At 42.3% G+C, this 127,755-nt stretch overlaps 7 protein-coding genes across 7 annotated transcripts; 5 read left to right on the top strand and 2 right to left on the bottom strand.

The window, feature by feature from the left end:
• The first annotated feature begins 7,917 nt into the window (after positions 1-7,917).
• lrrcc1 (leucine rich repeat and coiled-coil centrosomal protein 1) lies at positions 7,918-28,264 on the top strand. Its single transcript, XM_080778598.1, has 20 exons — positions 7,918-8,173; positions 9,085-9,131; positions 9,792-9,997; positions 10,123-10,188; positions 10,321-10,488; positions 12,110-12,276; positions 12,820-13,026; positions 13,186-13,379; positions 15,361-15,517; positions 15,737-15,885; positions 17,284-17,488; positions 17,715-17,854; positions 18,577-18,778; positions 20,540-20,725; positions 21,088-21,262; positions 22,470-22,633; positions 26,796-27,004; positions 27,292-27,429; positions 27,650-27,785; positions 27,909-28,264. The coding sequence occupies exons 2-20, from the start codon at positions 9,088-9,090 to the stop codon at positions 28,023-28,025; spliced, it is 3,030 nt and encodes a 1,009-aa protein (XP_080634724.1). The 5' UTR covers positions 7,918-8,173; positions 9,085-9,087; the 3' UTR covers positions 28,026-28,264.
• A 778-nt stretch (positions 28,265-29,042) lies between these two features.
• Positions 29,043-35,642, top strand: e2f5 (E2F transcription factor 5; the record flags this gene model as incomplete). Its single annotated transcript, XM_080777906.1, has 8 exons — positions 29,043-29,210; positions 30,743-30,852; positions 31,362-31,575; positions 32,006-32,107; positions 33,279-33,609; positions 34,287-34,442; positions 35,370-35,408; positions 35,522-35,642. 8 exons carry the CDS (start codon positions 29,043-29,045, stop codon positions 35,596-35,598), a joined length of 1,197 nt encoding a protein of 398 aa, XP_080634032.1. The 3' UTR covers positions 35,599-35,642.
• Positions 35,643-38,337: 2,695 nt separating this feature from the next.
• Positions 38,338-40,952, bottom strand: LOC308325876 (uncharacterized protein). The gene is made up of 5 exons (XM_080778609.1): positions 40,793-40,952; positions 40,325-40,462; positions 39,752-39,853; positions 39,238-39,301; positions 38,338-38,869 (listed from the first exon to the last, which is right to left on the bottom strand). Exons 1-4 carry the CDS (start codon positions 40,922-40,924, stop codon positions 39,284-39,286), a joined length of 390 nt encoding a protein of 129 aa, XP_080634735.1. The 5' UTR covers positions 40,925-40,952; the 3' UTR covers positions 38,338-38,869; positions 39,238-39,283.
• A 1,615-nt stretch (positions 40,953-42,567) lies between these two features.
• On the top strand, positions 42,568-69,984 carry myripa (myosin VIIA and Rab interacting protein a). The gene is made up of 16 exons (XM_080778597.1): positions 42,568-42,815; positions 43,911-44,083; positions 51,187-51,408; positions 56,381-56,517; positions 57,640-57,717; positions 61,046-61,131; positions 61,937-62,017; positions 62,100-62,258; positions 62,994-63,144; positions 63,600-64,141; positions 64,315-66,339; positions 67,272-67,454; positions 67,975-68,136; positions 68,487-68,585; positions 68,690-68,750; positions 68,927-69,984. The coding sequence occupies exons 2-16, from the start codon at positions 43,950-43,952 to the stop codon at positions 68,941-68,943; spliced, it is 4,137 nt and encodes a 1,378-aa protein (XP_080634723.1). The 5' UTR covers positions 42,568-42,815; positions 43,911-43,949; the 3' UTR covers positions 68,944-69,984.
• Positions 69,985-72,804: 2,820 nt separating this feature from the next.
• Positions 72,805-81,217, bottom strand: plxdc2a (plexin domain containing 2a; the record flags this gene model as incomplete). The annotated part of the gene is made up of 13 exons (XM_080777905.1): positions 72,805-73,020; positions 73,322-73,479; positions 75,524-75,755; positions 75,856-75,916; positions 76,988-77,069; positions 77,902-77,997; positions 78,132-78,231; positions 78,326-78,444; positions 78,970-79,092; positions 79,327-79,396; positions 79,652-79,795; positions 80,071-80,297; positions 81,205-81,217. 13 exons carry the CDS (start codon positions 81,215-81,217, stop codon positions 72,805-72,807), a joined length of 1,641 nt encoding a protein of 546 aa, XP_080634031.1.
• A 2,223-nt stretch (positions 81,218-83,440) lies between these two features.
• Positions 83,441-90,378, top strand: LOC308325415 (E3 ubiquitin-protein ligase RNF212B-like; the record flags this gene model as incomplete). The annotated part of the gene is made up of 11 exons (XM_080777904.1): positions 83,441-83,540; positions 83,958-84,010; positions 84,108-84,182; positions 84,832-84,938; positions 85,041-85,101; positions 85,198-85,232; positions 85,351-85,391; positions 85,586-85,610; positions 87,030-87,090; positions 87,638-87,695; positions 90,311-90,378. 11 exons carry the CDS (start codon positions 83,441-83,443, stop codon positions 90,376-90,378), a joined length of 684 nt encoding a protein of 227 aa, XP_080634030.1.
• A 35,267-nt stretch (positions 90,379-125,645) lies between these two features.
• On the top strand, positions 125,646-126,809 carry LOC308325414 (kelch domain-containing protein 3-like; the record flags this gene model as incomplete). The annotated part of the gene is made up of 1 exon (XM_080777903.1): positions 125,646-126,809. The coding sequence occupies one exon, from the start codon at positions 125,646-125,648 to the stop codon at positions 126,807-126,809; it is 1,164 nt and encodes a 387-aa protein (XP_080634029.1).
• Between the last annotated feature and the right edge of the window lie 946 nt (positions 126,810-127,755).

The following is a 127,755-nucleotide window of genomic DNA, read 5'->3' as shown; positions in this document are numbered from 1 at the left end:
TTGTGTGTTAGTTACATACAAGATGGTTTGAACCATAGACAAAGACGTTTCGTTTCTCTCATTTATTTCAGATGATGTCTGTCCATTTTCTCCAAAGGCGAGGGAGGGGGAGGCCCATGTTAAGTTGAGAGAACTGATACCAGCAGCCCTGCTTGAACAGGAACGCAAAGTCTCATTTAAAAGGAAAATCTAAAGGAAACCCAAAATGAGACAGCTGTCAGCCTGAGACTCTTTCAGAACTTGTTATTTGCTTACTGACGTGCGGTCCATCAAAATGCTGGTGATTCATATTCTGCGAGCTACAGTGAGATGCAAACGGCACTCATTTTATGTTTTATTTTTGGTTTATATTTGTTCTTTTCACTTTTGTTTTGTCTGTAGAAGCATACAGGGGGGTTTATTGTGTATTTAATCTATTATGATCTGTATTGTGCATAGAAAAGATACAGCTCTATAAACAAACAGATGAAGCGTGAAGGAATTCTCCTCTGTTCCATGCCGTCCAAAACATGTTTCTCCATTCCTGTAGGCTTGTATGAAGAACTGCCATGAGCCACGATGCTGGCAGAGAGAGCTAAAATGTGAATTTCTTATGATTAATTTATACATATGCCTCTGTTGCACACCGTAAACATAGGCCGGATCTAGAATTATGGACCCCTGGGCCACCGTCATGCAAAAGGGCCCCCCCACCCCCCCGAGCTTTTTCCCCCCTTTTTTTCTACGTGGCGCATACTGTCTGTACGCATAACAATTATGACATATAGGCCTGCGATATTCAGAATTTACAGCAAGGGGTTGCTTAAAAATAATAAACAGACCAAAACTAAGCCAAATAAATGCAAACTGAGGGTTTAAACACACAGTAATGTACCACATCATGATGGTTTAGGACTTTTGGGGTTATTTTATTGACACAAATTAATAAGCCAATTGTTAATAACAGTGACAAGGACCGTGTGTGTCACTGTTATCCACTGTTACCCCCTTTTTGGGGGGCCCCTGAGCTTGAGCCTCTTCGCGGTCACGCGGACGCTCAAGCTCAGGGGCCCCCCTAGCTCAGGGGCCCCTGGGTCTGGGCCCAACAGGCCCGTTGGATAATCCCCCCCTGACCGTAAATAGTCAGATCTACAAGGCTTCGCAATGTGACACATTGTGAGCATATAGATTGCCTGTTTTCAATGTGTGAAAATATAAATCAGGCTTTAGATGCTTGATTTAATATCTGCTAAGAGAAGAGTGAATTGATTTATTCCTACATTTTGCTGGGGCAGACAGGCTAATATAAATTATTCAGAATCACAGGCAAGTTTTTAATGATGTCTACATGTTGTGTATGTGTGTCATATTTCTGTTAGACATTCCTGGGTGTTAAGAAACACTATTTTATGGCCAGCATGTTCAAAATGTGAGTGTTCTGTCTGTGTCATTTGTATTCATTGCATCTGTTGTACAGCTATGGGTGAAATTGCTAACTGTTTTTGAAGTAAATCTGTCCCTCCCAAATAGGTTGTGGAAAATGCCATTGAATATCCTGACACAAAACAACAGTTCTTCAAAACCTAGGGAATGTACGTAAGTGATATATTTTCATGTTAAATAGCTCTGTATTCATATTGCAATCCTTGCTATAGACTCGAGTTCAATAAATGGGATCTCCCTATCTGTCTTTCAAGCTCTTTAGTGAACAGAAAATACATTTTCATGTCGGGATACCAATTTTATCAAATCAGGAGAGAACTCATACACTATACAGGACTTAAAAGTGAAATTGGAACTGATGAAACAAAAACTGTCAAAATTGGAACTGGAACTAAACTGGAACTGAACTGGAATTAAAGGTGATAACTGATGTTTGTGGAGCTCTCTCTCTCTAGTTCTTTTTAGTTTTCTACAAAACCACCAAAGTTAGTAACTGCTTGTCAGTGTAAGTTTCATTTTAGATTTCCTATACAAATATAATCTTTTTTTAATGCTATTTTTAAGGCATTCTTGCTTTAAGGAAGTAGGGAAGATAGAAAGGAAACTGGAGTTTGCATGTTCACCCCGTGTCCCCTAGGGTAGGTAGGTACCCTCACAAAAACATGCAGTAATACTGGTCTCTAAACTACCTCCCCCTGGCCAGCCGGGACGCCTGATGGAGGGGAAAGGAACTGGTTCCTTCCACACGCTACGTCCGGCCGGGGAAACTCTCCCCTGTCAGGTGAAAAGAAGCAGCTTGGACTCCTCATGCATATAAGGAAGAAAATAAACAGAAAGGTTTTTAGCTGTGATTTAAAACAACAGAGCTGCAGCAGACCTGCAGGGTTCTGGGAGTTTGTTCCAGATGATGTGTAAAAACTGAACGCTGCTTCTCCACATCTTCCCAGATGACCTGAGAGAGGTCTAAATTGTTCATGATTTGTTGATGCAGCACAGCAATATTTTGAACCACTGAGCCAGCGTAAAGATCTAAGAATTGGAGTGATCCACTTTCTTGGCATTAGCAGGAATGTAACCAAATGGGACCCACCCACGCACGCACACACATCAAAGTGCCCTTGAAAAACTGTGGCCTGCGAATGAGAAGTGATGGCAGCAGCCAGCAACAGATGGTGTCGCTAATTCACTAACTTCATTAGCACCAGCTCATCATTTCCTCAGGTTAAGGAGGGCCACTCACTGGCTGGACTGCAGGTATAATTGGTTCTATTGCTCCTGGCTGACCGCCAGTAACTACCATGATCATTCATGCAGCTCCTCTAATATGGACAGTGTGTGATGCGTGATGGCCAGAATCAATCACCATTATGAGGCTATAGGGGTCAGGAACTTAATAATACATCTGTGGTTAGCTGTAGCTAGATGAGCAGCCCCTTACTCAACATTGGTTCATATCAAGTCAAGTCAAAGCCACAGAAAGATGTGGTATTAAGTGGTTGTAAGGCTCTAATGATTATGGGAAACTGGCAAGTACGCGCTGGCCTTGATATTTAATTCATTGCTCTCTGAATAGTTCCATAATAATGCCACATCTTAAAGAATATCTCCTATTTCATCTAAAGATTCCTTTTTGATCTACCGGTATCTATAAATGCACCAAGTCTCTGTGTGTGAGTCTGTCTGTCTGTGTGTAATCCATATTTGGGCATGCCTTACAAAGAACTCCATACATGGGCATAAAAGGGAGACAGACATAATAACTGGGTGGGGCATTCATTCCAAGTAGGCCAGTGCCCAGCAGGCACCGCTGTAGAGTCTCCAACGCATAATATCTGGGTGGGGCATGCATTTCCAACTTGCATCGTTCCAAGTAGGCCAGTGCCCACTGGGCAACGCTCTAGTTTTGTTTCATTTCATGTAAGTCCTCTGTCCTCAGTTCTGGATGTGCATGTGGAAGTGCCAAAACACATGCACAGTTTCAAAATGTTCAGCTTCAGAATGTTCATGTACATCAATTCACTAGTAGCCTCGGAAACCACAGGCGTTTTATTTTCAAAGAAAAATAGGTTGGTGAACCAATAGGAAGTTTCCAGCGCTAGTTTGTTCCGCCTAGAAAAGCGTATAGGGCTCTTTCAGGCTAATTATTGTTGTGGAACATGAATGAAATAAATGAATATTTTTTCTTATTCAAATGGTAAATAACCCCATTAATGCAACTTTGAAAGATAAATCCTATCCTATAGAATAGCCATTGTAATACAACCACATTGACATATTACATACGGTATGTCAACTTAAACCTTTTCTTGACCTTCACACCTTTTGCATTCAGAATTATAGAATTGAATCTGCTAGGCCTACAGTACACAACACGCACGCTGTCTGTATATCATGACACTGGATCAAAAATAACCCATAAGGTCATAACCTCTGACTTATGGGTTCCGGTTAGTACCACCTCCTAAGCAGGGCCCAAATTAGGTTCTGAGAATGTTATGTGGAAGCGAGCCGTAGCTTATGGAAACAAATCCAGAACTCATGAACTATGTTTCACAGCAGAGCATGGTTTACTTAGTTCTTGTAGCTAGAAAATAGCAACAACGCAACAACATTATTTAAAGAAAGTAGAAAATGATCATTCAACCAAATCATATGCAATACAACTAAAGCAAAAGCATCACAAAAAACATTCTTAATTTCCTTGGGTCCAAAAAACAGCAATTATGAATATAACTAGTAATTAAATCTTAATTATACAGTATACTCTTTTGATCTGCACAGCAGACACTGACAGACAGTGATTAATTTCTGCCAGTAATCTAAAGTAGCACAACAAATACACCCCTGGGGAAAACCAGTGTTGTAGATTCTTCTGGCTGCTTTTTGCATAATTATTGCGTATTTTCTTGTGACTAGGTCTTGCTTGCTTGCTTGTGTCTGACTTTAATAAAACTGCCTCAAAGGTGTCATCACCAGGCAACAGTGCAGCACTCTCTCTCTCTCTGTTTCTGGCACTCAAAAACGCCAAGAGTATTCAACAACATCAGAGACTTTATAAATAGAAAGCTATTAAGAAGAGAAGATGCAACAGGAGTAGAGATCATTAAGATTTTCCAAAATGCGTATGCACTGCAGACTCTACTTATCAAAAGATAGTTTCAAAATGTATATGTAGTTCTTCAAAACATGAAAGGAGCCCTCGAGATAATACTGAATATTAAAGCAAGATGGGAAACAGAGGGCAACATTACTATATCAACAGAAGAATGGGAAAGAATATGTAAACACCAGTGGAAAATTACATTCAGCTTTAGAGGTCAAGTTGAAGTCTTCACAGATAACTGGTTTAGATGGATTACTCATGTCTCTACCATAAGACCTGACTTTGTTTAAATTCAGTTAAATCAGTTTAACCTGTAGAAGCAGATGCACCTTATGTACTTATGTTTTATGATCATCAATAGAGAAGAGAGGCAGATTCTCCCCTTGTGTGTATTGTATGTATATTGTTTTGTTTTGTTTCTGGTACAGTATGTCAATTGTCAGTAGTTTTGTATGTTTGATTAAAATTCAATAAAAAGTAAATTAAAAAATCATCTGCAAGGAATTTCTTGACAGGGAGTAGCTCATAACATGTCTACAGTGGATTCTTATTAAACAAACACATTGCCGATAGAAAGAGGATAATTCAAGCTGTCCGTACAGCCGCAATGTTGGAGAGTTTGACGTTATTTAATACAATTAGATACTAGGACTTTTCTGTTTGGATGAATGGGCTGTCTATAGGGAGATGCACCTAGTTAGCACCTTGCTGGCAAGATGCCAGCCGTGTGCATATCGTCAATAGTAGGTGATTGCATTTCATGTTCTGGGAGGATAGAAAACCAGCAGTAAACTATAATATGGTCCTTGATGACTCGAGCTGGAAGTCGAAGATAATCTAAATATCTCTCCATCTGTCATCTTGTTCAGCTATAAATATAGATAGATAGATATTCTGGAATTAAAATGCACAAAGACATTCTCCATGTCCCTGTGCTGCCGTTGAGAACTAGGTTGCGGCTGGCTGCTCTTTATTGACTGATTATGGAATAAAAACTTAATGTGGCCCAGATTTGGAGATAGATAAACTCACTGGATTTACATAAATCCAACAAAGTTTTTGTAGGCATATAGGTCTGTTAATGTGAATGCTTAATCTTGGCAGCAGCATTGCCTTGAGTCTGATCTTGAAAATTGGGGAACATTGGTCAGGAATTAAATATCCTTCTCCAACTCTGTTCACCTTCCTGTGATACTGTCCTCTTGGGAGTGCAGGCTTGGTTCCAAGGCCCACCCTATACAAACTACAAAGGTATGATATTCATACATAGAGACATACAATATAAGGCTGATGTACAATATACAGGGACGTGCTGGGCAGCTGGGCCCCTAACTCAGCCTGGGAAGTGGAGCTGTAGAGGCCCTTGCCAGCGAGCTGCAAGCGCATTTCTCTCGCAGGTGTCTTTAGGTCCTAAAGTGACCTTAAATCACTGTCAATGGATGTCATGGTAACAGCTACCGTAACAATTTGTATAAGCATATTAGCATTATATAGTCCTAAATAACAGGAGGCCTGGTTCGGCCTGGACTGGACCGGCCGTTCGGGAATTGTCCCACTTTTCCCACGTTTTGAAAAAAAATGTTGTTGTTTTACGCCGGGTGCTTGCAAAACCCAACTTCTAGACCAATCACATTGCCCGGACGAGTCTCGGTGGTTTTCTCTTTACTCAAGTGCTCAGTGTCAGTGACGTTGTAGTTTTTGGTGATAGCGGTGGTCACCTCATCACTGGAAACCGGAGTATGAACGGGTTGACGAGTACAGCAACTTGCAATGGGCCTGGGTCAACGAAGTCCATGATCACAAGACCAGAGAGAGTTCAACAAACCACGTTGAACCCAGATGCACAAGGGATTAAATTAATTTCGCTCCTATGCCACTAAAATGTGGAATGCCCTACCAACCTACCTACGTTAAGAAATGTGAATCAATAGCCTCCTTCAAAACCGCTCTCCAAGAGCACTTATGGGCTGCAATTCGAAACTGTCCCCCCCTCTTTAAATGTTTTGATGAATTGAAAATTGAGGACTTTTTCTGGTTTTATCCTATTAGCAGATTTTGTATCGACCTGTATCTTCCTTGGTCAAACTGCTAATAACATTTCCAATCAATCAATCAATGTCAGCACCACTGACCCAGCACCCGGGAGGAAGTGTACTATGATCATGGCCAAGGGGAGGAACCTTTTCTCCGAATAGACCTCTGTTCCATAGCCTTACTGCCGTTGCATGGCATTAGAGCTATGGACCAGAGCTACTCATACTCAACAACAGAAGTGCATGCCCACACCAAACACTCCACTGAACATTGTTTGTATTTGTATGTACAGATAGCTGCTATTACTGTCATTAATGACAGTACGCACGCACACGTCACACACACACACACACACACACACACACACACACACGCGCGCGCGCAACTGGCGCAAACGGCACCGACCAAAATGGAATAAAGATGCAAGCAACTTGCAAGGCACACACACATGCACGCACGCGCGCACCGAAACAATTAACACTACACACGCACACAAACACAGCCCCTCTCTGCTCTCTCTCTCTCCCCAACTCAATGAGAGCTCGAGCCACTTTCAATGTGATTATGTTTCTTAACTTTGTGAGATGAATGAAGCAGACAACAATACCTTTCTGTGGGTCCGGACTCCGGTGTGCTGCAGTAAGCTGTCTGCCCCAAGGAAGAATTTCAAACTCACAAAACGTATTTTGTCGCGTTTCTTTTTGTTATATCCAAAATGGACAATATATTATGCTCCCAGTCTCTTAACTTCATTTTCCCCTCCACGGACACGGGACAAAACGGTTTATAAAGTAAATAATAAACTTATTTCATTTAAAATACCTTCCACCCGCCATTGTTTCACATCATAAACAAACACACACGAGCAGTCGGAACAGGTGCTGTGATTGGTCAAAAGCCAATGACCTCACGGACTGATACATTAGGGCTGAGCAGGCGTGTCTTGGCAGCTGTCAATCATTCAACACAATGAAGCCTTTTGGGCTGTAAAAGATCAGCCCATTTTGACCTATTTTGTGTTTTTCTTGTAACTATTTTTGATGCTGTTGCTGCTTTAGATTATACCAGAATATAAAAGTATCTATTCTAAAACATTTTAATAATAATTTCTCATCTTTACTCCAGGCTGAGCCCCGCACTTGCCCATTGATACGAGCCACCACTGCATACGTAGGTATACTTCATCTTTATATATTATTTACACATTTAAAAATCTAGGCCTGCCGGCTGCCGCATATTACTTTCTACCCGTGACGAAATATTGCGTGTATGATGAATTATTGATGGCTCCGGAAGTTACTGCTGAATACGTCATTGTAAACAGGATATTATGTAATTCCTGAAGCGGCGAATTCGACCTGAGCGGCGGTCTATAACAACAATAAGTTATGATTCACTGGTCGTTGTAAAATACTATGTCCTTTTTTTAAACCATATTGTGACTGCATTTTGAGACGATCGTTGAGATTTGCCGCAGGAATGCCCATAGCTTCTTATTGTTATTGGTTGGATGTTGGAGTTGGCTAAACTTAGTTAGCCAAGTCATGCTAGTCAGCTTGTTGTGGAATTGACAAACCATTTGTAAAGTCACCCCCTCTGTATGGACATCTGTTGGTAAGATCCCAAACTAATTGGCACACATGCAGTTTCTTACTGACACATGGGACAGAAAACGTATTAACGTCGAGAGATTGTTTTAGTAGGATCAAAGGAGGATCTGCAAATTTGTTTAACAGTCAGAGTTCTGCTTCACTTTACAATCTAACATAGCCCTGAAAACATGACTGCCATACGAGAGTCATGTTTTCAGGGCTAAATCTAACACTTCTCAGATTGAGTCACTCGGATATAGCCTACCATGCTATCCTAAAATTTAGACTCGTACAGTATATGTATTTGATCGATTCTGACCGTTTCAATCTACGAGAGTATAGTAGTCCACTTCCCCCTGTGGTGTTGGACAGACAACGCCAAGCACCTGTAACTCTGTCTGAACATAATAGCTCTGCATGGTTGCATAGCCTTGGGTCATAATGTATTTGATGGATTATTCGATTCTGGCATTTGAGATACTGTACACAAATCAAATGCCAGGATCAAAGATGACAGTCTTCATTCAAGGCTACCATGCTAGTAACCCTGTAAATGCAGTACAGTTTAGGTGTTGATTGTAGCCCTTATTATATTATAATTCATATTCATTCATATTATAACAATTACATGTGCATTTGAATTTATGGAATTTACAAGGTGTTGCAGCTGCATGTGGAAACAGTTACATCATCATCATTTATTTAACTCACGACCATGATCACATGGTTTGGAGCACAGATTCATAAAAGTATACAATCGAAAGTATACAATACATTACAGATTACACGATATACATAGACATATCAGATAGATGGTGTTAAAGTATTGTAGGTGCTGGAGGCAAACTGTAGTAACTTATTTAATAATGATACATCTGCTACACGAGTAATGTAAAATTAATTAAGTAAAGTAACATCAGTTTTGTAAATTAGGTTATGGCGGATGGAGAGCTGAGTCTGATTGACAAGAGCATATCAAGGTAACCAACTGCATCCTCTTGTCGACACCTTTTCATCAATCATCACAATACTGCAGAGTCATTGTTATTTGTTGCTGTACTATTCCCTTTATTTCTGTATCAAACCTATGAAGTATAAAACTAGTGACGTGTATTCATTTAGAGGCTGTTCTGCACCCATCTTAATCTTTAGTTCATTGACTGGCCGGGGTCCCCCAGATGTATCTACTGCACATGGTCCCTTTCTTTTTTTTGAGGGGCCCTCCTATGCCCAGCTTTGAGGGTTTGTGTGAACACAAACATTGGCTGATGATTGGCTGATCACCCCATAGCGATGATTTGATTGGCTGAGCAAAGTACATGCTGTATTGAGGATGCACGGAATGTGATGTATGATGATAAGATAAGAGCGCCCCTCACTTCGCACGAGTTAGATTTTTTCAATCTACACTAAATCTCTTTAGCTCATAATATTATTACAATTAGTTGCGACATGTTGTGAAATGTGAGCTTGCAGATCTGCTATTGTTGCTGAACGTTCGCCTGTTCTCTCCAAATATTTGCCTATTATGAGTATGACATGCCCCTGTCCTGGATAGGGACGTTCATGTGGTTAAACTAAACTATTTATTCACCACAGCTGTTACAAAGTTTGGCGTTTGCCTGTTGTTTTTTCTCTAGTCTGTTGGAGGTTCCTCTTACTCCCACTATAACTTCACTCAATCTGCACTGCAACCACATTCCAAGGATAGAGGGACTAACCACAGTTTGGCATCTGCGACACCTAGACCTTTCCTCCAATCGTGTCTCGCGCATCGAGGGTGTTAGCTCTCTGGCATCCTTGAGAACCTTGAATTTATCTTGCAACTTAATCACCAAGGTTGAAGGTGAGTCCTGACAGATAGAGCATGTTTTAGCATTTTGGGTCATCTTCATTAGTGTGTGTTGTGTTTACTTTCGATACCATTGTCCCTGTTTTATGAGCTGTTTTTGTCCTCTTGCCGTACTAAAGGACTTAGTGGCCTTGTGAACCTGACAAGATTAAACTTGTCCTACAATCAGATAAGCAGCCTCACGGGTGAGTGGAATATCGATTGAACAAAGGTTATTTTTGCATTATTTATATATTTATTCTTTAGAGTTTAGATCGAAGTGTTAAAAACTAAATGTCGGGTCGATGATGTTGTTTTCAACTTTATGCACACCTTAGGCTTGCTTTATCTCCATGGGACGGAATACAAGCTGAGGCACCTCAGTCTCCATAGCAACCGTCTGGACAGCATCAACCACCTGCTGCAGTGCATGTTGGGAGTGCAGAGTTTGAGAGAAGTCACTCTGAGCCTGAATGGCAAAGACAATCCTCTCTGCACTATGCCAGGTTCGGTATAAAGATGTTACGAAAGCATTTGAAAGGCACTTGAAGGTGGTTTCATTACGGCTTAGAGATCATGTGTAATGTTGGATTTTACGAAAAAATGATTGCGGTCATACGTTACAGCAACCCTCGACAGTAACGGACTCTGTCACAGGTTCCATAGATAGAAATACGCATAGGTTATAAACCAGTAAGACGCGCAAACGCGGGAAGCGAACGCAGCTCGTACATATTTGGGTTTTGGACGTATAGCTGCTTTGGGGACTCCTTATATGGTTATGGCTGAGTCATGGTGACACTTGCATCAATCACAAACAAATCACTCAGCTCCATATATGGGCACAAAAGCGGGACAGACAGACACACAGACATGATCTGCTAGGTCTCATAGTAAGTGCTCACTGCGTTCGCAACAAGCTACTACCTACCTACTTTGCTTCAGGACCTGATGAAGCTTATTGCTAGGGATGCCATATAACCAATGCATGCATCTTCATATTTAATAAATGCCTCCCTTTAGGTCCCCATGGGTTGATTACTTCCTCTTCTATACATTTATTTCTGTGGAAACATCGCTTAATCACAGTCTCTAATCTAAATTATGTCCCCGGTCTCCCCAAAATGCCCTTATTAAAATGGTGGTGATTATGCCGTTGTTTTATAGCTAGAATTGGAATCTGATTACACAGCTGATTTGGCAGCAGTTATTTATTAATGAAAAAGCCCTAAGTGTAATTACTCAAGATTAAGCTCAGAGTACCTGTTGTGGGTACAATCTAATCTATCCATCATAATGTCTGTGCTTGCACTAGTGAATTGCGTAGATGCAGTGTGAGTTCTGACTACAATTCTGACACAAAGTTTGAGGCATTTTATTGGACATACAGTATGTAAAGTCATACATTTTTGTAAACCAGAAGTTACCTTAGAAAATGTAGATAAATGACAAGAGATATAATGTGCACTGCAACTTTCTGAAGACCAAAATCCAAATTCAGAAGATCCTAGGTGGGGTTTGCAAAAGGGCTTTCTGTGTGGAGTTTGCATGTTTTCCCCGTGGCCTCTAGGGTAGGTACCCTCACAAAATCCATACATAATACTGTTCTCTAAACTGCCTCCCTGATTAGTAAATCATGTTCTGGCGAGAGCGTTTCCCCCGACTGCCACTCAAAGTGGCTAGTGGCCAATCACAGTGTGTCCTTGCACAAGGGCACTGGCCAGTGAGAGCGCATCCTTACTCTGGGTTATAAAAATTGTGGGATAGAAAAAGAAAGGTGTGGTTCAAAACAATATGCACCCATATGTTGTGGCCAACTGCTGGCAAGGACACAATGCTTAAACAAACAAGACCTACTGTAAACAGGGTTGCTCACAAATCAACATGGAGGTCACAAATCATAGTATTTTGGAAAGAATGACAAATGTAATTTAAGTAACAAACCAAACTTACATGATGTGAAACTGTAGAAAAGAACAGAAATCAGCGGCGTTGTGAGAGTTCAACGGACATCTTTGCTCCTGCATATTTCTGACTACATAAATGTGACCTTGGTTACGTGATTGTCATAATTCATGAGAGCCCACTTAAAAGTGGCCGGATTAATAAGTGTCTGTTCTACTGCAGGGTACAGGGACATGGTTATGCAGTCATTACCGCAGGTCTCTGTCATGGATGGCTTGGACCGACTGGGGAATCCAGCACCTCTGGGGCTGGACAGCCCTGGTGACATTCCGGGTCTGGATGAATATGTGGAGTTCCTCCTCTCCTCTGATGCTAGTGCCACTGAACTGGTAGTTCTCTTGTGTTTTGTATAGAAAATGGTTTTGGGATGGTAAAGCGATACGCAAAATCATGTTTCGTTTTTCGACCAAACATGTTTAAACCTCCAATTGTAGGGTAGACAGAATTCCTCTTTCCAGACTGTTTCGCTACAAATCACGGAACGCAGCGAATCAGGCTGGAAACCAGGCTACAATTCTTTCTCTCCGTTAACTTATAATACAAAAATTAACAGAATACAGAAAAAGCTGACTAAAAAGAATTATAGAACGTAAAAAGGAAAAACAAACTTGAACGCAGCGAATCAGGCTGGAAACCAGGCTACAATTCTTTCTCTCCGTTAACTTATAATACAAAAATTAACAGAATACAGCAAAAGCTGACTAAAAAAAATTATAGAACGTAAAAAGGAAAAACAAACTAAATTGGGAAAAGTCATTCTTGTGTGCTGGTTATAAATATGAGCATGTGTATTGTGTAGGGCCCTCACCCAACCCCATTTATCAGAGTCTGTTTTTTCCATGTACAAGCTGCATTTGTGGTGTTTATCGTAGGTTAGAGGGGATGGGTCTCTCAACACGCCCCGCATTGACGAGATGCTGAGCCGGTTCCGTCAGCTGACCAGTTCAGAAGAAGGCACAGATGCTGTCACACATCAGCACTCTCAACCACAGCAGGCTGACAAGGCCATTACGACAGAGCCCCTCAGCGAGCACCGCATCAGGAAACTGGAGCACCAGGTGTCCCAGCTGGTTCAACAGGTGTTTAGACCGCCCGGCTGATTAACTGTGATTAGAAGCGCTTCTGTCTACATCGTTATGTTTCCATTCAGTGTACAAGATTTTATTAAGTGTGCCATTTTGTTTATTCCAACCCCTTTTGATCTAATGTTTACTTTTATAACTGAAATATTCACCCAGAACCCTGCAAGAGATATCGCCAGTAGCTCCACCGCCTCTGATGCGATGGTACGGAAAGCCAAGAGGGACATAGACCACACGTCAGAGAGTGAGTGTGACAGCGGGAAGGAGAACAAGAGGTGCTCCAGGATTCCAACACGCTCCACGACAGTCAGGAGAATCACCAAGGCGACTAAAGGCAGGAGATCAGACAGGTGATTTAGAAGCGTTTGTGATAAGAGGTAGAAGATTCATCTACCATTCAGTGTGATGAATTATTATCTGGAAATAGGGGCTGTAACAATTTATTATCTTCTGAGCGATTATTCTATTTGTTTATTCATTTTTGGGGGAAAAAAATATAGTTGACTGGAAAAAAATATATAGTTGACTGATGTCCCCCAGTGTTCTATACAGTGTCCCCTCCTTTTTGTCCCTCTAGTCTACACCAAATGTTTTTGCTGAAAATACAACCTACAAGCTCATAACGTAAAGCACTATGAGCATACAACCTACAAGCTCACAACGCAAAGCACCATGAGCTTATAGATCTGCTATTTCCACTGGAAGTTCTCCCCAGAATAGGTACGCTATTTTATATTTAGTCAAACAACTGTGTTGCACAAATGTTGTGAGCTTGTAGATCATCTGCAAATTGATTATTTTATTAAAAGTGGTTATTTGTTTACAATCAATTAAATCTCGCCGTATGGTTGGACCCAGAACTCGCATTCAAATCTCATATTAATTAATTATGTGTTTAAAAAAGGTTAACTTCGGAATAAATGCTTTATATACAGTAGATCCAGAAACTGCTTTCCACTCGGTGTACGTAAGAAACTGGCTTTGCAATTAGTACTTCCACTATTTGACTATTGTGATGTGGTTTATCAAAATGCCTCAAAATCTGATCTTGTTCCACTTAACACTGCATACAATAGACACTGTCGATTTGTCCTTGGCTGTCCTTTTCTCACACACCGTTGCATAATGTACGACAGACTTCAATGGACACCAAGACACATGCACTGGCTTCAACTGGTTTTTAAATGTATTTATTTCAATTATCCTATTTACCTCAAACGCTATTTAACTTTTATTCCTTCAACACAACGTACCAGACACTCAACTCAGGTTTACTTTACTGTTCCTTTGGTTAGTATTGAATTTGGTAAATATACCTTTTCCTTTAAAGCCCCTACAGACTGGAATACTTTACCAAATAACATTAGATCCATCTCAACATTCCCAGTTTTCAAAAGTGCATTGACTTCTTACTTCAAAGTTTTATGTTCTTGCTTTCGGTAAATATGCCATTATTTCACCATGTTTATTCCTTTATTTCATTATTTTATATTACTATTATCATTTAATTTTTTTGCACTCACTGTATAGGACGTAGTATTTTAATACTGTGTTACAGTATATGATTGGATTCAATGCCGTAATGAGGCTGTAAGGCTTTCAAGGTTTGCAATGTTTAGTGTTTTGTCCTGTCCATGTTAGTTGTATGTAATTTGTTTAGTTTTACTGTTTACATGTACAATAATGATTGTGACATGTATCTGTGTTGGGAGCCCCTCGAAAACAAGATGGTACATCTCAAGGGGTCTTTTTCCTAATCAAATTGATTAGTTTGATTTAACTGTGGGCACATGTATGTTATGTATGTATGTTTACAATCCAGTAATTGGCACGGTCTACCTGCTAATAATTAAACCCAATCGTTATGTGTGGTGTAGTAGCATGTATCAACCCATCAAGTACCTTGAAGAGAGAGCGAATGCCCCTGCACCCTCACCAGGGACCAGGTGATAAATCCTCCTCTTGGAACAAGGTTGTAATCTCTCCTCTCAGAAATTACAGCCCTCCCCCAGCCCATGATGAACGACTGCACTGCCTTGCTCTGCCCCCTCATCTTACTTCATCAGCCACTTATGACACCTGCTTAGGATGCAGTAATTTTTCTTTAGTGAGCTCCCGACTGTCCTCATCAAAATCAAGGTGATGGTGAGGCATTCGCCCCGAAAATCGGAGTTGGTAAAAGTTTATGCGATTATGAAATTAAACAAGTTATCAGCCTTGACCTTCACAAACCCAGACATTTGCCTGCGGATTTCTACTTACCGGTAAATAATTTATGTTTTCTTTCTTTTTTTTAAGCTCACTCAAATTGTTTGTTTGTTTTATGTGCAGTGATCAAGAGAATCAGAAACGGAAGGGACCCAAGAGGAAGACAGAGGCCCCTGGGCATTTAGACACAGCGGGACCAGTGAGAAGGGGCCCCTTGGTAGTTAGCCGGGCCCCAGGGGCCAGGAGCACCAAGCCCACCGTGGAGGAGGAAACCTACAGGGTACTAAGGAGATAAACTGTAACTAAATGGTGTTAATATGATATCCGCTGTTCTCAATATTGTCACAATTGTTATCTCAATACTTACTGTTCCACAGTGAACCCTAATTCTTTTGTATATTTTTTAAATTTCCTGGAATCAGACTTCTAAGGGGGTTAAGGTGGACATAAAGACATAATTATATATTTTACTTATTGTGTGGTTGTATGTGTACACTAGACAATTGTGGAGGAGCGTGACCAGGAGAGGGAGAGGCGCTGGAAGGCAGAACAGGCTGTGAGGAAGCTTACAGAGCAGATGAATAACCTGCAGACCAGAGCCAGTGAGGAGAAAGACCTCCAGAGCCTGGCCTTGCACACCACAGACAGGTACGCGCACACGGAACGCGGGTGCATGCATATCTTTAGTCCGACTTCCTGACAGTCCGACACACAATAGTGAGACACCCTGACCCTAACCGCACGCGGAAGACAAGGGTGAGTCTTAACCGGCCACGTATGTCGGAGCCACGGGTGAGTCTTAACCGGCCACGTATGTCAGACTATTGGTATGCCAGTGTAACGACCCTGCGAAAGACCCGGCTGTAACTGGCGCGCCTTGTTGCTTGCCTTGTCTACCGAGTTGGAGATCGGGGTTCGACTCCAGCTCAGGGTGCTAAACGTTTCACCCCCCTCCCCCCGTCTACCGTTGATGTCTGAATGCCTGTGTTGTAAAGCACTTTGTAGAATTGCGCCATTTACGTGTTGGATCACACACACAGGAGAGTTTCAAGACCATATATTTGAAATAGATGCTTTAAGGGAACAGGAAATCTTTGAACTAATCTGTGTTGTTTTTATAGAGGTCTACTTTATAATGGATTCTCTATCCCCTCCTCATCCTTTTGTATTTATCTCTCGTGAGGCTGAGTCTCGCCATCTGTTTCTGAATAATGAATATCTATCCAGCCTGCCATTAACATTCCTTAGCATCGCTGCCGAAAAACTCCTCAGCCGTCCACTTTCCATCCATTACCCCAACAAATTAAGCATGAAGGCAGTTTCCTGTGATATTTAGCACAAAAAAAGGCAAATCATCTATTCAGTCTGGCTGAGCCTGTATCTTTTTATTTAAGCCACAGGGTATGATTATGTATAATTAAGTTCCTCCAAATATCACCGTCTCATCCAAATATGTCAGACCCTGGAGTGCTAAAGTGTCACTCCTCTGTGAAGATAAAGACAGGGAGCCGTGTGTGTACAGTGGATGTATTGTATTGTGCTCTGGTATTGCTTGCACTGCCCCCCTTGCTTAGATAAATTGTCATCATGACAGCAATTAGAGAGTTGGTGACAGCCATATGTGTGACAGATGAATCCATCTTAATTGCCACTCCTGCTACAGTGGTCTAAAGATATCGAGCTGTTAACTCTTTATCTCGTGGCTCATGGAACATTTAAAGAGCTCATACTGCATGAGGAGGTCATTGACTCACAGCTCCCATATGCCTATTAGGCAAGAGCGTGCTCAGTTTCTTTCCATCCTGTCTTTCCGTTCGATACTTTTATAAATCCCTTTCCATTCCATTAACTTTCCCATCTTACCGGTAGTTTACGTTTGAATCAGAGAATACTTTACACTCACTTTACAATGTTGCTTATTTTTTTAATATGGACACTACTCTTCTTATCGTGGTGCTTGGAAAAGTATACCCCCCCAAAATCAAGTCTATGTTAGAGTGTCACCTCTTGTCTTGTTAAAGGTCATATTTCCTCCTACTCTTCCAGGCTTAAAGAGTTGTTGCTAAAGGAGAGGTCGGAGCACTCCGGCCTACAGAGCCGTATAGAGGAGATGGAGGGTAGGTGTCAGTCCTCGGCCCAGCAGCTGGGGCAGGCCCGTGACAATGAGGAGCAACACAAGAGGGCACTGCGCAGCCTGGAGGACACCATCTCCCATGGAGAGGCTCTCGGGGCACGCCAACAGGCAGAGGAGGTTAGCAGCACTAGCTTCGCAGCTGTTGATACTTTAATGTACTTAATAACACTTTTCTCTGAACGTCTTAAAGGATATGTGTTTTCTCACTTTTAGCACAGTGTGATTATGATTAATCGCCTTTCATAAATGTGCCCAAAGTATGCCAATTCTCGCTCTAAATTGTTGTGGGAACTTAACATTTAAATGACAGCAGATAAGACCGGTGTTGTTTTTGACCTTTCAGATGAAACGGACTCAGGAGCTGGGGAACAGGGCATCAGCTCTGAAGAGAGAAGTGGATCTTCAGAGAGCCTCTGTTCGCCAGCACAAAGACAAGCTGCAGCAAGTCCACGAACTGCTGGCATCCAGGGAGCAAGAACACAGGTGCACGTCAAAATGATATACAATCAGTCTGGTAAACAGAAAATCTGATGTCAAGGTTTAAAAAGTATGATTAATTACTTTCTCTAAAATATGACTGTTTTGTGAGGAACTCACTCACGATAAGTAATAATTTCAACAAAATGTCGCTAGTATTTATTACTCGCGTCACATGCTATGATCTTTTTTAATACCAGGTGTTTAACTTTTCACAAGAGCCATATCTCATTTCATAACAAACTGCTCAGCCATTATTCACTAGTCCACTCTACACACGTCATGTCCACCCACCGTCCATCCGGGCTATGGGACTGCAGCCAACGTCTACAGATCCCATAGTCTGAGAGGACTGTTCCCAAAAACCCATGTGCAAGTTCGGATTGGTCAACCCAATGAGGAATAAAATACCAGTTCCCGGTTTCTTCATTTTATAGTCTGTTTTTTAACTTAAACAATCAAATAGGAATTGCTGTTGCACATCTTTTTTTAACCCATTTAGGCCTGACGTCGAAATAAAAGTCTTCTGAAATAATATATATTCAATGATTTGTGCCGCATTTTCACGATAAAAAAAAAGTAGCAGACCTACATGAGCTTGTAGATCTGCTATTTTTCAATAGCTAAAATAACATAAGACATACAGTACACTTATCTGCAGTCATTTTAAAATTGGCAAAGTGTCCAGGTGTGAACATTGTCCATCCCTGCTGCTGTTGGCTCCACAGAAAAGCGCTGGAGGCGCGGTTAACACCTAGCGGGGCAGAGTTCCGTGAAGCGGTGGCGAACGAGGTGGTTTCAGTGGAACAGAGACATGACCGCCGGGCAGCAGAGCTGGAGGAGAGACTCGCAGAGGGCAGGAAGCAGTACGCCGCCCTGGAGGATGAGTTCCGCATGGCGCTAACCATCGAGGCTACTCGCTTCTCTGAGGTCTGGACAAGAGTAGAGACATCAGCCTTTCAAACTGTGTTGTAGACCGGTGGTTCTTTTTCATGCCATGGAACCCCACATTAACATGTATTTGGTCAAATTATTTCGAATTTTTCATATATAGCAGATCCATAAGCTCACAGCGCTTCGTAACTTGTTGCACTGTGAACTTGGAGATTGATTATTGAATAGCCAAAGTATAAAATAAGGTTATAGTGGTTAAATTCTTTGTGTTGCTATACTTAACTAATTTTGCTGGGGACCCCCTGGGACCTTTTCAAGGATCCCTGGGGGTCCATGGACCCCACTTTGTAGATAATGTAGACATGGCAGTCAAAAAAAACCTGTGTTTTAAATAGACACTCATGCTTTCTAGGGTATGATTTGGGGCCCCAAGGATGAATACAAAATGAATATCAACATCCTAATACTGTCCAATAATTAGATAGGGAGGTGGGGTTATGACAGGCAGTTTCTGCTGTCAAAATATGACCTCCCAGTCAAAAACACTGTTTTAAAGACACTCATGCTTTCTAAGGTGTGATTTGGGGCCCTAAGGATGGATACAAAATGAATATCAACATCCTAATACTGTTCAATAATTAGATAGGGAGGGAGGTGAAATTATGACATGCCGTTTCTGCTGTCAAAATATGAGTCCCCAGTCAAAGAACCTATGTGTTTCTAATAGACACTAGTGCTTTCTAAGGTGTGATTAGGGGCCCTAAAGATTCTGCTGTTTCTGCTGTTAAAATATGACTTCCCAGTCAAAAAACACTTTGTGTTTGAAATACACTTGTGCTTTCTAAGGTGTGATTTGGGGCCCTAAAGATGAATACAAAATCAATATCAACATCTTTGGGTTTGAGCTCACATGCCCTTTTAAATCAAGCCACCTTAATTTAAGTGGCATATGCCAAAAATATATATATCTTTTTTTTAAATTAAATATTCTTTAAGGGCATGTCATGTGATCTACCTGCACAGCCTTTGTGATCACGATCTATATTGGGCACCCCTGCTGTTCATTGTTAACTCATTTTGCTGGGGACCCCCTAGAACCTTTGTAGAGGTAGATAACAATTGCAGATTGGCCATTTTCACAATTTAAGTAATTGCAGATTGGCCATTTTCACAATTTAAGTAAAACCATGTTTGAATTCTTGTGGAGAAATGACTGTCAAAAAGGTTGCAAATGACTTAATTCCCTATAGGTATATTCTTTTCATCCAGCTCATAGACGAGGGCTATGAATGAGTAAGGATAATTTGACTGGATAAGTCAGTCATTGCCGCAGGACAATTTCGATATAAAAGGATTAGATTGAATCGGTCTGTTTTACCGTGATACTTTCACTCATTTAATTTTGCACTCTGCAAGAATTGTAATTTCATTTCTCAGTGCTAATGTCGGAGCAATTTGATGCGCTTTATCTCTGAAACTTTTAACCTCGCAGAGTGTGAAGGAGATACAGATTGCCACTCAAATTCATGTGACTTTTTACAGATTGCCTCCGCTAAACCAATTAAACTAGACATTCTGTGGGATCTCAAATTTGTCACTGACTGATTAAATTGTTGGTCGGTTGACACACTTTTGACGGGACCAAATATTATTTTCTTGTTGTTTTAAACTTTTTTGTGGCCTTGTACACGGTACATTCCTCAGTGTTTTATATATGTGCAACTCAATTTGCATTTAAATTACTGCAGGATTTAGCTGTGTATGTTGACCCCCACTTCTCGCCTATGCTGTGTACAGGTGAAAGAGGTGTGCGACCAGTTGGGCAGTGAGCTGTCGAAGCTCAAGACAGCCCTCGACTTGTCCCACCAGAGGGAGAAGCAGTCTGCCTCCTTGGTGCAGGAGCTCACAGCCATGGTCAAAGAGCAGAAGAGCCGCATCACTGACCTTATCAAAGCCAAGAGAGATGTTGTTACTGAACTGAAGGTATAGTGAGACTGCAGTGCATTTGTTCTTGCAGTACCTTTAGTACTACAAATATGTCTTACCCTTTGGTAACAAAGACTAACCTTTTTAAGCTAACCTGTCAACTCCATATTCCAAAATTGCAGATCTCCATGCTCACAACGCGTCACACAGCTATTTTCACAACTTTTTGAAATAATAATCAACAAACCGTTTTGGACATACAGTACAAGGTTTCCACCCAACAGCTTCTTCTGTCTTTAATTATCTCTGTTACAGTCTCTTCAATATCTAGAATAGATGCCATCAAAAAGACCATTTGAATAATTGTCCATCTGTGAGCCATCGATCTCAGTTAATGTTTGCTGCCGTCTGTTCATCAGGGCCGTCTGCGGCCCCTAGAAGCCGCGGCGGCGCAAGATAGCCGCCTTGGCCTGCAGCTAGAATTGCTGAAGAAGGACAAATCACGTTTGCTAACCCAGCTCACAGCCCAGGAGTCAGTCATAGATGGCCTCCGAGCCGAGAGGAAGATATGGGGCCAGGAGCTCGCACAGCAAGGTATGAACACAGCTCACTAATCAAAAATAAATATACATATGTTTACACACACACATACACACAGTCACACACCCATAAAACACAGAGAAAATGATTAGTGGAATACTGGAGGTAGGCCACAGAAGTGTGGCCTATACTAGCAGTGTGTACAAGATATTTGGCCATGATGATCAGTCCAGCAGTTTGCAAAATTATTTCCAGGCACACAGACTGACAGACAGGTTGCGACCGTGAGGACTGCTGTGTTTGAAACAGACTCCCATTTTGTCTTTCTTTCTCTGCCCATAGTCTCCTGTTTCTCTACTCTGACCTATCTGAAATAAAAGCGCGAAGCACACAGAGGGTTGCAAAGGTGCAGGTCTGTTTCCAGCATAAATGGTAGAAGTCCAGCCCCTATTAAAAGGGATACAAAAGCTCTGTGCCTCTGGAATACAGTATGCCATCGATCACAGGTCAGATAGTCTCAGGTGGTGACGTACCGGCTGAGTTCTCACTCCGTTTAAAACAGGCGAGAAGCTTTGATGTTCTCTGTTTTTCATGTCACTGGGAGGCCCTAGGAGGCTTCCCTGGCTGGGAGACACACTGTGAGTGGTGGCAGACAAGTGCATCTTCCTCAAATGCATTTTTGTATGCATCTATAGTGTTTAATGTTTGTGTTGTCTGAACACAAACATTAAATGCCATTCACAATAAATGGAGAATTTACGGCATATGTATGTCAGTGGGAACCATTGGCCAATAAGGAACCACCATTCTTGATGATGTACGATGATTAGAGTGCCCCTCACATCACACAGGTGTGATTTATTTTTTTACATACATTCTCATACATTGTAATAATATAAAACACACAATGTATGACATGTATAAAAGGCTACATGAGCACAATAAACATGTAAAAGCGACTTCATTAATAATCATGGTAGTTAAAGAACTTGCCGTCTCTCTTGTCACACACATTTGCACTGCTCTAGTTCATATCGGCCACAGGCAGTCAGGCACACTGAGTTTCTTACAAGCAATTGGAGCACCCACAAAGCACTGCAAAAATCTCAAGATATTGCACTGCAGTGTCATTATCAAGATTCTTAGGTGGAAAAGCTAGAGCTGCTGCTGCCATCTAGTGGTCATGTGGAACACCACTGACCACACACTACACAGACATGACAACCCCCCGAAATGACCAAACATTCTGGCTGTTTGGCAGGAGCATCACTTGCCCAGGACCGTGGTCGCCTGGAAGGCAGAATCGAGGTTCTGGGCACTGAGCTGGAGACCCAGAAAAAACAGAATGAGAGGGACAACGACACCCTCCGGATCAAAGCCAAGATCATTGATGACCAGACGGAGACAATCCGCAAGCTGAAAGAGGTAGCAAGTCTAAAATCAACGAGCCTTGCAAAAGGTTTCTGTTGGGAATTTTTCCCTCTTTGTCATAGTTGCTTTCCATCCTGAAAGCACTGACATCCTCATGACAACTGTGTTTTTCTGGAAAACAAATGTTATGTACCTGGCCTAGGGGGTGCCAAGATACACAACAAAAAACAGGGGAGACGCAGTTGACCAAAGAAATAGAATGTATTAACTAAACAAAACTGTAAATTAAGGAACAAATCATGATGGAACCGATGAAGTGTGGAGATCAGTAGTCAGTGGTGTAGTGCGTGTATGCATGAGTGAAATGTATGTGTGTGCGTGTTGTATGGATTAACATAAATGTTGAGAAGTGTGCATGGTGGAGTGCAGGAGGCAAATGAAAAGAACAGATCTGGGGAAGGACTGGGGAAGCAGGCATTTATAGGGCGTCGACACCCGGGCCCAGGTGCGAGCCACTTAGGCTGAACATCATGTCTAGCTCTGCTCCCCAATCCTATTGGATACAAAGAACAGAGGTTACTATAGGGCAAACCGTAAACACAACATATACCTAAACCAGACAACTATAGAGTAATATACATATAACACAATATAGGGAACCGTCACACCCCCCCCCATAAAGACGGGGTCCCAAAGGGAACACCGGCACCCACTACTTGAATTAGCTTTAAAATAGATCCAATACTAACATTAGCATTAAGAGTGCTCCTACCATGGCCAACCCCCCTTGTTAACAGTCTCCACCCCAGCAACTGATATCATGAAGCATTTAAGGGATGAAATGTCAAAAACAAAGATGAACCACAGAGAAGACCCATAATAACATTAGTACTCAAAGACCGGAATGGCCTCAGTAAAACTCAAGAATGGCCTGTCTACCTGTGGGGCTGCCAGAATAAAACTGTTTGTTTCTTACGTTTCTTTCGTTTCCTACCACGTTTAAGTGTAGAAATCCTGTCATTTTGATCAGAGATCTGCTTTACCACAGTGTGTGGACCAGATACGTCTGCCCGAAAAGTGGCCGCTTCCCTCGTTACCATGGGAACGGACGTCACCATTGCTGGTGGCTGAAGCCCCGCCCACACCTGAGCACCAACCAGGTCGTTACCCAGGATTAGAGTCACTCCCGGAATCGGCAGTGCTGGGCGCACGGCAAGCCTTGCTTCTCCCTGAAAAAGTTCACATTTAAGCACCACTTTATGCAAGGGAACCATCAAAACATTCATGTCCATGCCCCGAACAGGCACCTTGTCACCCGTGTCAGAAACATGGTTTAACGGAAGAATACCAGTTTGAATAAATGAATTAAAAGCCCCCGTATCCCTTAGAATAGTTACAGGTACTTCTTTTCCCCCTTGCACCAAAGACACAGACCCCTGCCTGATAAATGGATGGTAAGATCTCAGTGCTGCAAACTCTGTATCCTTATTTGGACCGAAATTAGGTGAAACACAAATGGACACCGGATTAACTGGAGCGGCAACGCCAGCCCCTTTTGGTTGCGAATGACCTGCGCTCAAAGATTCAGTCCTGGGGTTTAACCTGAAACACTCAGATTTCCAGTGGCCACGCCTATGACAGTAATTGCAAACCTTGTCTTCCTCATGCATATTACCGTTAGTGTCCTTTTCAACAGGACGAGGTTTATCATAACGGCCATGAGACTCGCCACCGCCAGGCATAAACTCTCCACGGTCACGGTGCAGGACATAATCATCAGCGAGTGCTGCCGCAGCCGATGCGTTGCGCGCCTTCTGCTCACTGATATAAGTCGCCACTCGAGCAGGAACAGAATTCTTAAACTGCTCCAAAATCATCAAATCACATAGCTCGTCAAAATCAGTTACCTCCGCGGCGTTGCACCAGCGGGTAAAACTAGTAGTCAAATCACGTGCAAATTCCAAATGACTCTGCTTGTCATGTTTCTTCCAAAACCTGAAGCGCTGTCGATATGCCTCGGGGACACACTCGTACGACTTTAGCACCGCGGTCTTAACAAGACCATAATTCTGGCTGTCAGCAACAGTCATAGCTGAAAAAACCTCTTGCGCCCTGCCTGTCAAGACACAATGCAACATCAACGTGCGCGCCGAGTCAGGCCATCTACGCACGTCGGCCACCCGCTCAAACATGGCAAAAAATGCCTCGGGATCACGTTCAGAAAACTTGGGCACCAGACGTAGATTTCCACTGATATCAAAACCCCCTGCGGACTCTGCAGGTTCTGTAGTAGATACTTGTGCAGCAACTGAAATCTTACCGTCCCTTATTAGGTCCAGCCTGTTCTGCTCTACTTGCCATTTAACCTGTTCAGCATCATGTTTCATTTTCTCAATTTTATATTGCGCCTCAGCGGCGTCAGCCATTATTTTAGCCTGCAACAACATTAACTCTTTCTGTTGTTCGAAAGTTAAACCTGTCCCTGACATCACTACCGTAGGCACCGCCGATGCAGCGTTTAACGGAGTAAACACCTTCTCTGACTCTGAAAACTCCTTCTCTTCAAACAAATGGTGCCTCAACACACCTTGAACGGATTCCTTTGTCTTCTTGTCGTTTGAATCAAGTTTAATTCTATAATGATCTGCTATTTTAATTAGTTGGTCTTTGGTGCATTGCATTAACAGCTCTTCAGAAGGACAAGCCACAAATGCCTCTAGCGTAACCATCCTGGCTATGTGCGCTCAGAAAGTCCCCCAGCTGGTTAAAACAAAACAAATGTACAAGTGCCCCTCTAGACTATATAATCCCAAGCTAAACTCCACCCGTCTTCATGCCGGTTTGCGGAAGGTATTTATGCACTGAAGGCCACCGCAAAGGCCTAGCTGATACCGAAAGGCAGGGAGGGCAACCAGAAACTGGCGACCCGCATGCACCCCTCAGCTGTGCCCCCGAGACGACCGTGCGTACGCACAGCCGCTACAGCCGCACCTTGCACATAAACCACCCCCCGGCCTAGACCCAGCGAGCTACTTTCTATACCCAGAAGCTAAACGCACCTACCAGAGACACTTGTAACCATACAAAAGACCAAACCAGCAAGGCAAACTTTGTTTTTGTTGTTTTTTTAACATTAGCAGCACAAATTCCAGGAAAAAACCTCCCCACTAGCACAAACTTAATCAAATTGCAAAATACCCAAATGTCTTAACAAATTCAAATAATCAAACAAATCAACTGCATCTCCCAAAGTCCAAGTACCCAAGCGTGTACGCTGAAGTAAACATCGCTTTGTACTCACCGGACTGTAGTGTCGACCACATGGACAAGGAAACCCCCGGAATGGTTCCCAAATGATTTCACTCAATTCACAAAAGCGCAGAACAAAAGGCAGAAGGGCGAGTCACTTGACTCTCCAAACTTCCTGCACAACTATTCAAAATTCAAGCGGACAGAGCCCCCATTTTGTTATGTACCTGGCCTAGGGGGTGCCAAGATACACAACAAAAAACAGGGGAGACGCAGTTGACCAAAGAAATAGAATGTATTAACTAAACAAAACTGTAAATTAAGGAACAAATCATGATGGAACCGATGAAGTGTGGAGATCAGTAGTCAGTGGTGTAGTGCGTGTATGCATGAGTGAAATGTATGTGTGTGCGTGTTGTATGGATTAACATAAATGTTGAGAAGTGTGCATGGTGGAGTGCAGGAGGCAAATGAAAAGAACAGATCTGGGGAAGGACTGGGGAAGCAGGCATTTATAGGGCGTCGACACCCGGGCCCAGGTGCGAGCCACTTAGGCTGAACATCATGTCTAGCTCTGCTCCCCAATCCTATTGGATACAAAGAACAGAGGTTACTATAGGGCAAACCGTAAACACAACATATACCTAAACCAGACAACTATAGAGTAATATACATATAACACAATATAGGGAACCGTCACACAAAGGTAATGGATCGCACACAGTGGCAAGAGTAAATTATGTCTCTTATGTAGAAAATAAATAGAATTGAAATGTACTCTTACCAGTACCACTGTGTGCGATCCATTACCTTTGTTTTCCATGATGTTATATCGCCCCAGAAGTCACAAGAAAAGTCAACTGTGTTTTTCTCTCACAACAAACTATTGAATTGAATGAATGAATCCTTCCACTTCCTCTCTCTCTTCCTCTCTGTGTGTGGGTGTCTCTCTCTCTCCCTCCTTAAGGCCGTGCAGGAGCGCGACGAGCAGATCCGGAGGTTGCGCGAGGAGTCTGTCCAGGCCCAGAGGAGGTTCCGCCAGCAGCTGGAGGAGGAGACGGCGCCACTGACGGAGCTCAGGGAGCGGGTGGAGCAGCTCTGCCTGCGCAAGGAGGAGCTCAAACAACAGCTAGAGGACAAGGAGCTGGAGCTGGTGGAGGCCCACCGTGTCTACAGGCAAGAGACAGACACACACACAGTCACACAGTCACACACACCCTTATGCCTGAGAAATGTAGTCGATTTGTAGGCGGCCTTTTCATTTTCTTTCTTAATTTGTACTTTCTCAGTGCCTGTTGATGCTAAGTTCTTACCATATGAGTAAATAACAGTTTGTGATTTACGTGATTTAATGTATATATTGGATATTTGAATGGGGGAAAAAATCGTCCACAGGGCGTCAGACTTCAGTACTATAATCTTTCATACTGTATAACATTTGTGGTGTGTGTCTGTGCTCCCAGTGCTTCCAGTAAGAAGTGGCAGGGGAAGGCAGAGCTGTTGACCCATCTGGAGAGCCAGGTGAAGCGCATGAAGGAGAACTTTGACTCCAAGGAACGCTCATTGGTAGAGGAAAGGAACAAAGCAACAGAAGCCCACAAGTAGGCTCACAGAATTTCTACCATATTTATTATGTAATATTTACAAAACCGGTATTTATGTTCACCAGTATACCTATATATTATATACCATATTTCCTCTTACTTAATAGTGGCCACTGCCTTTATTTGCAGAGGCTAAAAGGCATAAATCTGTACACATTAGTCATGTGCTATTTCTTGTTAAAATCACAAATTAATTGTTTCTCCTGTGCCTCTTAAGAGTTGCAGTGGAGAAGTTACACTGCGTGGACGATGCATTCCGTCGACAGCTGGAGTCTATGCAGGCCTCTCACCAAGCTGAGCTCTTACAACTTGCCAATGACAAACAGAAACGGATTGAACAAGCCAATCAGATGGTATGATAATGCCTTACGTAAACACAAGTATTATTTGGGTTCAGTTATGTGATGCAATGTCACCACAAAATGTGTTCGCTTTCTTTGTAGCAGCTTGTGTGTGTGTGTGTGTGTGTTCCTCAGGTGTTTGAAGTTGAAGAGGAGATGCGTCAGCTCCTGGAAGAGACAGAAACGAATAAGAAAATTATGGAGGAGAAGATGAGACGTCTCACTACAGTTTTAAAAACTTTTGACATGTGAAATGACAAAATTACAGTTTAGTCTCAAATCACTAAATATGCCACAATTGTTGATCTTATATGAATAGTGAACCTGTGAAAGATGGTTGTCTATTTATTTATTATGTTTCTATTTCTGAAATTGAATTATTGTTGGTGTATTTTAGTACACCGTGTACATTACTCTCTAGTAAAGATTTAATAATTTAATAACGAACTGAATTTAAGCCAAGGAAGAACAACTCTGAAAATGTTATTGTATTTGTGTCATTTACAGAATAAATTTTATATTTGACCCGTTTTTATTACTACAGCCCAGTTGTCGTTAAAGTTAATATGTATCACTAACTGTACGAATGCATTATAATTATTTTTACAATGAATAATTATCCCTTCATCATTATTTTTTGTGACTATTACGGGCTATTTGAGTGCCAAGTAAAAATGTGGCCCCCTGGAGTGAATGTGGAGGTTTAGTGGCCCCCTCTCTCCATCAAAGTTTCTCACCCCTACCCTGCTCTAGAATGAAGTTACTATGGACAGGCTTTAGATAACAAATATACAAAATATATATATATTTTAACTATCGATTATTCTTCTGACCCATCCCTACGATCTACAAGCTCACAACAATGCAATCTGACGTGTAACTTGTAAACTTGAACTGAATTTTTGGGTACTTTTACTTTAGTGTGAGTAATCAGTAAAGCATCAGAGTACTTTTTCCACCACAGATTGTTCACTACATGATGAAGGCTACTGGCAGCAGAGAGATGCAGCAGGTGGGAGGGGGTGGAGTCAAGGGGGTACCTTGCCTTGGCTTGACAGGAGGGGCCGAGGGGGGCAGCAGGATCAGGATCGCCTTGGAAACCGTACCCTAAACGTAACATCCGTTAAAAAAAGATTATTACTGTCGTCTCAGTGACAACACAAATGAATGGAGGCGTGTAATCTTTACACACAACGACAAAAAAACTAAACGAGAATAACGACACTTAAAAAATAAAAACAAGAAAGGAGGATTATGTTCGGGTCGAACATGGAGTTTGAGACAACAATGGCCGTGGAGTCCGTCGTGCACACGAGCCAGCAGCGGGCGCACGGCGTCGGGACACCGAGCCGACATGAGAAAAGTTTGGGGCTCCTCACCGTCAAGTTCGTCAGCCTGCTCCAAGAAGCCGAGGACGGCGTCCTGGACCTCAAAGTGGTCAGTCAACACAACACAACACAGTCAGTGCTGCTTTGATTTACTGTCATGTCATGTTTTGCTGCTTCGGTTTAAAGCTCCGTGAACAAAGGGTTCGCGTTGTCAGTGAAGCAGGTGCATTGATTTAACAGCAGCAGCAGGTGTCCATTCATTCAAGTCTCAACATGACCAAGAAATCACAGGGAGGCAATTTCTTTCGCTTAAACTGTTTAAACTAGTGTAATTCAACTCGATCACTCTACAGATGGAAAAAATGTACCCTTTTGCCCTATTGTACACCAAAGTATTAAGAAAGAGACTGACTTTGAAATACTACTACAAATTGTTTCGGGGTTCCGATTCCGAAACCTACACACTTTCCAGTTCCTTCCTCAGGGAACATCACATTACCGTCCTGCTCATGAACCTTAATATTTTGTCATTTTGGTTAACATTAAAGATTTACTTTTTTTCTTTTTAGAGAGAGAGAGAGAGAGCTCGGGGATGAGTGAGTGAGGGAAATGATATAGGCTGGCTAACATTCAAACAAGTTGATAATCGACTAGGATAAACAATGGAAGGAGGACTGTCTATTTATAGAACGCACGACAAATTACATGAAGATTTTAGACACAATGGGGCTAAATGTTTCTTTCCAAACAAACATTCCAGCACTGTTTGTGATAAAAGACTGTCACCCACCCAAGGTATTGTGTCTGTAATGATGATTTTTAACTGATGACACCCATGCAGCAGCTATAATGGGGATGGATGCCTCATATCACCATCCTGATCCTAACCTGAACAGAAGAACCCCCCCCCACACACACACACACACACACACACACACACACACACACACACACACCTGCTGCTGCTAGTATCTACTATCTAGGGAAACCCTCTTCTCTTGTAAATGAATGTAAATAGTATTGTTAATTTCTAACCAAACACAAAGCTTTTGACAGTCACCCAGCCATGACCAGCTATCTGCGTTCACTGCCATGACAACCTGAGTCTGTCTATCCACAGTACACCAGATATGCCAAAAGTATTCTCTCTACATTTACCTTTTCTCTGATAAGGAGTTTTCCCTCCCTACTTGCCCGCCAAAGCTGGTTAATGTTTACGCAGCACGCTCCTTATCCCCCTCCATTGCCTCCTCCTTGCTCCTTTCTCTTAGACTCTTACCATTGTCTGACGCTGCTGGTGAACCAGGCGTTTGTTTTGTTGTTTGCACAGCTTAATTAGCCAAAGTCTTTGATTCATTTCAATGTGCTTTTCTGCTCTAATGTTTTTTTCCCCATCCAGAGGAATTTTCAGTTAGATTTTCTGCTGGTAGCGGCTACGATGTACTTTGTTGTACAAAGCTGCCACTGAGTGGCACCTTTGCCTTCTAAAGCAGTCACAGTGGTTTTCAAATTGGGGTCCAGGCCCTCAGGGTTCCTTGAGGGGGTTCCAAATGTCCTGTAACTCTGAGAGTTATGGGGAATCGTTGAAATGTAAATGTTTGAGAACCACTGTTCTAAAGAATGTGTTGTTTGAATTGACAGGCTGCTGACAGCTTGGCTGTGAGGCAGAAGAGGAGGATTTATGACATCACTAATGTGCTGGAAGGAGTGGGGTTGATTGAAAAGAAAAACAAGAACATGATCCAGTGGAGGTTTGTATGATTGACTCTCCTGCTGTCTTTATGCTCAGTCAGAACATTAAATGTGGGGATGTGTATGACGCCTTGAACCTGCTTCTATCCTAAAGCTGGTGTTAACCATTTTATTTATAGTCAGTCACAAATAAAAAAAATCACTATTCTAATACTAATCTTTTCTAGCTTAGAATCTGACTTTAGGAACCTCTTTACAAGTAATGTTGGCGAGCAGCCTGCCAACATCGCTGGGAGAGGGGCTTAAATTCGACAGCGTTCACCTGGCGGTGACTGGTTAATATTCACAGTGTCAGTGACTGTCTTAAACTGTACAGATGTTCACACTGTCCTAAATAAAAGGAGGACCGCAGTAGAAACGAGCTGTACGCTTTTTTGCATTATCCTTTTGATTATGGTCGGGCAGATGTTTGTGTATGTGACTGTGACATATGATTTGATTGATCAGTAAAGACGTCAATCAATCAAAACCTCTCCTTCCACACCCCCTCCGCCTTCTCATCCTCCAGGGGGGAGAATACAGCCTGCCAGAGCAAGGAGGTACAGGCACAGCTGGAGGCGCTGAAGGCTCAGATCTCGGAGCTGGAGGCCCAGGAGAAAGAGCTGGACAACCAGAAGGCCTGGTTGGAGGAGAACATCGCTCACCTCAAACACGACCCCATCTCCAGAACATATCCTTGTTTATTGCTACAGTTCATTTTCCTTCACTTGAAATGGTTGAATGTATTTCTTTATTTCACACATAATTTAAAGGTTCATCGTACATAATATTCACTTAATAACAGCCCCAGTGTACGTCCTGCCACTTCAGTTGAACATTCATTAAAACTGGACTTAATCAGTTTTCTATTCTTGATCCTGTCTACTTCTTCTGCAAAAGCTGAAAATTATAGTCCTCCTGGGGTCCCACTGTTTGTTCTTTTGAGAGAGAAATTCCTATTTGATCCTTTCCACATTGTTTGTGATTGAATGGAGGTCTGTACAAGGGGGTGGGTATTATAAATATAATTGCCATGTCAGTCCCATTTGAAATCATGGCTCTGCTGATCCAACGGTTCCCATGGTCTTGTATTTCCAGTTCATTGTCTCAGTTTTCCAACGCTATGTAATCCTATTGCTGGCTGTTTCCTTAATGTCCCTCTGCACGTATAAGTTTGTGACGCATGAGGACATCTGCAATGCCTTCAATGGGGAAACTCTGTTGGCTGTGGTGGCACCCTCGGGGACCCAGCTGGAGGTTCCACTCCCTGAAACGGTGTGTCTGTGTTCAAACGCTTTTCATCCCTCTTATAAATAAGTGCATCATTTCATTCTATGCTCCAGTTTAAGGGTCTGTGTCCTTTTTTTTTTAAAATGCCAGATCGTTTCCAAAGCACATTGAGCATAGAGGCATCGAGAGAATAATTTGATAGAGAGGAGGATTGGAAGGTAGTTTAGTACTTAGTCCTGCTTCTTGCTACGTTTTGATAGTTTGGTTGAAAAAACCCCATTAATGAGTGGCACTAGGGTAATCCCTATGTTCTCCACTTACCAAAGGGGTTAAGGTTGTAACTTGTAAGCCAGAAACATAGAACTCGGACCACACAGATACGCTCCTGTGTCGCTCCTGTAACTCGAAATGTGTGACATCATGGCTCACGTGGACTCACCACGCTTATGTTTATTATGTTCATGCAGAGCCGTAGGCGATATTTGGAGTTCCTGAAATAAGCAAGCACTCCCTCGCCCCGCTCGTCCTACGAATATAAATGTAGCGACTAGCGAGCCGCTGCGTTGGTGAATGTAAACCATGATATGATATGATATAGTACTTTATTGTCAGTTCACACTGAAATTTGTCTTGCGACCCAGCAGCCAAATATGCAGAACACATATACACATATTTGACATAACATAAAGAACAAGGCAATAATCATACATAAAGACATGAAGACAAGAGCAATATCCACTGCCTAGATTACCCCGTGGCTACTTCAACTCCTGATTAAGCCTCAAAGTCGACTGGTGGACAAAGGACCTCTTTAGTCTGACCTTATTGTATGCTGGTACACCATATGTCCTTCCTGTAGCAACCTATATTCTCCATACGAAACCATGATTGTAAACAAATAGCCTTGTGATAGGAATTAGAATGGAAGTGGTTCTCGTACGCATGTGTGCCTGGTATAGACAATCTGACAGTGCATCACCATCACCTAGCCAACTGGCACGCACAGTACAGTGTTTTCAGTCACTGTGTGTAAAAGCTGAATAAAACATGAGAATGCAACGGGACTTTGCCGCTTTCTCTGGAAACCATTACGGTGTAAAAGTTGCCTAAGACACCAACTCCTTCCCCCTGCAGTCACGTTTAAATGAAAATGAAGAGTGCACTGTAAGAGCAGTAGGTCAAACCAAATGAACTCGTTTCCTCCACTGCTCCTCAGGCGCTGAGCGGACAGAAGAAGTACCAGGTGAATCTGCGCAGCCACACGGCACCCATCCAGGTCATGCTCATCAACAGAGAGTCGGAGTCCAGCAAGCCTTTGGTCTTCTCTGTGCCGCCCGTCTGCTCTGCCATGCCCACTCCACCCAGCACACCCACCAGCCTGCAGAGGGTCCCCCTGCCAGCTGCCTACAACTCATTCTCCTCAGCCACCGAATCCTCCTCTTTCACCTACAGCCAGGACTCCTCCTTCTGTTCTGACCACCAGATGGCGCTGCCGGAGCATGATGATATGCTGACACCATCCTCAAGCCCACCTGATGCACAGATGGGTGAGGTCTATCTCACATTGAAAAATATGAACAAGTGTGTGTGCGTGCTCTACAGTATATTACCTTGCCATGATGGAACTCCAAATATGGGTCAAAATTGTTCAATAGTTGCTTTGAAGATTGTATGATCGACTAGATTCTCCCCATTGTAGTGATCAAATCAGTGTTTCTTTTTCCAGACTCAGCATCTCTGTCCGTTTACAATGATCGAAATCACTATAAAAGTATTATCGCCGTTTCTTACATGTGCAATAACAAACATGGTGGTTCGTTCGTGGATGCATCTTCTTTCTAATACTAAAATCAACAATTCTTATCAACAGTAACACATTTTATTTTATTCCTCAAAACGCTGAGTCATGTTTTCTAATGTAAAAAATTGGCAGAATCAACTCTTTATGTCCAAAAGTGTGACTTTTGGCTGATCCATTTTTTATCAAAACTTTTGAAGTGATCTTGCCAATATTTTGAGTTATTATCATGACAATGTAACTAACTACACAACAGAACATTTCTGCCAAAGTGTAATTGTGATTTAAATGGTAGTGGGTAAGTGAGTTGAAGTTGCAATGGAAATTAATTTGTTTTCTAGTGTTGAATAAACTCTGTTCTATTATGTAGTTATTTATCAGGAAACATACGCTTTCCATCTTCATATGTGCTGTGGCTCTCTGCAGAGTTCCACTACGACTCTCCTCCAGCACTGATGCAGCAGATGCTATCTGGCCCCCAGCAGACCGTGCTGGCAGGCCACGACCTCCAGTCCATGCTGGACATAGGCAGCTTGCTAAAACTCAACACAGCTGGAGACCACATGAAGGTGGAGAGAGAGGGTAAGAGAGAGGGGGATTAGTCCAGTGTTATCCAGTCCCAAACTATAGAAATGGATGCACCAAATTGGTAGACTGGTGCCTCATACAGTCATGCATACTATATGAATATGAAATACTAAACGGTTTAGTAGCCTATACATTTTCTTGATTACATTATGTGATACTTTGGCTTGTGCAAAACAAGGAGTGGGATTGGTGGAATGTGTTAAAGGTGCAGTGCCACAGGCCTGTTAATAGATAATATATTCATTGGGCATTAAATTCATGTTTAATTCATTATTATTTTTTCTTACAAAAACTGTACATTTTCTACGATTTTTGTAAGCTGTAATCCTGTGAGCTACTCTCCCTCTGCCAACTTGGGGAGAGCCCTGACCTCATGCTTCCTTCAATGCATGACTTATCACCCAACATGCTCATGCTATTTGGGGTGCTTTGAGAATGTTTCCCCAGTAGCACATGGAAGGAACACGTTGTTAAACGAGTTCCTTTTCCCTCCACCAGGTGCCCCGGCTGAGCAGGGGGGGGCGCAGTATATTATGTGTAAAATAATTATGTGGATACACCCACAACTCATTAAGAATTCAAGGTTAGGACCTTGGACCGCCCACTTGTAGTCTCACCAAAGCATACTCTTGCTGAGACATTAGAAGCAAAACATACAGTAGGACTACATTATACGTGTGGATTACACAGATTGCCAAAAAGTTCCACAGTCTCATTTCCTGGTTGCATGAGTTGCATTCACATTGATCACGACATATGTACTACTTTGAACAACATTTTATGCATCAGCAGTCCAGTGTGATTCTAGTTTGTACTTTCCAATTAGCCAGAGAAGCTTGCAGCTTACAAGATCTTTTGAGTCTAGGAATCTCTGAGTAAAGTAAACCTGTTGACTGTTACCTTTTATGAATTGTCTTGCAGAAGTTGTTGACCTAATTGATGAGCTGATGTCCACTGATGGTAAGTACTTTGAGACTCAGTTGAAGCTATCATATTTTACGTTATTATATTCAACCTCATGCATTTCATCTTGTTGTATTCCCATTGTATTATCTGCTTTGGTCCAAATGAAGGGGTAGACTACAACTTCAACCTGGATGACAATGACGGAGTGTGTGACCTCTTTGATGTGCAGATCCTAAATTACTGAACTTGAAGGTGACAATTACACTATTGTATATTTATACAGTCAATGAGAGCATTTCGTTCTCTCTGTTTCAGTGATGTTAGTGAAGTTATTTCTCTCATCATAAGTGCACTGCCTAGAAGTAATGTTTTCCAACCTAAGATTCCCTTTCCATATGTGATTTCTTTTTATTATTATTATTTTTTGTACTATGGTCCTTTGGCTGCCTGCCCACAGTAAGTCTGAGCTCTCAAACAATGATGAAACGTAGTGTCTAAGTACGGTAAATGTGTTGTAGCATATTTATTGCAGTAACCACGTGTCACAATGCCTCCAATGTGCAGGGGAGTTTAGTTGGGGTGCTTTGAGAATATTATAATGGCGCCATGTAGTTTACATAGAGACAATCTAAAACATGCCAGAGAAATGAGGTGCCTTGCTGGAAATGATCCAGGCTAAATCTTTACAGTATGTCTTCCAGTGCGCGTTTGTGCGTTTGTTGCATTCTTCCATGCCATGTTTGAAGTGGAGACATTTTCCACATAGTTAGACCTTAGGCCTATATCAGTGTTTTTTTTTGTTTTTTGTTTTAAACTTGAGACTGTTGTTCAGTATTGAAGTGAAATCAATGATATTTATTTAACAATGCAGATGAGACGGGGTTATTATATTTAGTACAGAGCATGTTAGCACATTGGTATTTTCTTTGGCGTGTTACACACACAATCTTTTATAAACCCAGTAGAATCTCAATAATATATATATTTCACAACATCGTGCTAATGTGTTTTTATTTAACAAGTAAATATCTTGGTTGCATTTCTAACTTTAACCTCATGGGCTGTAACACTGCCAATTTATGGCTTTAGAGTTGTTTTTATATGTTTCAAGGTTTTGTTATTTTGGTTTTGTTAGGTTTTGTATATTTGATCAACTTTTCTAATTTAAACAACATTTGTTTAGTTTGTTGAAATTTAAGTTGTTTGACTGCCTTAATCATAATTTAATCAACCAGATTATTTGGTCTGTGTGTTCATTGGCCAAATTTAAGGGCCATGGTTTAGCACTTTGTATATTTATATTTTATTTTATTGTAAGAGTTTGTTATATGACATTTTGTTTATTTGCACACTTTTGGGACCAAAGCCTTTTTTCATTAAATAAATATATTCGGTTTTGAAATCTTTTGCTTTTTTGTGTGAGAATGTTAGGCACATAAGACATAAATGATAAATCAAGTTAGAATTATACATGATAAAGTATATGCAGTGGATACAAATACATTTAGCTTATTAAAAAAAGATACCTCCCATGATTAGATGAACATAACTGGTTTGACACTGATATTCATAACTTGTGTATCTGACTTAATTCATCTATCTATAGTTAAAGACAATTGTTCATGCCCCTTACAAACTGGCAGGCTTGTCTACAAGATTAATAATAGTGCTTTTTGACAATGAGTCTTGCCCTGGTTGACACAAAACATCCTTTACATTTGAATCTGACCTGTATTTGTATTGTTAAAGATTAACAATGAACCGATGTTGAATGGATTCCACATGTAAAGGGCCAAGACAATTCCGTGCATACACGACTAGAAAACTCAAAAATCTGTACATATACGGTACTACTACTGATGGAGGCGTGGCTTTCCCAAATATGAAAGTGCTATTTCAAGTGCAAGTGCTATTTCACCGTGGCTGGTTCGGGCTAGGTGAGTTCGGGATTTACATTTACTATTCTGTCTGTACAACTCGGACGGGGCTAAGTCGGCTCTACTCGACACGGAAACTTGCGGCTGCATTCTCTACCATACAGTTTCTAGCATCAATTAATTAATTAATCAATCAACCAATTAATTAATTGTGCAAAGCACATCAAAATCCAAATAATGTAGCTATATAGAAACCAGACTTACCTCCTCTGTGTTGACTCTTTTATGAGAGTAGTGTGGAGGGGTATAGTAACTGCTTCAAGCAACTGTTTGAAATCAATGCAATGTATTGGGCAGGGCTGAATTTAGACGGGGAGAGTTCCTTCATGGGAAGGAAGGCTTAAGGATGACAGGGTACAAGAGAAGGAGGGGGGTTCTGGGGGGAACTGAGAGGGGAAAGCGCTGAACATTCCCAATTAGAAGGCCTCATCGTGTTAGGCAAGTTGTTATATCAGATGTTAACTTATTTCGCTTTGACAACCATGTTTACTTTAATTATGTGAAGTCCACATAGATGAAATAAAATGCTTATCCAGCTGACAACAGCTTGAGTGGGTGTGACTATGACACAAGTTCAAATGAGGACATTTATCAGCAAGAAGAAAGGGGTGCTTGGACAAATGTAATGTGTGCAATATAATTTGACAGTCTGTTACTTACTTGATGGAGCTCATTTAGAGTTGGGGTTATTATTCAAGCTGGTAACCGTAATGCTCGCCCCCATTTCTATGAGCTATTACAGTATATGGCGTATAAGAAATAACTAATTTTACAGCAGTAAACCACACATTTCACACTCAAATCACACAGTATAAAAAATATTCTATTCTACCAAAAACATTCAATTTGTAATTTGATCAGCACTTTTTCTAAGTAAATGTGTCTTCCAGAAGGTCTTCTGCAGCACCTAGTTAGTAATAGCACTGAATATAACTCTGCATATTCCCCTTTTTCCCTCTTGAATCCTCAAAAGTAAGACTAAAATACTTTTGTTAGTTGCTGGAATTTGCACCTACTGTATCTCCATGCTGAATAACCAATACAAGTCATTAATTCAAAACCTTTATTCAGTTTCCAACCAAACACAAGTTAAATACAATTTAATGTTTCATAGGATATTCATATTTAACACCTGAAAACGATGCTCTAAGAACATCATCCATATTCAATGCACTATCCATGTTCATTATTACACCATTAAAAAATATGGCTAACTGCTGACACCTTGTGGTCATATTGTACAACACAAGCAACTGTATTAATATTTTTTGTTTTACCACATTATAGAATAGATATGTTAAGTAGTATTTTTTTGTTCTTTTTTGCATTATTTTTTACATTCAGAAACCATGCCCTATACTAAATAAACAGATACAATAATAAACAGATAAAATAACTAGTAACCTTAATCACCCAATCATTGTGCTGTACACATTTAGTGCTGAAATGAAGTCAGATGACAAGCAAAATGAGAACATCTTTAAACAACAGAGCAGCTTGTTTGCAGGGAAGAAGCTGTTATTGGCGGTCTGAGTCATCTTGGCTCATCCGTCTGTCCCCAGTTCACAAATCCAGGACCTTTTGTTGAAAACATACCAGATGTGCAGTATATCAGTGAAATGCAGTGCAGAAATAAAGTGATTCCCAAATTCTGTTGGACCTCTTGATGATATCCATGTTACATGCTATTAGTGATATGGTAGGGAACATCTTGTGATATCCATGTATTTATCGTCATTAGGGTTATGGTAATCTCTCAATACAGATTTAACTCCTCAAATTTACATTTTTATTTTATCTTTAATTCTATTTTTTGCCGATGGGTTCCCTGATTGGGGTTATGGTAAGGTATCAGAGTCAGTCAGTCAGTCAGTCAGTGAAACGAAAGATATATTCAATTTGTATTATCTTACGTATATGTATCAAAATGTCTCTCACGGTCTCACCTAGTGTTGAGTCTGTCGACCCAAACAAGTCACCTCTCTAGCTGTTCTACACCTCTGGGTCCAGCTGAAAGGGAAAACAAAGAAAAGGAGAAAAAGAAAAGTTGCCTGTTTTATTTACATCAAATTTATTTTCAAACCACTGCCCACATACATTATATCTGGCAAACTTCAAATTTAACATGTTATCTCATATTGGTCATAGTACATGGATTAACATGGATATTGGTTTAAAATGACGTAGGCTGGTGGAAGTGAATGAGGAACATTTTCCACTGGTATATAAGTCCTTAACAACTACTGTTAGCATGGTGCTGAGCAAAGCACTTAACCCCCAAAATACTGCACTGGGATTGGTGGCAAACAGAAAGCTGCGGTTTATTTGGAAGCTCCCAGACTGAATCTATGACTGCATGAATGTGATGCTGGGCGGTGCTGAAAGCGTGCATGCATGTTCAGCAGAACACTAGCCGACATAAGTAGAGGGTTGAATAATAACACAATGATGCTACCGTACCTCAGTGGGTGGCACTCCGTCTTTGGAGAAGGACAGCGCTCCCGGGCGCTGTTTTGGACGTCTGCGGGCGGGTGCGTTAAGCTCACGCTTAGGTCTTGAATCCTGATAGGGTGAGAGAGTATAATTCAGTCTACAAACAGCAGAACAGACTGCTCATACAGTAAAATATTAGCACTGCCGTGGGCAAATTTGCATTTGGTTTCACAGACCTATAGTACTGGGCTTCATGCCACATACTGTGCATGCCTTACAAAAAACTTAACTTAGAACTTAGAATGTTAAACTGATGAATTGTTAAACTGTACAATCAAAACAAACAAACTAAACAAATCCTATATATTTAATCCCATGGGCCTATTGCTGGCCTCCTCCTTTTTTCCCCTCTACACAAATGTATTTACTCTGTGTTGTAATGTGCTGCAATTTTCACCAAATGTTTGCCTATTTTCTTTTTCTTTTTAAACAACGGCGCCTATTTTGCCAATAATTTGAAACCTAAATGGTTGAAATGTTGAGTTATTTTCTTTTTGCGTCATCTTCAGAATGGAAAGGTAAAAAAACGTTCTCTCTTACCGAGTTGAAGACTCCACATGCCCCCGCTCTGAAACGACAAGAGTTCATCTCCTTCATCCCCCCCTTCCCCTCTGTCTGTTCTTCTTTTTCTGTAATGACCTCCTTCTGTGTGGGACTGGGGGCAGCCTCCTCCTCTTCCTAATATCAAAACGGGATTCAATTATTGATCTTTCAGCATAAAACATCAACCTCTAAAACAGCATCAAATTGTTCATGTTGTGTTCATTTCTAATCTATACCTTTATTTAACCAGGATAGTCCACTGAGGTTAAGAATATGTTTTTTTTTAGTCTTCGAGCGAGACCTGGCCAAGACATTATCCTATATTGTATTGTATATCATTTAGGGTTGCATTCTAAAAAAATAAATGACAGAAAGTTACTACCTCTTTAGTTTCTCAAAAGTTAAACTGAAACTTTCATTTTCACAACACTAAATCAACGACAACGAGCACTGAGTTCTTCTTACCAGGCTGGAGAGAAGTGGTTTGTTAACCTTCGTCGGAGGCTCAGCCTCCTCTATTTCTGAGGCAGTGAGGACTGTGATGAGCAGAGCTGCCTGCAGACACAGCAGAAACAGGTGAAACGTCCTCCTCTCCATGGTTGCGTGATGCTCTGATGAGCTGGGCTGTTCCAACTCAAGCATTTATACACACGCTGCTAAGCACTTCCATGTGGAGAGAGATGGAGGAACAAATAACAGGAGAAATACAAGCTGCCCTCCACACACCACACACACACACACACACACACACACACACACACACACACACGTAAGCAAACACAAACACTACCACTACCACACTTCGATCTCTGCATCAACAACTAAATTACAACATAGGTCCCTCTGGGTGACGCACGTCCCTGGTTATTTCCCTGGCTGGGATGGGATCGAGTTCCTCCCTGTCAATTACATGTTCACATTAGACAGGTGCTGTAGGTTCCCGACTTCCTGGCTGAAAATGAAAGACTTGTAAATATTTCAGAAGTTTGAAGGTCACCCTACTGACCCCTGCCCCCAATTCACCTGTAATAATGCAGCCTATGATTTAGCAATTAATTACTTGTTTTTTTATTATATATTGTTTTGTTTTTATTGTACGACTGCAGATCATACTCAGTACTTCATTGCATACTGTATGAGGACCACATCGAAAACCTCGAAAGAGTTGCTGCAACTCAAGGGGCTTATCTCATATTGAAATGTAAACTGTGAGTGACTCATACATGTATCATGTATGCAGTGAAATTAATATTGGAGTGGAAAACCACAAAGAAAACTTTCAGGTACAGTGTACAGTGGCTGCCAACCCTGCATGACTCCTGCATTGTTATATTTCTCTTGGATTTTCCCTGGATTTGGTATCAAAGTCCTCAAATTCACCAGAACATCTATACATTACAAGGTTTATTCTGGGGGAGGACCCCGCCTGGGCAGTCTGGGCAGTGCATGCAATCATACAGAGATCACTTAATCATACAGAATTTGAATTACAGATTCACTTTTGGTTATTAAGATATGGGTCTTATGGTATATTATTGCTTCAGTCATCAAATCAATTTCTGTAGGCCTACGTTTTGCATAATGGCTGAAACTTACATCATTTTCCAATGTAATTACAACTACTCTTATCTGTTAAAAAGTAACTGAATAAAATGGGACCTGGATTCTCACAGTTGGCAGCCCTGGCGTAGGCCTACCAACCTACTATAGGTCTACTGTATGCCTACTCACATTCGCAGATATTTGGAGATTTGGAGATGCTGATGCAGAGACAGTTCAACTGCTCAGGGACTATCCTCCGCACACTTTCTCCGTCATTAGTTGAATATGCCGTTGTGACAGATTAAAATTGTTTATTTGCTTAAGCCTTCTTAAAATAACTTCAATTAAACAGAATTTTCACTTTTCTCTTGGAAACAGTTTGATTGCAATTTGCAATGATTGGCTGACGGTACCAGGCAAGATGAACCTCTGTCCGGTGTTATACAGAAATAGTGAGCCAACGAATTCTGTGACCACACAGACTATGACGAGAACACTTAATTAGTTATACTACCTCGGTTTATTTAAAAAAATATATACTATGTTATGCTATAGTGAATTAAAATGTGAATGATTTTCCATTACAATGATTATCATTGTCACTCGATCATTGTTGATGTTGGCTTGAACTTGAAAAGGGCAGTCTTTGGAGTCACAGAGTTCCATAGCCCATAGGTCACCAGTTTCGATGTAGACACACAACCCGACATGCGCATAATGCTGTGTTCATATATGTACTTGACAACTTTTGGTACGGAGTGGACTAACCAACCTGCAGTAGACCCGGTAGAAGAGCCATACGCGATTTATGTTAACGAGGTTCCGATTTTCTTCTTTCTTATCAGTATCACAACCACGTGTTTCTGAAAATTGTATAGATATATAGGCGGAGGAATAGCAACACAGCATCGGTCCAGGTGCACAATATCATTGGAACAACCAGGAGGTGAGTGCACGGTCGGACAGGCTGGTGAATCAGAATGCAAGGATGGATATAATAATGTTAATTCATTTATATTTATTAAGGACAGTTTTAGAGAACAATAGATGCTATGTTTCAATTAAGTAACATCTAAATTGTATTATAAAGTTAAGAGGCGCTTTATTATTGGGTTTTTTTTAGTCTAAAAATATATCTCAATTGTAAAGTTTCCACAATTGTAGGCTTGTGTTTACTGTACTTAGGGAAACTTGACACAGGATAAAGCATAATACACATAGAGAAGATATGTAGCCTACCTAGTCAAAGTTGGCAGCTAGTAAAAAAAAAGGCTTTGGTACAAACTATGTACAAAGCAGATCCTCCAATTTGTGAGTAGTGGCTGAACATTGTGGGGGAGATATTTCTTATGGAGAAACTAATTAACTCATAACTTATATTGCAACTTACTATTCCTCGAAAAATGGGAGAAATGGACAGAATATACATATCCAACAAGTCGACACCACTAACAATGATGGACATACATGATGGACTGTAGGCTATTGCTATATGATGCTTGATGATGTTACATAGCCTACCTGTAACCATACCTCTGCACTGTGACTCCAACTGTGAATGTAAATCAGCCTACTCAGTCAAACCCTATAAACTGAGGCCATATGCCACATCTCAAATGTTTTAAATGGAGGAATGCTAATCCTTGTTGGTGTTGGCTGATTTCTTTAAGTGGCTTATCATTGTTGAAAGTATAGCTTACTACCTGACACTTTATAGGCTATAACCCAAGAACAATAAGTCACCACTCTCATGGACTAACTGTGTCAATTATGTAAATAATAGCAGTAATACAGAGGGATACCGTATATTAATTGTAAGTCTATGCTTATTGCTTAATGTGAAAAGATGTAGTTAAACCTCATTACTTTAGAACTGTAGTCCATTTGAATTATGATAAATAATTCAAAATGTATTTTTGTTTCTTCAGTTACTTTTAAATCACATGAATCATGATGTAGGCTAGTCATGTAGGGTCTGAATGCCAATATAGGAATTGTTGTGCCCTTGTTGAATCTGGAATCTAATATCTTCTCTTTACAGGTGACTGGAGACAGTGGATCGACTGGCCTGAGGGTTTGAATGAACAATAAACCTAAGACAGTGATGGGTCGGAAGCTGGATCTGGCTGGACTTACTGACGATGAGGCTGAACATGTGCTGCAGGTGGTGCAGAGGGACATGAAGTTACGCAGGAAAGAAGAGGAACGCCTCAGGTGAGATTTATTTATTTATTTTCCACAATGTCTCCAGCTGTGTTCAAATACCTCTGTTCAAATACCCCCACTAGTCTAAATACCTTCTGAGTCATTAGTGTCAAAGAGCTCCAGTTTAATACATGTATATATTTTTTTTATACAGATCACTATTTATTCAAGGTGCCCGTTTACTAATTCATACCATTGTAAACAAAATATAACATCGAGTGCATCCCTGTTTATACCCTTATATGGGAAAAACGCAGATAGTGGATCATCAAGTCTGCCTCATCTGGGTAGTGGGTACTATTTACTGTAGAGGAGTCCTATAGGTTCACTTGTTGTTGCCATTGTTTTTCTTTTAGTTTCTGTACTCTCTCCCTCTCTTGTTGTGAATGACTCACAGATTGAATGGTTTTCATGTTGTGGTGTTTGTCTTTCTTCGTATTGTGACAAATTGTCGCTTTATTGGTGCTGTGTCCTGGGCCAGCTGTATTAGCTGAAAGGGGGCACATTGAAATACAGAACCTAATGAATCTATATCTTAAACTCATGCCTATGCCTTTTATGCCATAAGTATTCATAGCATGCTCAGTTCGCATTCCAGGTATTGTTAGAAATCAATGGAGATTTCCCATCACCACCCCTGCACTCTGCATGGTGTGTCCCCAGAACACTGAGCAGGAAGTGACTGCCCTTTCCTGTTGTATTACTATTATGACTCACTTCCTCTCTAGACGTGCTGTACAGTATTTGGGGTCGTCAAAGCGGTGTAGTGGTATCCGGGGACTAGTATGTATGCACAGAGACAGGGACTCAAAACTATGATTGTGGTGGTGGGGTGCATTGTGGGCGCCCATAGCTGAGTGGGTAGAGAGGAAGCTTGCCGGGTCACCCCCCGAGCCGCCAGGTCCATGTGTTGAAGTGTAGTCTTTCAGGACAGATTTGTTGCTTAGCACAATTTTCAAAAGCTTCTGCTTAACAGTCTACTTGGAAACCCTTCTGTTTCACCTGTCTCTCATACTTGTACTGATTATTGGTATTAAGGTACTGTCAGCCATTGGCATTATCAAAGCCTTTGAGGTGGAAAGGTGTAAAGCAAACTTGTAGCTTACGTCTGTGACTCCCTGTTCCTCCGTTATCAATAGTAAATTAGTACTATTTGTATAGTTTGCACAGAAGCTGCACTGTAGGCTGGCTACTTTGTGTGTATGTCTTAAGTAGTGTGATGACAGACTACATCTAGTTTTTTGCCAAATTTAAAATTGCCATCTTTATAAATACTTAACTTAGAGTAGGCCTATAGTTCAACAACATTGACATCTGTTTTTCTTTTACTTCCATACATTTTCAACTGCAATCCATAGCACAACGAGACATGGTGATCTGAAGCACTGTCAATGGATGGGGCATGGTGGTGGACTATTGGTGTTTTTCTACCTTCGGCTCAGTGGTCAGATTTTCTATTGATTGATTGATTGAATAGTTTATTAGACAGCAATGTAAACAGCACAGGTACAGTCAGACATTTTAGGCTAAAAGGATAACGGCAAAAAGTTTGAGGGACTCAATATATTGTCAGTGGGTGTAATGCAGGATGGATTCACTCATGGCCAGTCAAATGACTGTTTTTCATTATACTGCCTACTGGTAATTTTCCACCGTGTCATGATAGAAAATCCTATAACTCCTCCTAAGAGCAAACTGATGTCTTTGTGCGGGAGGTGCAGAGTCCTCAACAACACATCTACAGCACCTCAAACAGACCGCTAAGGTGATGATGTAAAATTAGCTTTGGAAGAAATAACAATATGTCCGACACTGGTCTTATGAGAAGCCTTTCTCAATGTAAGTAAATGGTTCAATGATGTCTGGCAATGAATGACCCTTACAAACAGAATCTGGCAGTACTGTATGTGTAATAATAATCTGTAGTTTAGTAATCAGTAAAGCATAAGAAATACATTATGCCTTTCAGTGTCTTTTTTTATGGCTGTTTGTGTACTTATCTGATCAGAACTCTCACCTTTCCTTGCCTAAATAGGAGGAATTTCTGAGAACAAGTAACTGTTCCGGGGGCAAGAATAACATAGTTAAGTTGTCATACCTGACCTTTACCTCACAAAATGTTATTCTTCTGCGCACATCTGTCAGTTGGCGCATTACTGGAATTTGGGAATGTGGTTGAGATAACACTGTAACGGACCTGAACACACCCAAGATAAAAATTAATTGCGGGACAATTCCTTTTGAGATATATAAGAGTGCTTTAGTGTGGAGGCTGGCTTGTGTCCTCCAACACCAACATTCCCAAGGTCATTTGAAGATATGCTGTAATTGGCTGGATTTGCAACATTTGTAATGATCCATTTGGTAGATGAGTATAATATTTTTGTTTTAATATAAGCATGGTGAATTCTAGCCACCTGGTTCTACAACAGAGTTTTTCTGTACTCTGCATGCCCACAAAAGTAGACTATGCACTATGTCACAAAGCAGAAACTTAACAGTGACCACATGCCTGGTATAAACTGCTGAATTTCATACAAATGAAATGCCTGCCAAGTGGGGCCAACCACAGTGCTACTTTCCTAATTCCTACTGGTTGACGCCCGGTCAGATGTCACCAATGTTGAACTCAACTCAGTGACGTAAAAAAATGCAGCAACCGCACTCTCCACCCCGTTGCTTCCATAGAATGGAACTGAACTGAACTGAATGTGTGACAGTGCCCTTACAATACTATTTCATGCCAATGTGGTTGCCCTGAAAAGGGTCTATTTGACTCTATTAGATATAATAGTGACCATGAAAACAAATTAATAGACTGAATGAAAGAATTGTGTAGTGTAGTGAGATCAGGGAGTAGTGAGATCAGGGAGGATTCATGACACCTTAATATTTCTAAATACATTCAGACCCGTCAGCTCTCTTATTTAATCCATTCTGGACGGGAACCCCTTTTGGTGTTCTAACTAAGCATTGTGTTATACTTTAGCTATTGAAAAATAGCAGATCTACAAGCTCATCGGTGGCGCGCTACGAGCTTGTAGGTCTGCTATTTTTGAAATATCGTGAAAATGAGGCACAAATCGTTGAATATAATCCAAGTGATCACTGATCATGAGTGACCCTCATGTCATTCAGCCAGCGTGCATTTCTGTTTCCCCCAATTCTTCATTCATATCCCTGCTAAAAATCTGAAAAACGCAGCAGTGTGCAGGAGCCAGGGACCCTCAGATTATGATCCTAGATGCTGTAATTTTTAGCAGTTTGTAGTGGAGTGGACTCATAATAACTAGTCTAGATTAGCACCATGCCTTTATGAATTCTGCAATTAACAACAAGATAGTTCTCTCATGTGAGTGTAAATACACTCACATGAGATAAATCATTTTTCTCATGATAGTTCCAGTGACTCTAAAACTTGAGTAAATACATACGGTATAATATTACATAATATTATTACTACAGGCTGACAGTGTTGAGTAGAAGAATTACCTTGAAACGCTAACCTGTACTCTGTAAAATCTCCTAGTGACAATGAAAGGAATGAACTGGACATTAAAGCGAGGATTTCATTTTGGTAATTCAACTAATGTTGATAGTAACTATACACCTACTTTGTACCTGATAATGGTGTTGAACTATACTATATGAATTTACAGCCAAGCTTTTCATGTAATCCTCTGTGAAGTGAGAGATTACTTGAAGAATGCAATGTACTGTAACTGTACACAGTATGCACTGTATGAAGCAGAGCAGTGCTGCCTATAATCTCTGAAAGTGGGCCACTTTGACCAGTTGTGTAGAACTCTTGCATTTGAATGCCTGAATGGCATTCATGCTAGCATGCCATGTAGATGCAGACAAATACACACTTTATAATGAACGTCATCTTTCATTACTCATCCTGCAATCCCTTGCTCTGTCTGTATGCTATTTGTTTTACAGTGTTTGACTGACATTGTAATTAAGCAAAATACACTTTTGCGCACACTAGGGCTGCACAAAATGATGCTTTATAATCCTGATATGATCCTGATACTAATCTCCACCCCGGACATTTGTGCATTTGCCCCCCTGTGTGTGTATAGCTACAGTATATAGCTAGAGGCGCTGCTGAGTGACATTCTTGCTGTGTCATGATTCCAGGACATGTATGTCATAGGCTTGTGATTATAACATTGTGTGTGTGTGTGTGTGTGTGTGTGTGTGTGTGTGTGTGTGTGTGTGTGTGTGTGTGTGTGTGTGTGTGTGTGTGTGTGTGTGTGTGTGTGTGTGTGTGTGTGTGTGTGTGTGTGTGTGTGTGTGTGTGTGTGTGTGTGTGCGCGCGCGTGAGACATTTGTGCTATGTCTTGCACTGCAATCTTGCTATAAATGCTATCTTGCCTGAACTAGTTGTTATAGTGCTGTGCACCCACTGTGCGGTGTGTGTGAGTCTGTGTGTCTAGTATGTTTGTACATGTGTTGTACCACACATACTCTGCAGTAATGGCTTCAGCACTAGTCGGACAGACCACTCTCTGCCAGAGTGGTCTGACTAGTCAGAAAGACCACTCTCTGCCAGAGTGTTCTGGCCCCCAAGAGTTACGCCATAACTCTTGGAGGAGCCCTATTTGTCAGGGGTAGTGGGTAGGGTAGCCTGGGATCAATACCGGAAACAGTGTTACCCAGAATAATGGGCATTATAATTTTTAGGGCCTACCCAATATGCAGCGTAGTTTTGTTTAGCTTATATGAATAGTTTGTTTGGTATATCCATCTTCTATTCCAACTCGCAGCGACTGGCGAGACTAAACTAGTATAGTTATAGGCCTACTCGATTCAGTATCGGCGGTGCCGAAAAAACAGAACCAGCAAACTGAAACCACCAGTTTGGAACGAATACCAGGCTTTATACTCCGAGGTGGAAAGTCTGGTGGCGTGAGGTTAGGGGTGGGGTATACTGTAGCCTACACCAGACTCGGATGGAGAGAGAGAGTTGTGTCACTAGCGTATAGACTCCCATTGTAAAAATGGAATGCAGAAGTTCTCATTCTATCTCGATGAGGAAGTTCCAATGTTTGGAACTATAGCATGAATCCTGGAATCAGATGGTTCCCACCCAGTTCAATCGGCAGATTCTCCAGACTATTAGTCGAAGTGTGCTTGAGCGAAACACTGAACCTTTAACTGCTCCAAATGAGCTGGTTGGTGCCCTGCATGGTTTCCTCTGCTGTCGTGTCAAAGTGTGTGAGCGGTTGAATGTGAAATACATTGTAAAGTGCTTTGAAGAAATGTGCTATATAGTAAATACAGTCCATGTGCTATTTTCACTTTCTTTTTTAAATGTTTCCTATAAGGAATAAGGATATGACAAACAGGTTAAAATGAATTTCACCACGACGCTACACACTAGGAAAACAAAACATCTGTCTCTCTATTGCCTCTATTCTCGCTCTCTCCTTGTCTTTGTCAGACTTGATCTGTAGACCTAATGAGGAATCATTTATTCAGATGTAAGTGATGCAGTTCTTTCTAATGTGGAGGACGGCTAGTCACCCAATTTATTCCACCCTTCCTGCTACAGTATATGTGAATCGTGAAATATGTGTTTCTTGGTAATACTGTCTTATCTATGATAACGGAGGTTTTAATTGATTTGTCACCTGCAAAAGTGCATGTTTGGGTATATGTCACTGCATATACTAATGTTCATATATGATCTGTTCTCTCGCTATGAAAATGCAAGTGACACTTTATACTTTGGTCATTTGATGTTTAAATTCCACTATTTTCACTACAAGTCAGTCTTGATAAGAATGTGCCAACTAGCTTAAATGAGCTATAAAAGCCGCACGCTCAGTAGCCACACTAGCCACAGGGAGGCTTCCAGCTCTGTTGAAGAAAACCCAGTGATGTATTATTCAACACAGCCTCTGTATAGTTTAACCTTCACACACACACACACACACACACACACACACACACACACACACACCAAGTGGCGCGCTACGAGCTTGTAGTTCTGCTATTTTTGAAAAATCGTGAAAATATTTATTTCTGAAAACTGGAGTATGTAGAAGATTTTTTTAATATGTTGAGGTCAGGCCAAAATGGATTAATTTAAGTGTGATTAAATAACGCCCCTCATTGATTGGTAATTGTGGATGATGTTAAAGTCTTGATGGCCAGTAAATCGCTCATCGCTTTAGAGGATGAATTAGTTATCTCTCTCTGTGTGTGTGTGTGTGTGTGTGTGTGTGTGTGTGTGTGTGTGTGTGTGTGTCTTTTAGGCACTTTAGCGAAACTATGAAATCTTCATATGCAATATGCACAGTCAAACGCAGCACTAGTCAGTAACACTGACTACTGTTACTGTAACATCCCCATTTTATCCTCCCTCTCTTCCCTTCCATCTCACACCCTGTTTCCACATCTCTCTCCGTTTCTACATCTCTCCCAACTAAATATTTCGCCTGCCTCTCTCGCTCTTGCTCTCTCTCATCCCACCCTCTCTCCCCACTTACTTTTCTTTCCTCTCTTTCTCTCTCTGTCTGTCTTCTGTCCTCTCTTTCTCTGTCAGTCTGTCTTCTCTCCTCTCTTTCTCTCTCTGTCTGTCTTCTCTCCTCTCTTTCTCTCTCTGTCTGTCTTCTGTCCTCTCTTTCTCTGTCTGTCTTCTCTCCTCTCTTTTTCTCTCTGTCTGTCTTCTCTCCTCTCTTTCTCTCTGTCTGTCTTCTGTCCTCTCTTTCTCTCTGTCTGTGTTCTGTCCTCTCTTTCTCTCTCTGTCTGTCTTCTGTCCTCTCTTTCTCTGTCTGTCTTCTCTCCTCTCTTTCTCTATCTGTCTGTCTTCTCTCCCCTCTTTCTCTCTCTGTCTATCTTCTCTCCCCTCTTTCTCTCTCTGTCTGTCTTCTCTCCTCTCTTTCTCTCTCTGTCTGTCCTCTCTCCTCTCTTTCTCTCTGTCTGTCCTCTCTCTCTGTCTGTCTTTCTCTCTCTCTCTCTCATACCACTCTCTCCTCTCTTTCATACCACTCCTTCCTCTCTTTATCTCTTTCATCCAATTAACTTTTTCCTCTTTCTAACTCCGCTCCCTCCCTCTCTCTCCCTCTCTCTACCCCCCCTCTCTCTCTCCCTCACAGTGAGCTGCGCCAGGAGCTGGATGAGGAGGTTAGCCGCTGCCTCCTGCTGTCCCGTCAGAGCCTGTTCAACCAGCGCTGCTGCATCCGCTGCTGCTCTCCCTTCACCTTCCTGCTCAGGCCCCGGCGGCAGTGCCGCGGCTGCCGCTACAACGTGTGCAAGGCCTGCTGCGTCTACAGCAAGCAGGATGGAGTCTGGATCTGCTCTTCCTGCCAGAAGAGACGGTAAGCTGCCTGCATGGGGGCAGGGTCTGTTCACCCAGAACCATATATACAACTTTCTGGAAAAGTTATGAATTATAATGTTACACTGATAGTACCTTGAACTGCCATCCTGTTTTAATGTTCTATGTGTACTATGTGCCTTTTTACTGTGTTTTTGTGTTTCATGTTACCTGCCTGTGTTATGCCTTGCTGTAAACCAAATCGCCCCACGGGGACAAACAAATAAATGAACCTGAACCTGAACCCTGAGTAGAGCCCGACCGTTCGTTGCCTGATCCCCAACCATTACTGTTATTTAATTTTAAGCCCTATTCCAAAATATTTACAAAAATATCTAATCTACAAGGTATTTTTGAAGATTAAAAAAATATATATATTTAAAGATGTTTTTAACTTTTTTTTGGCTATATCAACATGCCCAGAATAGGGACACCAGGTAGAAAGTGTTTAAGAATTGGGAAACATCATCGGCTGCATTTAATTGCCGATACTGGGGAAAAAGTCCAACCAAACCAATATCGGTCTGAGAGACTGACCCAGACAATTGACCCAAATGAACCCACATAGAACAAATGAGAACTTTGTTGCGTTAGAACATTAGCCTCATGTTGGTTGGGATTATTCATGGTGGCAGTGGTGGTGGAGTTAAAAGGCTGAATGGTTGGATTTTCAGCAGAGAGACGTGGATGTATGAGTATTGGTGTTGCATGGCTGCACAGCCAAATCCATTCAGGTCTCCCGAGTGAAAATACAGTAACGCTAAAAAATCTAATGGAATGGAAGATGTCAGTAGTGGTTCGATCCGGCTTAAACCTTGCCCAAATATGGAGTCATAGGCGAATGATGTCATAGACTATAGCCACATGGTACTGATGACAGTACCACGCTGTTATTAGACCCCACCCCATCTTCTTACTGTGTGTGTTTGCACGACTGAATTGTGCACCATCTGTACTGTGCAGGGCGTTTGCATTATCCCTGATTCAAACGTAGTTGTGTGCCGGTGTCGTGAACCCAAAATCTACAATGTCACACCAAATCTAAATCAAGCATGCATACATACTGTAGGTGGTTCTGGGTGATGTGAGCGGTGGTGGTTGTGGTGGTGGTGTTTGGGGTGACAGTGGTTATATATGGTTAGTTGGGTGTGTTATTCAACACAGCAGCCGGTGGAAGAGACGAGGGAGAGGGCGAGCGGTGAGGAAGGTTTTCTGTGGGAGGTGTGTAAAGGATTAGTGGTGGAGGAGGAGGCTGTGGGCTGTTGGCGTGATTGCAGTTTTGTAGGAGTAGGCGGTCATGTAATGTTATGACTTGACTTCAGTCTTTGCGTGTGTGTGTGTGTGTGCGTGTGCGTGTGTGTGTGTGTTTGTAAAATGTCAGCCTCAGACTTTCGGAACATTGTAAAATGCAAATGCAAACACTATTGAGAGCCACCGTGTTATGAAATGACTGTGACTTAAAGCCTTTAATTTGTCCATCTTTTATTTAAAAGTAGTATTTATATCATGTTGGACTTCTTCGCTGGCTGTCACCTCAGGCAGTGCAGACAAGGAACTGGAGACACAGACAGATACCCAGAGGTCAGTGTGTGTCTGTCTGGAGACACAGACAGATGCCATGACACCCAGAGGTCAGTGTGTGTCTCTGGAAACACAGACGGATACCATGACACCCAGAGGTCAGTGTGTGTCTGTCTGGAGACACAGACGGATGCCATGACACCCAGAGGTCAGTGTGTGTCTGTCTGGAGACACAGACGGATGCCATGACACCCAGAGGTCAGTGTGTGTCTGTCTGGAGACACAGACAGATGCCAGGCATGACACCCAGAGGTCAGTGTGTGTCTGTCTGTAGACACAGACAGATGCCATGACACCCAGAGGTCAGTGTGTGTCTGTCTGGAGACACAGACAGATGCCATGACACCCAGAGGTCAGTGTGTGTCTGTCTGGAGACACAGACAGATGCCATGACACCCAGAGGTCAGTGTGTGTGTCTGTCTGGAGACACAGACAGATGCCATGACACCCAGAGGTCAGTGTGTGTGTCTGTCTGGAGACACAGACAGATGCCATGACACCCAGAGGTCAGTGTGTGTCTGTCTGGAGACACAGACGGATGCCATGACACCCAGAGGTCAGTGTGTGTCTGTCTGGAGACACAGACAGATGCCATGACACCCAGAGGTCAGTGTGTGTCTGTCTGGAGACACAGACGGATGCCATGACACCCAGAGGTCAGTGTGTGTCTCTGGAGACACAGACGGATACCATGACACCCAGAGGTCAGTGTGTGTCTCTGGAGACACAGACGGATACCATGACAGTGTGTGTGTCTCCCCTACACCTGCTGTCAACAGTCACACCGAGACACCAGGAATCAAGATATTTAGAACATGTTAAGAGAAATGTTTATTGAGAGGACTTGATAACTTTTTCCTACTATTTTTTTAACATGGAATATGGCTCTGGCTGAGACAAGTCTTGGGGGGGGGGGGGACATCAAAATAAGTTGCGCTGCAGGGGGTGTCAGGGAGACGTCCCTGTTCACTGCCCCGCCACCAGGAGATGTTCTGGATAAGGGGCGAAACAGCCATGAATGGTGGTCCCCAGCTGATGACCCTGCAGCAAAACGTACCTATCTGGTATGCGGTCAGGCTTAGGCTCGGCTCAGGGAAGAGGGACGCCCCTGCCATGCATAGTCCTCCATGTTGGAGGTGCGACAAAGAAAGCACCTGTATGAAATAATAACATGGAATATAATTTATTTATGATTTATTTAGTTTTATGCCAATTTTATTCATTTATTTTGCTAAAAGAAAAGAGGTTTCAGCCTGATCAGAGCCCCATTATACAATATAAGCCTTTCCGAGCCATGAGGCATTGCATGTTCTCCCCATGTCTAAGTACCCTTACAAAAAACATGCAGTAAATGGTTTCTACACTGCCTCCGGCCATAGCTGGCCTTCATCAGGTGTATATGGCTGAAACGTTGTGCCTGTGTACTGTATGTCGGTGTTTTAAAAGAATAAAACACTGGAGTTGAAGCTGTGTGCGGACTTCTCTTTCTTCTTCACTGTATCAACCTTTCGTCCAGCACCAGCGAGGAACTGGATGTGTGCAACCCACTGGATGTGCGCAAACTTCTGATCGCAGTGATTGCTCTAGTTTAGTGGTTTGCGAGATTAGCTCCAGACAGACAAATACACACACACACACACACACACACATACACTGCGGCGTTCCACCTATACAGTATAGACTAGTCACACCGTTAAAAGTCGGCTGTGCGCAGTGTAGTTGTAGTTATAGGTAATAGGTCATATGCAACCCCCAGGGATGTGTGTTGGATCTAACCACTCATTAAGCACATATTTTATTCATTGGATTATTGCCCTGGCGTCTTGTAAACATCCGTGCACGGTGCCCCGCGGCCCATTACTTATGCCGTAGTTATGGTCGCTTTCTGCAACTGCATTTGGAGGATATATCGGGACAGTTTGTGCATCGAGCACACATGTAGACTGAAGCATGTCATTTACTTAGAAGTTGCATACATCTGTGAAAAACAGATCACACGGAGCACATGCGTGCGCACACACACACACACACACACACACACACACACACATACAGTATGCTACGCTCGTCAGCAGTATCAGTTCTTGCGGTGTACTGAGTCTCCTGTCAGCGTGTGTTGCTAAGCACCTAATGAGGGGTCTAATGGGGGGAGGGGGTTAAGTGGTGGTGGTGGGGGGGGGGGGGGGGGGTGTGGACACGCAGCGTCTGGTGTTTATGTGAGTCAGCCTGCTCAGTAAAAGACGTTTTAACTAGACTGCATAACTTTAATCCAGATGAAGGCCAATGATGATGATACTACTACTAATAATGATACATAGAAAGTGGAGCACAATCTTATCAGTAATCAGTGTCACCAATCTATGATGTCAGCCATCACCAATACAGTAGGTAAACTGGCCTCTATTGACTTCTAGTGTAAAAGTTCTAGAAAGTTACAGTTATACCATATGGTTTATATAACAAAAGTGTGTGTTTATTTCATTGGTCCACTGGGAGCCTGCCCAAAAATAGAATACATTTGTGAGAGGACAGACAGACAGACAGACAGACAGACAGACAGACAGCTTCGGCCTTCAGGTTCAGGTTTCACTATTTCAACTTACAGTACGTACACAGTCAATTCACCTGATGAATACAGGCATTGGCATTACAATAAATCTGGAAAACAGACTGTGAAAAGTTCTGAAAACCAACAAGGCTCTGTCACTCAACCGGTATGAATGTCCGGTAAGTGTTTGCCTCGATAGGCCTTTGTTTGTTATCATGTTAGTGGTCAGCAGTAGTGGGAAATAGATCCTCTAATCTCTCATGATCTTTGGATCAATGAACATCTTTCTTTTATCAGCTCCTTTGAACTACACCGAATCAATTGGATGTGTGTGTGTGTGGGTGTGTGCACCCAGGGTGCCGGCCCGGTTTCCCGGCGAGCTGCCTCGTGTCCGAAACGGTAGAGAAATGACAGAGTTACCGTGTGGGGGTCCCCCTACTGTACCCTCTACTGTACTGTACTGGCACACCCAAAATCATACAAGTAATGTGTGTTTGTGTGTGTTAGGTTGCGCACAGGTGGTGAAAAACAACCATGCTGTTTTCGTGCTCAGACACAGCCAGCCAGCCACCCACACACATAGCTCCGTAAGGGAGTGGTTGCACCACTCAAAAATGAATACGCTCACACACTGCTGTGAAAAGTGCCTTTATTTGCACAATAAGATGACTGTTATTGTGCAAATAAAGGCACTTTTCACAGCATCGGAGCCCACAGGGTGCGAGCGTCTTCATTTTTCATCTTGGTTCAATGCCCAGCTCGCACAATAAATGTATCGAGCATTGAATTCAAAGCAGCTGCTACCATCTGTCTTCTTCTTGTTGTACCGGTCTTTGTGTTGAAGGCTGTTGAAGACACAGTCCTTGGAGTGGTTCTACACCAACGTGAAGCATCGCTTCAAGAGATTCGGCAGTGCCAAGGTGCTGAAGACCCTTTATAAGAAGCACCTGGCAGAGCACGGTACACTGTCTGAGCTCACTGGTAAGTCGTTGGCAGCAACACACGACTGTTATTAGTTGCGACCATGCAACTAGTATAAGCCACTCTGTGAGTCTGTTGGTTGGTCCAAACATTTCATCTCAAGAGGATAACCATACATATACCGTACAGTACAGTACACCATACTATACCACACTGATCTGCCTTGTTAAACAATGAAGGACAATATCTTAGAATTTATCACAAGAACACATTGCAAGTCCTAAGTGGATGTACTGACTCACAAAAAGGCTTGGTAAACTAATTGTGAACAATGCCCAGAGATGTACTCTGGGCTATGTCTATTGTGTGAAGAATGGCATATACAGTACGATGGAGGTTCTTCTTTCTTACTAGTTGTGACATATTGCTTTGTTACTGTAACTTACTGTAACTAAACTTGTCTCAAAATGTCACTTTGATAATGCCTCCATGCATTAACATTCCAATGGTATTTTATAAATGATTGTGAAAAGTGAAAATGAAAATGTATTTCATCAGGAAATATAATTATCCCCTGGATTACTTGGCAGCAAAAGGATCTCAGAAAAATCCTACCGGCATAAATTGATAGCAATTGGTTTAAGTTTCCCTGGCCCTTAAACATTATAAGAAATGACCCTGTTTAGTATCCGCTGCCCACCTCTTAACTTTGGTCTACTGTGCATGGATCAGGTTCCCTGGTAATACCGTACACAAGACTGCTCTAATGCACTTGCATAACCACAAATGACTGCATTGTTGAGCAAGCATACAGCTGTATGTGACATGAAAACAGCGGAGACCACAGCGTCTATCTTAAAGTGTGCTATATTGCAGTGGTTCATCAATTAATAAATACTAGATGAAAGCGTTTGGCCCCGTCCTACCTGAAAGTTCAACTGTTCAACATTCTCATTGTAACTAAGATTTGAAGCCCTGAGGAAATTAAGCAACGCCCTTCATCGTTCAGCTACATATATATGCTGGATCACTGTATAAACAAATAACACACCTGTGATTGATATAAGCCGATCTAAGGAATGGAAGATTATTGTCTGTTTTATCACGTCTACTAAACGGAAACCAGACAATCGGGATCAAGGAATGCTGTGTTCATGTGTGTCTTCCTTGTTATGTGCGCAGAGAGCAGTGCCTATGAGGATAGTCTCTGCAATGAGGGCAGCATCTGTGGGAGCGACTCGTTCTACAGGCAAAGTGAAGGTGAGCATGGCTGATGTTCATGGGAAGCCCACAGCTCTCTACAGTGCCAATAACATCATGGACATACTGTAAATGATGCATGTCTGTATCTTCTACATGCATAATCTTCAATTATTTATGAAAAATGAATGAGAACACAATTTACAGTAGTAGTCAGCTATAAGTAAGGAAGGATGTTATCTAAATGAAAACAATTGCGACAGCTAAGGAACAACACACCACAAGTGATTCTGTAAGACCCTGTTATTCCAGATTCATTTGTCTAACAGTCTAGCCTATTGTAGCTCTGCCCTAGGTTAGCTTAAACCAAGTTGGCACATTCCAGTGCACTTAAGGAAATGACACACATGCACACGTCGTACATGCACACGCAAACACACGCGCGCGCACACGCACACACACTTTACTGTATAGCTAATACCAGTAAGTGCTTAACTCTCACCTAATAAGAGTCTCCTGTGGTAGGGAATACTACTGCCATTGCCCTATCACTATGCCGATGCACTCTCACTTCAGGAGCTGTTTCCAATGAATCAATCAGCTGTGTTGCTCCCCATAGCCTCACTGCACACACACAGATCACACTACTGACGTGTGCAGTTTACAATTTAATTTAGGCATTTAGCAGATGCTCTTATCAGGAGCTACTTGTGCAAGGTCAGAGTAAGAAACATGAAACCCTAGTCAGCTGACACCACGGCGAGGTTAAGTAAATATAGTGCCAAGAAATCAAGCAAGTGCTGCAAGGTCACTATACGACAGAGCAGATGGATACTAAACCTAGCATCTGACTAACATACAGCCGGAAGCAAGCAATACACATCTAGGTTCATCTATAACTAGGATCCTATATATGAACATGAAAAATCTGTCTGTCTGCACATCTGTAATTCACAGTACAGTACAGTATCTCGAGAGGGAACTGTCCGACCAACTGATTTGCGAGCTCGTGACTTGTGACAGGCTAGCCCATTGGTCGAAACCGATCCACATGTACCCAGCCCCAGCTGTGGTACCAGAGTCGGAGTCACCTGGCACGGCTTGAGCTTCACTTCTCCGTCTGGGTTCTGATAGGCAGGTCGGTTGTGGGTTGCTTGGTCAGACAGGCAGTTGTCCAGAACTGACGATTCGACCGATTTCCCCAAATATAAGTTGCACTATGGTAAATAGTGTCAACAATATACAAATGACGCTAATGCGTGGCCCTTAGTGACCCCCACCAAATGCTCGGAAGTTCCCGGACCATTCTGACCTGAGATCAGATTGTAACGCACAGAAGAATGGTGGTTCTTTAACGCATTTTGACCTGAGATCAGATTAAAAAAATGTCTTAAATCCTGACAGTTAAAAAAAATAGCAGACCTACAAGCTCGTAGCTATGAGCTTGTAGATCTGCTATTTTTCAATAGCTAAAGCATAACATAATGCTAACACCAAAAGGGGTTCCCGCCCAAAATGGGTTAATATTCACCAAAACCAGACCAGAACTCCCACCACGGCCATGGGACTTAGGAAATCAATTAATACCTTTGCAACCAGTATATTAAACGTATACGAATAAGTGATGTTTTTTTTGTTTAAAACAAAAAGTATTTTGTTAAAAGGTTAAATCATTATATTATGATAGTAATCATTGCTATAGTGTTTGTTCAACAACAGGGGTCTGTCTCTCCAGCTCTTTAATGAACAGAAAATACATTTTCAGGTAGGTGACAAACTTTCAGCCAATCAGGAGAGAGCAGTTATTTATTTAGTGTTCCAGTTCCAATTTTGTTCCACTTGTTTAATCTGTATCCCAACTGAGCTCTCTATCCTGATTGGATAGAATTGGTATCCCAGTTTTAGTTTCAGTTTCTGAAAATGCATTTTCTGTTTAATAAATGCTGAAGAGACATTATTGGAGACCTTATCCTGTTACTGAACAAACACTCTCAATGAGTACTATCACAATACAGATGTTTTTTTTTTCACTTAATTTTTATTGAAGGAAGGACAGACAAACAAAAAAAATCAACTAACAAGACAATACGGGAAAGAAAAAGAAAAGAAAAGGACAAAAAGTAAAAGGAAAAAAAGGCTGCATTTTTCATATTACAACAAACATTCAATGAAATCCTATTGCAATATCGCTAGGCTGAGAGAAGAGATTCCACTTTTCCCACTTTTTATAGAATTTATCCTCTTGTAGTCTCAGTATGAATGTTAGTTTTTCCATAGAATACAGTTCCTCAATAATGTCCATCCATTGATCTTTCGTTGGTGGGTCCTGTTGGTACCAGCGTCGTGTGATTGCTTTTTTACTTGCGTTTTTAACACTTATTTTAACTAAAGAAAATCCCTTAGACTACCTTTTAAAAGTATTTGCTACAGCTTTAAGTCTAAAATCTGAACAAACCCTTTTAATCTATCATCGAGGGAGAGAGAGTTATGTGCAGAGTGGGAGTCCATCAGATCAGCGGATCTCCCTAAAATCTAGATTTTGGGGATATTTGGGCATGCCTGACACAGATCTCCACATGGGCGTAAAAGGGGGATATTTGGGCATGCCTGACACAGATCTCTACATGGGCGTAAAAGGGACACAGACAGACAGATGTTTACAACGGGTACAAGTTAGGTATCGCATACCTCGGTCGGTGGGGCATGCATTTCCAACTTGCAAAAAGTACAGCAAATGAAAGATTGAGCAACGAGTTAATTGAGTACTGAATACAGTACTGTAGTTACATGTAGTTAAAACCTAAATGACCAGTCAGAGTATGCTCTGATCTCTTCCTGTACACCCCCCCCCCCTAACGCTTTCATTCCCCACTCTCTGTCATCCCCACCTTTCCCCACATTCCCTCTTGTCCCCCGGTCCACAAATAGGATGATTGACGACAGCCATAGATGAACCTCTACTGATCTGATGGTCTTACCTCTCTCTCTCTCTCTCTAGAGAGCTGTAGCTGTATGAATGAGTTAGTGGACACCAAGTACGATTAGTATTATTGAATGAGTTCATTGGCCGACTGTCCCTTGCTCACTTTACTTAATTGCAGCTTCGTCTCTGAGTCATTGCTTCATGGCGCATTAAGTATAATCAGAACTGATAAATTGACACAATGTGTCCCACCAAATAGATGATGATGGACAGATGGCTGAAAGGATGAATTAATGGATTTATGTGTGGCATGATGATGAGTTGACGGACGGACGGACGGACGGACGGACGCATGAATAGATGGGGGGGATGGCTGGAGGGAGGGACTTACTTTAAGGAAAGATGAATATTAGAATCTTTTCTCTGGATGAATGACAACATGTGCTCTTCATCACGCCCTTCCAGAACACAGCATGGCAGAGACACTGACAGTGGCCCTGCGTGTGGCAAAAGAAGCCATCGATGAGGCCATCTCCAAGGCTGAAAATAAGGTGAGACACAATTTTCAACACAACACTGTGCTTTGTATGTGTTTGCGTGGGAGCCATGTGCTCTCTGTTACCTCTGAATGAATGTTTCTCATGTTGGGTGAGTGGTCTGCCTAATGGCCACAGTACATGTGCCGAAGTATCCCGAAGCAAGACACATAAAGCTCAGTTTTTGTCGCCAACTTTACCCGTGATGCGGCCCGCTGCCCGAAAATTACGAATGTAGGAGCTTGCTCTGTCCCTTGATGGTATTTTGGTCCAGCGTCACCCGATATCGATTTTGCCGACATCGGAATTTGTGCATAGAGTGGTTGTGCTTTCCCCTAAATTGCTATTTTGGTCACACACATTTGGGAAGGAGTTTAATGCGGCGGGTGCAGCACAAGTGAGACTTTGATTATTGTGAACGCCCAAACCACACCTATGCATAATATAACGGGTAACGGAGGTGTTTTAGGGATTTAGACGGGTAACCAAAATACCAACTTTAGTGGGGGGAACACCCCTTCCCCACTGCTAGATCCCCAAACAGTGTATTTAGAAAGATCGAACGAAAATTGAGCCCTTAATCCCTAAATGCTCCCCCCAAGTGCACATCATAACCATCTAAGCATCCCTCAGCTGGGTGAATCTGAAACTGACTTTCCCCTGTGGTCTCCCTTTCCTTTGCCGTCCCAGTGAAACCTCCTGTCGGCTGAAAAGAAGGGTCTTGAGACCACACTGAGGCCCTCATGGCCATGGCTTATATAGCATGCGTGACTAGGATATGTTTGAGTGTGTTTGATTGTTGTCGTTGTTTGCTGGTCAGGAGAAGCAAAATGAGGCCCACTATCTACGGGAACACAAAGGTCAACTCATTGAGGAACTGGCCAAAACTATCGTGAAAAAAGTAAGTGCTGAAATTATATTTCATTCAACTGATTTCATGTGCATTTGGTATGCAGTAAGAATCCTTAATCTGTCCATGACAGATCATCAGGAGGAGGGAAAGCTTGAATGAAATGAGCCAACAGTATGATGACGAGGCTTGGCCACCCGACCACCAGCAGCCTCCTTGCTCCTACGACACCCAAGCTACCCTGCCCTGCAGCCAGTCCTACGGAGCTCTCAGCCCGCAGGCTGGACTCTGGGTAAGAATCACATCAACCACAATCACCGTAATCACCCAAGTCCAATAAATGGACCTGAATGTGTGTTGAATGTTTGTTATTTCAAAAATTAAAGTTACAATAAAAATAACAACCAAAGGTATATTGAAAAAGCTAGGATAAGGATAGGATTTGTGTATGTGCGTTTGTGTGTCCTTGTGCACTTGTGTGGATGTGAGTGTGTGTGTTTGATTTAATATGTTTTTTTCTGCCAAGGCCTAGCTACCCTAATTCCCCTCTCACACTCATGAGGTTGATATATGCTGACCTCTAGTGGCTGTGCTTAATAATACCATCATGCATTCATGCACTTTTTAAGTGGTGCAACCACTTCTACATCCAGCTTTGTCCGTGTACCTGTGTACGTACGTGAATGAGCATGCATGCGTGAAATTGGAACGAGAGAAGTATGTGACATTGCTGCCACCTGCTGGACGCAAATCAACTGCCTGTATAATGGGAGGTGGACGGCAGCGCGCATGCGCGATCCATAATAAAGCTAATCTAACGGAACAGAGAGAGAGAGAGAGAGAGAGAGGATGGGGAGTTGCACCACTTGGTTCACACAGGTGTGATTTTTTGGTAGCATTCAGTATGACCACATACTGTACATTTTGAATTTACAATGCGAAAGTGTGATAGCAATAGAACCACAAGAGGGAAAATGACCAGTGTGATATTTTCAGCCGTAAACCACTTGTAAATTGCTTCCCCCAGAGGTCACACTCTGCCTTCTCCATACTGGACAACGACCCACCACAACTCAACTCTGACGTGTCCCGACTGCAGGATCTGCAGGGTTTAAAGAAAGAAGGTGCAGGTTCTGCCATGTCTACATGGAAGAGTGTGGATCGTTTGGACAATTCAAGTAAGGTGTTTTTGGCTTCAGAAAAAAAGCTTGAAGCATTTGAAAATAGCCGGTCTACAAGCTCACAATGCATCGCATAGCGCATAGCGACGCATTGTGAGCTTGTAGAGCTGCTATTTTCAAAAGATTTGATTTGAAAATTTTGAAAATTGAAATTAGACATTCTGCATAATGAGTACTTTTACTTTTGGCACTTTAAGTGCATTTTGATGCCCAATACATTTGTACTTTTACTCAAGTACATTTTTAATTCCCGACTTTTACTTGTAACAGAGTATTTCTATAATTGCAGTATTGACACTTTTACTTTAGTAAAACAATTGAGTGTGTGTGTGTGTGTGTGTGTGTGTGTGTGTGTGTGTGTGTGTGTGCCTGTGCCTGTGCCTGCGCGTGTGCCTGTGCGTGTGCCTGTGCGCGTGCCTGTGCGTGTGCGTGCATGTGCGTGCGGTCCTCAGTGCTGAAGAGCCCCGATGGGAACTGGATTGCGCTGCAGAGTGCCCAGCTGTCCCGACCCAGCCTGCTCACCAAGAGGAAGAGCCTGGTGTACAGCGCCCTGGAGAGGGAGTCCGGCGTGGTCTCGGCCTACGAGGGCATGAGCTCCGACAACGACGACAAGCTGGAGTTCGACAGCTCGTGGGGCGCCGTCCTGCAGGAGATCCACCGCAAAATGGCGGGCGCCTCCAACGACGACCGCCGGGACACGCCGGAGGAGACGCACGGCTACTACGCGCGGCGGCGCGGAAGCAGAGACGGCCTGTTCTCGGATTCGGAGGGGAACGCGAAGCCTCACAGCAAGCTGCTGGCTCTGTTCAAGAGGAAGGTGCCCCAGGAGATCAGGCGTCCGTCGTCGTCGCGGCGGACCAGCATCATCGACGTGAACTTTAACCCCGAGGAGAGCAGCGGCGCCGAGGAGCTGTATGTGAGAGAGGTCAGGAGGTCGCGGAGGAAAAGAAAGAGTAAGAAGAGGATGCATGTGTTGCCTTCCTCGTCTGTTCTGGTAAGACAAAAAGCAAAATGAAGCAGATGAAGACAATTCCTGGAATCAACTTTTTTAGAGAAATACCCAAAGATGTTCAGTATATTAGTTCATATTAATTTGACAACTTCTAATGTGTCAAAAAGATATATTTCTTGAACTGATTTATTTCAATATTTTTCTAACACTGACAGGATTGCAACAGCGTGCTTGTAGGCGAACCAATGAAGATGTGCGCTGAGCAAAAGGACAACGTCTCGCAACAGGTCTCTAATGCTGCAACCCCTGACACGTTGACCTCAGGGGCCACGACCCCAGAACCCGCAGACTTTGACAGTGAAGTCGGCAGCGCAACTGGCGGTCACACAATGAGCCAGGAACTGATTTCTAGATTACAACAACTAGCTGACCAAGTTAGCAGCTCCCACCCCTCCACCTCAGAAGACGACCACTGCCGCCCCGATGACCAGAGTGACAGCGAAGACGAAGTGAGGGATGAGAGGACGGCCGGCGGGTGGCAAGGAGATCGGAATGAGCACGTCGACAGCAGAGGAATACGGGACAATGGCGAGGGAGAGTGGAGAGGAGAGGAGGGAAAGGGTGAAGACGACATTCATGGGATGGAGGAGGAGGAGGACGTCCCGGCAATGGTTAGCCTGAGTGAGGGAGAGAGGGAAGGAGAGGAAGAGGAGGAAGACGGAGGGGAGGAGAACCATGCAGGGTGGGAGGAGAGGACTGAGAGCCTCACCTGCCAGCTGCGCATGTTGGAGAGCCACGTCGGGGCTAACCAGTTCTCCTCCACCGAGGATGAGCTGGACAGAATCGGCTTCGGCGAGGGAGAGCGGGAGGAGAGAGAGGAGTTGGGGTCGAAGCTGTGCCGACTCGCTCGCCAGGTCAACGCCACCCAGTACTCGTCCACCGAGGACGAGCTGGACAGTCTCGGCCGCGCGGAGGAGGCGACGGAACGGGACGAAGAGGTCGACGAAGGAAGCCTGTGGAGGAGGGAGAAGCAGGTGCACCGTCTGACCTGTCTCGTCAGCGCCTGTCAGTTCTCCTCCACCGAGGATGAGCTGGACAGAGCGGGAGAGAGAGAGGAGGTCAACAGTAGAGAGGTTGAGCTGGCGAGGGAGGAGCCGCGGTTCGACGCCGAGTCCAGGAGAGAAAGCATCGGAGACTTTGATTTGAAGATGTTTGACGTGGCGCTCGAGGAACCGGAGCAGCCAAACGGGAACGGAGACGAAATCCGGGGAGATAATGACATGGGAGCAGCAGTGACCGGGGAACTGCCAGACAGCAGGGAGAAGACGGATGAGGTGAGGACATCTGAAGCCGAGACGGACATGCCGAGAGAGGTTGAAACTGGGAAAGAGACAGTGGAGACACAGGAGAGAGCATCCAAATCAGAGGATCGCGCAGAGAAAATGGAGGACAATGCTGCAGAGAGGATGGTGATTCAAAGCACACCAACGGAATTCACCAAAGGATTCCAGGAGAGCATTGTGGACGGGACGGTCATGGCGGAAGATGGGAAGGCAGAGGAAGAAGAGACAGCAGAATCCACAGAGAGGACGGGGATATGGGAGAGAGCACAAAGTGATGAGGAAGTGGAAGATGTAGAGTTTGACAGAATCATCAGTAGCATGCTGATGCTGTCTATGGATGAGACGCATATAAACAAAGAGATGGAGAGACCGGCAGAAATGAGGATGAGAAGCAAAGAACCAGAGGAGAGAAACGGGAACAAGAATGACAGTACAGTGATCGAAACTGTCCAAAGTAACGAAATGACTGGTAGAAAAGATGAGAGGGAGTTACAAGCATTCAAAAATGAGCATCAAGAGACATATAAATGTGTAATTGATGCACAGCCAAAGGAGTGTACACTTCCTGACAAGAACAAGAAAGAGGTGGATGAACCCAAATGGGTGCAAAAACAAAACGTAGAGGTGGAGGCAAGCGAGGAAAAGACACAAAAGGAGGTGATAGAGGAGGAACGGAGCAGAAAGGAGGAAGCGGAGGAGACAAGAGAGGAAATGCAGACGAAAGAGCCAGTGACAGAGTGGGAGGGAGATGTTCTCATGGAAAGAGATGGGGACCCATGTGGAAAGGAGCCAGCGGAGGAGATGGAAAAAGAAACCGTGATAAGAAAGGACGAAGGCCTGGACGAGGAGGTCCCCACTGACCAGGAGGGTATCCTGTCACCTCAGGAGATCCAGAATGTAAGTACCGCAAATCAGAGCATGACTCTCTAACGGTGTGATACGCTGAGCAATTTCTTGGTCATTGCAGATAAAGACCCTAAGAACAGGCAAAGTGCAACAACGCTTTTATGATTACGAGTCGACATACATAATGACTCAGATTGTTTGGTTACTGTTGTCTGTTAAAGAGATGCACTGTGTATCATGACCTCAAGACATAATGTCAAGTAATTAAACTAACTTAAGCAGTGATTAACATTTTTCACTTCACACTCCTATCATACTCTCCTCTCTATTCATCCTCTCTTTTCCTCTCTGATTTCCCCTGCCTATGTTAGGATAGAGACCAAGCAGTAGTGAAAACAGTACACTTTGTGTTGATAAAGCAATGTCATTAATGATCGTTTATCACACTTCTGGTGTGAAAGGACCTTAAAGAAGTTGACAGCTGTTCATATTCCACTTATAATTTCACCTCTTTTATTTTCTATTTTCATGTGACACATCATTTTCATTCCAACATTTGTTCTTTTCCATGTGTATCTTAACCCATTCAGGACGGGAACCCCTTTTGGTGTTTTAAGCATTATGTTATACTTTAGATACTGAAAAAAACAGATCTACAAGCTCATAGCACGGCACTCTGTGCCACGCTACGAGCTTGTAGATCTGCTATTGTTGGAAAAAGTGTGAAAATGTGGCGCAAATCTTTGAATATATATTCTTTCAGAGCGAACATTCTTTACTAAAATCTTTGCTTCTGGGGATCCCTGGAACAACATATTTTCAGATGGGGGGCCAATTTCATATAATTTCTGGGGTCCTTGACATGAAATTGAGAACCACTGAAACAGGTTTTTCAGAAAACTGCTATGATTTAGAAGACATCTAATTTGTACTGTATGTGCATGTGTGTGTCTGTGTGCATGTATGTGTGCTGTGCTATACAGAGGTACTCCGCGGTGTCACTGTGCAGTATCACCACTGAGGTGCTGAAGGTGTTGAACGCTACAGAGGAGCTGCTGCATGGTATGGAGGGCCGAGAGGACAGTAGCACCCAGTGCATCCTCTCCCTGCCCCCTAACACTGACCCCAAGAAGCTGGACCAACAGTTCTGCAGGATGGAGGAAAATGTGAGGGCATCCAACATAATTTTCCTTTATGTTTACCCACTTAAACCCTCTATTCTTAGTGAAACTGACCTGAGTTGCAACTGTACTTGGCTACATCAAATCTCTTTGCCAAAAAATTGCCGATCTACAAAGCTCACTCAAAACTCGTTGCAAGCTTGTAGATCAGCTGTTTTTGGTGGTTCCACACAGAATTGGAGGATTGGATGCGGAACACTTTGCACTTTCACTCAAATTGCCTTATACTTTATTTTAGGGGTTTCACTAATGCTGTTCTTTTGTATACAGTTGAATTCCTACTATTGTTATTGTTCATTGTTACAGGATCACATTATAAAAATGTAGAAAATCAAAGTATTCCGATTTGATGTTGACTCGCTAATATTGAAAGAGCCCTCTGATACTTTAACTTACGTATAATCAGCAATAACACATACATAAACGGTAGTAGTTTCAAAATGGCAGACATCTCATTGTGTAAAGAAACCGTTTCGGCTGTTAACCTCTTGGTGTTCTGCTGTAGGTGTATGTGGCAGCAGGTACGGTGTACGGTCTGGAGGCAGAGCTCAGTGACCTGGAGGAGTGTGCCAGGGCTGTCAGCAATGCCACTTCTGACAAGGAGTTGTCATTCCTGGAAGAACAGGTTGCATCAGCGGCTGCCAAAGTTCAACAGTCTGAACTACAGGTGGGTATAGGCCGGGGCAACCTCTCTGGGCTTATGACAAGCTTCATCTGATAACATAATTCTGCTACCTGTATACCTGTTATTTTGGCCATGAAGGCATTTGTCAGAGTGTGATCTTTAATACGGTTGTGTTCAGAGAATTGTCCCCAAACCACATGTAACGGTAATGGTTAAGGATCAAACCTAGTCGTTGTCTTGCCCTTCGTGTGTAATATATATATTCTTTAATGTATATTTTGTGTGTATATAAAATGTATTTCTATGAATGCTCAAAAGACCCTGAGATTTTAATGTTATCGTGTACATACCTACTTTTACAGCTAATTAACATGTCCTCAAATGTGGTCTAGATATCCGACATCTCGGTTAGAATTGCTGCTTTGAAGAACGCAGGGTTAAATGTGGACACTCGGCCACGCTTTACCAAGGCCAGGGCCATTCCAATCATGGTACAGTATGAAAATATGTTACGATTAAAACGCAAGCTAGTAAGAAATGTCTACGTGTTGGATTAAGACAAGGACGTCACATATTCTAATGCTTGTCCTTGCAGCCAATCACCCTGGATTCAACAAGACATCTTAGGAGACGGCTACCTGCACCACCAATGAAAGGTAATTATTATTTTAAACCAGTTTGATCTATTCACCAAGACATTTCAGAGGTGAGATAGCTTCATAGTTTATTTGTTGGTGTTATTTTGATCTCACTTTTACGTACCAGAGACAAATTGACATTTAGACAATTAAACAACCACAAATGCACTGTATCTTTACTCCATGTCCCAAAGGCAAAAAACAAACCTAGGATGAAACCCATACAGTGCCATGTACCCTGCCAGATGGGAACCAACTGCTGCATTATCTACTGTACAACCACAGCAGTGCCTTGATCCTGCCACTCTGCAGACTTTATACTTCAGGTCACATTGTAGGACCTGTTAGCATCTGCCTTAAATCTAAATTAGGGCTGGGAAAAATATTGATGAGAGACTAGATGTCGTCGGGGATTTTGGATAATCATAATATTGCGATATGGCATAATTGTTGTCTTTTCCTGTTTTTCATCTACTTTTACATCTACAAGCTCACAATGCAGTGAGCGTGTGAACATTAAATGTTCACATGCGCTCACTGTGTTGTGATTGCGTTGTCAAATTTTGACAAATAACAACGTAACACTTTTATCACAATACGATATTATTTGGTCAAAAATGGCAATTTTGCCATGCCCTATTCTAAAGTACACTACACCTCAAAGAACACAGGTATGGCACATCTTCAGACACAAAAGGCAGTATTCAGCTCTCAGAATTTCTCATGGATTTGTAATTGATTTCATGCGGCCTAACAACATGAAACTCATTCAACTTAGTCATTGATGTCCAGAGAGAAAATAGTTTGGAAATGAGTGTATAGTGTACTTAAATTTAAATACTTTTTTAATAGTGTGTGCACCTTGGGATGTCAATCATGTTTTGTTTGTTGACATTTCAACAATTTAGTGAAAGAAGCCATATTTATTCAGTACTGTACTGTAACAGTGCCGTTCAGTTATCCTCCCAAACCAGCTGTGTAGCTGGACAAAATCTGTGATTAAAATTGCACTTATTTTATATGTTTGTGAAATTAGCAGTTTATCAATGTGAATAATTTGAGAATATTAAGGATGTGGGAAATAGTATATAATATACTAAATCGATAACTTGCTATACTGAAAACTATTGATTACAGTAATTCTTGACAACAGATAATAATACATCAATGTATTTAAAATGTTAATGTCATGGCACTCTGTACTGTTGTTTGGTCTTTATAGCCTCCAAATGTACATGTTTGTATGTGTACAATAAAACAATCAGTAAATTGGTTGCTTCTTTTATATTTATTCCAACTATACTGGAATATAATATATATATTTTGACAAAGTTTCAAACTTTTTGTTCCACTGAAGGTGGAAATGTTGTCATTAGTTCTCACAAGCACAGGAGCGTTTACACTGCCTCCTTTAAGGTACATGAAGGTGGGTGAAAAAAGGTGCGGAATTTCGTCTGTATTTTTGAGACGAGGAGGATATAGCGTCCATATACGACATTCCTGAACCTGAAGGAGGTGTGGGAAGTGTGGGAACAACACACAACAATTCTGGGAAAAAAAAACAAGCCGTCTTTTGAAGGAAGACATGCATATACCGTAATAAAAACATTTTAATTTCCAGCCCCTTTAGGATATGTTACAGTAAACACAAAGCGAATGACCTGAGCACAGAACACAATAAGTTAGTTTCAGTCGATTTGTCACTCTGTGACATCCACGTATTCACACGTACCTGTCACCAGACAGAGGAATATTTACATTAGTACAGATTTATGCTGTTAAAAAAAAAAAAGAAAAAAAAAACTTTCCTCTCATTAGTCACAGTCAGTCCTTGGAGGAGGTATACTGTAGCTCAACAAGCTTATACAATCATACAATACATAAAAAAATGAAGCCACATGTTGTAGCTGAGTCAATTAGTAAAAATGTATCCTATGTTGAGTTAAAGGTGTTGTACCGGTATGAGATACTTCTTTGTTTAAAAGTTGAAGCTCTAGATTCCAATCATCTGCCCATATCTCCAGCTCTAGTAAAAAAAAATATATATATTCAATCCGTAGAGAGAACCGTGCAAAGGTCAGAACCCAGTTTCAAATGTATTGTGTTCCAGTACCAATTTTGTCTGCTCATTTTGTTTCATCGCTTACAATTTCACTTTTATATCCTGTATTACATGTTCTCTCTCCTCCTGATTGGATGAAATTGGTATTCTGACCTGTTTACTAAAGAGCTAGTTACTGAACACACTATGGCAGTTATTACTATCAGACTATTCAAGCTATTTAACACTTACACATTTTAGTCCTTGGGCCGGATGAGATATCGTTGCCACTAAAAGGGACAAGACATACAGTACTGTATGTGGTATCATTTTGTTCGTCTGACATCCAGGAGTGAGAAAATGTGTGATAGCAGTTTCAGAAGGGTAGCTGAATATGTTTTTAGGGGTATTATCTGATTATGCAAAACCATATCATTCATTGTGTTTGTACCATGGATGGACATGACCAATATCATAATAGAACAGACATGCTGAATTATACTTCTCGCAAATCCACAATACCTTTCTGAAATAGGGTACATGTTAAACTTCTGAATTAAACATCATAGAATCATGAGTCTTTTTATGGGTATATGAGGATGTAGAAACCATTTAGACATTACTTTGAAGAGTCAGGAACTCTCACACTCAAGGTTGTACCCCACCACACAACGCAAACTCAGACTTGCTGGTCATGGCAATCTGAAGAAAAACCCAGATTTTCAGGAGACATTCAAACAACGTGGCCAGACTTTGGATGTTTCAACAGAGCTCTTTGAACAAGTGCAGCAGCTCCCTTGTAGCTGGTACCTGTCTGGGACCACCTCCAGTGACCTGAACGAGATCCGGAAGGAAGGCTGATTCCAGTCAACTTCTACCATGGCATGTAGAGAATGTCTATTTCTCCATGCCCAATGTGCCAATACCAGACTCGAATATGGAGATGCTCTCTGCAGACTCACCCATCTGCATACAGAGTGGATGGACAACTGTTGATGGTGGACAGTTAGTTAGCAATTCGATGGATGCACACAGCCCCTGTACCAGATGTAGTCCTTGAGTTTTTGGCCTGTAAATGTGCACACGAGTATGCAATGCACGCTTCCTAACTGCAGTTGTCTCAGCAATGGGTTGAGATGTACAGACCTCTGCAAATTCCAGAACTGTACAAACCAAGCACCTGAGGGTGATTCAATGCCTACAGTTGAACAGGATAGTTCTGATGAGGAAGAGGTTGCATAGTTCAATATCATTGACTGCCAATGATGTCTATTGACGTAATTTCAAATCCAACGCACAGACCGCCATTGACATCTATAGACATCATGTGGTGTAGTCAATGTTTACGATAGAGGGAGAAAACATGATCAAAAGAAGTCCAAGACGGTTTAGTGTAGTATTATAGGACATTTTGGATCTAAAATGACCTTGACATTGACTTTTGACACATGACACGGCACTTGAATTGCTTCAGTCACCTCATAAATCAACTCGGCACCCCAGAAAACCTACACTTTGATGGCAGAATCATCCAAATCGGCCTATTATTTGCTTAGTTATGCCATTCACAATTTTATATCAGATAAAAGGGCCGAAAACAAGTAATCAGCTGCCATTTTGACATTGCTATCACATCATAATACGGACTGTACAATACAAAAATGTCCCTTTTTATGGCAACGATATCCGACTATTTTACTTGCATCACCATTTCCACCCTTTGTCAAGTCCTGCCCGTGGTCCCGCCCCTCTTCGCACCGACTGGTTGCTGTTGGTTGTCTCCATCCACTACCATTGTTTTTCAGTTGCCTTTTATTGATATTTATTACTGAGGCTGCTGATTGGTCCCTGACCGACCAACCAGCAGGCTGACAATGGGTCAGTTCTGTCCTCAAACTCAACTTGAGCAGTAGATGAACAGAAAACAATTGAAGGAACCATTCAACCGATGCAAGGAAGAAATGCTCCAGTGCATCAAGAGAACCAGCTCTGTCCATAAAGGCTCCTGGGATACATACATAGTAGTTCTGGTCAGGAGTTGTCTGAAACCAGGAAACGCTCCCTTTGATCAGGAACGATAAAGCCTTCTTTTAGGTCACTCTCTCTTCTACCTGATATGATGAAGGACTGTTTGGGGTCTATGACCACAATGCTGTCTTTTTCCTGGCCAGGGGTCTCCACCTCAGCGTAGGAGGGGTTCCCTGAACCCCGACGGAACTTCATTACCGGCCAGCGGGTGGGGCGCCTCTGTGCGGAAAGGGGGCAAAGAGGACGGTGGAGACTATAAATAGAGGTCAGTTAGGAGAAGAATGGATGCATTACTGGGGGGGAATATTAACCGCATGAACCCTATAGCGTCCCTGTTCTGTTCTGGGCAGGGCTGTCATTTGGCATATATGGCAACTGCCATCCCTTGCTGCATTCACATTTAAACTCAAATGCAGTTCTTTTATGCATACAGTATTTTACTTCTGAATGTTTTCGCACAAAATATGCTTGCGCATGCGCACACACACACACACACACACACACACACACACACACTGACCTCCATGAAGAACAGGCTGATGTTGGAGGTGGGGTGGTTGTACATGTAGACGGTCAGAAGGATGGCGCTCACCATGATGACCATCACCAGGACGACGCCCACCAGGAGACCGGTCTGGAGCTGCTCCTCTGTGCCCTCCGTGCCGTCCAACTCGCTCGCTGTGGCACAGAAGATACAGTTACAGATACAGCAAGCCTTACTGAACGTCATCTGATCTCATTTTCAACCATATTATCGATGGCATATTATTCAGAGTAACGAATTATGACAGCAAAAGCAAGGAACAACTGTGTACTTGAATCTGTTAGTGTAACCACTAAAGACGTGCAGATGTACTAGATATACATTGTATACAGGGATATTTCACTTTTAAATATTTTGTTGGTCATTGTTACGGCCAGCCGTATTTTGTATTTGTATTCATTATTATATATTTGTATTTGGTTATATTTGGTATTTTTATGATTAGTTGCAATATATTTCCATTATCTGTGGCTTGTATTATATTGTTTTCTTCTGTGTTCTAATAGAGGTGAATGGTGGAGAGTTGGGTGTGGTGCTCATTGCTTGTTTCCACCAGCCGAAGGCATGGGGAGAGTATGTTTTGCACTCCGTCTGTCGTGTCCGTGTGTGTCCGTCTGTCCGTGGACAGCTAATCTCCGGCACCATTGGCCTGGCCGATGCCAAACTTTTGCACACACACACTCCCTGGATGCCTCCAAATTTTCAGAACAGCCTGTTATAACGCCAACATGAGAACACATTTTTGGAACCAAATGCATCAAATCATCCGATTGCCATTAAAGGCATAAGAACAAATAGCAGCCTTTTCACATTGGCCTAGGAGAGAGAGGGCGTAGTAATTGTATATATATATATATATATTAAAAATAAATTCCATAGTGCAGGTACAGCATGCCATACAGTGCTATTGTGCTGTATAACATGGTATGGTACAGTGCCATACAGTACCAAGTAATGGCCTTCTGTAGCATTCAGAACTCTGCCGTGCTCCACCCACCATCGAACTGCTGTTAACCTTGGGATTACGCTCAAGAACAACTCTACCTTTCCTTCCAGGAAAGAGCACATGTCAAAACAAACCGACCCAGCCACACAGGCAGATACACATCCATACCGTCATCCCTCAGCAACTGGGCAGAGTATGCAGTATTTAACATGACATTGTATATGCTCATCTATGAGTTAACAGAGGGCTGGCAAATAGCTGACCACTTGACCCTCAAACTGTCATACCCTCTGACGGAGTCTGAATAACTTGGGCCAGAAGAGCCATGCAGTGACAACAAACAGTTACTGATGATGAGATGAAAATAACAGTAGCCCTACCCTGTGCAGAAATAGGCCGGAATAAGAAGTGACTACATGGTCTCACAACAGGACAGATAAACATGGGCGAAAACAGTGAGATTCATCAGTGTAAAATGATACAGCTTGGTGTGGAGAAACTCATAATGTAATAATGGCTCATACATAACAATGATGCATAATGTAATGACTTAAAAAAAGAATAAAAGCTCATAGTCTAATAATCAGCTCATAATGAAACCATGAGTGCATAATGTAGTAATAACTTTTCACATACTGTAGTGACGGTGTAATCATGTAATATATTATTACATTTAGCAAAAAGCCATTCATACGTTATGCACTTATAGTGTATTTTTATTACATTATGAGTTCCTGCAGTACATGGTGGTAAAGACATTATTAGAAACTAATTTTAACCTCGGCAAATCTCATCTGTCCAGTACTGTAACTATGGCATCACAACACATTCTCAGCATCACTTGGCAAGTTCATGGAGGCTACTGTATATCGCATTGACCTCAAGGCAGCAATACACAACATCACCGCAATAATATCTGCAAGGGTATTCATTACTGGGCTTACAGTTTGTGTGTATTTGTGTGATGCCAATGGTACACGGTAACAGTAGCCATGGCCATAAGAGCTTCATACCCATAATGGTGTGTAGTGTAGCCTACTGTCTTAAAATCACTTTCTTCAAAGCAGTGCATGCATATGAATATCCAAATATTGACCACAGCATTAGACTCCTCTGCTGACAAACAGACCCTTTTCACTGCAGACATTTTCATTGGTAAACATAACGGAAGGTAAATAACATTCATATTTTTAGTTGCCAGTAATGTAACAATTACAAGTACAAGTACCAACCTTCCGTAGGCGTGCTGGTAGTTGACTGGGGCGTAGCTACAGATCTGTTGGGTGTAGTGCTGCTGACGGGGCTGTTGGTGGTGGAGGTCTTTGTAAGGGGAAGGGAGGTGGTGCTGCCGGTGGTCCTCTGCTGCAACGTGGTCGAGATGACGGGAGTGGTCACGTGTACAAGGCTGTGAAGTGTGTTGCGGGACTTGTTCATAACCGCGGTGGTGCACCTAGGATCCCGTCTCTGAAAAAAGACGAGGAGCGATTTACATTATTATATTCTCTTGTACAGAAGTACAATCGGTGCTGTTGCAATTTACAGTAAGGCAATCCATAATGGTCACCTCCTCTTGGCAGCCTGAGTCCACCCAGTCCTGTCGATAACGGTCAAAGCCACTGGAGCATCTGACAACAGAAACCACAAACCGTACGATATTATGAAAGTGAAGAGGACATTGGTGTCGCTTGGTGTAATATGGTGTTTGAAGAGAAGACCATACAGACTTCAAGGTATTGTGTTTATCGTATCGTGTTGTAGTGATCAATGCAAGAAGACAAACACAATGCTCTATTAAACTCAATGTACTAGCAGGGCCTAAATTGTAGCCCCAACTATGCCCAGCTTTCCAGGTTTGTGTAAACATTGAAGACAAAAGTGAGGTCGCAAATTGTGATTGGCCGGAATGAGATGATGTATGATGATAAGAGCACCCCTCACTTCACACGGGTGTGATTTTTGTTGTATTATATATGGATTCAATCAAATATAATAATCAGAGCCTTTTGCATAGCCATTGCGCTTAGAGGTGGCTGCAATTTACAATTAAAGTATAGTCATGCATCTATCTACTGTCCCTCTCTCTCTCTCTCTTTCCCCTAAATCCTAAATTCTTGTTAGTCTCTTTTCCTCCGCTTAGTAATATGCTTAAATTCAGTGGGTCCTCTCGTCTAAGGTCGTTGGTGAGTCGGTAGGGGTCGCGACCTTAGAGTATATATTAATAGAGAAGGCACCCGGAGGAAACCCTGAGGCGAAATGGACATAGTGGCCGAATTTGTCATTGCAGCTCGAGCCAGCGCTGGTCCGTTGACTATCATTGCGCACGTTCATGTGTTTGAGGCCATGACACGTGAACGAATGTTGCATACGTGAACGCGCACAAACGGCACAATGATAGTCAACGGCAGCGCGTTCATGTGTTTGAGGCAAATCCATCCCAGAATGCACTCTGTTCCTACACGGAAGGAGGAGTGAAATCGCCTCATGCGCTTTTGAGCAACTTAATGCAAGTGGATGGAAGGAGAACTCGGGTGTCTTCTCTATTCATATATACTCTAAGGTCGCGAGGCTCGCTCGCTCTAGGAGAGGAAGACTCTTTTATGATAGATTATGCAATGTATCTCAATCAAAAAATGTACAGAGAGGTGATAGAGATGAATCCATGATGGCATCTGAACTTAAAACAAATTCCTGCGTACCTTTGCAGTCGGCTACACCAGGTGCAGTTGAAGCCAATCTGAGACGTGACACATGCGTCACAGCTGGAGAACTGGTGACATGCTGGGGATGTACAAACACAATGGGCTGAGTGAGAAGAGCCAGGAGGTCGGAGCCTCGCAATAAGATCAGTGGTGGAATTTTATTTTACTTAAGTAAAAGTATGAATACTGTAATGTAGAAATACTTTGTTACAATGCGTCGCATCGCGACACATTGCTTGTAGATCGGCTATTTTCAAATGGCCAAAATGTGTATAGTGCTGAAGTGGTTAATGTATGTTTTGTAATAATAATCAAAACTAAAGTTGTCAAATAATTATAGTGGAGTAAAAGTACAACATTTGCCTCTGAAATGTAGTGGAGTAGAAGTAAAAGTACTGAAAATTCAAGTAAAGTACAAATACCTCAAAATTGTACTTAAGTAAATGTACTTAATTACTTTCCACCACTGCATAAGATACGGTAGTGTACAGTAGCTGTGCAGCTTGCATCCAAACCAGGGGTTTTCAACATTTTTCTGGCCAGGGGGACCACTAAGCTGAGAGAGAGATTAAGCAGGGACCCCCAGTAGATATTATATCAAATTGTCTCAGAAGACCCCCTAAAATGGTGCATTTATATAGCGCTTTACATAGATTGTGCATTACATTCACCCATTCATACACCAATGGCGGCGGAAACCATGCAAGGCACCAACAAGCACATCAGGAGCAATTTGGGGTTCAGAGTCTTGCTCAAGGACACTTCGACACTAACTCTGGGGGAGCCCGGGTTCGAACTAGCAACCTTGCGGTTACCATCCGGCCACTCTACCCCTGACCCACCGCTGCCCTAAGTGTCCCAGACCACGTGTTGAAGACCCACGATCTGAACTGTTAGTAAAGATGACTTACTGGGTAGAGGTAGCATCTCAATGGCTGTAGAATTGGAGATCTTGGACTTCAGGATGTCCACTTTGTGGTACTCATAGATGGTTCTCCTCCTGACGTCTGTACCAACACAATATGACAGTGGACAGAACCCATACGGATGGTATTACATCCCTTTTGACAGAAGAACATCTTGAACCTTGAATTGAGTTCTACCTCGAATCAAGTTTACATCTCTATGTTGTGCTACTTACTTGGAATCTGCTCCAAATCATGAAGCACCACAAATGCATCTGAGAGGCCCACTTTAACGGGGTGATTCTTTGCACTGATGTTGTTGATGTCAATGGAGATCTATGAAAAAAAAAAGATATTACAGTATGTAATGTAATGTAATCTAATGTAATCTAATGTAAGATAAGATAGATAAGATGAAGAGGAGTGCCACCTCTTTGTAGGCGAAGATGATACGGCCGTCACTGTGCATGGTGGTCTGGAACGTAAATGTTCCCAAGTTAAAACTGTCCTGGAGATGAACTTGGTCCCATTGCACCACCAGCGCTGTGCCTAAACGCGTGTGCACACACACACACACACACACACACACACACACACACACATTTTTCTTCATTAATGGTCATCTGATACTGTCCAATTGATGCTGCATTCACTTGGAATCAGGAAAGAGGTAGACGGCAAACCAGACTTAATTTTAGTGGACGGGAGCAGGACGGTAAACGGAACAGGACGGCATGGCAGCCAGAACCGGTAACGGCAGATGGCATCAATGTTAAAATATTTAATCTTTTTACTGTTCCGTTCCGTGCCGTGCCATTTGCCGTCAACCGCTTGCCTGATTCCATGTGAATGCAGCATGAGGCCCTCGCGAATATTCCCTTTGAAAAGGCGAAATGAAAACACCTACAGTGAACTTGTCCACCTGCACAATATCAGTACATATTATAATTATGTTCATTCAACGCTGAGAATGGAAGAATTTGACTACAGCATCTTTCCTGTACAGTACAAATGTATTTCTTCTGTGGATTGCTTTCAATGTTGGTCTTCCTATTAACGTATGTGTTAAATTACCATTGTCACAGTAAAGCACAGTGGAGTTTGGGGATATGCTGGGGTCAAAGTTCGCCATCAGAGGTGCAATATACTGAGTGGCTGTTAACATCCTATGGATGATGTCTCCTGTGTAAATGAAACCTGTGAAGGAAAGCACACACATACGCACGCACGCGCGCGCACACACACACACACACACACACACACACACAGGTCATCTTAAGTTATTCTGTAGGGCGTGATGGATATAAACCATTTCATGACCTTTCATCTGATATTCTGGACTGAAACAAATTATTGCACTGTACCTTATTCCGTGTCTCAACACATTTTAATGATTTATAATTGTGCAGACAGAAGCTGTAGAACACTTACCTCCAGTTGCCACAGTGATTTCCTTTAGTATATGGCCATAGAAAGGAAAGTCAAAGGACAGATTCACTCTCTGAAAGCAAAGGGAAGCATATAAGAGAATAAGAAAAATACGCAAGTTTTGAGTTCAGTCCCATGCAGTGTGTCTTTGTTCTATTCCGCTTGGAAGTAAAATCAATTGCCTGAATTAAGATTCCGGCGATTCCAATCTTCTTTCTATACATTTCCCCTTTTGTCGTGTATTCCTCCATTGTATTCCTCCATTGGCCACTTTATACACAGAAGATAAAGACTATATTCAAACTATTCTCATGAACAAAGTCCATACCGCTGCTTGTCTGTGGGTGGTGGACAGGAAGCTATGGACCTTCCAGCTGCCTTCTTCCATCCCATCGATGTCCACCCACAGCTCTCTGCTGGCAGGGTCTCCTGAGCCGTACATTTTAGATGTATAGTAGATGTGATCAATGTCCTGTCAAATGAAAACTCTGTTGTTGAAGCCAGTGGTGGACAGTAACTTATGGAAGTCCATTGGTCCAAAAATGTAGATGGATACATTTTCAGAGCCTGTTTATTTGATTTTTTTAAGTTTTAAAGAAAAAAGAAAAAATACATACCCATCCCATAAAAAAAAATGTGGGATGTAATATGAATTAATAACTGGTCTAGAGGGTTTACGTTCTGCTCTAACTGCTCAAATAAATAAAAGAATAGTGCACTGTACTGTATACTACAATATTCACCTACCACTATCTGTGTAGAATTGCCATGTCCTTCCTCAGTCAGCAGGTCAGGGTCAGACTCCTCTAGCTGGTGCTGATCTCGGTAGTGACCCCTCTTATCAATGGCCCAACTAGGGGACACAGACTTTGTCCTTGATGCCCATCTCCTCCACCTCATCCTGGGGCTCTCTTCATTTATGTCGGCCCGTGCTTCTGGAGGGGCCAGTGTCTTGGTGTCAGGCTGGTAGACTCCTATGGATCATAAAGGAGGGCCTATGTTCTTGTTCATTCATTGTCACTTCTTTTTTTTTAACCTATTCTTGATTTTTGTGTTTGAGAGAACTTCTAAAGGTCAAAATGTGTTAGTTGACTATTCAAAAATGGCAGATATACAAGCTCCTTGACCCTCAAACTGTCTTGCAGTCCTTGAAAATGTTAGTTTGTATATAGATGTAGAATCAACCTCAGGTCTTAATGGGTTAAACACGAATCTGGACCTTTGAGCTCCTTTATATTCAAAATATCCTATGGAGACTGACTGACAACTAAATATATTCATGACACTTCCGTACGCAGTGGGACAAAAACAATCCCAACCAAACACACATGGTCACCCCATCATTCTCCTTTCCAGTGACAACACTGTGTGCTAAGACTCTCCTTCACAGCAGAGAGTGAAGGAATGTCTCACATTCCTCACACCAACAGTCCCATATGGGGGAGTGGCAAGAGTGTCCAGTGAGTGTCCAGTGACATTTATGTGGAATAGCTTAACTTTATAATGACCATTCACTTAACGGTCAAAATATAAGATTGTTATTTGTTGCCTGGTTGTATGTAAACTCTCAGGCCTTCATTCTTGCCACAAACAATAATGCGATAGAAATGTGATAGCTTACTTGGTGTGAATGGTCAATGATGTGCAACATGCACAGGACCAGAACACTATTGTGTAGCTCTAGTCTACTCTACATCATCAAATACAAGAAGCTTATTTTTACCTAAACCTTATACTCTTATGGTGATGGAAGTGTCCAGAAGTCATATACAGGCTATAGTATATTTTGATCACATCAACATTGCTTTCATGCCATGTCTGAATATTCAAAAAATCTAATAAAAAGATTTTGAAAAGAAAAAAGCACGATTTGAGACTTACCATAAGCAGACATTACATCCAACTGACTTATAATGAAGTGTAAAGCCATCGCACAACCCGTGGTGAGATGGACTATCTTTGCTGCAGTAATCACCATGGTTCCCAATCAAAGTTCGAACTTTACAAAATGCGTAATATGCTGTTCTGACGCTAACTGTCACAATTTTCTTAGTCAGCCGTCAGGTCAAAAAAGGCTCTGCTTTCTGAAACACCAAATTCCGTATGAGACCGTGGACAGCGAAATTGTGTTGCATTATTATATAGCCTAAAGTTTGTTAGCCCCGTGCGTAAAATAGCCTTAAATCATTCCGGGAAAATGTATTCCTCATTAGTTCTTTGGCGTCCCTTTCTCTGTAAAGAAATCCATGCGATAACTGAGTTGAACGTTGAAGACCTGTTTCTCCTAGTCCTTGTATGTCTGCGATCAGTGCGATGGGAGCTTGAAGCTTGTATGGCAGCAGTACTGCTACTAGTAGTAGTAGGTTAAGGCTATGGAAAGCTGTTGCGTGGAGGAGGAACATCACTGCGTCTGCGTCATTAGCCTACAGCAGCGGATGAGAGCAAAGTGTTGGCTCAGCCTCAGCCTGGCCAACAGTCTGTTGATGTGTGCCAGCCAGCAATGCATTTCATTTGTCTTCTTGGCCTTTTGTTTGGCTTGCGCTGTTGCGCACGGCACCGGCGGCATGGAAACCCTTTTTGGACAATTCAACAAGAGCGCAAATTACATTTCTGTCATGATCTTTGGGAAGTTTACTGAACCAGCGGTCAGCTGCTGATCTGCGTCCATCTCAAGTCATTATTGTCATTCCAAATATAAGAATGAATAGACTTTAAATTTGTTCGTGGAAACTGGAAACCTATATAAAAATGCAATTAATTATAAAGCATGCATGCAGTAGGCTAGTGGCGATTTATATATATATATTTTAGATTATGCAGTAGACTACTATGCGTAGGCCGTTGCACACATGGGCTAAAAAATGCTGCTATTTGCGCCGCCCTAAACCATACAGTATTTCAAATCCAAACTCCAGCTTCTCTCCAGTCCAGGCTGCATGAACAGCGCTCGCGCGCACAGTTTCTGCCCCCTCAAAGTCGTAAGGCTCTTGGTCTGACCTGTCCTGAACCGGCGCGCGCACTTTTCATTTGTTCATTATTGTCCTGACCGACACCTGTCAAGACTGTGAAGCGTGAACTATTATACTACCCTTCAAATTCAGCGTCGTCAAGAGGTGGGTCTTTACTTGTCTTCCTAGATTTAGAGTAATAGTCACTCACATTGATAGTGTAGGCAGCCATTCATATTAGTTTAATATTTTAATATTTTTAGAAGCTAGCTGCCATGCAGAGTTTGCAGACCCCCCAAGTCGGTCATGTTGCTTATTTAGCTAAATGCTAATAATGAAAACTCTGGTTCGTGGTGTGTGTGTGTGTGTGTGTGTGTGTGTGTGTGTGTGCTAATATCGCTAGCCAAACGCTAGCCCCTCTCGGAACCCCGTGGGTCAGCCACTTCAGTTCTGACTTGTAGGGCTAGCCAAACGCTAGCCAATTAAGAAACCAGAGCGCGCTCACTGTACAACACGCGTCGCTCGCTTATGTAGCCTACATTTATATGTTATTCAATATATTACCAATTACAGTTTAGCACAAAATATAGACTTTTCTAAACCAAGCTCTCATTCAAAAGTTATGTAAGTAAGTAAATGTTATTTATAAAGCACCTTTCGAAAAACAAAGTTAGAAGGTGCTGAACAAGAACAAGAGAGAGAGAGAGAGAGAGAGAGAGTTAAATTATTGTTAAACATCTGCAATTACAAGAACTCTACACAATTAGAAAATGTAGAAGAATTGTTATTTTGATTTGCCTGGTATCTCTTCTATGGTACCAACATCAACACAGCATGGAATTGCATGTGGACAAAACATTATCCAACGATAACAAAAGTCTGCAGTTTTGGCCTTTGGCTCATCAAATCATGAAATGGTGGCCCGTGGCTTAAATGCCAAAAAGATAATATGGGCCTTCCCTTGATATGAAAACTAGCCGAAATGGAATGTAACCATATATATTGACACCTGTGTTCAACAACACGACTGCAGTGAAAAAAGGTCTGTGTGGAGGAGTTAAGTTTGGACTTTACTTTACTTACTGTGTGGTGTGGTGTGTGTGTGTGTGTGTGTGTGCTGCTAAAATAATAATTCCTCCAGGTCAGGAAGAAGTCAGCACCCTGGAATCATGGAGTGGTTCCACTGTAACCGCTGCTTCAGGAGGAGTGGGCCCAAGTTTTCTGTGTCCAGCTGCGGTCACATCTTCTGTGACGGATGCATCAACCCTAGTATGTATGAGAGCTATATTATTTCCTCCTTCCTGACATGCATGCCCGAATGTAGTCTGCTTGGTATGTTGCTGTACGGAAGAAACCATCTAACTCAATTTTTTAGGTTTTTGATTTATTTTTTCTGCCAATCCAGCTAACTCCACCCAATTAGCCATCTTCTCTCTCCATAACTCAGTACTATTGAATACCCTTTACGTCTGTGTGTTGGTTAAAAATATATTGAATCAATGAAAAGTATTAAAAAGCCCTTCGACAAAAACCTCCTAACTCCACTTGAGCTGGATGTTTTTTCATTTTCCTGAAAAATTTACATTTGGAGGTGGTTTCTTCCGGACAGCTGAGATATGGTCAAAAATAAAGAAAAGCAAAAGAAAGCTATGGTGTCTGATACGGTGATTTCCTGTCATCCTTCAGAACAGTGCAACATATGCCGAGCCATTTGCAGTTACCTGCCCATCACGAACGATGTTGGTATATTTATTAATATCTGAACGCATTGTACATTTAAGTGCTGCCAGTTGAAAGTCTTCCTCATATGATCCACTATTCGACTCACTCTTCTAGATGAAGCCCCAGGAGAAGGTGTTTTTCGAGGACCCTGTGAAGCTCATTCAGTCACGTCTGGAGCACCTAGCACAGGTGCAGATCCATCGCTATAGTACCATCCAGGGTTCTACTACGCAACACTCGCTGCACTATACCATTTCCCCTCTCAAAGGCCCAGTCAGTTGAATTAGAGCAGTGGTTCTCAACCAGTGGTCCTTGAGAGGGACACTTAATTCCAGGTGGTCCCCAGTTTAATGATGGAGAGTTGGTCACCATAATGGACCCTTGGCTTGTAGTTGTAGATCTTTAACTCTTGAGAGTGTAAAATGAAACCAAATGGATCCGTACGGCCGGGTCCATTTGGTTTCATTTCATGCTCTCAGGAGTTACAGTATTGTTAAACATCTGCATTACGAAGTGTTGTTATTTTAACGTTGTGCCTGTTACAGTATCTCTCCTAATGGTACCACATCAATACAGCATGGAATTGTGGGCAAAATCTTATCCAACGATAACAAAATATTCTGTTTTGGATCTGCGAGGTTAAATCTCATCAGACGGTGGTCCGTTGCTCAAATGCAGAATAAATAATGGACCTTGATATGAAAAAGGTTGAAACCACTGAGTAGAATGACAGATTCTCATTCCAACTTCTTGTCTTAACAAAGACCTGTGTCAGTGTCACATAATTCTGGAGCCCTGAGTTATTGTCCCCGTTAACCGTGTCCACTTTAACTTACAGATTGCACAGTTTCAACGCAGACAGAAGGAGAGAGTTACGGAGTACTACAAACACAAAAATGTGGAATTGGAGAGGCGTCTTAAGGATGTCAATGAACAGTGCTATAGGTTGATATCATTACTGGTTCCTTTACTCAGTGTACTTTGGTTTATAACATAATGCTACCGGTATAATGTACCACTTTTTGGGGGGGGGGGGGGTGTTTTCAGAGTTGAAAAAGAGTTGAGAAGAGAAAATGCTGAATTGAAAAGGCCTCTTTCTCAGAGGAGGGTAAGTCTTGCAAGATGTTCATAACACTGACTAAAATGTTATTTTCGGGACAGTGCACCTTATGTCTAATTTAATTATTACACTATCATATCATAGGCTTCACCATCAACAGGACAAATGCACGCAACTGGGTAAAATCAAAGTTATATTTAAGCATTATGCACTTTAATTATTGCAACATTAATGCATCATAACTTTCAACAAGAAGGGCTGAACAGAAATGTAATTGTAAACTTTTCTCTCTTATAGTACTCAAAGGATGTCACTTCCAGTGGCCGTCACGTCCCCAGGTACAGTAAAACTAATAGATATTAATCCACTCCTAAAATACGAATGGCTTGTTTAATCCTTCTCACAAGTTGATAGAACATTACCTAAACTTCTAATATAATAAACTTTATTAACAGTATATAGAACCTTTCTTAATGTTTACAAAGTTATTTACAGAATTAATTAAGTATTCATTGACGTTTTCATTCACCAGTCTCCCCGCAATCAGGAACTAGAAGGTATGATTGCTGTTGGTTTGATTCATACAGTAGTTCAAAAACGGTGTTCAAAAACACCGGTTTTCAATCAATTGCTGCGATTTCTATAACATCTTGGGCCCAAATATTGAATATGTTACCTATGTTCCTCAGTCACACAGGCTCAGCTGAAAGGAGGCAAAGAGAGAGAGATCCGAGATTCTCATTCACAGTAAGCCTCTTATAATAATAATAGTAATATTTTACAGTAATACTGATTCTGGCGCAATGTTTGAAGAGATTGGTTGAGCTAGCTGAATTTGCTGAAATTGCTTAAAGCGGGACTGACACGCCCCTCGGGAAGCTATTAAGGCTATTAACGCTAGCATCTAGATTGTGACGTACTTACGGGCCAGCTCAATTTGACCAATAAAATTGATCTTGTATCTGGTCTAAATGTCAGAGCGGCTCTGGGCTCTGCGAGTTAGCGTTCCTGGTGGCTATCAACTCATGCTAGTGGTTTTGAGGCCACCTTCAGCCTCATAGCTGGGTAAAAGTCTGGTGGAAAAATTACTTTTTTGCTCCAAAATCCTCGTTAGAATGACACCGAGTTGACGTGTAAGTTTTAGGGAAAACTGTTGCATAATCGCAATTTCGTGTGACGGGTTCCATCGTACCTATCTTGTCTATCTGTCTCCCCCCCGCTGACACGCCCTCAGCCGGCTAAGTGCTGAACAGGGCTCACGGAGCCCTGGAGCTTCACGTAACGTTACCACTGCCTGTGACTACTCTAGCAAAACTGCGCCGGCCTAACCTGAGTCCACCCCTCTCTCTCTCTCTCTCTCTCACACACACACACACACACACACACACACACACACTCTCTCTCTCTCTCTCTCTCTCTCACACACACACACACACACACACACACACACACACACCGATATAGGGGCGGTCTCTCTCTCTCTCTCTCTCGCACACACGGGGGACTTCGCAGCCGGTGTGTGGTGGGCTTCAGACGGACTAGTCACGCGAAATTGCGATTATGCAACAGTTCAGTTCAGTTCAGTGCAACAACTCAATGTCATTGTAAGGAAGATTTCCGAGCAATAAAATAATTTTTTTGATTACACTTTCACCTAGTATGACGCAAAAGGCCACCTCAAAACCACTAGCCTTTAGTGCGCTAGCCACTCAGCTCGGCTAGATGCTAGGTCACGTCAGAGCCTGAGATATAGTCACGTGTCGTTTGAAACTGTTTTCATTCAGACCACGTGATGTACCTTATCAGCAATGTTAATCTCGGGCTGTGACACTCCCCCTTTAAACAATTGGAGAGATTTAGTTATTTTATGTTGTCTATTGTTGAAAAATAAACGTCATAGATTTAGACCTTTCAGAATGATAACTTTTTGCATGCATTGGAATGAAAATAATTAAATATTTGCTGTCTCTCCTCAGACTCCTCCTCGATCAGCTACCTCCGTCTCCAGCCATAGTTCTCTTCATGATTATGAATCAAGTAAGTACAATTACAAATGCCTGTTGTATTTTCACAATTAATGTTTACAAAGTTATTTACAGAATTAATAAAGTATTCATTGACGTTTTCATTCATCAGTCACCCCGCAATCAGGAACTAGAAGGTATGATTGCTGTTCGTTTGATTCATACAGTAGTTCAAAAATGGTGTTCAAAAACACCTGTTTTCAATCAATTGCTGCGATTTCTATAACATCTTGGGCCCAAATATTGAATATGTTACCTATGTTCCTCAGTCACACAGGCTCAGCTGAAAGGAGGCCAAGAGAGAGAGATCCGAGATTATCATTCACAGTAAGCCTCTTATATTAATAATATTAATATTTTACAGTAATACTGATTCTGGCGCAATGTTTGAAGAGATTGGTTGAGCTAGCTGAATTTGCTGAAACAATTGGAGAGATTTAGTTATTTTATGTTGTCTATTGTTGAAAAATAAACGTCATGTTAGATTTAGACCTTTCAGAATGATAACTTTTTGCATGACATGGAATGAAAATAATTAAATATTTGCTGTCTCTCCTCAGACTCCTCCTGGATCAGCTACCTCCGTCTCCAGCCAAAGCCTTCATGATTATGAATCAAGTAAGTGCAATTACAAATGCCTGTTGTATTTTCACAATTTAAGTGTGTACAGGTGCTCGATCAGAGACAAAAACAAACACACCTCCATGAATTCGAGGCATCATGGGGTGTATAATTGAGAAATTGAGAAAATACGTTTTTTTTGGGGGGGGGTGAAGTGAACTACTCTAACTTTGACTCGATGCAACTATTCCTCTAGTCATAAACTCAACTATGCATGCACGTTTGAATTAGACTTTTGAAACAACAAATTGTAAGTGAACAAAATGATGCGTTATATTTAGCTTGAATTAAAAATAAATAATGAATCTCTTTATTTTACAAAAGGAACACCCACACCACCAACCAGGTAAGAAACACATTTCATGAACTACTTCATTAAATGTCCTAACAATGTACGGTCGGGGAGCATACATCCTTAGTCCCTTCTGTCAGTAAATACATCTTCCTCCTTTTCAGGTCAGGCTATCGTCTGTCGCCTGACGTCTTCCAGCAACACTTCTTGAGTAGTGTATCACTCCACTCCCCTAGGCCTAGAAATGGCCTGTAACAAATGATGAAACTATTCACTCTCACATCAGGGGTCAGTGTGTGGCCCTGTCATAACTCATGATTGAATGTCTGCCATGTGGTCAGTATAGACATAGTCCTCTGTGGTGGTGGTGGTGGTGGGGGGGGGTAAGAGAACATTTGACACTAGTATAAATCCTTTTCTCAAGAAAACAACGTTTCAGTGGCCTACCAAGTTCACATATTAAGGCCTTCTACCAAGTTCACATATTAAGGCCTTCTACCAAGTTCACATATTAAGGCCTTCTACCAAGTTCACATATTAAGCTTATTTTGTGGGATGTTGATATTATAGAATATCCTGTACCACGGAGTGATGGGACATTTAATTTGCATTTATTTTCTCATTAATCAATAAGTTGATTTATCCGTTAACTGCTACACAATCCCACTGCATCTGGGGGACGAATAACTATAATAATTTAGCTGTTTTGCAAGTTTGTGATGTTCTGAGTAATTCAACAGTTATTTTCTTTATGTAGTATTTAATACTATTAGTTATTTGGTCAACTGATACTTCTGTAAGTTTGAGTTAAAAGCAACTAATCTCAGTTGTGTGTCAATTTATTAGGCAATAGTCTGTTTTATAAAGTGCAAGATGCCATGTTTTTGTTGTAAAAACATTTATTTTAAACCTTTTTCAGTTTGAATGTTAAATTCACAATATGTATTATAATAGTTTTATTAAATACATGTAGTGACATACCTGAATCTGACACATTTGTGCTTGTAATTAATCATTTCAGTCAGTAGAAATAACATGGTAATATTGCTTTGGATCATTTCATCAAACCCAACGTGCCATTTCTTGGTTTACATCAAATACACCATCTTCTATTTTGTCTAGGAAAGGAACTAATTTACTAGATCAGGTTCCTTTACGAACTATTTATCTACAGTATATCAACTTATTTACCAAGACCACTCCTTCAGTCTCTCCTATCTACAAAGAGTTGTAATTTGAGACACAACAAAAATACTGATATACAGAAAGCATGCGAGTGCAAAGTTTGGCAACTTGTTTCACTTAATTGGACATTGAAGTTAGTACTCAATTTGCATTTTTATGACTTAACTTTGCTGTCAAACTGCGCGGGACAGTGCAAACAGCATGTACATTTGTAATTTAATGTACATAAATCATACACAAATAGTTTCTGATCCGTTTGTATGTTACATCACATCATTGCCTGTGAAATGAATCAGCGTATCAGTCGATCTCAAAGTGGGGTCTGGGGTTCCGCAGGGTCCTTGAGGGGGTTCCAGGGGGTCCACGGCAAGATTATATGTAGCTTCAAAAGCAGTTTAACCCTGACTATTAATTTTTTTTTCATATATTTTTTGTGAAAATGTGGAACATTTGTGAAACAAAATGCAATAACAAATCCTTGCATGGGGATTGGGCGGTCCCTCGCACAAAAACAAATCTAATGGGGGTCTTTGGCCAACTGCATGTTAATTCTGAGTTTGAGAACCACTGTTATAAATAGATTAGATAAAGTTAAAAACATGGCCTGCATATACTCTAGTGTCTATAGGCCTATTAAACAATGAGTTGAACTTAAATCAGTAATTTCTCAGACCATGTACCACACTAAGCAGCAGATGTATCCACGGGGGTTTCAGTTACTGATGATGAATCATACAAATTGTTGTAAAAGGACAGGCTGGATTCACTTCCATGCCGCGTACCCTGGAAGAGAACAGAAAAGGGTTTGATCGTCTCATATCAAGGGAGGCTTGAACGCACAGGCTGGTGTTTAAAATCTACATACTTACTTGTATTTTACAGTCGTAAAGATCAAATACAGCGTTCTGGACGATTGCCTCATCTGCCATGGGTTGATGCCGGTTGCTGATCGGGGAGTAGACAGAGGTTAAGTTCATATACTAATCATATACTGTAGTACAGTATGTTACAGATATTTTCTCTGTTGTATTATTATTATCTATTATGTGATCATCATCATGATCATATTTATTATAATCGTTATTATTGCTATAATCTTCTGCGTAATCAAAATTGAATTACATACGTGTTGAAGCACCTCCTGTAGACAGAAAGTACAAGCATGCAGCCAAGTCCAGCCAGCAGGCCGAGACCAACCACTAGTCCTATGACCAAGGCATGATCTGCACACACAGACACACAATATGGTACACGTGAACAACACTCAACTAATATGGGAAACAAGGGTCTCAGCTGACTCAAAAAGAAAAAGAAAGTCCTAACCACTTTCTACCTGTCGACCCAGACCCATCATTATAGGCAGTGGTTCTCTTAGTGTGCCCCCCACCCTACTGTCTCAAGGGTTTTAATTCATATAAAGGTTATAACCACTGAGGAGGCATGATATGGAGGCGATAGTGTTTACCATTATTATGTGGTGGGTCAATAGGTGGTGGTGAGTAGCACCAGTAGTCAGGTAGGATAGTGATATCATCCAAAGCCACTTTCCAACCACTGTCCATCTTCCTCTGATATACAAACAGCAACTGTGAGAAGAAAAACAGAGTCATTCAGGTTAACTGTTCAAATTGAAATTAATATCACAGGAAGTAGAAATTGCAATGGGAAGGCAATTCTATCAGAAAACTACACAGCTGAGGCAGGAATATTACATTAGCCTATTTTATGTCCAGACAATTAATAGGTAGAAGTTCTAAAATAATATTCCAAAAGACACATGTACTGTAAAAGTATAGTGATGTAGTCGAGCAACAGTGATGGGAAAGTATTCAAAGAGTGTCCTGTTGGTATACTGCTGCTGTTTAAGAAGACATTTGTAGAGTGCCTCAGGCCCTAATGGCCTGATAATGACCTGACATTAAGGAAGGCCATACAAGTTATGGAATGCAAATTTAACACTGAGTATTTTGCTGTGTACTGAATGTCATAATAATAATAATAAGATGATTATTACCCAGAATGGTTGGTCATGGTCAACAGACACATTGGCCCTCTGCCACCGGCTTCCCTTGTCCCCAGTTTCTGTCCATTTCAACATGGCTTTCCCATCTCCTCCCCCTGCTGTCAGTGTTTTTCTGGGGAACAGGATACAGTATATCGTAGGTAGTTTAACCACATATACCACACCCTGAAATGCCTAATCTGGCATCATGCCATGATATAGGCTGGAGAACATTCCGTGGAACAGCCAATCTACAATCTCACATGAGTTGCGAGCTTGTGACCTTTTGCAAAAAAGGCTGCAGTGTGCTCCTTTTTTCGCCATGATAATAATGTCCAATGACGAAGAGATGGTGGCAGCCGAGCTTGTCAATCTGCACTGAAGTAATATTGTTAAACTAAGTTTTGGCATTGCAGTGTTACCTGTCAAATACATAGACATTGAGAGTCCCCACATGAGAGCCATCCATCTGGTACCAGAAGGTGAGACAGTGCCCTCTTGTGGCAGGCTGGAATACGTCGCTGATCAAAAAGGACTGGTCTCCCAACTGGCCCAGTGAGTTGTCCACATGTAGATAATAGCCTATATGGACAAAATAGAAGACACAATTACACATAGGCTACAGAACAAAATATTGGGGAAAGTATAATACATGGAGCTAAAAGAAACATGTAACACAGTGCCTGGGCCTATACTGTTAATTGCCTTATGGGAGAGTTACGAGATATACGACTCGCCGCGGTCGAGGATGGAGTTGACTGTCTCTCGATACACGAGTGAAATAAGAAGCATGAAGTACAATCACAGAATACCAGTAAGACGCCCTGAAGGCCAGAAGCGAGGTCGCGTGCAGGTCGAGGTCGTGTGCATGCATCCGCCTGGGTGACGGCAGACTGCTGGGCGAGCGCTGGCGCTTTGGCATGGGGGGGGTCAGGTCAACATATGGAATTAATTCTGTACTGGCCATATATGAAGCATGTCTTGCGTGTACAGGGTGTGACGAGGTCAGATAAACACATGGAATGTCAGAACAGTAAGGACGGGTGGGGTAGGATCAACATAATTATGGAATGTCATAACAGGTCAGCTTTAGAGGAGTTTACTGTGTAGACCAGTGTCACCAGGTGGCATGAATGAAGATCTCTCCCGCCATTGTATCGAATAACTATATGTACTTTGATGTAATGTTCTTTTTTGTATCTTTCTAAGCTGGCTGTAAATGAATGTTAACAACTTTGTGTGAAATGTACTTCATGATTTCAAATGTAACACAGTGTGTAACCTTTCTGTAATGTCCACGCCCCACCACCACTGCCATGGTGATGTCATTAAGTAGTCATTCCCAGCACCTGAGCTGAGCTGATTTGGAGCTCTATAAGAGCAACTTGTTTGTGTGTGTGATCCACTCAGAGGTCTCAGGACCAAAAAAACGTTTGCGTGCTAATTCTAACTCACTATGAGCACAGCTGGCCCACTTTATTATGAGCATCTAAAAAAAGGTCTCAGTCTAAAGAAGTCTCCCTTAAAAAAGATTCTGCAGTACTGTCGAGTGCATGTCCATTTTCCCCTTATGTTTTTGAGACTACTGCACCTGCAGTTAAACCTGAAACAAAGGACAAAGAAAGCTGCAACAGTTTCGCTTAAATACTTTAGACCAGTGTCACATAGAACAACTGGCTATGAATTGGGATTAATTTTGCATTGACCATATAGTAACCCGACCACACTATCTTTTAACAACTCTGTATCTGATCTGGACTTTTGTCTGCCACCTTCTCTGAAATTCTCAGGACATCACTTTTGAGACCTGAAGAAAATGAGTTGAGAAAAGGCTGTCCATGCAGTCACCCTGTTCTGAGTTGGTGGTATGGTCAACAGCAGGCCCCGTGTCGGGCCTTGCGTCACGCCCTCTGCCCCGACGCCAGTCTCCCTGGTCCAGCCCTCCACCCACGTTGCTCCAACCACACAGGCTGCTCTCGAAGTCACAGAACGCAGGAGAGGTGCACGGGCTGTCAGACACCCGCACGTCATCAAACGCCACGTCGCCCTCCTCAGTCATCGCCGGGGTAGAAGCAGCCATTTTCACCCCTTCCACCACAATCTAACCAGATAGGCGGGGGGGGGGGGGGGGTATGGTGAGACGGACAGACAGACAATTAAGGTGAGTATCTTGAAATACATATTTACTTGTTAGTTTTTCATTCTTTTAATTTCTGTAAGGAATTCACTGAAAAAATGTAGTTTTACTGATAAACTACTGCATGAACTGATTTATTCATTTATTTACATTTTTATGACACGGACATAATGTAAAAAACATATTTTAACCAAATATTTTAGCTCACATCACAAGTGGCTTATTTGAACCAACAAAATGGACAAACCATACATATAGGACTTCTACTTACCCTGTAAGGCTTCACGTGTTGCACCAGGGAGGCCTGGGCAAACCTCCACAGCCGGCCCTGGTCTCCTGCCTGGGAGAAGAGCAGGGCCTTCTGTCCGTCCTCGTTCTCCTGGTACACATTCAGGGTCCCCATCCCTCTGCCATACATGTGGTACCACAGCTGCACACACGCTCCTTTACCTTAACGGAGCCGGGAGGGAAATCACTCTGTTCGACTTACAAATGGGGGGGAACGGGGGGCTGACACCTGCTACTACATTCCCACGTATGGATAAATTGATTTATTAAAACGTGATCATTTAGCATTGAGGAAATTATGATTAATGATAAACTTTTCCTTAGCCAAAAAGTTCTCTCAAATGTTTTGATATACATTTGCCCGTGGATCAACTGTGAAACAATGTATAATGTGTTATTCTATTCTACTCTCAGTCCCAGTTTGTAAGATCACCTGTATTTAAGTCAACATTGTCATTACCTGCGGGGTACAGTGGGGATGCCATTCTGGCTGTCTGGCCAGTCAGGTCGGCGACAGAGGAAGGCACATAGTAGTAATGGCCAGTGCGTGTGTGGGTGGTGTGGTCGCTGTCTGGTCCTGTGTTAGGGTTTGGGGTGGGTCCCCAATATCTGATCCAATCTGAGTTATCATCAGGCTGCTGCTGCCAATTACAGCTGCCTTCCTCGAAATCACACACATCTAGAGGATAACGTTTAACAAAATCAGCGAATGCCTCATTTTAGAATGAAACTCTTAGTATTAGTAGAGGTTTTTTTTAGATGTTCTACACCAGTGGTTCCCAAATCTTTTAGCCCATGACCCAAAACTAAATGAGTCATTCTCCTGGTACCCAAACTAGTTAAAATAGCAGATCTACAAGGTCAAAACAACGCATCGCTTCATGCCGTGTTGTGAGCTTGTAGAGCTACTACTTATTTTCTTCTAATTTATGGAATTTCTTAGATTCATTGTTCAAGTTTTGCTTTTTTTGGGAATGGTTTTTGAAAATGTTTTGAAACGATGTAGGAAACAAAAAATAAGGGCACCCATAACAATGTGTCTGGGAACCAGTGTTCTGCTACACAGACCAGACTCGGTATACCTGAAGCAGGACAGGGCCCTGGGGTGAGTGTGATGTCATCTAGAGCTATGTCTCCCGCCTCTCCTCCCACCGAAGCCTCCAGAATCACTTGGTGAACCGGCGCTAAGGTCACATGTCTCTGGGCCTGCCGCCACTCGTCCCCCTGACTGCCTGACCGTTGCCACACCTACAGCACAGGAAGGACCCTCCGCAATGAGGATGTGATACTGACAACCTAATCAACAACGCTCGTCCTTGAATGTAGGATATGATTAATGTTGTTTTGCAACCACGGTTTCACAATCGTGTAACATGCGCGATAACGGTGTGAAATGGGCTGGCTCCGTATGTTTCATAATCGACTCATACGGTAGTTGTTGTTCTTTTTGACCACCGTGCGGGGAAGTAAGCCGTGCAATCTCCACGGTGTCAGTCCGAGGTCACTATTAAAAATGTAGACCTCATCAATCTCTATCAAAATGTCCATCTCTAACTTCAGCTTTTCTATTCTGCTCATTCAACATATTTAACAGCATTATGACATTCATGATTAAAATGAGATGCACAGTATGGCCAGCAGCTGTACATCTGCTTGTATTAGTAATACAAATATACTATGGTCTGTCTTGCATTATACATCTGTAAACTGTAAATATCTAATAGCCAACATAAGAATTGGCTCTTGTCATTAGAAACCATGAGTATTATTTATTACGTAACAGTACGATGTATTGTTTCACATAAAGTCATAAAAATACATAAGCATTTGACACTTATCTTTCATGTTATTTTGAAACTTAGTGAATTTTACCAGTATTTTTGTCACGTCATTAGATGTTTGTAGAACCATCTTCAGAGATCCCACTGTTGCTCCAAACATGTGGTACCAAAATGAGAAACAGTATCCCTTTTCTCCAGCAGGAGGAAGCAGTGATGACTTAATCTGGGCCCTATTCCCCTTAACACTTGGAAGGGAACTCTCAATGTACAGATACTGGCCTGTCAAACAACACAAACAGAACTAGTCAATAAGAAATACTGGACTTTATAGCTAAAACAGTTGTTGAGCCATTAAATAATATAATCCCTTTAAATTCCAATTTAAGTAAGACGAGACTTGATTTGGCTTTGTGTACAAAAACAGCAGACCATTTTCTATGTACGCTGTAGCTTAGTCAAAAATGAATTAATCATGCAATCAATGCTACACACATAATGTCCGGGGACATTGCTAATCTAAAATAGCCTAGCTCACAGGTTTTCAAAAAAAATTGACCCCTATGCTGAGAGAAACACAAAGCAGGCAGTCCAGTGGTGTGCCCAGACATTTTGAGGGGCAGTTGCGCAAGTGAAAAAACAGAACCGTGTGTGGCGCGTGGAACCGCTGACTGCCTTAATTATTTATTTGAGATTTATAGATTTTGGGGCATAAATAATGTTAGCAGCTTTTAATCCAACCGTACAAAAAAGGGCACATTGCTGTCCAGAGTACAAAAGGGAAGGTGATCTAGCACTACCTTGTGTCTATCTATACACGCCCCTGGCAGGCACCAAATTGTATACAATTCTGTAGCAATTTAAAAAGTCTTCCTGTTGAAGACCCATGGCCTTGCTTAACTGACCAGTGCCAGTGGTGTGGTCTCCTGCAGGCCCCGTATCGGGAGTCTCAGTGGGACCAGACCTTCTTTGCCAGTCAATCTCATCCTCAGTCCCTTGGGCCCAGCTACACAGATCCTTCTCAAAGGAACAGCCATAGGCAGACAGAGCTGAGGAAAGAAAGAGGAACTTCATAGTTAACGGTCCAACCCGTCATGTCTGCTTGTGTATTATGATAGTGTAAAGAGCAGGGCATTGCTGTGGCAACCCATTGTACATGGCTAAATACAGGAAGGCCTACAGTATGAAGTGCAATAAAAATAAGGTCACTGGCAAAATAAGCTCCATTCTACGTTTTGATAACGCACAGATCTTCATGGGGAATCTTTCCCCAAATTCCTGAATTGGGGTCAGCTGTGAGAAAGACTATTGGCTCGTTTATGTGGAATGCACTCTCACCCCGCCATTTGCAAATTTTAAAATAAATATTTACCTGGTGGTTGGAAGGAAGTTTCACAGTTTAAGAAAGAGATGTCATCCACAGCGACGGCGTGATCTCCATGGGGAGGACCAAGCCAGTGGAAAATGCTAATGAAAGATATCTGAAGAAAATATAAACATTAATACTATTATTGCAGTTCATGTCATGTAGTCTCTGTGTTTCTATCTCTTGACTGTAATAATGTTCAGGTCAATTGATTATACAGTATGTTCTGCAACAAGTGTTCTCATTGTTAAAAACGAAGGGTGACCGAGCCTTTGAAGTGACAGCCCCTAGGCTGTGGAACGCCCTCCCCTGGACTTAAGAACTGTCCTTTCTGAGGTCTCTTTTAAGAAACAATTGAAAACGTACATGTTCAGACAGGCTTTTGGGTCACCTATAACACTTGACTTTCTACTGTTTGTGTTTTTATCTGTGTGTTCTTATTGTCCTTTTGATGCTATGTTTTCACTGTTTACTCTGTGATAATGGCTGCCTGCTGTTGTTATACGTAGTTGTTATATTTTTGTATTTTGTAAAGCACCCTGTGCACTCGTGCTGAGAAGGGTGCTATATAAATAAAGGTCATTCATTCCTTCATTCATTGTGAGGTATACAGTAAAGGAATTCTGTATCAAATGATAGACACTATTGGACCAAAATAATTTATAGCAATACAAATGTTACATTGAGATAAAAATGGGGGATCGAGTGGGGGTCCATGGCCTAATGCGTATCAAACTGGTGGTCCTCGTGATAAAAAAAAAGGTTAAGAATGATTAGATGATTGATAGTTTGAAAACAAACGGACCTACTACAAATCTGTAACTCAGAGAGTTTGTACACTGTCAAATGGACACTGAGGATTTTACAATGTAGATTGGAGTCCCAGAGGAAAATGAAAAATCATATGGGGGTCCGTGAGAATCACTGCGCCGCAATACACTACAACCTATTAAACCGGGAAAGCATCTGAGTCATTTTAGACTTTAACGTTGGATAATTCAAAAATAGCAGATGTACAAGCTCACAGCACGTCACTTCGAGCCACGCTGCAAGCTTGTACATCTGCTATTTTTGAACGTTACAAAACAAAATGGCATTGAATCATTTTGAACTAGGAAAACGTTTGAGAACTACTGACTTAGAAGGCATTTTGTGGAATCTGCCTCACAATGGGCTCACATGAATGAACACACACCTCGTAAGGGTGCTGCTGCTGACCCAGGGGCAGACGTTCCTCACTCCACTGTGAGGCCGTGTTGTGACTGCGTGACCACAGGATTGCTTCACCTCCGTCCGCTTGCTGCATAGTGACACTGAGTGACCGGTCGCTCTCCCTGCTCATGTGGAAGTGAAACCTGTGGGCAGCAGGAAAGAGGGAAGGAAGGACAGAGACACAGAGAGAGAGAGAGAGAGAGTTGGATGAGCAAAAACATTGAGCAATTTGTCCAGTAACAGCTTTGTGCTTCATATCAAAACAATATTTAGATATCCCTGTCCCTGTCGGGCGGAAACCTTGTGCCTTATGTTTATTTTTTGCCCTACTTTGTTGTACAAAATTTCACAACGTGTAGCAGTGTGAGCTTTTAGTAGATCTGCCATTTTAGCAATGATTCAAAGATTTGGAGACTTCCGGGGTCAAAAGAACCAATGAAAAGAGCTTGTGACAATTTGATATCTTTGGAACACAAGGTTCCATTTTTTGGACGTACGAGGCATCTGCCCAACAGCGATGGCGGTATGATAATTATTATGGAGGCATGAAAGAGGAGCTATAGCCGCAGGAATGGAAGCAGCACACCAGCGTTAATGTCGGGCATATGTCACTCACACAATCTGGCAGTAGGGGGACGATGGGGGGAGGGTGGGGCTCTGGAGACGGGCCTCTAGAGATGGGACTTCACTGGAATTCACTCCCATGTAGTATCCTGTGGATAAGGGAGATGAGAGAGTGTGTGCGTGGGAGTTCCGAGTACAACTGACCTATTGTTTACGCTGGGGTTTGAGAGTTTGGCTGGGTGGGCCGGCTCAGATGGGTGGGCCGCGTCCGTTTTCATTGCATGTTTATTTCAATGATCAATCGATCGGTTGTGTTCCGGCTTGGATCAGAAGAACCTGCGTCGTACACTTAAAGTTCTTATTTATCGGTATCGCAAGGAAAACATTTAGGGCCCCACCCACTGCCCACTGGCAATAGCGTCGTGGCCCACATGTTGGGAATCCCTGCTCTACCTGTGTCTGTAGTGTGTCTGTAGTGTCAGTGGGGGGACAGGTGTCATTAGAGGCCCTCTGTCTCTGTACCTGTGCCTGTAGTGTGGTCAGTGGGGGGATAGGTGTCATTAGAGGCCCTCTGTCTCTGCCACCTGTTGGGCCCATCACTGGTGTCATTCCACTGGCACTGACCATTCTCAAATGTGCAGGGGCCTGGAAACAAAAACAAACAAACAATACAAAAAAAAACACAAATAGCATATGAATGGAAATGTGCAACTTGATATTGTTTGGAAAATATATTTAAAGTCACATTCCAAATTCAGATTTTTATGAAATTCAGTTTGAGAATTTGTTTTGCTTTGTCATTCTTTGAGTTTATTTTTGTGTATCATATATTATCATGTTACCTTGTCTGCAGTACATATTAGTCATCACAATATATTACAACATGCAGTTTACCACAGATGTCCATATCCTGTGTCAATGTGTATTAATAATTTAGATGTAACTAAACAAGTTTATGCAATACAGAAGCCAGCACTCACCACAGGTATCTTCATCCTCCCGTAGGGGGCAGTCTATGTGATAGTCACACTGCAATGTGGCCAAGATGCACACCTCTGACTGCCAGCAGAAAAACTCATTGTCCTCCAAAACGAAATAGAAAAAAGAAAGACAAAAGATGACAAGCCAACTAATGGACTCCTTTTTGCTTCAAATCAAATCAAACTTTACACATACACAGAAGGAGGCTGTGTGTAAATGCGACCACCATAACCAAGGCAAGCAAGGCTTGATTGGTTATGGTTATACCACTGTAGCCGGAGTAGGCTGGGGGTTGCAAATGACAAATAGCATACCAGTGGGGCATCAACCTGAGTGTGCCTGTGTTCTCTCGTTTGGTGGGTTTCTCAAATCAATTTGGTCTGTAGTTAACGTAAACCTAAGCGTTTCATGTTTTGGTCAAAATTACACCCGATAATATCTCAATCGTGATTTCTGAAGCTGTTTATGTGCTCTTAAAAATGTTGATTATTTTTCCCCGTGTGAATTGAAAATCATACAAATGTCAATTTCACAAATCGTATTAATATCATAAGCCAATTGTTTTTAATACGAAGCTTGTTTTCGTGATTTATCCAAAACCCAGCTAGCGCGAAAAACTGCAGATTTTGGCGTTTGTACACCAACATCCGGGATGGTGTACAAAAAAGACATCACAGCCATTTCAAAAACTCACCTCGCAGGGTTTGGTGGGAGGAGTGGAGGGTGTGGGCGCTGCAGTGGAGGTGGGTGGAGCAGAGGTAGGTGGCAGTGCAGTGGTGGGTGGAGCAGAGGTAGGTGGCAGTGCAGTGGTGGGTGGGGCAGAGGTAGGTGGCAGTGCAGTGGTGGGTGGAGCAGAGGTAGGTGGCAGTGCAGTGGTGGGTGGGGCAGAGGTAGGTGGCAGTGCAGTGGTGGGTGGGGCAGAGGTAGGTGGCAGTGCAGTGGTGGGTGGAGCAGAGGTAGGTGGCAGTGCAGTGGTGGGTGGGGCAGAGGTAGGTGGCAGTGCAGTGGTGGGTGGGGCAGAGGTAGGTGGCAGTGCAGTGGTGGGTGGAGCAGAGGTAGGTGGCAGTGCAGTGGTGGGTGGGGCAGAGGTAGGTGGCAGTGCAGTGGTGGGTGGGGCAGAGGTAGGTGGCAGTGCAGTGGTGGGTGGAGCAGAGGTAGGTGGCAGTGCAGTGGTGGGTGGGGCAGAGGTAGGTGGCAGTGCAGTGGTGGGTGGAGCAGAGGTAGGTGGCAGTGCAGTGGTGGGTGGAGAAGAGGTAGGTGGCAGTGCAGTGGTGGGTGGGGCAGAGGTAGGTGGCAGTGCAGTGGTGGGTGGAGCAGAGGTAGGTGGCAGTGCAGTGGTGGGTGGAGCAGAGGTAGGTGGCAAGGTAGGGAGCTGACTGTTGTTAGGGTCAAGTTCACATGCTTTGGACAAAGAGATGTCATCCACAGCAACTAACCCTCTTTTGCCGTTTCCTTGCTGATAGCAGAAGACAATCTGGGAGCAGACAGACATGCTATAAAAACATAGGCCAGTGGGTAATATGCTGTCATGCATATATTCATTATTATGTCTGAAAAATTCAACTCAAACTCAACTGAACTCAAGAATCATACCAGAAACAAGCCGATGCCCTGAATGTCATGGATGCAGTTTTATTGCTACTGTTGAGCGAGCTATACACATGCAAATTGGCACACTCACGTTCACAGCAATGACCTATGTACTTTTAGGAGGGAGTAAAGATTGAACCATGTCCTTAACCCAATAGGTTTACTGGGTTCATCTATTACACAACACATTGTGTCCATCACCAGTTTGGCTATTACTCATGGCCAAAAAAATCTGTGTCACTATAGTTGCTTTTATGAGCCATTTTATATTGCAGTAAAAAAATAATCTATAATTACACAGTATGATAGTACCATATGATAGAAACAGTTGTGTCATATATTCTTAAGTGTGATGATGCAATGGAAGCAAACAACACAACAACATTTTTGAGTTTTTGAGTGAGGGGCGCCCACTGAATATCGGCCACATGGCGTCTTACGTCGTATTTAGTGCCCTAAACAAACATTGAAGTCCATAGACTTGGCTTCCATATGACGTAATCTTCAAAAGCCATATATTGGAAGGGCTAGCGTCCCTAAAAAAAGGGGGGGGTTTGAGAACCACTGCTTTACTAAATAAGAGGATCACTGACCTTGCTATTGGTGGTGGATGTGAGGGTGACCTCTGCCCTCTGCCAACTGTAGCTGTGTGTTTGCCCTTTGAGCCACAGCACTGTGTCCCCGATGCCAGACTGATATGTCCTGGAACGCACAGTAAGCGTTCCTATCACGTCATCCAGACTGTAGAAATAGAATCCAACCTGCACGTGGACAGTAAAGAATGATGTGCTTTTGGTTTCAGTTTTTTAATCAGTGAAGAAGGACAGGAAGTGAGAACACGAGGAGCAATCACGTATTAGCACTGTAAGTGATGTCATTGTGTAATCCTTTATTCTTTATTCGGATCCCCATTATTATTAGCTGCTGCGGAAAAACATCATAACATAAAACATATTCATACAAACAACTGACACTTGTCAGTCTAAATCTAAATTACACCGTTAAAATGCCAATGGAAATAGATAATATAGGTTAAACATCATGTACAACAACACATTGATCATTCCAATTGAGTGGTCTCTCCCAATAATATATTTTAAGAGATGTTTTACCTATATTCGGTTTTCCACAATGTCACCAAGACAAAGTATTTGCAAATTGTAAATGAAGATTAAAAGTATACAGATATTGTATATTGTTTAACAATAATACATATAGACTATATACATAGAATACAATAATATACTCATATATATACTGTATATACTATGGTACTACAGTAGGTACATCCGGTGATGCTAAGTGGGAAGATATGCAACTCTCTCGTTGCCATTGAATGGAACCACATGTGGCCGAACTATTCAGTACTCAAAGTATTCAAAGCATTTGTTTATGTGCTGGTTATGTACTACTTCTCCTTGTCTGCCCTATAGAGGCCGTATAGAGGTCATAACTCTCCACTAGCGACAATCTGTAAGAAATGGTTACATGCACTAATTGAGACGTTTAGCAGTAGCCTACTCCCAACATAGATATGCAAATCTGTATACTTACAGTACAGTTGGTGCTGGGTAGTAAGGTGCCAGAGAATATCTCAGACATCTGACCTTTCAGGGCAGGCCCAGGGGTGATAAAATGACCTGGAAAAATAACAATGCACAGTTAAAAGGAAATTATGTTCATGTCAAATGTACAGTACAGTATTTCATTCTTTCATTTAATCAACTAAGAAGAAACTGTATTGGACGGCTGTCAACAGACACAATAGAGCGTAATTCCGTGCACCTGCGGCCGTGTTGAGAGTGTGATCTCTGGGAGGTCCGCGGCCGGGCCAGGCGGTCTCCCCACTCATATGTGTCCAATGCATCCCGAGAATGTCCAACTCACTCCTGTTCCAGGAACAGAGGCCCTCCTCAAAGCTACAGCGATCCCCCACGCCCTGTTGGTCTGTGTTATATAGCAGAAATTAAGGCAACATAATGGGAAGAAAGCAGAGTAGTATAGACTAGAGACTGTTGGCAGCAAGCTATAGATAATAACAGGCACCGGATAATGACTGTGGTCTCAGACTGCTAGTGAGATATCTTCAACTGTCGCGTCTCCACATTATAGTCAGCATTTCGGGAATTTAGGAAAACTGCCATATTGTTGCAATTGTATGCAATTGAAAGCAGTTGAATGCATTGTTTGAAAGTTTCAAGAACTGGTTCCATATGGGTTCTCGAATGGCTTTCATGCAACAGTACAATATGCCATGAAAAGATATAATTTAATGTAAAACATGAAAAGCAACACAATGGGAGTCACAACTCACAAATTACTGTGATTGTGACAATGGTACTAAACAAACCCAAACTGAACTTGAACCTCGGTAGACTACAATGTATTAAACACTATTGCTGACATTCAGCATTTCAACCATTATACAACTTACCACAGCCGATCTCATCAGACTCATCGCCACAGTCATCACTGAAGTCACACACACGGCTGTGCTCCACACACACTTTGTTATTGCAGGTAAACATGTCCTCTGGGCACCTGGGCTGGGGCTCTGGAAAGAACCACATGACAGAATGTACGGTAGAAGAGTAGCCCTGACTGATGCCCTGATAGCATAAATCAAGTATACGGTAACCAAATATAAACCAGGTGCCTAGTGTTATTGTGTGTTTTTTATTTTTTTGCCAACCTGGTAGGGTGCAGTTGGAGAAGTCCACGTCATCGATGGCGATGAAGGTTCGAGTGGCTTCAAATGCGATGGTGAAGTGGTCTGGCGTCCGACCCACTACAACCTCGCCACGACGCCATGAGTCCCCCTGGTCTCCTGACTGCCACCACAGCAGAGTGTCTCTGGAGTCCTGCTTCAGAGACACCTTCAGTTCGCCTTGTACACCTGTGACAACAAACAGCTAGTTCGTGAGCTCACAGGAAGGACAAAAATCACACCCGTGTGAACTGAGTGGTGCAATTCCCGTGTGACACACACACACACACACACACACACACACACACACACACACACACACACACACACACACACACACACACACACTTAAACACACACTTAAACACACCTCCATACATATGATAGTAGAAATGCAGTGTGCAGGTGGAGCTGGCCTGTTGCATTGTGGGGCTGTTCAGGGAAGCAGCACTGCCCTCCGGTCCTCTGTCTTCCACCACTGCCATGTACCAGCCTGGACCAATCAGAGAAGGACACACACATCTGAGAGGCACAAGGCCACCGCTACAGTGCTGCCATTATAGAGAGGATAATGTTGTAGGCCTATACAGTATTTCCAAAATCTTAAAGGCTTGTACAGTTGGAACTCTTCACTGAGGAATTCAATAAGAAATGTAAATAAAGAAAAGGATAGGGCATGGTCTTACCAAACTCAGTGCCCAGTGTGTGATCTAGAGATGGTCCGGCATTGTCAGTAGCATTCCTGCCTCTTAGCCACTTTAACTGGCCAGCACGCATGTCTTCCCATCCACACGTGTCATTCTCAAAGGAACAGCCAGTGAATGCTCCACTTGTTTCATTAACTATCAGGGGAAGATATTGGAAGGTAGAGTTATCTATATGAACCCTATACTAGCGTACCTACTCTGGGGTAAATATTTGGTGAAAATATACTGTAGATGATCTACTGTACAAGCTCTCAACGTGTTGCAATGTGACGCGTTGTGAGCTTGTAGATCATCTATTTTATGTGATTTGTAACCAGCCACGGGTGATTTGGAACCGGCCACGGGTGATTAATGCCTGCACCAGATTTGGAACCGGCAACGCATTTCGGGAGTGACAATGTTGGCGGACTCATGACTGTAGGACTGTTGGTGTGTCCGACATCCCTTTAGTCCGACCTACGTGGCCGGTTAACACATGGCTGGTTAAGACTGAGGTATGTACATGTACAGTAAGGAATGACTGGATATATCATGCTGTTATGAGAGACACTTTATGCTACAGTAGTATATAGTAGTAATAAAAAAGAAAGAAAAAAAAGAAGAAACATGACTGAAAGCTGTACCTGGACAAAGGCCTGATGTTACAGCGATATCATCAATAGCAACATATCCACTGTTTGTGGAGTCTGCCTCAATCAATACCTGGACATGAGATGATTAATCACCCATATGAATTATGCTTTAATAATGTCAAGTCAGCACATATGATACAAAAATATGTATATGTAACTATCAGCACACCTGGAAGAATGGTGTCTTCACTATGGTCTCAGAAAACCTGGTCCAACTTGGTCCACTCCTGTTGGTCTGGAAAAGTAGCTCCAACTCGCTTGGCTCTGAGCGTACGTACACACGCAATGTTGCTGACTCACTGTAAAAGAACAAAGTTCTTTTACAGAGATTATGTGCAAAGACTGCAAAAAAGATTTTCCGGTTGTTAACCACTTATTTCCTATTTTATCACACAGAAAATGACTGACTCTGTTCCAGAATATTCCCAGCACAGTGCCTCTATGTGTCAGAATATATTCCCAGCACAGTGTGCAAGTGTTCAGTCATTTGACACCATGCATTTCCAGTGGAAGTTAAGGGGAAACTGGTTCAAAAGTGCATCCTCTGTAATTCATCATCAATGCTACAAGCAACATTTGCTTCACTCAAAGGGCCACAATGTACTGTAAAGTGTTTTATCCTTTTGACAGATATATGTGCAAAATATATGCTAATTTGTTCTGGATCGGTCCCAAATCAGCGGTGAACTAATAAGCAATACTGTGTAACTTTTAACCAATATGTAGATCATTTGACTAAATGATTGTGTTTGTCCATGTAGAGCCGCCGTACTTCGGTGGGCATTACAGGTAGGCTACCGGTGTTTTGAGTGACAGGTTCCTGCACGTCATGAGTCAGTTGTAAATATACCCCTGTATGTGGAGAACGCAATAAACCAGCAGTCTGATAAACCTGTCTGATTCTTATCCTACAACCTGACTAGTTTTACACAATATATTCCTAGCTTGCACGTGCATTCCTCCATCCAAACCACAGTAAGATGAATAGTAGCTCTGACCTGTTGTCTGTGTGGTACCACAGGATGAGGCAGGAGGATGTGTCCTTCACTTGGATCCATTCTGAGACCACCTGAGCCCTACTGCTTTGGCCCGGGACAAGGGATGGGCTAAGCAAGAACTTACCTAAAATGAGATAGAGGAAACCGTAGACGTGAAAATGGCAGCTATATACCTGTATGAATCTATAGGTAATAAATAGTTGAGGATTGATGGCTTTATATGAGCAAATAAACAGTATTGTTTAAATCTAAAAGTAAATTATATTTTTGCCGCAGTAAATAAATCATGTAGAGTTCTCCTAAAAGGTACAGTTGTGTTACAGTAAATAAATCATGTAGAGTTCTCCTAAAAGGTATCTTTCAGAAGAACTGAGTAGGCCTACACATCAACTTAAACAAAAGCGACCTGATAGTATTAAAAAGTGCTCAAGTAAAAGAAAACATGATGATCAATGCACAACTTGGACAGGGGGATATGGCAGTTGATAGCCTATTGCCCACAATGCCCAGTGAGGCAGAATCACAAGGAAGGTTAACTCTGAGCCCTCAACAACCCTACATACCCTCAGGAGTCTGGGTGGTATGGTCTATAGGTGGACCCTGGAAGCGTCCGTCTGCCTGCACCCAGTCATGTCCATCCTGCTGGGGTACATTGGTCCAGGTGCACTGTCCCGTCTCAAAGTCACAGCTGCCCCGGGGACTGCAGGCCCCGTTCTTCATAGAGACATCGTCCAACTGCACTGTAGAATTAATGGAGTCTGGAACATGGGCAGCTTTGAACACCACCTGATGAGCGTAATTGACAGATTTATTGCACTTACTACTACTACTACTACTACTACTACATTTTAACAGACTGAGTGCACAAATTCACAAGGAGATGTGTTAGCCAAAAGAAGTCATGCAGTTGAATAGCTTACAACTTACACGGAACTGGATAGGGGATGACACAGTGAGCTCTGCCACCTCCCATCCTGTAGAGGGCAGTCCAGAGCGCTGCCACAGAGCTGCTTCCTGTTCCCCACTCCTCCACAGGTGGACAGAGAGGGAATCACTGGGAGCTGCCGGCAGCCAGTACCTACAGTACACACGCACGCACGCAGACACACAGTGTTGTGTTGTGTACAGTACAGTACACCTCAAAGCGGGGCCTGGATCTCAGGTTGTAAACTAGATAAGGTAGGCTACAGAGTGATTCAGTGAAACTAGATAAGGTAGGCTACAGAGTGATTCAGTGAAACTAGATAAGGTAGGCTACAGAGTGATTCAGTGGGCTCACCAGAAGCGTATGCACATGGCTTCCATTGGACTGAGTTCTGCTGTGAGTAGCTGAGACACCGGACTCTGTGATGCAGTCAAGTAGAAACCTACAGGAAAAAAAGGTTAAAACTCATGTTTTAAATTAAACATGTAATGATAATATATGTTACTGTAAAGTTAAACACCGGTCACAATCACCATGTTCTGTTCCATAGGTGTGGTCCAAGCGGTCTTTTGTTCCTCTCTGGCGATCCCAGTGACCCAGATGAGATTCATCGTGCTCAAAGTCACACAAGTCAGACTCGAAGCCACACACCTCTGGTGGGATGACGGAAAAGAAAAAGAAGAGCGCGTTGAGAAATGTAAGTAATGTATATCAATTTTCTTAAATTAAGTGCTCTTAAATCTGACCAGATTTAATTGAAACTGAAAGCTCTGGGTGCGTCAGAGTGTTGTAGTCTTACTTTGATCACTACAGACTCCCTCCGTCACTTTTACATCGTCGAGGGATATGAATCCTCGGCTACTGGCATTCCTATGTCCTGAGAACATGATCTGTAGTAACAATACACTTCAATCACTGCTGTCAGGAAGAATGTTCATTGTTCAAATGTTCATTTTTCAGGAAATGAAAAATATACTTTTTTCAGGAAAGGAAGAAAACCTTATATTTTGAAAACAGCAATACTGCTTCATCAAAGTTGGTGTTGTGACTTTATATATTGTCAATTAATTCCATGAGAGGGAGAGAGGTGGTGGAGTTAGCTCAGACAGTTTGAGGGTCCAATGGAGTTAAAAGATTTTGTCACAAGCGCTTTTTATCCTACTACTTTTCACTACTATTCATTCTATTGTATATCTATATATGACAAAAGATTTGGGCAAGGTTTCAGCCCGGTTGCAGGGCTGGTCCAGTGGTTTGCGAGACTCGCAGACAAACCGAGCCTCTAAGCGGCTAGGCTCCTGCAGAGCCACGCCATAATAAAGGATATAATAAAAGTACAAAAACGGTTCCACAAGATACAAAGGAAACAAATTGTAGTATACTAATGTACACATACAGTACATGTGGAATGAAATATAGCTCTAAGTACCAAGGTGCAAGAAGAAATACATTTTATTTTAAACTTATTCAACCGAAATGCAAACGGCACGAGTACAGTCATAAACTTGGTCTAAAAGGATGACAACAAAGCCCAGTTTACTTGTTTCCATTGAGGTCCTATATATATTCAATTCATCAAAACCTTACCTCCACCATATTTCTCATGTTGATGGTCACCTGGGCATTTATCCATTCAAAATCTTGGCTCCCTCGACGATTCCACACCAGCCATGTTGAGGATGTCTATAACAAAGTATCTGATCAAGGCTATCTCTACTGAACTTCACAAGTAAAAAGTTGGTTCTGTTACAGTAGTATATGTGGTTTACAATACATACGTTTCGAACCAGTAGATCCAGACTGGATATGGATGGTCCCAGCATGTAATGCCAGAATCCAACACAGAGAGTTGATGTTTGAGCTTTGATAGGGAGAGAAATGACTGCACTCTCACCATCCTTAGATCCAGAGCCATTCAACAGCAAGTAGGACCCTTGTTAAAAGTAATGAACAGGAAAGAGCAGAATCACTGAATAGCCTATGGGGTATTTTTCTTTTTATTGAACACCCTTTTTGTTGTTTCAAAAATATTGAACCAATGAAAAGTAGTAAAAAGCACTTGGGACAAAAACTGTATGCTAAAGCAACTAACTCCACCACCTCTCCCCCTCTCATGGAAGTAATTGACAATGTATAAAGTCACAACAACACAAACACATCTTTGATGAGGCAGTATTGCTTTGTTTTCAAAATATAAGGTTTTCTTAATTTTCTGAAAATTTTATATTTTTCATTTCCTGAAAAAAATTATGTTTTGGAGTCAAGTGGTTTCTTCATGACCGCAGAGGTTTGGTACTCACACAATGGGTGCCGGGGTGTGTGAAAATGACTATTGTCTCAATTGTAAACTAACAATGACACTTAACGCTTAACGACACTTTGCACCGTTTTTGTGTCAGTCTTTGTCCTGGATCTACACCTTTTTCAATATAAGGGTACTATTTTGAGGACCCAGGCAAAATGACACAAAGCACTGTCGATGGAGAATGGTGGAGTACCCGTGGCAGAGTGGTGCGGTGGGTTGTTTTACGCTGAATATAAATTCAATGCAACTTCTGGTCCATGTTCACCTCAACATTGCAGTACGCTGCTGATTTGCAAACGATACTCCACACAGTAAGACTCCCTATCCCTAATATACCATACCAATTGACCATATCCACCTGCCCCAAAAGATGGCCCTAAATGTTACACCCAAAACTTAAAAATGTAATTTGTTTCCCATGGGAAGTTTATAGTAGCAATGTCAATCGTTGTTGGTACCTTGGTCGTTTAACTTGGTGTGATCATACAGAGGTCCATCCCATGGTTGGTCTACCTGAAGCCCACTAAGGAGGTCCCAGTCCATCTCATCAGCGGTCTCCTGGACCCAGTTACACAGACCTGGCTTACAAGGAAGAGATTTTTAAAAGAGTATAAGGAACACTCTGGAATTTATTTACTATAGGCCTACTGTGGCATTGTCGCTGCCATGTGTACTGTATATTTCTGTATATTTCAGTATCGACTGCCCCCCTCCCCCTCATACAACACGTTTGTCTCTTCAAACCACGTGACTCCCATTGGAAATTAATTGCGAGCTTGCAACAGTCAACAAGTCTCATGCATCAGCTATACAACATTCTGTTGTGACAGTGTGAGTGAAGCCTAACAGTGCATATATCTCTGTAAGGCTGAGCCCACCCAACCTGGTAAAACATGCACTCCTGGAGCACCCCTTTCAAGTTCTATCTGTGTTGTGTTGTGTAACTTGTGTTGTGTTGTGTTGCGTTGTGTGTCATGAGGCTTTGCAGTGTTGTTTTGTTTCTATGCTGTGCTAAAACTGTGTGTTGTGTTTCACCTTGCTCAAAGGTACAGTCCGTGAAAGAGGCAGAGGGGGTGGTGATGGTGGGGCTTGTAGGATTTGGGGTGGTAGTTGGGACAGTGTCAGTACAACTCCCGTTTGCCATGATGTAGATGTCATCTAGGGAAAGGGATCCTTCCGTCTTGCTTGTACCCCTGGCTTCCAAGATGATCTGCCACAAAGTACAATGTAAAAACTGAACAGATCTAATCTCACCCACAGCACAAGCTAAGCACATTTTAGTGAGTCAAATACTTTAGCTCTTTTCGACTGCAACAACGTGCTGTGCTGTCACTGTGTCACGTGTTTCATGTTTCACGGGTTCTGGATGTGTTCCCACACAGTACAGCTCAGTGTCAGATGAGGTTCTCAGAACCTTCAGGAGAACTTATCATTTCGATTCTTTAAAATAGCGAAAATAGCATATCTACAATTCCATAACGTGATTGATTGGCTAATTGGCTATTTCTGCCTTTTTACCCCTTCAGGGATACAGTGGTTCTGATTATAATGGAAACATAGAAAAACAACATCATCATCACAATAACTTTATGGGTTCTGGAAAGTGTCAGGTTATGGATGTTTCTGCGTTACCCTTTGTAGTAAAAAGAAATAGCCAAAAGATTCCAAAATGAAATATTAAGTTGTCTGACCTGATGCTGCCCTGACGCGTTGTAATCCACCCTGGCTCTGTGCCAGGGTGTATTACTGTTGGATACAGATCCATGTGTGCTCCACACAGAACGCAGTCCAGAGGTCTCATTCACGAACACTGTCAGCATAATATCTGATGTGCCTGGAACAAAAACACTAATAATATAAATCGTATACAATCGCTAGCCAAAAAGTCCCAAATAATACATGGAATGGGAAAGTATTTTCATTCATTCCTGCTGAATAGGGGCATATGTAATCATTCTGGAAGACACTGATGATTATTTTCTTCATTCTTGAAAAAGCATATTCCTAGGAAATTAGAATATTGTTCATTATAAGAAGTGTGCATGACATTAGTGCAGAATAACCAGGATCCCTCACATTGGAGGTCTATCCTGATGGTGTTATTATTATGTATAATTATTTATGATTTATATCAATACACTTTACTATTATGAACTACATTATTATGTCTGTCACTGACGTTTAGGTGAATGAAAGACAAGAGGAAAGACAAAAGGATTTACAATTGTGGATGAAATTGTTTTTGACATTCTGACATTCTGCTCTAAAGAACAATGTTTGTCCTGGTCTCAAATAACAGAAGGGCATACTACTCACCATATCCACCCTTCTGTATGGTGCCAGACATACTACTCACCATATATCCACCCTTGTGTACAGTGCCAGACATACTACGTCACCATATATCCACCCTTCTGTACGGTGCCAGACATACTGTACTACTCACCATATATCCACCCTTCTGTACGGTGCCAGACATACTGTACTACTCACCATATATCCACCCTTGTGTACAGTGCCAGACATACTACTCACCATATATCCACCCTTGTGTACAGTGCCAGACATACTACTCACCATATATCCACCCTTGTGTACAGTGCCAGAGCTCCAGGCACGCATGGTCTACTGCTCCCATCAACTCGCTCTCCAGGTGGGCAAACTGCACTTTGCCAGACTTGGGGACCAAGAAGATCGCAAAGTGCCCTGACAAAACAACACAAAAAGTGCTGCAGTTTTCATTAATGGCCTAGGCCTACAAGGTGTCGCTATTTTCCCCCTTTGCTGATTGCAGAAGATTACCACGCTATTGATACAAAGGGTATTTGACCAGACTACACTTGATTTTTATTAGCATCTTCATCCACTTATCTGGAATCGGGTCATTGGAGTGACAGTTCCAGCAGAGAGCTCCAGACTTCCCTTTCCCGAGCAGCATTAGCCACTTCCTTCATGGGGAATCCCTAGGCATTATAAGGCCACTGAGAAGATATAATCCCTTGTTCTGCCAGGGGTCTCCTCCCAGTGGGACACACAGTGAGGACCTCCCTAGGGAGACGATCAGGAGGCTTCCGTGCTATAGATGCTTGAACCACCTAAGCTGACTTCTGGCCACCTAAGCTGACTTCTGAGGGGCTGTTGCCCCTCAGAAATAAATGTGACGTAAATAGGCACATTTACGTCATAATGTGCCTCATTACGTCATATTGTCTCTTTAATGTTAATGGCATTTAATGTTTGTGTTGGCACTGTTTCACCATTACACACCTAAGTTAGACTTTAATATATTAGCGCCCCTCACTTCACACAGGTGTGATTTTTTTCAATTATAATATGATCATGCAGATTCTGTAGAAACCAATGGGTGATTCACAGCTAGCTTCGTCCGTTATTTTTTTACAGTCTCTATGTTACTGACCCCCTTCCCTAAACCTTCCCTAAAGCTACATTCGCTATAGAAATAGCAGAACTTTTAGTGGCTATATTCTGGAGCGAACATTCAAAAGAGTATATGGACTTGGCGACCTACCTAATGAAGAGCCGGTGGTGTGGTCCCTGCTTGGAATTTGGCCGACAACTTCACTGCTCGCTGACAACCAGTCCCAGGCCATGCCTGACCCTTCTGAAAGGCTGTTCACCCAGCCGCAGTAGTCCATCTCAAAGTCACAAAACCCTGTAAAGTGGCACAGTACAGTAGGAATATGTACTAGTGCACATGTGTGTAAATACACAAACACAGATGTATCTACATGTATCTACCATCTACACAAGCACATACATCCGGTATGTGTTGTTGTTTCTCATCTCCAGGTCAGTCGGTTTCCATAATAGTGACTGACCTGTGGGGGGACAGACACCATTCTGGACAGTGAGGTCATCAATGGCGATATCTCCCTTTGACCCGTCACCAGCAGCCTCAAAAATCACCTGTCAATCAGAAAGACCTTTATGAGAAATATTGTTATGCTACTAAATATAGAAATCACACCCGTGTGAAGTGAGGGGCGCTCTTGTCGCCATACATCATCTCATTCTGGCCAATCACAATTTGCATCCTCACTTTTGTCAATCAATGTTTGTGTTTACACAATGTTTGTGTTTACAATCACTCGAAACTTGTCATAGGGAACGGTAGCAAAACAATGTTTGTGTTTACACAAATACTCTGGACATAGGAGGGGCTAGCGCCCCTCAAAAATACATCTGTGTCTACTGTCTAATAATGACACTAGCTCAACGCCCAAACTGGGAACTTCAAGTGTACCACACATTCATGCATGTGCACATTATGCGCTTATGCACGTACCTTATGCACATTGCCCCTGGGGCTTTCTGTGTTATACTTTTAGCATAACCTTTGACTGTACTACTTGTTCTGTTAACGAACCTGCTAATAAAGTACCTCAGCTAGCACCATTGACATCATGTCAAGTCAAGACCAAGTCTGAGGGGGGACGAGTCCGAGTCGAGACCGATGGGAGGCGAGACCGCGACCAGATTTTTAAAGAAAACACTGCGAGAGCAGGCAGGGGTGTCCGCTACACTCTGGTAACAATTTACAATTTACAATTTAGGCATTTAGCAGACGCTCTTAATCCAGAGCGACTTACATTAAGCAAGAACAAAAAGCATGGGGAATACATCACATAAAAACATTTATCATGAAACATGCGTAAGCTAAGAAAGTAACAGTGGAATATCTATAATGAAACTATACATATAAGCTATACATCTATACTACTATGATATACATTATGTACTATGACGTGCTATGTAACAAGATAGCTGTCTATAAGCGCCAGACAGCTCTTTTATAATGTCAATATGACAGGGCTCTTCATAATATGGGTATAATACATTTATTTCATTGACTTGAATGGACTTCGTGGGGGGAAGAGTCCCGAGTCCCTTGGTCCGAGACCAAGTCAAGTTCAAGTCAAATTAAGTGCGAGGAGACCGAGTAATTGAAAATGACGAGACGAGTCAAGGACTCGAGTACTACAACACTATATGATAGTATTCACACCTGGTAGGGTGTGTCAACACTGATAACTGTCACTCTGCCGTGCCTCCAGTGTTTCCCCTGATCCCCACTTTTGGTCCACAAGGGTTCAGACGTCCTGTGGGGCTGGAGGGTTTGTAGGTAGATGTTGAGTTCTCCCACTCTATATCCCTCCATGTGGTACCAGAACATCCAGCATGCCCCGCTGGCCGGGGTGGGCTCCATCAGTGCTGTGATCATACCCACTTTGGAGCTCACTGGGTGACGCCACAGCTGGGCACTCAGGTAGAAACCTAGAGGTAAAATATTACTTTTGTGTTATACCTGTGATCTTGGCTGTTTGCTTACATCAACCTCCGACATGCTTTGACATAATTGGTCTCTGAGATGACATTTGTGGCGACAGACGCAATGGACTCTGGACTGTATTTGTAGTCATTTGAGTTGAGTTTGTATCTCCTACACGCCTCAGTAAACTATACCGTTTGCAGAAATGAAACAATATATCACGAGTGCATTGATTGTCTGACCAATCACACAAGATGTCCTGTTAGCGGCTGTTGGGCTATTCATAAAATATCTGATGTGCAAGAACTTACGGACTGAACGGTGGCATGATGGCACTACTGGAAAATGTATGACATCATTTTATTCTTATTGCCCTGCCAAAGACACTGTGTGTGTGTGTGTTCCCACAGACAAAATGTATACCTTCATAATTAATTGAATAAAAACAAGAAAACTTCCGTACCTTGCTCCGTGCCAAGAGTGTGATCTGTGGCTGGGCTCGAAGAGTTGACCATCTCTGCCCCTCTTGTGCGGTTCCAGCTGAACTGTGTGGTGGGGTGGTGGGGCTGCAGACCACAGAGGGAGTACTGGAAGGTGCACTCTCTCTCAGCTGGACAAGAGCCACTGGACACCACTATGTCGTCTATAGCTATGCTCCCCTGCTGACCACCTGCCACTGCCTCAAAAATGAACTGGGAAATGCAGAGTTTAAGTATAGTATAGTATTAGTAGTAGTAGTCATAGTAATAACTAGAACTGCACTCTGTCGAGTGCCTACTTGCTTGTTGCACACAAGTATAGGCCATTTATGGCCTACTAGTGCGCAAGTATTGTCGACCGCTACAAACTATCAAATCTCAGCTTCTCTGTGAAAGAATGAACAACAATCAATTAATACGGATGAGTGACGGCTTTCGATGGTCACGTATATGTCGATCAGTGTCGGGTGGATTAAAGGAAATGCCTCTATGTACAGTATATGTAATTTGATTAGCGGTATACTGTGGTTACTTTGCGTATGCCCCGTTTGATGCGCGTGTATATCGTAGCAGCATATGACGTCAGGGTATAACTGGTATAACTAGCTCTCAATGATGACGTAATAAAGATGTGGATTAAAGGACCCAATGCCAGGGTGACGTCGATGGTGACGTAATGACGATATGTTTTAGTGTTGGGAGGATTAAAGGTAATGCCCCTATGTATACCGTACACCGTATGTAATCTGACACCACTGCCATATCAAGCACAAGTAGTCATTATGTCATACGCTGGCACGGCGCATACACATCAAACGGCGACATACGCATCGAAGCACTGGACTAAAACTTTTACTTGCACGCTCTTCTTGCACAAGTAATAATCATACATTGTTATTTTCATTTGTAACTTTGAGAAGGGCACAGTGTAGGAGTTCAATGACTGTAAATCTGGAAAGATGTTGTTACTACTCGTAAAGACTCGTAAAGTCTGTAGTGACTATACTTTTTCCAGATAAAATCCAGCGCAGCGATAGTTCATTGAGACACGGAAGGCAGAAGGGTTAATATGTAATCCACCCTTCATTCTCTATCAGCAATTCATTCTGTTCATTTAAATCGGCTGTCTCTCTCCATGTCAACTCCCCATACTCTCATTCGCTGTGCAGTACTTCGTTTAGACTACTCATTGGTTAGACCAGTCATTAGTCCTACAACCTATTTCAAACCCTCACCCTAACCCTAACCTCCCACGGGGCAGCACACCTAAACCTAACCTTAACGCACCCCTCACCAACCTTAATCCGGTCGTTTTAACGCACCCCTCACCAACCTTAATCCGGTCGTTTTAACGCACCCCTCACCAACCTCAATCCGGTCGTTTCAATGCACCCCTCACCAACCTTAATCCGGTCGTCTTAACGCACCCCTCACCAACCTTATGTCTAACCAATGACTAGTCTAAACTAAGTATGCACCCCCAGCTAACTCACTCACGCCCACATTCAACAGGTATTCTTTTTAAGCAGTCACTACCCTGTCCTGAGTCTTCATGCTAGCTGACTCTGTCTCTCTGTTGTTCAGATGTCAGCGTTAACATTTCCTCCACCTCCCGGCCTCCTCCCTGTGGCATTATAGTTCTGTAATGGGTGATTCTGTGATTTGATTATACATGTGATTTATGGATTGTGTGGTATGATTTCTAGTTCTGCTATCTGTGATTATAATGTGTTTTATGGATTGTAATATGTTCAGTATCTATGTGATTATAATATAATCAGATAATCTGAGATATAAAATGTGATATGACATCAGATGAGATGATATCACATGAGTAAAGCCACACCACCATACTAAATGCAATAGCTTTGCCCTTGGTAGATTAGACTGACCACAGCTCGGTTGTGATTGTATTGCCACTTGGAAATGCAGGTTCCAAACAGCGATAATATCTATACGCAGTGATATTAGTCTGGCGGCTCTGGCCATGCCAGTCTACTCTAGAGTGTGACCTTTGTTATGAGTTTAAAAAAAAAAATCTAAATATGTCATTACAAGAGCAGGTAGAACACTACCTAATATTGTATTAGACTACCATACAGATTGGTCAAAATAAATTTGTATTCACAAAAAATATTTATTTATTTAGAATTTCCTCCACTTTGTTGCTATACTGAAAGTGGTATTTTTTTTACTGAATTAAATACAATTCCCAAACACACCTTGTCATTTTAAATAAGAAAACAAATTAATAAATAATGGCATTTGTTTCCATAATGCTCATCTTGTCAACATATACTGTAAATAGTGAGAAGAATACCTGTATTGGTGTGTCACTGGTGAATGTAAGATCAGCAAAACGCCACTTATTCCCCTGTGTCCCACTCCTCATCCATACAATTGTTTCTTCACCTGCACGTTTTGTGATGAATTTCAAAGAACCTGGAAATGTTTAGAATAAGCTATGGTAACCATAGAGCATATCTCTGCTGTCAGGAAGAAACCACCTACCAGTAACTCCAAAATGTTCATTTGTATACTGGCCAATCAGAATTCCTGTTGCCACAAATTTACATATGTGTCATATTTGGCAGACATTTGACCTAATTTCTCCATTCATTGTCGATGGCAAATATGAGACGTGTGGGGACAAGATGACGTACATTTTCCCTTCATTGTCAATGGCAATTAATGTTTGTGTTGCGGACATTTTGTGGGGACAAAAGCTGTATATAGGAGGGGCTAGCGCCCCTTCAAAATAAAAGATTATCAGGAAATTAAGAAAACCTCATATTTTGAAAACAAAGCAATACTGCCACATCAAAGTTGGTGTTCTGACTTTATATTGTCATTTACTTGCATGAGAGGGGGAGAGGTGGTGGATCGCTGGAGTTGGCTGTTTTAGCAGACAGTTTGAGGGTCCAATGCAGATTTTGTCCAAAGCACTTTTTACTACCTTTCTTTGGTTCAATATTGTTTTAACCAACACACAGACGTAAAGTGTGTTTATACGATTTATGCAAAAGAAAATAATCAAAAACCAAAAAAATGGAGTTAGGTGGTTTCCTCCCCGACAGCAACGAATTACGTAAGTCATTGTTTCTAAATACAGTTGTATTTATAGCTGTGGCTCCAATTACTTTTTTTATTTTTTTATTTATGCTTGTATATTGCATGATTGTATTTTATTATGTTTTTGTTGTAGTAGCCTACTCAGAGCTTTTGCTTTTTATGAGGCCTGACGTCGAAATTAAAATACAGACAATTTTCTGAAAGATTTGAGGCACATTTTAACGATTTTTCAGAAATAGCAGACCTACAAGCCACTCGGTGGCGCTATGAACTTGTAGATCTGCTATTTTTCAATAGCTAAATTATAACAATGTATGTAACCACCAAAAGGGGTTCCCGCTCAAAATGGGTTAAAATGAAATGGCTTATATACAGTATACTTACCACTGCTGCCAAAGATGTGGTACCAGAAGTTAACGCATAAGCTTTGACCAGGATGCTGAGGTAGACTCATGAGCCTGGCTAATGATGTGGGATCTTTATGACCAGCTATGAACATATAGTAACCTACAGAAATAGTGGCAGAAGTTTGGCATTATGCATCATAAATCTTACATATTGAATGTGATACCTTTTAAAATGTGTAATACCTGCTGTTTGCGAACGCAGTGAGCACTAACTATGACACCTAGCAGATCATGTCTGTCTGTCTGTCTGTCCCGCTGTTACGTCACCATGACTCAGCCATAACCATATAAGGAGTCCCCAAAGCAGCTATACGTCCAAAACCCAAATATGTACGAGCTGCGTTCGCTTCCCGCGTTTGCGCGTCTTACTTGTATATATACTGTATATATTAAATACATTCATTAATAACATGTTTTGATAGAGAAAACATCTTCTATGTTGTACTGTCTTTGAGAGTATACGGTAGATATAGGTACTATGTGTAAATATGTAGCTAGCTAGATATTTTGTGTTTTTATTGATCTCTCTCTCCCTCTCTTCCCCTCCCCCCTTCTTCTTCAACCCTTTCTCTTATGGACAAACAAAAACGATGGAGCTTGCACGAAAACAAATCACACATGTTTTACACCTGTAAACCTGGCTGGGATGTGTTGATTGTGAGAGCATCTAACCTGGATGGCTCAGGGATTTATGTTTATTCTGCTACATCTCTCGCATCTCACATTAAATGTTGAGAAATTTTAAAAGTCTTCAAGTCCTGAAGTGAAATTCACCAAAATTGTGACTCGAGTCGGACGCAGGTAAAAGTATCAATTCACAGCTCTGGAGAATACTCACCATTCCCGGTGTGGTCAGATTCTGGCCCATCCATATGCTTGTGGCCTCTTTTCCACATAAGGCTGGCTGTGTGGTCATGGTACCATGAACAAGTGTTCACAGTAAAGTTACAAGAGAGTTGTTCCGATCCTGCAGGGATATCCCCTTCCTCACAGTACTCAAACCTGATGTCATCCAGCATGACGTCCTTCACTTCACCTCTTTGCTCAAATGAGAACTCCAGCTGTGGAGAGAAAAGTTGAGTATTAGTGGTTTTTCTAGTCTCATTTACTCTTACTAAAGAACTGTATAGTTGAGTATATTTAGCTGCGCACAGTTTGTGTACAGAATTTAAACTTCAACTTTAATTGTGTTCAGAAAGAGCTGCTACTAGAAGCCGCTAAATATGACGCGATGAGTCGAATGAGTGCTCATCCAGAGCACTCGTTCCCAAACACTGGGTCGGGACACATTTGTGATTCGTGGACACATTTTTATGGGTCCCTTTATTTTTTGTTTCCTACATTTTGTAGCATTTTTTTAAATCAATGATTTTCTTTTCAGTCATTTCATGAAGAAATGAATGAAAAATCGAAGAAATTCATAAATTAGAAAACAAATTTTTAATATGTAGTGAAATTAGCCGATCTACCAGCTCACAACGTGGTGCAAAGCGACACGTCGTGAGCTGGTAGATCTGCTATTTTCATTAGTTTGGGTCCCGGGGGAGACATAAAATTTGGGTCACGACACGGGCCAAAAGGTTTGGGAACTTTTATCTGTTACTATGTGCTGTAGGCAGTTCACATTATACACACATACACATCTTAATGATTGGTCTCTAACCTTGTAGCCTCCAGGCTGATTGCCAATGAAGGCTGTGGCATTTTCCCATCCGGTCGTATTGTGTTTTTCAATCTTCCGCAGTTCTTCACGAATAGAGCCTCTAACCATGTTTAAAGTAAATGCTGATGCTGTCTGAGAGGTGGCAATGTCGTGGATATGGTACCAGAAGCTGGAAAATATCAGCAGTCAGACCAGAACAATGGATAACCGCGAACAACATGTAGTGTTTTTCGTATATTCATTTATTTACATTATTGCATTCTATTGCGTATCCATTCAGTATACAGTATGACCATAATCTATCTATAAATGCACAACGTCTGTGTGTAGGTCTGTAATCCACGTAACTCGAGGACTGTTCGCCCCACTGACTTCAGATTTGACACACGCATTCCACACCACCTCAGGGAGAGCAGGGCCCGGCCTTGAGTCGGTGGGATACACCAAAAGCCTTTGCCCAGGCTCTGAACAGGGCCCCTGCCCAGATCTCCATATACTGTATGGAGCTGGCCTGTTCTGACATCACAATGTTGTTCTGACATCTGCATAGACTCCATATTTGCCAGTATACTATACAATTTGATATTGTTTTTTTATCAACCAAGTGCTTAAGTTACTATTTTTCATTTGTATGGTAGTTTAGGCTTTTACTATCTTCTTCTCAGTACCTGATTTGGCATCCAATAGCTCCTGTTTTTTTCACAAGATGAATCAAAGTGGCTTTAGGACGAAAACTTGTACCTCCTTTTCCATCTACATACATAACATGACCTGTGCAAACAAACAAAGGCAGAAATTTATGGTGAGATTAGAAAAAAAAGTTATGCATTCTAGATCTGACAAAAGCTATTACCAAGTGCAATTGATGTCAAATTAACATTCTTTACATCATTAACATGATTATCAATATCTACTAGTATTTTCTGCCTTTGACTGATGCCCATATTTTAACAATCTGCATGGAATGCGAAATGTTACCAACTTCTACATCAAATCACACCAATAAATTGTAATAATTTCCAGAATTGTCCTGAGAGCCTATAGTGATTTGAATGAGCAGCAAAGCACCAGGACGAATAGCTTGGGAGGTGTAACAGCTAAAACTAGACAGCATTTTCCTTTTCAAAATGAGGATACAAAAGTATGAAGTTAGCATTATTGACCCCATGGTGATGATGTGGTATGGTCGTGTCCTGGTGTCGTGGTGATGTTAGCCAACTCCAGTCTCCAACGATAGTTGGTCTTGCTGGTGTCGTTCCAACCACAGGAGTGATGCTCAAAGTCACATGATCCTTGACCGAGGAGAACAACGACAGCACAGTAACAATATTGAGCCATAAAGTCTTTGTATTGTAATTTTGTACCTAATTGCTTGTATTTAAAATAAATGCACTTGGCAAGTACTTTACACCAAGAGCAGAATTTGTAATAATATTGGTCATAATGGTAATGGTCTGATCCTCTAGTAACTAAACTAGACCAATTCAGTGAACTGGGCAAAACGGAAGATGTGACTGACATACCACAAAACTCCTCATTGGAACCATCTTCACAGATGACGTCATCGGAGAAATACGTCCCAGCACCCTGGAGCTCTCCATAAGGGCTAGAGCTAGCAGCTAGCAAAAGTACTGTCAAGAGAGTTCATAACAACATAGCATGAGCAATAATTAGGCATGTAACAATTCACTCAACGCACGATACGATTCGAATCACGATGTTAGGTTCAAGATGCGAATGTATACACGAATGTATTTTCTAGAAATATATTATTTTATTGTTATTTCTCTTACACAAATGCAGTATGTTATTTTTTTTCTTTTACAATAGTATTCAATATACTGTAGTGTAGCAAATGACCGGAAACTTTTTTTTAATAATTTCTCCTCCACAAATCTCAGTAGGCCTAAGTGTAAGTCTACAGTATGGACGGCAAAACACTGCAAAACATCTGACATCTGAGAACCCACAAAGGCTGGTATACGACCTAGAGCTTCTATAGTGTCAGTATACACACGATAGACCTGACTGGCATCCTAGTATTGTCATTTATACAAGAACATTTGACATAAAATATATGTGGCATTTAGCCTAAAGCCTACTTACCGAGAAGAAGGACAGATTGCTGCTTCATGTTTGGCACGTATGTGCATGTACCATTGCAACACTTATCACAATGATTGAGCTGCATGGCCTTGTTCCATATCAACAAACCTGTGCTTAAAGTTCACCCCTCCTTTTCCTCCCACATCTTTACGATCCTCCTTGCATGATTGGTTTCCTGCTATACTGTCTAGTAGTGTATTGTATTGGGGCCTTAATAACACCTTGAAGCTGAAACTTCAAATAGAACAGTATTAATTATCTGTATTATTATCCCTTTTATACAGTTGCGAAAGTATGCCATGCCTATGTGAGTGGCTGAGCTTTCCATAACGCTGGGCCACATGAGTCTACATATAGTGGGAACTTAGAGAGAGAGAAGGGGCAGAGATGTGTGGGAGGGTAAGAGAGGTGGAGAGGAGAGATGTGGCAAGACTCAAGTAACTAGATGTGGGGGCCGCATAACTGAGGGAGAGGAGAAGGTATAGGAGATAGCGGGGGAGAGAGGTATAGGGAGAGAAGGGGCAGGGAAGAGAGAGGAGAGAGAAAGGGGGGGAGAGGTTACTGGATGTGAGGGCTGCATAGCGTCACATTCTTGATGGCAGAATCAAAGACTTCTGGCAGGGCTCCCTCGATATAGTGATAGTGTTTATGAAGCATTTACAGGTCTGTGCTGTGCTTTGTGCAGCCGGTAGTCACAGTATGGTATAGGATTAAGATCAGGAGAATGGCTTCATCCCGGTTCAGACAGATAAAGAACTTGATTCATCCTTCAACAAATTGGCTGGTAATTTAAGTCTTAAACATACTCATTCATTATTGCGAACGCAGTGATTGCGAATGCAGTGAGCACTTACTATGAGACCTAGCAGATCATGTCTGTCTGTGTGTCTGTGTGTCCGTGTGTGTGTGTGTCCCCTTTGTGCCCATATATGGAGCTGAGTGATTTGTTTGTCATTGATGCAACACACTCCATATTTGGACGTATAGCTGCTTTGGGGACTCCTTATATGGTTATGGCTGCGTTCGCTTCCCGCGTTTGCGTGTCTTACTCGTTATAACACTATCATTGTAAGAACTAAAAAATGCTCATAATGCTTTATAAACGATCATAACACCAATAACTATTTCCCGTCAGTGTATCACTCAAAATCCCCATACATGGGGAAAGCCCCATATATGGTGCCCTCATATATTGTGACATCACGTGACATCATCAGGGATGGAGATTCCTGATGTCATCAATATTAGTATATGGATTGGATATATGTCAGAACCTGTTCTGTTCCATTATGTTCCATTATGTTGATCCTTCCCCATCCATCCTTCCTCTTCGATGTCTCCCTTTTGACTGAAACCTGTCCACTCTAGAGGGGCCTGCCCCAAATTATTTGTGCAGCCGCGCCCGGCAGCTGGCGTTCTCAACAGGCCCGAAAATTAAGGCCCGGCCCTACCTGGGCCCTCATCAAACCCTGTACACTGACAAGACACTGCCCCTGCTGCCAACCTTAGATCTCCATATATGGAGCTGACCTGTTCTGACATTCCATATGCTGATCTGACCTCATCAAACCCTGTACACTCAAGACACGCTCCATATATGGCCATATATGGCCAGTGCACGCGACCCCCCGTCTTACTGGTAAAGCAAAATGACTTGTATTTGTACTTGTAAGTCTTGTATTACAATATATTGCATAATTCACAGATGTTGTCAGCAGTGACATGCATGCCTGCCTGCCTGCCTGGAATACACTGGATGTGTCTGCAGAACGTCTAGCTTTTCCTTTCCGTACGTACACACGTTAACAAGTCAAAGCAGGTCAAAGCAGCCACACCGCCATGCATGTACAGTTTGTACCCAGTGACATCTGACACGTGTCTAGAGACTCAAGATAAGATATAGCGTCTATAAAGGTCTATATTATATATCTTTATTGATCCCTGTGGGGAAATGCAGGTGTTGTATAGCAGCATGAAACAGGTACAGGTAAGAGTAGACCGAATTAAATTAAATACAATTCAATGTGGAGCCTAGATTTTTGCGGGCTTTTCTGCCTTTATTGATAGTCCATGGAAAAAGAGAGACAGGAAACGGGGGGAGAGAGAGAGAGAGAGAGAGAGAGAGAGAGAGAGAGTCGAGGAGTGGCTTCCATAAAGGTGACTATATTGAAATTACCTTTTCAATATGAAGGCCTTAAAAAAAAGTATGCACACCATTTTCTGCTCCCAGACATATCTTTACTTCTAGGGCCGAGAAGTACCTGTGCATAAGGTCTGAGGAAGGGCTTCGGCTCAAAACGTTAACACATTTAAGTAAAGTTATGTCTGGGAGCAGAAATTGGTGTGCAGACTTTTTTTCATTCCTGAAGTGACGTTGATTGATCCGGCACCCAGCCTATTAAGGCATGGGTTTTCAACTGATTGTGAACGAGGGACCACCACCCATTCCTCCATTAGAGTTAACCTGGGGACCACTGTGTAGGGTGGGGATATGGGCTAAGATTAGTGCTTTTATAACACTTGTATCACTGTTTCTCAACCAATGCTCCATTGACTACTAATAATACTAATAATAATCACTCAACCAAACAATCCGGTGCACTTCCCCCTCTTGAGATTCTTAATTCCCTTTTTCTGTTGAATTTCTTGACCTCCAACATGGACAGTCATCATAGGTCACACCAGGCCATTCAGTCAACACAAAACTCAACAAATCCTACATGAATGGTCAGAGACCACATACAATACTTCCACGAACCACCAGTGGTCCACAGACCACCTGTTGAAAACCCCTGTATTACCGTATATACTGTAGATGTCCGTGTCTTTTGGTTGTTTTTCAGCCTCCTCTGCCACTATTAATTATTAACCCACAATTTGTATACAATTTTGTTCTCTTGATACTTGACAGGGATATTTTATAGTGTTGTCCTGTTATCCGGACAGTACTATATTATGCATTTATGTTGCTGCTGTAAATTCAGTTCATTCATACATCCATCAACCACAAGGTTGCCCATTTATACACTATCATTGTCTCAAGGGAAAGGCACGTTTCAGAATGTTCACCACTAAGCTTGCAAGTGCAATGTCAGGGCATTGGCTTTCCTCATTGGCCGACGACCCAACCAATTGGCAAAGGATTCGTGTGACGTTTCTGCCACCGGCGTCTTTATAACGGGCAGTCCACAGAACCGCACTCTTCAAAAAGGAATTTTCGAGTAGAATCCACTTTTAGCCACCGCGGTGCTGTTATGTGGAATGTTGCGCTGGGTGGTCCATCTGAAAGCGGGCCCAAAGAGATTCCGTCATGCTGCTGTGGCAGCGGGGCACAAGGTGTATTCCTTCGGTGGGTACGGCGGCAGGGAGACCTACATGTACAAAATGGGTCAGATTGACGTACACGTCTTCAACACGGTGTCTCTGCACTGGACGAAGTTGCCCCCGGTGACAAAGGGAGAACACCCCCTCGAGGTTCCCTATATGCGCTGGGGCCACACTGCCGTGTTGCTGGAGAATATCCTCATCTGGGGGGGATTTACGTACACGAGGAAGTACTGCAACGTCCTTTATGCATTCGACATCGACACCCACGAGTGGTTCACGCCGAAGATTTCCGGGACAGTTCCAGGGGCGAGGTGCGGCCACTCGGCCTGCGTCTTGGGGAAGGCCATGTATATCTTTGGAGGATTCAACTGGCAGACTAGATGCACTAATGACATCCACAAGTTGGACACCACCACGATGGTCTGGTCTTTAATTAACGCCATAGGCACTCCGGCACCCGGTTCATCATGTCACTCTGCCACCATCATAGGGACAAAGATGTTTGTGTTTGGGGGCCAAGGGGACCGGTTTGACTACAACAATAACATCAGTGTGTTTGACACAGCGAACAGCTCCTGGATGATCACACCATATGCACAGGTCCTTCCAGAAGGACGCAGGGGCCATTCAGCCTTTGCCTTCAATGGAGAGCTGTACATATTTGGTGGCCACAAATTTCTTCTTGACTGGACATTCAATGATCTGTGGAAATTCAACCCAGAGACGCTCTACTGGACTAAGATTGAGCCTAAGGGAAAACGCCTGTGTTCATGGATGTTTTGGATGTGCTGTTGTTGCATGATTGGTGATCGTATCATCCTCTTTGGAGAATACACTCAAACTCCAGATGTACAGGTGTACATCTTGGACTTGAGTCCTAGTCTGAAGACATTATGCAAACTAGCAGTTATGCAGTACGGCCTGGAGCAGTCAGGACTCCCACACGACATCAGGTGGGAACTGACAGCCATGACTACCCACAGCAACAGAAGAAAACAGCCCACCGAGAACTTGACAACAGAAGAGAGCAAGTTCCAGGCAATGGAACAGAAGAAAGGGAAAGGTGAGGAGGAACGATATCCACCAGGAACTAAGTAGCATCATAAAGGAGAAAGGGACTACCAACTGAACTGCTGCAGGACAGACAGCGCAGCAAAGGAGAAGATCTCTGAGAATTGAAAGTTCGACACCCAGTTGTTCTCCATCACGACTGAAAGTAGGAAGAGATGCTTTAGGCAAAGGAGGAGACAGTTATGGAAGAGGATATCAGAAAAACAGATGTTTGTAAAGCATAGCTGGGAGTGGGAGAGGAAAATGACTGCAAAGGTGGAGATCTTTGTGTTTTTTTTTTCATGTGTTCTTTTAGTGGTGCTAACTGCTCCAACGTGTGGCTTTGTGTGTAGGCCCCCGTGACGCATGTGGCATTCAAGTTAATAAATATGTGTATAGGTTACCTCCATGCCTCCGTGATGTCATGTTGCGACATCAGACATCATCATCACGATAAAAGGCACCGCTCACTTCACAGTGCAATTTTGTATTTTCTAGTTTGTCATGTTTGAGGAAATGAACTTTTCTGTTGTGTCCAAGCAAATATTCACAATTCACAGCAAGCTCGACAAAATCTTAATTTCCCTCAATTTCTAAAATAAAAATCTACACTTTGCTGATATACAGAAAGAATACAATGTTTGTGTTTGCACCGCTTGTTTTACTTCACCATTACATCACCTAATCAACATGAGTTAGACTTTAATATATTAGCGCCCTTTTTGTCTTACACAAACATTAAATTCGCATTGACAATGAATGGAGATCATGATGATGTACGATGATAAGAGCGCCCCTCACTTCACACAGGTGTGATTTTTAGCTATCATGTATGATGGCTTGTTTTACAAGGCAATGACTATCGTTTCATAGAATAATTGCAATGCATCATGATTAACAACCTGGTTGCCAAAGAACATTGGTATATGTACTATAGTGCATTTCTACAATCACATATACTGTATGTTGAATGTTGAACTAAAATACATTGAAT

This window comes from Protomyctophum bolini, assembly GCF_963924005.1.
Source record: "Protomyctophum bolini genome assembly, chromosome: 12".
Classification (NCBI taxonomy): domain Eukaryota; kingdom Metazoa; phylum Chordata; class Actinopteri; order Myctophiformes; family Myctophidae; genus Protomyctophum; species Protomyctophum bolini.
This window is presented reverse-complemented; position numbering and strand designations above follow the sequence as displayed.

What these genes read in the sequence shown, in the direction of transcription:
- LOC308325876 (XM_080778609.1), bottom strand. Translation starts at nt 40,924, where the DNA reads ATGGAGAGGAGGACGTTTCACCTGTTTCTGCTGTGTCTGCAGGCAGCT. An exon ending in AACCACTTCTCTCCAGCCTG is followed by an intron (nt 40,463 to 40,792) that starts GTAAGAAGAACT and finishes TTTTGATATTAG; the next exon opens with GAAGAGGAGGAGGCTGCCCC. An exon ending in CATGTGGAGTCTTCAACTCG is followed by an intron (nt 39,854 to 40,324) that starts GTAAGAGAGAAC and finishes TCACCCTATCAG; the next exon opens with GATTCAAGACCTAAGCGTGA.
- myripa (XM_080778597.1), top strand. Translation starts at nt 43,950, where the DNA reads ATGAACAATAAACCTAAGACAGTGATGGGTCGGAAGCTGGATCTGGCT. An exon ending in GTTCTACAGGCAAAGTGAAG is followed by an intron (nt 57,718 to 61,045) that starts GTGAGCATGGCT and finishes ACGCCCTTCCAG; the next exon opens with AACACAGCATGGCAGAGACA. An exon ending in GCCCGCAGGCTGGACTCTGG is followed by an intron (nt 62,259 to 62,993) that starts GTAAGAATCACA and finishes TGCTTCCCCCAG; the next exon opens with AGGTCACACTCTGCCTTCTC.
- lrrcc1 (XM_080778598.1), top strand. Translation starts at nt 9,088, where the DNA reads ATGGCGGATGGAGAGCTGAGTCTGATTGACAAGAGCATATCAAG. An exon ending in ATTGACAAGAGCATATCAAG is followed by an intron (nt 9,132 to 9,791) that starts GTAACCAACTGC and finishes TTTTTTCTCTAG; the next exon opens with TCTGTTGGAGGTTCCTCTTA. An exon ending in TCCAGGGAGCAAGAACACAG is followed by an intron (nt 17,855 to 18,576) that starts GTGCACGTCAAA and finishes TTGGCTCCACAG; the next exon opens with AAAAGCGCTGGAGGCGCGGT.